The sequence below is a fragment of the Falco biarmicus genome, chromosome 14 (genome assembly GCF_023638135.1).
Source record: "Falco biarmicus isolate bFalBia1 chromosome 14, bFalBia1.pri, whole genome shotgun sequence".
Classification (NCBI taxonomy): domain Eukaryota; kingdom Metazoa; phylum Chordata; class Aves; order Falconiformes; family Falconidae; genus Falco; species Falco biarmicus.
The window spans coordinates 20,065,378-20,187,273 of record NC_079301.1 but is presented as its reverse complement, the minus strand read 5'-3'; the positions used below and the strand labels follow the sequence as shown (position 1 = coordinate 20,187,273).

General features: G+C 43.1%; 2 protein-coding genes across 8 annotated transcripts in view; both read left to right on the top strand.

Annotated features, from left to right (window-relative positions):
- The first annotated feature begins 2,189 nt into the window (after positions 1 to 2,189).
- Positions 2,190 to 87,506, top strand: DCX (doublecortin). Of its 2 annotated transcripts, none has more exons than XM_056359995.1 (7): positions 2,190 to 2,386; positions 3,933 to 4,323; positions 14,909 to 15,249; positions 58,746 to 58,848; positions 62,825 to 62,947; positions 72,891 to 72,985; positions 75,555 to 87,506. In XM_056359995.1, the coding sequence occupies exons 2-7, from the start codon at positions 3,960 to 3,962 to the stop codon at positions 75,609 to 75,611; spliced, it is 1,083 nt and encodes a 360-aa protein (XP_056215970.1). In that variant the 5' UTR covers positions 2,190 to 2,386; positions 3,933 to 3,959; the 3' UTR covers positions 75,612 to 87,506. The 2 variants fall into 2 exon arrangements, with proteins under 2 accessions (XP_056215970.1, XP_056215969.1); XM_056359994.1 differs by having other exon boundaries at positions 62,825 to 62,962.
- Positions 87,507 to 98,772: 11,266 nt separating this feature from the next.
- The window catches only part of CAPN6 (calpain 6), an 80,972-nt gene continuing 57,848 nt past the window's right edge, over positions 98,773 to 121,896 (top strand). For 3 of the 6 annotated variants that reach the window (XR_008825435.1, XR_008825436.1, XM_056359506.1), the window contains exons 1-3: positions 98,773 to 98,982; positions 106,513 to 106,598; positions 107,419 to 107,593. Coding sequence is in view for 4 of the 6 variants with exons in the window: in XM_056359506.1 (XP_056215481.1) it covers positions 107,429 to 107,593 (165 nt within the window). In the remaining 2 variants the exon portion in view is untranslated. Of the gene's footprint in view, positions 98,983 to 103,627; positions 104,023 to 104,126; positions 104,878 to 104,972; positions 105,062 to 106,512; positions 106,599 to 107,418; positions 107,594 to 121,896 lie in introns of those variants that run through there. The other 3 variants (XM_056359508.1, XM_056359507.1, XM_056359510.1) reach the window with 3 other exon arrangements.

Below are 121,896 nucleotides of genomic sequence, written 5' to 3'. Positions count from 1 at the left end.
AGAAATGAAGTGGGGAGCAGGCTCTTGCATTCATCAAGAAAGTGCTGTTTATTTCTATGTCTTATTACATAGCCCAGCCAATGTCTGTAGTATGAGGTGATCCTATTCTCATTTGAAGAGAAGCAAATATGGTGCAATTCACTGAGAACATGTGAAATCAGTCTGGCTCCAGGGCTTTTCACTTCTGATGATGCTCTGCCTGCTGAGATCCTTCTTGTCTTGTGGCAGGATTAAAGAAGGGCAACATACTGAAGGTGACTTGGGCACCTTTTAGGAGTAACTTGAGGTTTTACCCAAGATGAACATTACCATCATTGGCTATAGAACCCTTATCCGTCAGTTAGGAACAAATACTAGTCTCTTGCTGGAGTAATTCTGTTTTTGAAAGGAAGTGCCCATCCCCCCATCCAAAAAGCTTCTGGCAGTGTCCTGAGCAGGCATGTCCATATAGACATGCTTCTTCTTCTTATCACCAGTGGGTATGGTCTCAGATGTGGAAAGAAGTCAAAAGCCATGTGTTAATGCACTTTGAGATACTCAGAACTCTCCATACAAGTCAAACTTGTGGATGAATAAATTGTACAATTCCACTGACTGCATGGGTTTACATTTTCCTGCCAGGCTACCCTGGGGTACTATCCAAGTCCTTAGACATCATCCCAAACAGTCTGCCTCTTCTCTGGCAAAGCACTGTGCACCACTGAGAACTGAATTTGGTTTCCTTTTCTCTATTCTTGCTGTTACTGTACTTGGCACATGCATAACGATTTGTATCTTTGGCACATTTTTAAAGTATGAGTAAGTTTATATTTACAGCAGTACTGTGGTATAGGGAAGAATTGTTAATCCTGGACAGATTAAGCACATGGTGATGAATGGCCAGGTATTATCCAATTTGGAATGGGATCTAATGGGAAGGCAAACACTTGGAAGTCCCACCTACCTCTTGCAGACCCTACTGAAATATGCCCTGGAGAGCACTGCTCTTTCCTGTGGTCCTCTCAAGTGCTAATTCCTGAGGAAGGAGAGTGGATCTGTGTTCTTTGTAGTGATCCCACCAACTACAGAAGGGAGCGGCCAACAGCTTTAGTGGAGGATGCATGGGAGCCTTTGAATAAAGGATGGTTTCAGGGAGTAAGAAACTTTTTGCAAATGTCATGTGTGAACGTTGCTGGCAAACAAAGATGAGCTCTCTGTGGGTTTGTGTCAGTGTTGCCTGGACTATCATATACAGGGCAAACAAAGCTGGAATAAATGCTAACTTTTTCTGTGTAAATGTGATACTGCTATGATATGCCAAAATGACAACATCTGATGTTTTCATTCAAAACAGACACTGTGTTGTTAGGAAAGATTTCCTTTTACAGATGAGAAGACCCTCCCATTTCCAAATCCCATTCTTTTCTAAAAGGAAAGTTGTGACCAGCACCAGCAGAGTTAGTGGTGCTGTTCTAACTGCAGGATTGAAATCTCCATCCAGAAAGCAGGTGAAAGATTCTGCTGTCAAAGTGAAAGATCCTGGTATAATTTTGATACAGCCGAATCCTTCTGCAGTGGAATCAGAAAATAAACTTCTGGTTTGGGATATAAGCCAGGTTGAATCTGTTGGGTTAAGCTTGTGTCAAATGACTCCATCTTAAACCCCTTGGGGATTTGGATGAACTGGGATTCAGAGCTCTGGCTTTGGCTTGTGTCCAGTGTTAACGGAGAAAAATTATTCAGGGGCACCTCATGCAGAACCACCAAGTGAATTCTCCCTTTCTGCTTGCCAGCATAAACCATGAATGCTGTGTAAAACCATTACAGGAGCAGAACTGTGCCCAGTTCCACCAGTCAACTTCTTTCTTACTGGCTTTCCTAATGCACGGGAGTCCTGTGCCAGCATTCACACACACTGTAGTATTGTAGTGATGACCTCCCTGTACTGGTAATCCTATAATATTGGTACATCAGATTATGCTCTTGGTTTTGGCATTTTTTTGTATTTTTTTGTTTATTTTTTGTTTGTTTGTTTGTTTTTTTCCCAGTGAGGCCAGATGCCTTCTTGGTGAAGCTAGAACCAAGGGAAAATTTGCATCCTTCAGAACATCACCCCCAAACTTGCAACTTTAAACATTTTATTTACCCATCTGTTAACATATCCAGAGCTGGAATGGACACACCCTTTTTTTTCTTTCAAATACAGTGAAGCTACAAGCAGACGGCTGATGATGGGATTGAAAACCACTGAGGCAAAGTTACTGTGAAGGGATGGAACAAGGCACTAGGACCTAGGAGGCGTCTCATCCACCCTGGCAGGAATTTCTTGCTTGGAGCTCAGACAACAAAGGCAGAGTGAGCCTGGTTTTCTTTCTCTCAGCATCTCCACCCTGCGCGCTGAAAACCGGTGAGTAGAGCTTTTTTGAGTGGCTTGCATGCAGAAAAGTAACAGATGTCAGACAGAAAGGACGAATCTTTCTCTTAGTACCTTACAGCATCTGCAGTTCATTTTAAAATCAAAACGCCCTGCATCCTTTGATTTGTTCCTGAAGTTGCTTGGATGTTTCATTGTTCAGTGCATGACACCGGACTGAATCTACCCCAACTAGCATTGTGGTGAAAATGTCCCCAACTTGGGGTTTCTGTGCAGATCGCCTGCATTGTCACGTTCTGCTTTATTGCAGACCAGGGACAATGATTTTTCTCGCACATGCCACTGACATTGTAAAATACAGGGAAGGAGCTTCGTCCTGGCAAATCTAAGGCATGGGGAAGAGATAGCAACAGCTTTTCCTAGATTTATACCTGGCTGCCAAGTGCCGGTGTAAATCCCCTTTCTGCCCTGTGTTAATATGCAAGCCACATACGTGAGTTGCTTGTTCCTGGCTGTGCTGGGTGAGTGGAAGGGTCTTTCTATTGCAGAATTGGGGGTTCCTCCTCCTTTTGTGTTGGGGTTTAGTGCGGGAAGAAGGTTGCTTTTGAGCACGAATTAGAGACCATGCAGAAATTCCTGCTTGCTGGGTGTCAGCTCAAGTCTCAGCTTTTCTGTGCTAGTCGCTTGCGGTAGGAGCCCCCCCGCGCTCAGAACAATGAAAGGTGAGGAGCAGGGGCGGTGTGTCCCTTGGGTAGGGGCACTTCCAGCAATTAAATCACTTAAGACTGGAAGGGGGGTGGAAATAGCCCCTTTATTTTCTCCTCCTCATTAAACGGGAGCAGAAATGCGATTCAGAGGAGACTCGAGGCTGAAAAGAGCTTACCAAAGCCTTGTTTCAATGACAGATTTTTCTTTCCAGTCATTTCTTCTTAGAGATGTAGGCTGGTCCTGGGAATTGATTGATGGGCTAGGAGGGGGCTGCGGATAGGGGGAAGGGTGGGTTGGATCTCATTGCTAACCCTTATTGAACAGGCTGTCACAAAGAAACTGCTTATTCCCCTGTGACCATTCTTTCATAAATGCCAGTTTATTCTAATGTTAAACATTCAGATGCTCTGGTTCCTTCCATGATTCGACAGATTGAAGGGCTGACTTACTGGGATCTCCTTGTTTTCTGTCGCCAAAGGAAACCTCACAGGGCTCAGAGGTTTAATTCATTGCCAACTGGTGTTTGGACGAGTTTTTTGGGGCTGAGTTGTGATTGCCATGTACCCCTTTGGCCTCAAGTCCCAATTTACTGCACTTTGAAAACTCCCAGGTGCACAAGCAGCCAGCTCTCTAGAAACGTGTTCCCTGCCCCCAGTAGCTGGATCCCTTTCAAAATGCAAGGACCCCTCCTACCCTCAGTCCCCCAGAATCGATACAAATCTGGGTCAGGGGAGGGGGAGCTTCCCAAATGCATCTGTCCTGCTCCAGACACAGCTCTTGCAGTAGTGTCATTTTTCTCTCTGCATTGTGGCTCTGCTTGGCTTAACCTGTCCCTTTGCACTTCTTCTCTCCCCGTCTCCTTCCTGCTCAGCTTCAGATCTTTAGGGTTCACCAAACTATGGAACTTGATTTTGGACACTTTGACGAAAGAGACAAGGCGTCCAGAAACATGCGAGGCTCACGTATGAACGGGTTGCCCAGCCCCACTCACAGTGCTCACTGTAGCTTCTACAGAACCAGGACCTTACAGGCACTGAGTAATGAGAAGAAAGCCAAGAAGGTGCGTTTCTATCGCAACGGGGACCGCTACTTCAAGGGGATTGTATATGCCGTGTCCTCTGACCGCTTCCGAAGTTTTGATGCTCTCCTGGCTGACCTGACCCGGTCCCTGTCCGACAACATTAATCTGCCTCAGGGAGTCCGTTACATTTACACCATCGATGGGTCGCGGAAGATCGGGAGCATGGATGAGCTGGAGGAAGGTAATTAGCATTGCTGTCTGGTGCAGTGAGGAGGCGGGGTGGGAAGGGGGCTGCACCACTTGGGTCTGCTGTTAAGGTCACATTTCCTTGGGCGCTCGGGGATGCTTCTGCCCCTCTGTGCACCCATCCACCCTCCCCTCCAGAGAGGTGTGGGAGAGGGTGGCAGTGCAGGGACTGACACCCCCAGGGTGTCCCCCAGCACGCTCTCTCGGGTGCAGATGTGAAGCCAGAGAGGTGTGTCTTACTCTTGGCTAGACATGGCTGTGTCCATCACTTAGGGGCTGTCTGAGGCTGTCCCCTGCCTGTCCAGGCGGGGGGGGGGGGGGGGGGAGGGGGGGGGGGGGGCCGGAAATGTCCCAGATGGGTGCAGGGGGTGGCTGAGGAGTGATGTGGGCTTCCCACTGGGGTGGATGGGTATGAATGGAAAAACAATGGGTGCTGGGGGATTCATGTAGTGTGTGTAATGGGGGTGGGAGAGATTTATGCACCCCCACACTGTATGGGGGTGTTCTGAGGGCTTTGTGCACAATGTGTGTGCGTAGGGGTGTGGTCAGGGACTTGAGTGTGTGTGGAGGGGGTGTGTTGGGGTGCGTGCAGTGGGTGTTGGGGGTGCATGTGGTGGGTGTGTGGAAGGTGGGGTGCTGGGTTTTTTACAGTGTTTGGGGAGTGCATGGAGGGGTGTTGGGTTAATGCTGTGTGTTTAGAGGGGCGAGTTGATGAACAAGGTGTGTGTACGGAGAAGAGTGTTTTGGGTGGGTTGCACTTGGTGAAATTTGTGGTTTTATACGTGTGTATGTGTGTGGAGGAAGGTGTAAGGAGGCTTAATTGCAGAGGAGGTGTTGGGATTCCTTGAGAGGGTTCATGCAGAGGGTATGCATCAGGGTTTGTGGTTAGGGAGTGTGTGGAGGTATGTTGGGCTGCATCTCTAAGGGGGAGTTCTGGGGGGGATTCTTGCAAGGTGGTGTGTGTGGAGAGGGCGTTGGGAGTTCATCTGCTGCATCTGAATATGGTTCATGCAGTGTCTGTATGGAAGGGAGGTGTATTGAGATGTTCAGATGGGATTGTGTGTGTAAGGGGGCGTACTGGGGAGTGTTTCTGCCAGGACTGTGTGTGGTGGGGTGGGCTGCTGCAGTAGGTCTGTGGGGGAGTGTGGGAAGGCATCCCCTGCGTGGCAGGTCTGAGTGTACCCCTGTATCTGGAAAGGGTGCTGGTGTGCCTATTCCTGAGTGCCACTTGGACTGTGGGGTGAAGGATGAGTCAAAAATCAATCTTCCTGCCCTCTGGAGGGGGTGATCTGGGGGCAGGCTTACTGCTGTGGAGCTCAGCTGCCAGCCTTGCCTGTGCCTGGAGAGCTCCCTCTGCAGCAGTGGGCTGCTGCTGGGGGTGCTGCCTTTCTCGGGGAGTGGCAGCAGGACCCCCAGGATGAAACTGCTTCAGGGTCAGTCCTACTTCCTTGCCCAAGGCATGGCCGTGGGTAGGCTTTGCTGGTGGCAAACCCAAGTGGGACACCCGCACAGGGGACACCCGCAGCCACCCTGCTTTTCTCTTCCCTGAGCAATTCAGATATTCTATTCTTTGTTTGGAACTGGAATGTCCTGATTACTGTTGCAGGAGGGGAGTTACTCTTCCCTGCTCCTTGATGTTTTCCCCCAAGCAGATGACCTGGCTGATTTGGTCAGCTGCAGAAAATCCACAAGGGTTTTGCCTTCAATAAAAGACAATGGATGTGAGTGTGTGAGCCACTGAACTGCAGGGGCAGCCTCAGCAGTGAGTCATTGTGTGACCTTGACTAAAGCATCTCTCCCTAGAATTCCTGATCTGTCAAGTGGGATACTCGTTTCCCCAAAATACTTCGTAGGGACAAGCACACAGAATAAATATTGGTTTCCATAGAGGAGTTTTACTGGGAAGAAATTGCTGCCTTTCAGAGAGATGACGCAGTCCTAGTGGAGTTATTCTCAGCCCAGTTACAGCTGTCAAACGGAGGTGTGGCCTCCCTTAATTTTAGAGATTCTGCCATGTTTCATTCTGATCTCTTAATATGGCCACAGCCTTTCTCTAATGACACATCTCAGTTCTGCTTGTCCTAGGTTTTATGTAAATCTTCAGGAATAACTCCACAGGAGAAAGTGCAGTTCTTTATTCTCTTTTAATACTCTTCCTCCATTTATACTCTTCCTGCTTTTTGTCAGTGAAGTGAAGAGACCTTTAGTTATACCTGCTTTGCACTGGGGTTTGCTGCAGGTAAGAAGGTACCTAGTTCTTGAAAATATCTTTTATTGGTTAAGGTACAGGCAGGAGATGCTGGCATTTGGCCAAAATGATAACTGGAAATAGCACTGAAGAAATGGCACTAAAACAAAAATAGGATTGTCTGTGTGGCTGGGTCCTCAGCAGCACATCAACTAGGAAAATACAATCTGAGTAGAGTCAAAACAAAGGAATCCAGTGTTTGAAAATGCAAAAGTAGATCTGCATGCTGTTTTGGGAATATTGTTAAACTGTCAATATTTCTAGGGATGGCCTATGCATTTGTTGTAGAAAAGCAATCTGGGAAAGACATTGCTTTTGATTTATAATACCATGGTTGTAACCCACCTAGTGGTAAAGTGTGCTGTTAGCCTGGGTGTTTGTCTAACTGTGCTAGGTACACACATGGAAAAACTGAACTTCAGAGTAATTGTGCTGTGACATACAAGAACAGTACATACACAAACAGTATATGTTTGCCATATAAATTAGCTTTCTGGTTGGAGACTGAGGGTAAATAAACTAGTTCTAGTCGCTGTAATGTGACTAATTTATAATTGTAATTTCCAATAAACAAGTAGAACCCAGGAAAAGAAGTAATCAGAGAGGCTCGGCTCATCTCAATAGTTTGATTGCAAAAGTTGGTGAATTACTGATAATATTTCATATCATGTTCTAAGCACTTGATTACTTTTGCATGACTTTAAAAATGTGCTTTTACGGTGTAGTCTGAATGTACTTCTGGAGGGCAGAGAATGATATTGCACGGTACCAATATCCTTGAGACAGACATTTCAGGTGAACAAAACCTACTTGGTGTGCTGCTAATTAAATAGGACTTGGAAATAACCCTTCTGGTCTCCAGACTCAGCATTCAGGGTTGTTCTCAAGGTTCTGGATGGATGTTTTACTTCACCTGTTCCTTCTTGGACAGATTGGGAATTCTCTCTTACTCTTTGGCCACATCACTCCTAGTTGCCAGTTGGGATGTGTCTCTTGGTCTTTTCCTGTACTGAATCCTAAAGCCTCATGTTTTGGAAGGCCACCACGACTCTGTCACAGAGGTGCTCTTTGCTGCCTGCTGAGTTCTTCCTCACCTGTCACTGGCTGTGTTTTTTCATACTGCCTTCTGTACCAGAGAGCTGTCTATGTCCATGTCTCCCAATGTCCTTCTCTGAAAATGCACTTGTTCCATTTTTCTTTTCCCTCCTTTCACTATAATGGCCATCTTCCATTACTGTAGTCATTGTCTTAATCTTGACTCCCTATTTTCAGCATTCAGTTCTAATGAATTCATAAATTATGCACATGCTGCCATTGATTAGGACTGTATTCCTTCTTAATCTATATGCTAGTTTAATGCAGTACAGTCTCCTATTACTGCACTGTTACAGCTGGTCTTGACTGCAGGTAAATTGCTGACAGCATCTCCCACTTGCATAATCTCTTGGCTGAGTCAGGAGTGGATATTGGGCCCAAGTGCTACTTCTGTCATGGTGGTTTTAGTCAATAAGTAAAATCTTTGAAAAGAGCACCAGGTGATCTTTATTCCCTTTCATATTATAATTGGGTCAAGTAACCAAGGCTTTAGGAAGTCAATACATGAAGCTGCCTTTATAGATTATTGGTGAGCCACTGCTGTAACATTAATTCTGTGCCTTGTGCTGTGAGAAAACTTGAATATGAAAAATACTAAAGAAGTCATATGCCATCTTTTCAAACCTTGTTCAAGCTGATAGTAGAGCATCTCACATTATCATCCAAGTTTCTACTAAAACCTAGTTGCCTTTGACATCTGGACAGGGTACTTTGTTCCTTGGTTCATTTTAAGCCTTTATGTTGTAGACACATTGTGATGAGACTGCAGATTCTCCCTGCCTCAGCTCTGATGGCTTTCTCTTTGAATGGAGGGGCTGGATAAGGGTGGAAGCTGATGTTACACATTGACTTCAGCAGCAAAGATGACTTAAGAAATTCTGTTCTTGGCAACGTGTTCCAAACTCAGGTTGCAGCTTGCTCTTTGTGGGTTAAAAGATTTTTCTTTTTTAGTTTACTTCATAATTTTGCTGCTTTCCCATGTGGCCCCACTAGCAGTTTCTTGGCATAGTGAAAGGGATGGTGAGGTGTAACTTGAAAGTGAGGGAAAGGCACAAGGCAAACTCCTAGCTGCTGAAGTAATTGCAGCTCCCAGTTCGTCTCAGTACTAGTGGAGACTGGTTTGTTTCTCTGGAGGGAGGGACTGATAGTTTCCCAGAAGCCAAATTCCCCACTTGTAAAGGTAAGACATTTTTCACAATGTATTTTGAGACCCCAACTAAATGGGGCGTCCTGCTGTGCAAGGCAATATTTAAATCTGTAAGGAGAGCTCTGGACTGGGGAGATTATGGTCTGAAGTTTCAAGGTGGAAGAAGGGATTATTACTGATGAGGAGCTGAGATGCAGAAAAGCAGTCTGACTTGTTTGTCCACAAGTCCACAGACAAAGATGGAAGTCAGAGCTCTGAGCTTTTTTGTTCAGTTGCTTTCATTCCCTTCCTGAGCCCTTTTCAGGGTCTGGTCATTGGTTTGGAGGTACTTGTATCTTTCAGGTATTTTATTATAAGCGGACTTTGGACCTGCTTCTAGTCAGTGCATGGTTTCATGTGAATTAAGCATCCCTTGCTGTGTGTGGTCAGGGTCAGAAATACATGTGGAAATGCACCCATCAAATACAAATATAGCATGGATTAGAGGTGGTCAGTAAAGTCAGAAATGCAGACATGGATTAAAACTAGAACTTGGGAGACTCGACATTTGTTGAAGCTGTAGAACTCCTTCCTTCTGAGCTCCTGGTATGCTCAGGCTGTTAGGCACAGCCCCCCTTGCATTGTGGTCAGAGGGCCCATCCGAGAGTGGATCTATGCCCTTCTCCTGTGTTGGGCTAGTTGTCTGAATTTTGTTCTTGCCTCAGATTAAACATAAGAAAAAGCTGAACATGATTTTGTTTTGCTCAGTGGGGTTTCATTGCAAACATACTTGGGCTGTGTGAGATATTTCAGAGAGTGTTTCCAAGCTCTTTGTATCCTGTCATGCCCTGGGGAATCTTTTCCAAAATCTTGTCCAGGAGTGTTTAAAGTAATCATAGGAGGGACTCCACCCTGGTGCTGTACAGAGGCCAGTGTGTGCTGGGACCAAGGGGCTTATAGGAAGTATGTTGCAATCTCCACCCAATGTGTGCATCTTCCAGTTTGCCTGCAAAAGTGAAATTCATGTAGTCCACTACTGATACCTGTGGCATTGTTTTCTATGACTGTTGTCCTGACAGCTTGGCTAATCACGTCCTATATAACAACACTTATCCTTCTGGTTCTGTTGTATTTGCTTGCTCATCCTGGCTGTCACATTGGGACTGGTGTGGTCCCATACATGCTTTATGGGCATCATGTGATTTTGAAGGTGATTTGTAATCACACATTTCTTTCACTTTTTCAACAGAACAAGAGGTGCTTTTCTCAAAGAAGAGCTCCCTGTGGAAGAGCCAAAGGAAGGAAGCTCTTCCAGAATTCATTTTGCCACAGTGGAGTAGGTCTTGCGGCAAAGATCCTTTTTAATGCATAAAGTAGCAGGAAGTTAATGTGTTTGAAACTAAAGGCCTACTTTAACACTGTATGGAATGAACTCTGCAAGGTGTTAAATCTACTTAATTCCTATTGAAGTCATAGTAAACGCCATGAAACATGAAAGCTGGGCATAGTAGCACCATCTCAACTTTGCAAAAGCAGAGTTAACAACTGAAATAATTGACTGCAGCCCACAGAGACTGTTTTTGGAAATTTACACTTTCAAAATGGCCTCAATCCAGCTTTCCTGATTTTTCTCATGAGGCTTCTGCCCGCAGTTCATTATACTTGAAAACTTGCTGCTGCATGCTGGGAAAGGATAACTTTTTCTGAAAGTACAGCCTGTCATTTTTAGTATTGTCACAAGGAGCTGCTGTAACAGGACTGAAGGATTAGCACTCATCTTGAGCTTAGAGTTTTTCTAAGAAACCTTCTCTAAGGCAAACCTTATCTTTGCTGAGATCATTCCTTCTTTAGAAGCTGAATAATCACCTTGTGCTTCTATCAAATTGGTAGCACAGTAATGCGTAGGCAGAGTAATTCAGTGTGATACAAGCCATGGCTTCAAATAGCAAATATGCTGATCATGACTGAAGGTAAAGGTCTACAGTCAGTCCATCTATTGCTGAGGGCAGGATAGAAGGAATAAATAAATGCCTTGGCTCGTTTGGTGGCATGATAGAAATTGTGACACCTCTGGAGCATGCTGGCATGATGACAAGTGCACATCATCCTGCAGGGCTTTGGCTTTGCAGTGCAGAAAGGGCACTTTGCGCTGACCTGGCTCTGCACTTAAAAAATGCTGTCCTTAGCACCATTGGTGTCTTGCCCATAGTGTGGCGTTCAGCTTCAGGTTGGATCTTGTCGGGGTGATGCTTCTCACTCTTACAAAAGCCTTCCACCCCCAATGCACGAATGTGTCTCTTTGGGTCTCCCATCTGGGATTTTGTTTGGAAGTAATGACGTGGCTGTTCATCATACCTTCTCATGGCTTATAGCTGGACTTCTACACATGTACACAGCTGCTTGCTGTCTAAAGACGTGTTCCTGAAAATATTTGTGCACAGATTTTTATGCTTAGGCTGGGGAGCAATATAATTCTTGGAGTTGTTTCTTTTGCTTTTGTCAAAATCTTATACCCTCTCCCTCCCCTTTCCTTCTGTTATGCTGTGCACGTCTTCTGCAACCATGCTGGGTCTATCAGTTATGTGTCTTTGACTGGCAAAATTGGACACCTTGACTTCTCATTATAGGCTTAGCATAGGTGGATGTAGCAGAGAAACCAAGAAACTGCTCTTTCTGTGGTAGCACTATTCCCATAAGATCTCTCTCTTCTATGATCTTCTGGCCACAGTACACATCTTCAAAGCTGGAAAGTTCACAAGTCTCCTGCCCATGCTTGCCCAACCCTGCTACCACCTCATGGTGAGGTTTGGGTAAAACCCAGCAGTGGTAAATGAAATAGTATGTGTTCCTGGCTGCCAAATGGTAAAAGGGATGTGCCTCACCGAGGAACTTGAATGATAATTTTGCTATTATTTTGAGGGCCGTAAACTGAGTTTGGGAAGACATCAGTTGAAGTGGTTTTTAAATCGCTTCAGCTTACATCTTTAGGTTGGGTAAGAAGGAAAGAAAAGCTCTTTTTTTCAGGAGTTTTCCTGCTACAACTGCAGAAATGATGCTGAGAAGAGCCGCTGTTCTGAACTGCGTTTCTGAATTGTCACTCCAAGGAAATTTCTGTCCAGTTTTAGAATTCAATAAAATATTTGCTAGGATTTGGGTTAAATGAATCAATGTGAGAAAGGGCAGATTACATTTTCCACTTCTGACTGTGAGCATAATTTGAAAGGCTTATGTATATATAACCCAATACCACATTTGTGGAAACAAAGCCTAGGAGAATGAGTGTTGCCTTCATACCACTATTACCTTTGGTGTATGCTGTTGTAAATACACCAGACAGCTATGGTGTGAGTGATGAATTTCAAATGAATCAGATGGAAGTAAGAGTAATAGTACTGTAGTAAACAGACCAATAATCTTTTCCACATACTTTAAAACGTGGAACTTATTAATGGAAAACACACTGCAACACCTCGTGTTCATAGAACACGGTACAAATATACACTTTCTTTCATGGTGGCATCTTCTGCCCTACAGTATCATGTGCACACAGATGAAAGTCAAGCCTTGCAACACTTCAGCGGCAGATATTGCTAATTTGTTTTTCAGGTAGGGAAGCAGAGATGCAGGTGAAGTCAGGACCTTCCACAGGCGGGCCTAGGGCAGGGATGAGGATAGTATTCAAATCACTTATTCCTAGCATTGCATTTAAACATAGAAATCCCTTTTCTCAAAGGATAATGCTACAGTTCTGTTGAGCACGCTTATAAGGGCTCTGCTGCCCAGGGATTATGGGCTTGGAAGGGCTCAGGTTCTTAGGGTGGCTAATTCCCTGTGAGCATCTCAAACTCCCCCTGCTGCACTTCACACTCAGTTGTGAAACTAGAGAGAAGCATAGGCCCCCTCCGTGCCAGGTGTTGCTTGGCTGAAGCAGATAAATAAACCACAACTTATCACTTATTAATCAGAAAGATTTAAAGTATTCAATGCTTCTGGAAAACAGTATCTCCAGTGGGAATTCTGTATAATGTATGGTACTCTGTGGGGTATCTTTATGTTTCAATTGAGTCAGATTTAAGGAATAGAAGGAATTAAGGAGCTTCAGCTGTAGGTACTACATGGTCAGTTTATTGAGGAGTTTTGCTGATAGCACACATGCCTCAAATATAGATTTTTTTTTATTGTTCACACCACCAGAACCTGCTGCTGGAATTATTGCATTAGTTTGGGGTACACTAGTTGGTAAAATACTCAACTGACAGTGTTTGTCATAACCCGTGTTAGCTTTCTTCGCCCTTCTGTATTTCTGTTCCATCTTCAGAAGGGAAAACACAGTAACTGCTTCCTGTTGATAATTGATTTTGTTCATTTTATGCACTTGGGCAGATGGAGCAAGGCTGCAGTTGGTGATGTAAGCACCACAAGTCCACATCACTTTCTGGCAAACTGGGTACAAAATCAGGGTTAAAAAAAAGTTAGCATCCTATGTCTTTTCTATAGCTGCTTCTGACATGCATCACTTGGCATTAATAAGGACATAAATACTACACAGACTGTTGTTTTAAGCCTATTAAAGCCTTCTGTTTGTGTACCTGTTAGTGGTCTCACCATACATTCTGTGAAGGGATTGTCTCAGTGTCTTCACCAAAAATGCATTTTGGTCAGCAGAAGGACAACTACATGAACACTATACTGGATGCATCACATGCTTGGGACATAAAATTCTGTAGAAATCAGTGGGCTGTTTGGAAATCCGTATTTACACCTTTGCCAATTGAATGTAACATTCTGCCTTAGCGATCCTGTGATGGAAAGCCAGACTCAGATGTTGGGTAGGCTTTTCAAAGATGTCCAGGCCCTGGCGTCTGCAGTAGGGACAAATAAGGAAATGCAGCCAGTCTATTTATATGAAGAAAGATTTTTTTTTCTTCTTTTTCAAAATAGTTACATCTATATTTTGATTTCAAACCTATCATATTTGAAGAACTTTGTTCTGTAAGATGAGCTTCATAAAACACTGAAAGAAACTCTATAAGATTCTACAGGTACCCATGTTATGCCTTCAGTTTCTATTAAAATTTTATCTAATGGCGAGACAAAAGCTTTTTCCTCCAGCAATGACTGACTTTTTTTCATTGCATTCTCAAGTGCTCAGCAGCCTGAGTCATTTCAGACTAGACAGCTACATTCCCTTAGGGATACTGTTTTACAGTCTCGTTTTAGTTATAATACTTCTAGCATCCATCAGATTTGCAGACCCAAAAGGAGATCCTACAAATCCTTTAAGGTGCTCTTAAAACCTTAGATAGGATCCTGTGAATTACAGAGAAAGCTTGAAACTAATTTTGGATGGGATAGTGAAGGGCTTTTTTGTGAATTACTATCAAGACTGTGTAACACTTCTTTACCATGTCTAAATTTGGATTTAATATATTTTTGGTTGGTACCAGCCATATAAACGCAAGCAGTGGTATTTCATGTAGTGTTTTATCTCAGCTGCCACTAGGTCTGTCCTCTAAAAAACCACTGACATTATAATGAAGCATATTTTTTATGCCTGCTAGATTTATCAAAGCTGTTTTCGGTAGAGACCTATTCAGTATCAGATTTTCTTTATTTTTCAGGCATGACACAAAAGGTACTCTGTGGATGAATGTTGATATCTTCTTGGCTGGGGATAACAGGATGAAGTTGTAGCTAGGTGTGTAAAGATGGAGTGGAAGCTGGCAAATTTACAAAATATTTTAGGTGATAAAATAATCTCGTGTTTAGGAGCTATTAGGCAGCTGAGTTGCATCTTCAGGTACCTACATCCCTTTATAACTGTCAACCTTCTTTAAGTCCTAGTTCATGTGACTGGTAGTATGTATTTGCTGGTGCAAGCCATGGCTGGCTGACTTAATTTGGGGAAATACTAGTCATATTTTAAATAAGCATAACATAAATATAAAATTAAAATAAGACAAAATGTTTTAATAACAAACTGTCATGGAAGCGCTAATGAAAACAATTATTCATGATTTACATGATGAATGGGGGGAATGTATAGTGACTTTTTCAGCAGTCTTACGGTAGTAACTGTAGAATTAGACTGGTGTTCATTTCTTTCAAAAGGGGAGAGTTACGTCTGCTCGTCTGACAACTTCTTCAAGAAGGTGGAATACACCAAGAATGTCAATCCCAACTGGTCTGTCAATGTGAAGACATCTGCCAACCAGAAAGCACCTCAGTCTCTGGCCAGCAGCAATAGCGCCCAGGCAAAAGAGAACAAAGATTTTGTGCGTCCCAAGCTGGTAACCATCATCCGCAGTGGGGTGAAGCCCCGGAAGGCAGTCCGTGTGCTCTTGAACAAGAAGACTGCCCATTCGTTTGAGCAAGTTCTCACCGATATCACTGAAGCTATAAAACTGGAGACAGGAGTAGTCAAAAAGCTGTATACCTTGGACGGGAAACAGGTAGGAAATTTTACAGATGTTATGTCTCTTTCTTTTTCTTATCTTGAGGCTTTGCTGACTCAGAACAATTTTTGAAACCTAAAATTAACCTGACATGATCACTACCATCTGTTCTCTTAGAAGTCAGACTTCTCATGCCAGTGGTTAAGTTACTAAATTTTCACTGATATTAATATCAAGTAAAGAATGCAGCCAACCGTCTGAGTGAAACAGATGCTCCATCCTGCACGCCAGCGTGCAGTGCGTGTCTTCCGGACTAGCTAAATAAATAACATGGGGAGTTCGGCTCACAGCCACCAGTTGATTTGGCTCTGAAGTAATTGCAAGAAATCTCAAGCTTTGGATTCGCTAAGTGAAAATATGTTGCTTGACTTTCCTTGCCCTCAGAGGAAGGCTTGCTAAGATAAAGTAATTGATCTAAGCATGCGCTTCTGGCTAACTCAGTAATTAGCAGAAAAAGCATGGAACTGTGTTGCGTTTTCTTGACAAAATGCATAAAGAGATAACATGCAGAAAGGGACTTGGGTCACAAATATTTAGTGGGTCGTCATAATGTGCTTCATGTCTACATTTTCCTGGAACTGAAGGAAACATCTGTCTCTTGTTAGCAGCTACACAGCAATAAGCCATTTCATATTGCTGTACCTATGAAAATGCTTAAAGGAATGTGGAGGATATCTTTGGGGACTGGGAAGAGCTGGATTCTTCAAAGACGATTCTGAGCTTGATTTAACAGTTCTGTGTCTTCTGTAACTGAGGGATGGTTTTATTTTTGTCACTATTTTTCTTGCTACAGATTCTGGAGTGAGGCAGCACAGCTCTTGTGTGCGAGTTGCATGCTAGCTTTAAATTAACTCTCTTATCTCTGGAGAAAATTATTCAAATACTGGTTTTTGAAATACTATGCCAACCCTAGGCAATGTGTCCAACTAACATGCAACTTTATGTATTAAAGTGTTCATCCTTCCAAACCCAAATACAGGCTCATAAAGTGTCCTGCACAGTCCAGGTGCACTGCCTGGGAGCTGAAAGTAGCGTGTCACACCTGTCTGATATTCTTGCTTTGGCCCGACCTCTGCATTCTGCACATCAGCGGCTGCTTCTAGCTTCATGTATACAAAAATTTTATCTGCCTGTCAAAGCTTTTCTTTCCACTTGTCTCAACCCAGCAGTTTTTCTTCATAAAATGTATATTTCATACATGAGTGGGTGACTTTCCAGCTAGACTGTCCATGGATATAGTAGCGAGATGCAGATAAGCAGTGATACAGGGAGTGATGTACTGGAAACCTTGGAAGTGGCTGGGGGAAGAGGAAGGAGAGTCAGGTGATCTGTCTTCACTGGGGAAGTCATACATAGGCACAGGACCATGTGCTGTGAATCACTGCAGCTTTACAAAGGGTTTAATAGATGGATCTAGCCTGAAAGCAGTTGCTTACTCATGCGGACACACAGAGTCCTGTTGCTGTCACAGTTGTGAATGAGGATCTTGATCTCAACCTGTAAGTTGCCTCAGTTCTTTGAGAACAGCCAGCATTTTGGAGGTGATATGTTGCTTTGGGTGGCATGCAGAAACAGGGATGCCCCATGAGTGTCCATCAAACTGCTCTCTTCTCCACCTTTTAGCTAGTTACAGGAGGAAATGGTGTTTCCCCCTCCACCTCTGCCTGGAGGGCAAGACTGAATCAGCTCATAAACTGAACGGAGCTTCTGGCCTGGTGACTGGACCAGCCTGTGAAATGGTGTTAATTCCTAAGTGGGGATTTGGAAAACACTGCTTGCTTTCAAGTTACAGATTGCCTAGAGTGTGTGTGGAGTGAACTGCAGTTTGTTGCTGGAGTGGCTGCCTTGCATGGAGCTACAGCTGAGCAAGGGGCACAAAGATCTATGTACTTTAACAATTCCTACTGCAAGTTGTTGTCCATAGCAGACACCACACCATACATGGCTCTTCTTGAGTCAAAAAAATAAAAGGCAACCTTGTTTTCCTCCTGTCCGGCTCTGACAGCTGTACCAGTGACTGGTGCCTTAATTCAGCACTGTTTTGACTGGGGCAACCTGACAACTTCACCATCAGTTTTTGTTGCAGAAATGTGATTTCACTAAAGTCTGAATAAAGATATCACATCTAACTTGTTCACCATATTATGAGATGTGATATTTCATTGTGTGTTAGACACACCACTGGGAGTTTCACCGTATGCAAATGCAAACACAGTATTGCAGTTATTGAAAAGAGTGAGATTTTGTGATTTGACATCAATGGAATGTTTGATTTTTGTTTGCTGCATCGGTTATTGTTGAAGCTTCCTGAAGAGCAAACCCGGTTCACTAAGGCTTTGTTTTTATTGGAAGGTTTCCTTCAATGTTTGTTTTTAAAATATAAGTTTATTTGAAATTTTCCACCTATGCGTGTTTAGTGTTTAAGCTAGAACTAGAAGCTTCTGCTGTGGGTGCAGTGTTTGCTGTTTCCGTGACATACTGCTCCACAAAATCTGACCTTCTGATGTGATCTGTAAGAGGTTTTTGCATGTCTGATTCTGACATTAGAAAGAAGTTTTTGAATACCTAATTCTGACAAACGGTACTTTATTTTCTGGAGAAAATATTCATGCAAAAATGCAAGCTGCTCAAAGCTGAAGTACTGACAAGAATTCTGACAGTCTGTCTCTTTGAGTGTCATCAGAGGCACGTTACTCCCTCTGTTGTGAAATGATAAAATTTACAAAAGGAATGTACAAAGGAAAATTATCCTTCCTCAGTCCATGAGCTGTAACTTAACGAGGGGAGATGATTATTTTATTTATAGGCTTTTCCATGGTGCTCATCAGTAGAGTAATCAAGATGCTTTAGAAGTACAGATAGTAGTGGCAATGACAGAGTGGTGTGTAAATAATTACATTTCTATGCACTAAAGACCTGCATTTGGAGTGAGAAAGCAGTTAATTGAGAGCTGGATGGGATGTGTTTGAATAAATGTAGCACTCAAAACAACAGTGAGGTTAGTTTTTTTAAAGGAGATTTTGTTTCTTTTTATGTCTTGGGTTGTCTGTAGAAATACGTCCCTTTCAAAACTGCTAAATTAGTATCTTGTGTTTAAGTAATATCTTTAACTTGGTCTTGCACATACGTGTAATGCTTTGTGCCTTGTCTGTCTGTATTCAAGCTCCTTTCCTCCTTGGAGTATATCATCACCTCTTGGTGGGCACCCTTGAACTCAAAAGGGGTTTCAAATTGTTGACCAGGAATGAGTCATGTCAGAGAATCACAATAGAGATTTAACTTTTGAACTTGCAAGGCCCTATAGGAAATGGTATAGGTCAAAGAATTCAGTGCATTCAACAAATACTACAGTGGATCAAATTCAGCGTTTGGTTCCATGACTACAACTGCTGTTATGTTATGTATATATGTGTAATATATATCATTAGTATATACATATGCAGGATTGAATTTGGTGTGATCTGTGGATCATTTTGGAAAACAGTTGTTTTGGTACATTCCTCCTTTTTTTTTTTTTTTTTTTTTTTTTTAAACAAAATCTTAGTTATATCCAGTGTTCCAAGTAAGTCTGGATTCCTGGGAGCACTGGCTACTTTACAAACACGTGATGATAGTTTCTGCCTCATATCATTAATAAATCAAATTAGAAATCAGAATTTGAGACTGTAGATGAAGTTGCATTCAGATATTTTGAATGCAATAGTCTGAGCTAGACTTTGCATACTTTTTGTATATTTCAGTATAGATTTGTGTATATATATGTATTTGTATAGATTTACTGTCCTGATTGTGCTTGAGCGTCTCTCTCACCATGGTGTAGAATAAGTAGGTTTTTTTCTGGAAAAAAGGAGGTGATTTCATCACTGAAAGCCCAGTGCCTATCTTCTGCTTTCTTGCAAATGCTGTCTGTCTGCATTCATTTCTGCTTTTAAGAAAGTGACCTGTAAAAGCTAATGTCTTCTATACATATTAAACTTCTCTTTTCTTGACCTATCTTGTATTCTGAAGTCTGCAAGTTGTTCAGCAAATATTTGAAGGTATTTAGTAACAAAAATCAGTCCTATTCTTCTGTGATTGGCTAAGCAGGCGATGCTCTGGATTGATCAGAAATTCATCAGGCACGTTCAATTGTACTTTAGCATTAAGATATTTTCTGTAGTGTGGAATTCCTTCTGCTTTTTTCTCCAGCTGATCTATTGCCATGTCTTAACTAAATACCCTATTCTGTGACCCATCAATTAGCATCACCAAATAAGCAGAATAAGGTGCAGTTCAGAGCGGGGAGAGCTTGTGTGCTTCAGTTCCACATGAATACAAATATTCTGGTCAACAAGCAGGGAACTGAATGTAGTTTTAGCCATAATAACATTCAGTGATCCTTCTGGACTTTGAAATCTTCAGGCACAGGGAGAAGTCACACATGGTATTCATTGGCTTTTACCTAGCCCAGACAAAGTACTTCTGTCTGAGTGTTAGCTGTCTCATCAGATGAAATTACATACGTTTTCATATGTCAGGGCATTTGTGACTGTGCTCCTGAAAGAATTTCTAGTCTTAATGAAATGGTCCCCTCTAGCAGTCTTTGCTTTGATAAGGATTTCATGTGGCAGGTGATGAGTGAAGTTCATCTTTCTGTTTGCAAAGCTGATGCAAATGCCTGGGAGGCCAGCCTACCTCTCCTGTCCAGAGAAGAAGTTGCCATTTCATTCTAGATTATTTACATTGAGGAAGGCCAGCAGCCACAGAGGGAAAAGCAGAATGACTAAGCTAACAACATGTTAAAGGTTGAGACTTTGGCATTGAAGCCAACAAAGCAGTTGATAAAGCCACTCCTAGTACTGCACTAGTGGTAAAAAACTACCTTAGATGCATCCATACAAGTTGCACTAGAGAAACCAACCAAACTTTGGAGCCGCCACACTGATTTTAAGCAGGTCTTTGGGAAAGTAAATATTTCTCTAGTAAAAATTTCATTGTTCCAGTGTCAATGCTAGCAGTAGATGAAACTCTGCAAGGATAGTGCAGCTCTATTGATTACATTAATGAAATTGTATCAATGTAACATAGAACAAGGTTTGTACCAAAATATACAAATGCCTTCAATGGCTGTAATCTGTAATTGGTGCTCAGGAAGGTGACTATCTCCATGACATGTACCTAGTAACATCTGCATTGCTCAAAGATCAGAGGGGAAATACTCCCTCTAGAGCCCTGGAGATAGTCAACTTACACCCTGAGGCATGAGGTTTGAGGTTACAAAGCAAGCAAATTGGTTTGCATTATTACACATGTCGAGGGGTAGGATGTCAGAAACTCCTTGTCCTTTTGAGACTAAGTAATTGACTGCCCTTTTGGATACTGAAAAACTGCATTGAAGTAACCCCAGAACAAAGCAGTTTCATGCGTTCTTGCAAAGCTGGGATCTAGCCTCAAAGCAAATGGGACAGAAGAGCAGGAGATGGGTGCAAGTGGTGTTTTGTATCCTGCCTCCTGCAGAAGGCTCTGCAGCAGCTGCTGCTAATAGGGGAGAGTCCCGTCTTCCCTCCCTGTTGCATAAAGCTGTAACAATAAAACTGTATCTGTTTTGCATCTTTTTCTCAGTCTTTTCTTCCCAGTGCTTCTTGTTAACTGCTGAGATTTGGCAGGCCTTGCATAAATCTCCCATTTTCATACCAAGAGGACAGGTCTGGATTGCAAGCACTACCAGAGGAATTGTGCAGGCAGGGTCTTTGCCCATAGCTGCCTCCCCTGGTAGATCACTCAGGGTGAGGATTAACTCCCAGCTTCACTCCTTCTCATTGCTTTTGCAGTCTACTCTGACTTAGAGTGTTTGCACGAGCTTATTCCTCTCTAGCAACCATGTGCCATGCAAGAAAGGTTAGTAATAATGTATGGGCTGAAGAACTTCTGAACCCAAGTCACTTACACTGCCAGACAACACGGCCTATTTCTCTATCTTTAGGGAGCTCTTAGTCTAAGTTGGAAATTCAGCATTGCCTGATACAAGCAGTGACTAGACACTAACACAGACAAAACCAATTAGTCTGCAGGTATCCCTTAAGGATTTTACCCTTTGCTAGAATGAATAAGCCATGCTTCCATGAATGTGTATCTACGTACATACAATAAAATATTCAGAAGACTTTCTGAGAAGTTATTCAGAAACCTTATGCTTGTGAACTTCTGTTTACTTAGATCTGTGGGCACAGAATTGGGGTGAAAAGGGACCTATCTGGAACACCGCACATCCTAACTCCTGTACTATTAAAGCAGAAGCAGCCTGATCTCAGCAGCTAAAGCCTTGATCAAATCTGTTCTCCTGTGAGCATTGAGACTGACCTGGTTGCCATCAGCCCGGTCTCCAATCAGCTCCCCAAGGCATGTGCAGAGCAAGGGGAGACAGCAGAGGAGACTATCATCTTGCAAACTTGAACTCTGGTGGATGTTTTGCCAATGCTTTGCCTTAGCCTCAAGTTCTGGAGGAGGTGTCATACCTGCAGTCCAGCGGGACTTAGGTGCTGTGTATTCATTGGCATTTTGTTGTTATGCAAATATTGGCTAAAGCTGTGGTGAATCTGTTGACCTCTTAAGGCTCCAGAGTTGCACGGCTGCTTGCTGAAAATTGTTGATTTTCTAGAAACACAAGCCTTGCTAGTAGAGTTGTACTGACCAAGATCCACATGAACACCTGCTACTTGTGTCACAGATGGCAGACTGTCAAAATTATTGAAAGATGCAGTCAGATCTGACCTGGTGACCTAGAAGTACGTGGCCCCTATTACTGAATCCTGGTGCTATTCACACCCCTAAAGAGATGTATGCTAAAAATTCAGTCCTCACTAGCATCTTTATTTTGGCAGTTCTTTCTATCATACAGAGTGACACGTTCGCTTTTCACTCTGAATCCCAGGAGAGAAGAGGATTATTCACTGTAGTGCCAGAGGGTTTATCTAGGAATAAATAGGCTGAAAATGAGCAAAGGAAATTAGATTGAATTATCAGGAGCTGAGACAAGCCAAGAAAGCCTTGTCGTTTTTTCCATTGCTAGTTTGTATCATCATATGAAACGAAGTTTCTGGTTCCTATTTGGTGCTCAAGTAGAAATCCCACCAGTGCGAATGGGAGTCCCTCCTGCTCCAGAGGGAGCAGGTTATGCTGGATGTTTTCTGGGCGAGCGTCTACCTCAGTGTGTGCACTCTAGTAAATTCCTTATTTCTTTTGATTACCTAGCATAATCAAATATATGTGTATTTTCCCTGATTGTAATGGGGAAATGTCTTGTTCATTCTGGTGTGCCAGGGTCCTTAGTCTTAGTCTGTGAGTGGCATCGTGCATATAGTATGTTTGCTCACACCTCCCTACCTGCAGTAGCCCACAGAGTGTGTGAATACTCCCCTGAGTTCACCCAGTGCGAGACACCTTGAGAATCTGATGGTGGCTGGTGACATATTCCCCATCCTGTGGCAAGTTCCACCTCCTCTTCTTGACTGCCTGAAGCCACTTCTTCCCTTCTCAGTTCTTACTGGCCTTTGATCAAAAGGCTGTTTTCACTTCATAGCGGGTAAGTTATGGCACAGCTCATACTTCACAATTTTGTTTAGGAAGAGCCTACACTAGGTGTGGGTGAAGGCATATGGCCTAAGAACAGAGGCTGGTAAGACAGTACGATAGAGCTATCATCCATCACAACAGTATTTCTTCCTTCTTGTCCCTGAAGCTGCTTACGGAACTGAATCAGTGATTGTTCTTTTTTCTGTGTAGGATGTGCATCTTGATGGAGCTTAAGTATTAAGGAATCTGTTGCAAAGGCTGAGCATGAGGGGTTGTGAAAAGCCCCCTGATCTCCTCTTTTGAACGAGATGCCAGTGTCATTCAGAGGCCTTTGTATGGGACAGTAAGGGAATGAGTGATAGCTTTGCTGATGTGCAGAGGATAACAGCTTCCATCCACCCTCAGGTCTGCCAGGGATGACAAAAGATATTGGCACAGAAATGTGTGTAATAAAAGTATGTCTAAAGTAGTTGAGAAAAAAAGCTGGATCCAATCCATCCAGATTTTCAGAATTGGCTAAGGTAGGCCTGCATATGTGGGGAAGTGCAGACAAGCCATGAAAGCTGAGGGCTATTCCAGCTTGTGTTCAGGGCTTCTCGGGCTGCGGCAAATTGATTAGAATAGAAAGCTGGAATTGCAGGCCTGCTCCTGGAGATTTGCTTAGCTTTGAATTCAAACTGAATAGGGAAAATTAAGCAAGGTTAATAACCAGAGCGTTCCCTGCTCCAAGCCATAAGACACACCCTCTCCCTTGTGAACGTACAGCCAGTCTTTCTGAATTAATAGTCGTAGTTCTAGTTTCCTGGTTAACAACAAGCAGGGTGTGTGAGTATATGCGTGTGTGTCTGTCTGTATAAATAAATTTTACTAAGTGTTGCAGAACACAGCTCTGCAGCTCAACTTGCTGTCTGAACAATCTAAACTCTCCTTTAGTTACAGGATCCCAGGGACTATTGTACTCTGACAGCGATATCCTCGTGTCACGTTACTGTTTTGTCTTCCCTTGCTCTAATAAACCAAAGGCATTTTACTGGAGTCTTTAACTGCACTTTGAAAATGTTTGCTTACTTTTAAACTATACTTTGACATGAATGCAAATCTCAATGTTATTAACAGCCTTTGGATTATCTACATAATCTAAAATGGGAAATTTGTATGCATTGGCTCGTGCTGCTTTTCTCTTGTTTTTTTGCCTTGAAAAATACTTTGGAGCAAGGATTTTTCAGCTAGAGTGGGTGTAAGATATAGCCTGCTTTTTACTAATTCTCTCTCCCCCCCGCCCCCATGGGGGACTCAGTTATGAACAAGTGGACAAAAACCAGGCATGGGGAAGAAGAGATAATATGCACCATTCATTAGAAGGATTTTTCCAGGGGATTTTGCCTCAGTCAGAATTGGTGTGAGAGGTCAGTCCTTCCAGTCCTCCAGGTCTGAGCTCTGTTATCTGGTGGACAATGAACACAACAAGCTTTATTGGCTCCACAGGACTAATTATGCAGCCAGTGAGCCTGCAGGGCAGCAGGGGAGAGCAGGACTCTGGGCTCCTTCCTCGGGCTCCCCTGCCCTCACCATCTGCTCTGTGCTGCTTATCTGGTACTCAGTCCCCTGCGGCTGCCAGGGCCCACAGCTCTGGGGTTGCTACTTACTGCCTTGCTGTGGACATCGCTCCCTCGTTGTGATGGACCAGTTCAAGCCACCACATGGAACACCTAGCCAGGCTAACTGTGCTACTGGGAGAATAGCTTATGGCTACAGATGTCTGTCTTTCATTCTAGTTCTCTGAACAGGAAAAACTAATTGGTTTAGGAAAGCACCTTGCAGTGTGTGCATGCTTCTGTGAAAGCTTCAAGCTATTGCTGTACCACTGTGCTCTTGACACAATCTCTTGTGCCCTTCCTCACTCCCTCATGCCCATAATATTGCTGAAAGAAGAACAGAGGGCAGGAATGGTGACTGACAGGTGTACCTGTTCTCCTCTGTATGTCCGATGGTGAAAATCCACTAGGAAACTCAGCTTCTGTACTAGATAAATCAACTGAAGTGAAAGCTACAAGTTGTGAAATACACAGTGTGACATAGCAAGGTGTGAATAAACATAACTTCTGCAAGAAAAGCTTTCACCTTGATGATCTATTAGTATAGAATAACAGAACAAATAAAATCATGGATAGTGGAGACCCGGTGGACATTTGAACTTCAAAAAATCATGAGGAAAGGCTCCTTTGAGAACCTATTAAGGAACCTGAAGCAGTAATAAGAAGGGAAAATATTATCACAGATGGAAAACAGGTTTAGAAGAAATTAGGGTAGAAATAACTTTTATCAGAGTAAAAGTGAAGTATCAAGATACAAGTGGCTTTTACTGTCTTCAGTGATCTAGAGGTAGAAGTACTTGGTGAAGACAATGAAATGATTACTGTAATAAAGAAAGTTGGGAGACAACTGACAGACTTACAGAGGTGAACAGGCAGTGTAATGGATGATCATAAGTGCAAAGCAGCACACATTGCTAGAAATTACACTTATCTTTTAAACTAAAAATAACTGTTCCTCAGAGAGGATTGGTCTTGGTGAGGCAGGCTAGTAAAGAATATCTTAGCACAGAATCAAAATGACATGCTAAAGCATATGGTATGCATTCAAAATTCAGACAGAAAGGAACAGCTTTTAAAAATATTGCTGTATTACGTTTACCCTTCCACTTCAGCTCTCCACGTTCTCAAATGTGTCTCAGAATATGGAAGTAAATAAGAAGTTTCTCCAGTGACTGTGTTACCCTGCAGGTCTCCTGTCTTCTCTTGAAGTAACTAGAAGGGATGGGGCAGCTCATGCAGGTGCTTGGTAACTCATTTGTTAATGCAGTCTGTTATAACTGGGACTTTGGTGGAGCATGCAGTAGGTTACAAATGGTCAGTGTGCATACTATGGAGTGTTTAGTGCTAAATCACCCAGGCTTACGTGGCTTTCCATGGCTGTTAAGTCTTGGTATGGTTTTGTGCCTGCATGTATGAAACAGAGTTTGCCTGTGGCTAGGGTTTCAGGATGACCTGACACCTGGTAAATTAACTTCCTTTGGAGGTTCAAGGTGTCTAGTTATGCAAAGATGTTGAGAGGAGCTATAGATGTAGCTCTACAGATGGGGAATGCTGTAACTTTGTATAGACAGGTGACACATCATCCCACTGCGTGGTGGAACATTTGAAACGGGTTTGTCAAAACTGCATGGGGTGATCCTGCTGTTTACATTAGGAGCACAAAATACAGTGCTTGTAAAAATCTTGCTCTTGATGTGTAGGTACTTGTCTATTCTTCAGTCAGGTGTTTTGTACAGCCATTAACTCAGGATTTGTAACTTCTGTCAACCACTTCTTTGATACGTCTAGCTTTTGCACTGTCTTTACAGATACAAAATAGTATCTTTGGAGTGGAGATAAAAATTACATCCTTCACCCTTCTTCTGTACCACCTAGTATTTACAAGAGCCTGTGAAGTATGTTAATAATGGAAACAAGCCAAAATGCAGTGCAGCCATTTCAACATTGTCAAGAATTTTAAACCTAGCAGATAAATTATTTGGGGACAAATTACTGAGAAGCATCTGTAGAACAGCAAAAAATTTGTTTGAAACCTTAAACCTGAGCAGCTTTCCATCATGGAGCTCAGCTCTCCAGAAAGGCAGTAAGAGGACTAAACTACCTTTCTCCAGTGTGCACATATCAGGAACCTTATCAACTGCTGGCACGCTGCAGGATTACGTGTAAATTAAGTGTATGAAAGAGTTGAGTTAGATAGCCAACATTAGGAGCTAAGAATGTTATTCTTGCCTACTTGAAAGCCCTTCATAATGGATTAGAAACAAGAACTTACATCTCTTAATACCAGCTGAAAATTGAGGCATCTTTTTGCTTCTAGTGAATTTTAATACTTTGAGAGTAAATGGTACTGGGGATTTGCTTCATTTTAGACAACCCTAGTCACAGTTGCAAAATGATGTGTACGTTTTGTAATCAAAAGGAAAGCCAGCAGGCTGGCTGAATTTTGTATAAGAGCCTCAACAGAGTTGTTGGCGAATGTTATTTTTAGCACTGTAAAGCAACGGAGATCTTTACAATCTTGGCATTTCTTGCAGTTTCAAAATGGAGAACAGTTTTTGAAATGTCTGCTTTTCCTTGAATTTTTATCCATATCATAAGCTTCTTCATGAAGTTTTTGCACTGCTTTTGGCAGCAGGCAGCGATTTAGTGCCAAACAGTGCAGAAGTGCTCCATTTTACTCTGTTTCCACAGAATGCTTTTCTTCCAGAAAATAGATGCTGGAAAAAATGCCATCTGATCCTGACATTCATTGTTTGGGTTGTTTCCAGTTGCATGTGTGAAGTGTTAATTTAGTGTAAAATGGACAGTAAACAAGGAAAAATAAAGTTGGGCTGAAAGGGGATACACTGAGCACTAATTTACAGATCTTGTAATATTTAATACTGGTGAAACCCAACTTTTTTTTTCTTCTAAGCATAGCTCACCAAAGACTTTTAAAAAATAGTTGCTACAAGAGATATCTTCTGTCACAGATTGAGAGGCAGGGTGCTTCGGGTATTCAAGCAGCAAGAGTGGGTCTCAGGGTGCCTGGCATGAATCCTAGATTCAGCTGCAGTGGGTGACCTAGGTTAAGGCAATTAATTTTTTCAGACAGGTGTGCCTTGACACATTTAAACTCATAGGGATGCTGAAATGACTTTGTCAATTTCTCTTTAATGTTGAAGTTTGTAAAGTTTTCACACATTTTTGGCTTAGCTGTTTTTTGGTAAAACAGAAGATGATTCACTTGTAAAACTCAGACTGCCGAGAGCTGGAGGGATGATATCAGTCAGGGTTTCTCAACCCTTTCTTTAAAAATGACTGCCTAGATTCCGTAGGAAGAATTTATTACCTGCTTCTAACAGTTTTTGAACATTTAACACTGCTATACTGATCAGTAAAACACAGTTTGAGTGTTTATTTATCTTTCCATTTTTTCCCCCTCCCATTTTATTCATTCCATACTTGTGTGCATGGGGATTTGCATGTTTGCTTTGGTTTCCTTGCCATATTGTTTCAATTATCAGACAATGTTTTTTCACCTCCACTTCACTTATATGTGGGTTTGACTTACAACTGGGACAATACAGTCATTCTGGCAGCTGTATTGTGGGCCACCTTCTACTGCTTTTTGGACCACCAGCTAAGACTGATGAAGAATACTAGGTCTCAATAGCATCGTAACAGACTCAATCCCTCTTTTTCTCATTGCATCCAGATATAGTTTACAGGATATCTGGGTTTAGTACTCCAAGGGTCTGGCTTCTAAAACAACATAAGTATCCGGGTTCTGCCCCCTCAGTGGGTGAGATCCATTCAGGGTGATCTCTTCTTGTATCTGGTGCCGTATTTAGGCAGGAGACAAAGCGGAGATTGATTCAGTCCCAACCTTTACATGTGCTTCCTTTCTGTAAGTCATGCTTTCACTTCGTTTTTGTAGTCTGGCAGCTGCAAGGGCTGGTTGCTTGGAGACGCTCTCAGCAGCACAAAGAGCTCTCAGCTGGGAGGCCAGGTCTGTTGGCCACAAACAGCTGGGATAATTTTATTTGTCTTTCTCCTGTTCCCCTTAATTGCAGGGAGCTGAATCAAAGTCAACGTAATAGAAAAGGGAGCACTGGCAGATACTATTTATGGCTTCTTTAACATCCACCTTTTTCTCCCTGAGTCAGGGAAGTGACAGTGTGCACCAAAAGTAGCCTGTTATTTCAGAAATACAGGAATAAAATTAAAAGGCATGAATTTCCACTTCTGGTTCAGGCAGGCTCTTACCAGGTCCTATATGAAAGCAATATGTGAGACTTAGTTTTGGATTTTTAGATCATTGTTGCTTAATCCAATGTGTGACTGCCTGCCTGTTCGTTCTTTGTCATAACCGTACACTGCACAGGTCACGTCTGTGAAATAGCTGTGAATGGCTTTTCTTCTACCTCAAGAGGATACGCCACTCCTCAGATTTTGTGCAAGATAAAAAAACCTAATAACTTCCAGAGGTGAAAGCACTGTGATTTAATGATCTGGGCACAGGCCTTGGTTTTATGAACTCCTGGTTTCTCATTTCTGCTCCTATGTAGGCTATGTCATCTTAAGTTATTTGGTGTTTCAGCTGATTTCTGCTTAGGGTCAGACTAGCTGGACCTAGGCACAAGCAGGTTCAGAGGAAAAGGTGACAGGGAACATCAGTGCTGCTCAGCTCGCACTTCTGAGGAGGTAGCAGGACTTCTCCAGCCAGTGCCAGCTTTAGTCACCTGTTGGGTCTCAGTGTTACCAGGTGCTGAGCATGGTGACTTAGATGCACTGAAGCATTTAAGTGTGTGAATAGCTTGCTGCCAGTTAGCTTGTGTGGAGGTGCTTTGCAGAGTTTGAGGAGCAGTGTTAAGCACTGACAGGGGAAAGGCAAGGAAACTGGCCATGCCTGAAGCTTTGCCTCTTCTTATTAATACTATTATATTTAACAGTGACCAGTGAGTACATTACTGAAACTGTAATCTCTGCTTTTGCAGGACTTTTTTCTTATTTCGGGTATAAATCATAATATATTTATTTTAGTCAGTTGTTAATTTTATGCTTTTGGAGGTTGTTTAATTATGCAAGGTGCTGCGCAATAACCAAACAAGTAAACCCTAACATTGAATTTTTATATTTCACTGATGAAATGCATAATGTGGATAAACTGATATATGAACATACTAAAGGATCTGCTGTTAAACTCCAGACCAGAATGTGTTATTGGTTTGTGCATTTTCTTCCCTGATCAAAAACCCTGAGGTACCAAGAAATAAAACTTTTTGAGAGTTTGGGCCGCTCCTCCTAGGGCTAGAGTCAAGGAAGACTGAGGGATGTGAACCGGAGCAGACGTGTACCGGCCTGACACAGTGCAAACTCTAGCATGCGGAGTTGCTGAGGGAATGGACTGAGTTGGTGCGATATTCTGATCCGATTATGAAAATGAGGACTCTGAATTTTAGTGCCTCACATTTGTGATCTCAGGTTTTGGACTTTTTTTTTTATACCTACATGCCTGCACAGTGAACCTTTTCAGTGTAGAGACAGCAGCCCAGGTGGTATTTCTTTGTTAAAACCCACATGCTTGAGCTATAATCTTTTTTTTGACCTGAAAATGTTTCATCGGTCTAATCCAGGTACTTACGGCATGGTTTTCATCCTTGAGCTGGTGCTTCTCAGATACTTTTGTGTGCAGGGTATTTACATAGATAGTTTTTTTTATTCCGAATCTAACATTTTTTCGCATCAATTACTTTCCAGTTTACTACTTCAGATGTAAATATATCAAGACAGTAATCAGGGCAATCCCGTAGCTCATGCTTTAGGGTTTGGAGTGATTACTGAAGGGATCAAGAAAGAATTGGCCTCTCCAAGCAGCATCCTGCACAAAGATCTAAGTGCATTTGTGAAGGAGGAGCTTCCCTCTCTTCTGAAACACCAGCTATTAGCCCCTCACAGAGGCTGTGCATCAGCCTGCTTACACCCGACCGATGAACTGATCCTCAGTGTCAAATCCTTATGTAAATGCAACAACCTAATCCCCTTGCCCTAATAGGAATTTCACACCTTAATCCTTGCTATGTGCAGCAGCAAAGACATTCCTACTAGGCAGTTTGACGAATGCATCCTATTTTGAGAAAAATCACTGTATATAAGTTTGTGGTAATAGGGAAACTGTAGTCTCCAATTTGTATGGAAGACTGAAGTATATCACTAATAAAAGGGAGGGGATTATGCTCCTAAATTGTCAGTGGATTTCAGAGGATTTGCTACACCAGATGAGACCATTAGCGTACTAGCTCCTTCGTTTTTCCCCTGCCTGGCTCTTTTTGCTTTAGGTGGAAATGCTCCCTGGGCGATACGGCTGAGTCTATAGGAGCGGGAGGAAAAGGATTCCCTCCTGACCCCTGCAGCAATGCAGGTTGTGCCTTGCAGCTTGGCACTGCTCACTCTGTGCTGGGCTTCCACAGCTTGGGTTGGAAGAAGTGTCAATTGGTGCATGTGGTGTCATTCTGAATAAACTTGTAATTTACATTATTCTGTAACCTCCAAGAAGTATTAAAAAGGCTGAAGTATAGCACATGGTGGGGTGTGGGCAATGCCTTGAACTCATCCTTTTCTATATAGATATATATTAATCTCTCAGTCACGGATACTTATGTCTTACCCAGCTGCAGAGCCTCACCCAAAACTCACTGAGATCTGTGGAAGACTTCCACAGGCCACAACCTCAGTCTGGTGGTCCAGTGCATCCAGGGCCTTCCCTGACAAAGGGGAAGACCAACACTGTTCCTGAATTGCCACCTCTGAAACAAAGGATGCACTGGTGTGTTTCACATCACAGCTGAGAGGTAATTGCATTACACACAGAGGCTCCTTTCCTCAAACTGAGAAGGACCATGTGTGTATCTCTTGTGCTTCTGGTTGTGAAGATAATTGTGAGTGCAAATCACGCAACTGGGTGTGCTGTTATTAAGCATGATTCTCCCAGTGTTTGCTAGATTCTTCTTCATGCACGCACAGGCAGGGTGGATCTTAATCAGCTGCGGATTAACCACTAACACAGAACACAATGTGTGCACAGCTTTACAAGCAACAGTGGTTAGCTGGCCATTTGGAAGAAATCTGTGTACATGTGTCTTGTTATTTCCACTGCCAAAGCTTTTCCAAACCAGCCTTTTGTTTTAGTTTATTTCTCACTGCAGAAGCTTGTTATTCCATGCCCTGCTCTCTTGTTGCAGCTCCAGACCCTCTTGGCTGCTCTTTGTTTGTCCCGTTGTTACTAGATGCTTCAGTTTGGATTTGCTTCTCACCAGTGCACGAATGAGGCTCTTCAACAGTCAGGCCTTTATATCTGTTGTCTGCAGAGTCCTTTCTGCTAGTGCAACTCTTTGAGCATTTGCATCCAAAATGCCAGCGCGCTGAGTCAAATCTGCTACTACACAAGAGAAGTCTGCACAAACTAAGCCTTGATTTTTTTTTTCCCCCAGGCCAGCTGGCTGTGGAAAGTTTCGTTCCTTGTAACTCTAAATACTTGCGTTGTTTTTAATCAAATTTGACTGTAGCTCACTTAAGCGTTTGTGGCTTTTCCTTAGGAATGGTATCACTGTCCCAGCTAGCTCCTATGGAGCAAGGCCTGGAAAATCTACTTTATGACAAACTATAATTTAAGACTCAGCAATGTCTGATGTAGCAAGAAATACACTTTTGGAGGGGAACTGTTACCCAGTTATTTAAATGCTTCTATCATTTAGAATAAACCCATCTGTAACAGCAAAGGTCACATCATCCCCAAGAGCTCCTTTTTTTAGAATTTTTTTTTTTACTCATCTCTAGCGTGGAGTTAGTGGCCTGTGTGCACTCAGCCCCACAGAAGGGTTGTCCCCTTGTGCAGATGTCCCTGCCCTGGCTGGGTTCAATTCGTGATTTTGAGGAACTCCTGAGAAATCTAGAGGAAGCTGTGGCAATGGTCAAGTCTCTGTATGGATCCCCTGCAAATGCAACCTTTTCTGGGTTTTTCTAATGGTTTTGATCATTGCATGTCATTTTTGCAGCCTGACTAAAGCAATTCTGATATTCCCTGGTTCTGATGCCCTGCATCAGCATTTTCTTGTATTAAAGGTGCCTAAGTAGACTGTGTTTATCTCCACACTCATCATTTCATATCTTCACCACATACTTAAGTGAAGAATTTGAAACAATTTATTATAAAAATTGTAAGGAAGGGAAAAGTAATTGCAGTTCAGGCAGAAATAACAAAGGTTTCTTCCAGCCTCACTGGATCGTGTCTTGAACAAGCTTAAGTTCTTGTGTCCAACCTGCCTTGCCAGCCAGTACATGGAGGGAGAGGGAGCTGAGCACCGTTCACTCTCTCCCTGCCTTTCCAGCTCTGATACCCCACCTAGTGCTTCACCAATGTTGTTCTGTGTTGCTCTGTGCTGTCTGAGCACTTTCTATGTGTTATCACATAAAAATAGTGTACCTTGTTGACTGCAGAAAAGTACGTGGCTGTTGTCTGTTCCCTATGTCATTGTACTAGATTTTAAATGGTGACTGCAGGAGGGAAAATATCCTGTAGGGCCTGCAAGCTTAGGGAGAGACTAAGCTCCATGACACTTTGCAAACTGAGACTTTAGTGCCAGACTGGGAACATCCCCAATTGCCGCAGTTTTAACAGCTACTCTTTTCACAAGTGGAGTGTATTAATTCAGCCGCTGGCCAGGCTTTCTTAACCAGCTCACATATCAGATAACTGGAGTCTGCTACAGCCAGGCTAAAGCTTCCTACCTTGCCTGTCAAATGGAAAGTTGTACCCGTATCAAGTGCTGATGAATATAATGGAGACTGCAGGTAATGCATGACTGAACGTGTGTGTTTGTGGGTCTTACTGTCATAAGATCAAATTGCAGCAGCTGCTCAGCATTGCCATCGTCCATTTCCCTGGACAGAAATGTGGAAAATGAACACGATAAACATAAATAGCCTCAAGGTTTTTATTGTTTCCATCAGGCTATGCTGCAGTAGTAAGAGTACAGGGGATGGGAGTGCTGAGCTGGATTCTCAGCGTATGCCCATTGGCCTTGCTCTCGGTATAAAGCAGTTTGAGGCACCATCCTCATGGGGGGATTGATGGTGGTGTGTACACTGACAGCAGCTCCCAGAAGTGTTACGCCTGAGGCAGGTGCCATGCCTGTGGGATCACTGGGGCAGCAGATATTCAAATAGCCGCTGCTGCACCATTTTGTGGGACCCACAGTGCCTCTCTTCTTGTGCCTGCCAGATGGTGCAGAGTGCATCTTCACCTTGCCCTTACCACACTCTCATCTGCTTCAGCTGTCTCCTCCTGACCTGGGAGTGCTGGATTCCCCTGGTCCTTGCACATCAGTAATGTCGATGTCAGGTCACATTGGCTCTGACTGGTGTCATTTGGGCACCGTACCTCGACATTTGAACTCCTTCCCGAGAAGGCTAGCTATTTCTGTGTTGCTAACAGGGCTAGACTTAATGCGAGACACAGGAGGCTGCATCCTCAGCTACCATCAATTACCAGTTAAGTGGCTTTGCAACAACTAGGCATGATACTCTGGGTTTTTATCCCCTTTCCTCCTTTTAGCTGAACAGTTGGAAGGAAGATGCTGAACTCTCAGTAGAGAGCTGTATAAGAATTACTTGTGGTTAGCACCCATGTAATTCTCCCTGAGCTGGCACAGTGGTAGAGATGCTATTTCTGACAGCACTCAAATGTATTCCCAAAGCACAGTGCATACAGGTCTTGAACTTGCAGAAATCCATTAACAGGGCTGGTATGGGAGTTGCCTGGCTGTCACATTTTGAGTTATGTTTGCAAGAAGCCTGTTAGAAAAATAGATCCACCTTGACAATAGAATATCCCCAAAGCAAGATTTTAAGATGCTGCAAATGGGAAGGTCTGAGGTGCTATTTGCAGAGTAAGAATTGATATAAGCGTGGAAAGTTTTATTAAAACCAGTGCAGATTTATTGATCTACACTAGCTGATGATCTGTTCTTAAAGCTGCTTTTAAAACCAAAGTAATGTAGTCCTTAATCCTTGCCCTTGTCCTTCCTAACAGCATTACTTTTGTCCCTTGCTTAAGTGCTGACAGTTTCAAAATGTGTTTGTAAAGGGTGTTCAGAGCATTTTGAACATGATACTGTTAATAGGAGCATTGTTCTACCAATCTGAGCAATTGCACAATTTTCTCTCAGGGCAAATATGCCATTTTATTCACTTAGGCACCAGATGACCACCTTGTGAAACAATCTTTACTGTTTTCTCCCTGCCATGTAACACCCAGCATCTGAAGCAGCTCCAGGCAGGAGGTTTGATGTTTTTCCTCTTCACTGCTGCAGAGGAAATAAAAAATAATATGCAGAAGAAAACCCTCTCCTAATCTATCAGACCTGAGCAGGTCAGAATAATTTCTAAGCAGCTGCCTCCTTGTAGCACACTTCCCCCAGCAGAAGAGGAGCCCTGAGCAGTCAGCCTGCCGGTACTGCCCATTCAGCATCTCTGTTGATATGTAAATGACAGCTCCTCCTCAGCAGCCAGCCGGAGCCAGCAGAGTGATGTAACCAGCTCCCAGCAAAGCCTTTGTTTAAGCAGTTGCTTCAGCACAGTGGAAAAGCTGAGCTTGGGCTGTGGCAGATGAGCTGCATTTAAGAGGAAAAAGCAAGGAGTTCCAAGAAATGACTTCGGTTTGCCTTAGAAGGGAAATTCTTCTCAAAGGTGCTTTCCTAATTATCCTGTTTATTGTGTTTGTGCTGTTTGCACATGCCAGAGATGGACCGTTAGCCTAGCCAAGCTTCTGTTCAAAGCTTTCCCTAGCGAGGATACAGCCCCTCTTCCTCTGCTACATCAGCAGGGGGTAAGAGAAGTAGCTTTAAAGCTACTTTGGCTCAGTAATTTATAGGGTGTTTACAGAAACGGTAAGTAGTAGTAAACAGACAGACTGGACTAGTGAGGCAATACTGTGGCGTCCAAATCTCATCAGAGAATCTGGTAAGCAGAACTGGACATTCATCAGTTCAAACATTTGCGTGTTTACACTGGAGAAGACAAAATAGACTTCTGATTCCAGGTTTCCTCCATTCCTGTGGAGGTAATTTATAGACTTTTACTTACTGAGAAGACATCTGCTGCAGGTTGCACTTGGCTTGTCCACCATGAAGAAGCCATTAGGAAGCATGCATTAGCAGCGTGGTACAACAAGCAAACTGAACCTGCTCAGAGGGGTGTGATGTAGAAATCCCCTTAATGTGTTGAAAGAAAAATAGGAAAATGGTTAACTTGAGAGGATGAGGGTGCTATCTTGAACTTCTGAATGTGAGTATGTGTGTACTAAAGCTCAGTGCGCTTACACCAGAGCTAGCTGTCACCTGTATCATCAAGCGCTGCAAATTGAGGGCTTGGCCCCAGTCTGACTATTTGTAAACTTGACACACTTGTAATTTAGCAAGAGATTTAATCCTGTTAATGGAGGTTCTTGTATATTCCTCACCTGGCTGTGAAGACCCTGTTTTTCTGTCTTCCTTTGCAGCCTGCGCTTACTTTATGTTGGTGTAAATGACTGAACAAAGCCTGGGGCTGCAGCCGATGTGGTCTAAGAAGAGGTCTGCTGGTGTAGGTTCCCCAGAGCCAAAGCAAATCAGAAGTGAAATGAATATAGGGCTCTTTTGCCTTGCTGTGGTAGCATTGCTCTGGAGACAGGCTTGGTTCGTGCAGGCCACTGCCAAGATGCTTCACCAGTTCATATTAGTACAGATGGGTGATGAACAGCAGCTTTCACGTATGGATACGGAGGGAGACTGCTAAGGAAGGATACAGTTTTGCATACCTCAATGGGCACAAAAGTCGGTCTCTTAAAAGTAAAACGTGTATCAGCACTGGTAAATGGAAGGGTGCCTGGGGGATATACTGCTTGCTTCTTGCATATTTAAGTGCTTATGAGATGTCTTGTTTAATAGGTAGCTACGCTTACAAACATATACAGTGGGGGCAAAAGGGCTTTAGAAAATTGTCATGGAAGGCCAAATACTTAGGAAATCCACTGTGGCCAGTGCACGTGTGCTAAGCTAGAGAAATTTATCTTACTGTTTTGCACATCAGTAAGGTTCAGATGCTTATTTGCTTGGTTACAAGAGGTATCCAGTTTGAGTATTATTTCAGCCTTATCAAATAGGTCACCTGCATTTGCTTGCTACAGTTGATCTCAAGCCAGAAGGGACTTAGGTAAGGTATCCAGCACTTGCTCTGCCAGAGGTTTGCTCACCAAGGATTAAGGAAAGTGAGTAGTACCTTTATACTTGGCATCTCTGTCCATGGATCTGTGCTGCTTGAAGAATTATCACAGGATGAATCATAACAAAGGTACCAGATCTTGGAAGTTACAAAAAACATCTGTAGGAGGCAAATATCCAGTGCTTTATTTACACAGTTTAGTGTATTTGGTTAGATTCTCCTCCCTCTTACTCCAGCATTAATATAAAATTGGTGGACTGAAAAGAAACTCAAACAGGATTGGGCCCTTGAACACCAATAATGTAATTCAGTTATGTAAGAAAACCAACACTTGCCTCATGGGGAGATGTTATAATAACTGTTTTTGCTTTCTATCCCTCCCATTCTCCCCTAGAATAAGAAAGGATATGGATATTTAAGTATGCAAGTTACCAGTGCATGAGGTTTGGACACCTTTTTTTCTTTCTTTTTTCCTTTTTTAAATCTGCCCAGAAGAAAGAAGGGGGGAGGCGGGTGTTGGAAATGATATAATAAGTTAATGCAAATTAGTCTTGTTTATTTACCTGATGTAATGGAATAAAAAGAAAGCAGTGGAAAAGGAGCCAAGTAATTTTCTTGTAGTCTGCAGGAGGGAAGTTTAGTGCATCTGGAAGGCAGCAGTGCAGAGGAAGAGTATTTGTAATTGAACTGGCATATGGCAAAAGAAATGTTACAGCAAATCTGCGTCAAAATAAGGGTGGTGTCAAACTGGGCTCAAATTCAGTAATCACAGGTGCCAAATGGATGAATTTAAGTTCAAAGTTTAGAATTGTTGTAATTACTGTGGTTATTCTGGGTTCCTTTTTTAGATTGTCCCAGCAGGCGGCATAAAAGATTAAAAATTTTAATGTAAGGACACTGACAGAGAAAGAGACGCTCTGCTGCAGGAATTTAGAGTGGAAAGTTCAGGAAGTGTTGATGAAATGAAGAAGTACTTGCAATTCAGTCTAGTACAGGACACACATAAGTTTTCCAGCCCTCAAAAGCAGGGTGGTAATTTGGATGAATGGATTTATGCCTCAACAGAATAGGATTACTTTGGCTAAGCGTACCTTGTAATCTGGGGGGAAAAAGAGCACTTCCAAAACAAGCAATTAGTCAAGCATAAGAATACTTTAGGCACCTCACGCTTAGTTAAGTGATTCCAGGGAAATAAGTACATTTGAAGAATAGCATGAAAGAGATCTCGGTGTTGGATGCACAAAATAACCTGCATCCCCAGGAAGAATGTTACCAGAGCAGCTCAGATACATTGCAAAATGTTTTTTTGTACATTTTGGGGGAACTGTCACTTGTGTTAGTATACCTGGGGTTTTTTCTTTCTTCTTTTTTTCTGCCCCCTGCCCTTGCCACATTTGGATTGCAAATTCAGGATATTGACTTGGATTTACAAAGCACGAGTTACTGTCCTCATTTTATGGGTAGGAAATGATCCCACTGATCCTCAAAGTGGCCAAGTGCCCTTCCCTCATTGATCTGCCTTTGCCTCGCACCCTCAGTCTGCTTGGCTTGTCGAGGTCACCCAGCAGGAATGACAGCTAAGAGATGATTTCAGCATTCCCCTTCCCCTGTCTCCAGCTGAGTGATCCTTTCCCACCCCTTTCTCACTTCCCCCACTAATGTAGCCTTGCTCCCCACAGTACTTGGAAGGCTTATTTCTGTTTTTCTTTGACAATTAAACTAAACTCTCAACTGCATTGTGCTTAACTGCTACGCTATGTGGGCTCCATACCTGTTCAAAATTGCCTTTTCTGGGCAAAGCATGTAGGCAAACTTCATTTATCAAAGTAAGGACTTTGGGGAGAGTGCAATTAATCTTCACTTATCCCTGGAGAACTGTGAGGTGGAAACGGGTCTGTAGGTGTGAACAGCTGAAATCAGTTGATATTTTTCACAGCTCCAAAATGAACAAAGAATTCCTTGTGGGAGAGGTGTGCGTGGAGAGTAATACAAGATGAAAGAAGAGGGCAGCGAACAGGCTGGTGACATAAGGCTTGGGATCATTATTTGCCCCAAGCGTGGTTAGGTAGGAGAGTCTCTTTCCTACATCGTTAGTCTGTCGCAGGGAACTTAATTTGAAGGGAAATAACAAATTGAAGGAGAAAGGAGAAGGGAATTAGCTAAAATGAAGTCAGTAGTGCTTTTTCAGCATCCTTTGCAAACATTGAAGCTCGCTATTTATTATAGAAGAGTACTAAAAGATGCTTTTCAAGCTCTTTTGCTGATTAGATAGAACGGTCTTACCTGTTACTGGGAGCACCTGGATGCACAGGGAATATCCTCACGCTCCTGGTCAAGCCTGCTGGCAGCGGGAATGGTTGGATGTCTGCACTGCACCTGCCCCCGGCTGGGGGTGCTCACTGGGGCGCTGCCTGCTCACCCACAGGAGGTGGTTGGAGGCTGCTGCTGCTCAGTGTCTTCATCCTTGCATTTTCATGATAGATCTCTGGAGCTTTGTGTCAGTCCTCCTCAGGGCTGCATAGGTTAGCCCTGGTGTAGGTGTAGCAGTGGATGCTGGGGAACGAGCTGGGTTGTGCTGCCTTCAGTGAGAGAGTGAAATGCTTTATTTTAGCTAAATTCAGTCAGTTTAGTATCTGCACTTTGCTGGCCAAAGAGCAAACCGGCTGAAGCCTGTCCAGACAAGATTCTGGCCTGTAGTAGGGTCCTGGAAGGGAATTCAACCTGTTCTTGGTGTGTGCTTGTCACAGCAGGACAGGCTTTGTTCCTTGCTTTGCCCAAGAGGTTCGGTGTCCATGATACGCAGCCCCAAGGGACTTCTGTGGCCATCTGCTTCTGGAGAACTGGGCTCAGTACGTTAATCCATCCCTTGGTAACCTGTGAATTTGGTCTTTGTTGTCTTGTGTTCTGCTTAGGGAACATCAAGAGGGAGGAAAAAAACCTGAAAGTGCAAGACTGTCGCTTGTTAGTACACCTGGTTTTTTTCTTTCTTCTTTTTTCCTCCCCCCTGCCCCTGCCACATTTGGATTGCAAATTCGGGGTTTACAAGACTACGGATAGTTTGGGGTGCGAGTTCCTAAGAGGGCTCCTTTTACCTCAAGTGCTGAGGCACCAGCCAGGTTCAGCCGGGTGCCCTGAATGCTTCCTAGACCTAGTATCTCAGTCCTAATTTTACACCGAGTACCCGCACGTTGGAAGTGGCCTTCCCCCATGGCCCAGTCATGCCTGAAGCACTCAACGCTGAAGAAATATCAATAGTGCTGTTCTCTCTTGTGTTTCCCTGGGCATGGTTGGGTGACCACAAAGATGCTAACTTTTCCCCTTACATAGAAGCAGAAATATATATGTCTGTGTACGTACATGCGTATGCATGCAGGTTTTTTATTAGTTTGTGTAAGTCTTCCCTGAAGTGTGTTGGGAAGAGCATACATTTTGTACTGCTAAAAATAAATACATATGAAATTTGTGTATTAGATTTCTCTTAGGGAAATGGGCTAAAATTTGTGTTTTAAATTTGAGTGCAAAAAGATAAATGGAATTTGATTAAAAAAAACGTAACTCCACAAGCATACCGGTTTTAATTATTTTGATACATTCATGATGCTTTTTCAAATGCTTTAAATCCTAACATGAGTCATTAAAGCCACTAGTGATTTCTATAGACAGTGAAGCACTTCCTTATAGGAACCAATTTGACAACATAGCAATTTAAATAGCTGCTTTAACATCTTGTCCTTGAAGATTGATGGTGAAACCATTTCATCATTTCCTTTGTGATATTGTATGTTCTTTCAAGATGTGAAATGATCTTTGTGTACATGTACATAAGTGTATAAACATACATACACATGTACAGCTCTGCAGACACTCACTGTTAGGTATTTTCAGATAGCTCTTTATAGGATTAGCTTGGACTGTGGAATGAGACAGCTGAATCATCAGGTTGTGCTATATATTCTTCTTGCAGAGCTCTCAAAAGCTAGGAGACTTTTTTGGTGGGTCAAATAACATGTTGAAAATAATGTACTTCACAAATGTTCATGGTTTCCATTGCCTAATTTTTTAGAGTATGATGCACTGCTAGCAATGAGCACGAGTCAGTCTCTTATATCAGCAGTAGCAGCTCAGAAAAAGGTTGATAGTGAGCTTTGGTTTATCTTCCATGCAAGTATGCATTTTAATTAACATTTTACCAAATAACAACCTGCATTTCTATGAAGAAAACTTTTTACAACCAGGAGGACTGTGGGTGAAAGTAAAAGTTACAAGATCTGGTTTATATGGGTAGAGTGGCCATAGATGTTCCATCTGGAAAAGGTGGACTAGGTATGTTTGTAGGAATGGCTTGAGTGGAGCTGGGAAGGTGTGGTATGGAGTACGTGTGGGCTGAGAAACCCTAGAAGAGAGAACTGGAGGTAGTACATAGCAAGAATAGGAGTCTGGGAAGATCAGTCCCTCCTAGGGACAGGAGGGAATCACACAAGTCACAAACATGCACAGAGGGCTCTATGTAATCATGGGTTATTAGGCACCATTGCAAAAGCAAAATGCTAGAGGAATTGGTACAAAGGGTGCAATAAAATATGCATTAACATGATGAAATATGTATTGGCATGAATACTAAGTGGGATAAGCATGACTCTCAACTGAAACAAGTCTGCACGCTATAACTTTGGCTTATGGAGAAGCCCCGTTGCATGTTAGCCCAGTGCAGATGTTGGAGAGTTTCCATGCTGTGTCTTATTGCACAAAACACTCCTCCTTCATGTTGAGACTATGCTTTAAAGGGGAATTTAGCACCTTTTGAATTCCCCTTCAAAAGGAGGGCAGGCAGGGACCTGTCACGGCCTCCTGGGCAAGGCCAAAGCGCTGATGCAGGCTTCAAGACGCAGGGACGTCCAGCCTGGAAGCGAAGTATGTTGCACGTGTGCACACAGTGATAGTCTTTTCTATGACAGTCTCTTAGAGAAAGAAGGGAGGAGAGGTGAAATATTTTCAATAACTCATTCCCATTCTGACACATTGAGAGAACACTGTAGAAAGAACTAGAAAGAACAAGGCAGACCCCAAAAGAAGCCCTGAGCCCAGTTCTACCCTGATTTATGTCACCTTCAATTTTACTAAAGGCATCAGAGTTGCACAGGGCATAATGGAGGCACTAACTTAGGATCCTGCAAGACACTGCAATTCTGGGAATACAATGCAACTCCAATGCTAAAGTCTTTTATTACCAACTCTTCAGTGTGATGTTAAGGCTTGCAAAGGCCTCTAGCACAGTGGCCATAGTGGTTCAGGGGACATAGAGCTCTGAATGCATCTCCACCAAACAAGATCTCTGGGAATGAAACTCCAAGGCTCCTGTGGTCATATTTCTCAGTAGCTGTTTATGGTTTTGGCCATAATCCAATTGTAACTATCACTATTAATAATATTACTATCATATTCCTGCAAAGCATCAGGGAAGGTTTTCTAGACAGATTAATCGCTAATGAATTTGTAATCTGGCTTTGATCACTCATTCCTTTTGAATGGTGGTAGGTGGAGTTTACATGCCAAGATTTTCTGAATAATGAAGATGCTGCCTCTAAGGATCCTCTGGCATTAATTTTTCAAATTTAGATCTAATATGTAAGCTGGGCTCCCATCGTTGTTTTTCTCTTCATTTAACATTGAAAAGAAGGAACTTCAGCGAATCGTACAGATATGCAGGCCTCCACATGCTTCTCCTGAAATAAAAAGAAACATTCTCTCTACTTTTGGAGAAAGCTGGAGCAGACAGGTAGAAGTACTTGCAATCACAAGGGCAGATGGAGTGTTATCAGAGGAATTTGAGCAAATGGCTCTTAGAAGTGACTGATAAAGTTTCAATCTCTACTCCTTCCACACTGTAGTTTACAGCACTGAAACCTTTTGCAATGTCAGCAGCATGTGACATCAAATATCCAGCAAATAATTACGGTCAGCTTTGACACAGCAAAGTATAAATCTCATTTCTGGTGAGGCATAAATGTCAGAATACTGTCGGCACAATAGCCAACAGCTGTGTAAATTGTAATTAAAAACATTTAATCTAAGATAATCTTCATTAGGAACATAATTATGTCCACACACAAATTGCTTCAATGTAATTGTCACAGTTGTAAATAACTAGTTATATTAACAACCTTTTCTTCAGGATAAACTGGCTAAGAGATTATCAGCTGTTTTAGAGCACAAGCAGAGGGGGTCTATTAGTGGATCTGCAACATGTGCATGTGTGGAGTCAGACCGAACTTGCCACCCGTGCCCCTGCAGGTGCTGCAGAGCGGTACCTGCACACACATCTCCCATGGCTCTGAGTAAGCTGTTGCACAGAGATGAGGGGATACTGTCCTGGAAGTTCAATAAGGTGTTAGAACTTGATTGTAAAGAAGCACAGCAAACAGTACTCTTCCCCCAGAATGGGTCGGACTTGATTTCCAAAGGGGTGTTTCAGTCTACAGTGGCACTGGCTTCAGCCTTGTCCCTGTCTTGTACACATGAGAGTATAGGGGGAAAATCTACCTTCCATAAAGTTCTCATTTTCTAATCAGATTATCAATGCAGTTTATATAAGGACTTTCTGTCTTGATGCCCACAGAGCGGCACGTTTCAGAAGCCTGGAGCTGTATGCTATCAGCAGTGTTCCTCCAGTGGAGAAAGGCTGAAGTCTTCCGCTGATCAAGTGGCACCTACCAACAGATTACTGTAATTCTTTCCTTCAGGTCTCTTGATTGTTGTGGGGATGTAGGGCCTAATCCAGCGTATGCTGGAGTCAACAGGGAATCTTCCCGCTGAGCTCTGTGTGATCAGAATCACGTCTGCTATAGAGGAGTGAAGAATGTAATACAGGCTGGCTTCTGCTGGGAGCAACCTGACCTGAACCCAAAGAGGTTGACAGTACTGCAAAACCTAGCTTAGAAAAGGAATGGTTTAGTCTTCTTCACTGCCTCAGGAAACAATGACAGACATTAAATAGCACTTAAGAGATGAGTAAAAATAGTCTTGTAAGTGGACATGACTGCTTGAAATGGATGTCCTAACAACATAGTTTAAAAGTAGAAGGATCTTTTAACTGTGGTCAGTGTTCTTCCCAAATAATCTGCACTGTTACTGCTAATTGGCATAAATCTTGCTCATAATACCCATAGCAGAGATTTGCACGGAATCCATTGCTAATCCTATAAACTGGTGAGTTTGATAAAGTGGGTTGCTTTGGGCATTGCTAATTTTATTTTCATGCTTCCACTTGCTATCATTCATTAACCCCCAAATGGCAAGCTGTCTGTATAAACAAACAAGAAAGCAATAGTCATCTTATTAGTGGCTATAAGCGTGAGTGGGAAATGACAATAAAATGAATACATATACAATTTAAATAGGATGCCTTTCCTTGTGTGTTGGTATGATGCTACCTGCTAAGAAAAGGGCCATATTCTCATCAGCACATGCAAAATTAAGTCTGGCACAGGGAAATTCTATATTGAATAGCATTATTTTTCACATGGCTTACTACTATACTGAGGCACCACAATATGTAATACTACTGCTCTTTTTATCTCATTTTCTTATTCATTTAAAAGTACGTATGTCACATTAAGTTCTGCACCACATATGGCTATTAGAGCAGCTATCAAGCATTGATAGTGTATCTAGGGATCAAACCTGCCCATGTATCTCACTGGGTGTAGTACTGACCAGGGTAAGTTCAAAGACCAAATTCTGGCGTTACAGCGAATGAGACATCCCTCATCAGTATTAGAGGAGATGAAGGACTGAATAAGCACCCTCAGGGTCTCTTTAGACATGCCTATTTAAGGCAGAATTGGAGTGTACCACTGGAGCACAGTGGAAAGGCTTACAGTATTGATGCTTTATTTTTAATTCAATATACGTGAGCTGAGCACCTTAAAGAGGATTATAAAAACAAAGGCTCAGGCTGTAAGATAGGACTTCCCAGATCTCCATTTGCATGCTGAAGATAAGATAAATGTGTTCAGGAAAAGGCTGGAAACTTTATCTGCCAACCATTGGCCTAAATTTTACATCTAATAGCCAGAATAACGTAAAAATCCACTTTTTCTTATGCGTCATTGTCTTATTGTGATATAACGCTTAGTTACGTGACCACCTGGTAGTCCTTAAATGATTCTATTCTGATACAGTCTGGGCTTGTTTCCTGTGAAGGAGGTTTGGATACAAACTAGCATCTCACTAAACGAGTAGTAACCAGATGAGTTTGGTTGTGTATGACTACCAGGAAGCTGCGCACTGGAGAGCTGCTTGCTCTTCTCCCAGTAACTCATGGCTGCTGAGCAGCACGGTCCTGCGTTTGACAACAGCCCCCCCCAGAACATGTTGTGTGTGCCAAAGCAGCGATTTCCATGGTCAGAACTCAACCAAATACAAACGGTGACTTAATGCAGCACACTAGAGGCTGTGGCTGGATCTACAAAACCAGAGCAGGTAACTAGGGAAAATGGACAGCATGCTTCTTGGTGGAACTTTTTACATATAAGTCAGCTTGAATAAGAGAATTTAATACTTGCCTAGGCATTACAGAGAAGTGAGAAGCAGTTGCAGAGAAAAAATATGCCGTTCATTGTCTAAGGCCAATTTTCTTCTAGGCAACCGCAGCTAGTTTCTTCTTTTGTCTGAGAAAGCTGCCTTGGAACAAAAACAATACAATGGTGTGGATTATGTATTCCCTTGAGGAAAGAAACAAAACATTTAGCCTGGACTACAAAGGAAAAAGAGTGTCAAGTTTTTAAAATTACTTCGGCATGTTTGAGTTCAAGATAGCACAGCAAAAGCAAAATGCTTGTTAACGCATTCTACTGTGCAAGTATCATGGTTGATTTGATGTTCCAGGAACTGGTTGCACCAGCATGCTAATTGTCAGGATGCGATTTAATTTTTTTTTTAAAAGATGTTCATGTGTTGCCTTATTTGGTCACAGATGCTTTACTGCCTCTTGGTGCAGCGGAAAAAATAAGGGAAAGAAAAAGGGCAGTTGGTTTAGAGTGACATTTTAGTGAACTCTAGCACCACATTTCCCTATGGAAATATATATTCTGGAATGAACAGTATTATTTCAGAGACGCCAGTGAAAATCTAGCACTGGTCTTGTTACAGTTACCTCTCTCCACTTCTGCTATAATGTGCTCCAGAGATGCTGTGTTTCTGTAATTCTTATTGAACCCAACTGGAATTGCAGACATTCAATGTTTCTTAAAAAAGCTCAGCCTGCACTGCCTGCACTAGATGTTTATTGGAGTGCTGGAGCAAATTGAAAGCACACCACTGTAGGTATAGAGAAGATCTCTGCAGGAGAGGCTGATACTGCTAGATTACCTGTCAAAACTGATCTGAGATAAAAGGGGAAGAGAGCAAAGGGAAGCTTAAAACATTTGAGTGGGAAAAAAATAAAACCACATAATTTTAGAAGTGCTGTCAGTATAATCAGGGAGTGAAGTCAGATTGATGCTTTGTATAATTCTTTTGACTTCAGTAGATTTGTACCAAGAGGCTTGTATGCCAGTATAGATTTGGCCCTTTTGTTTATATTTCTTTTCATAACTGTATGTTCAATCTTTGTGCAGTGTCTACATATGAGTTTATGTATAAGCAGCATTTCCATTGTGAACAGACAGCAAGCCTTGTTTCTTTCTTGGCATCCACAACAGAAAAAAACCCAACAAACGCAACAACAACAACAAATCCCAAACAAAACACCTGCATCTTTTAACTGATACTAAGGTGTCAGCTTTTCTGAACTTAATGAAGGGTTATTTAGCATCCTTTGGTTTTAATTCTAGTTGCAAAGTTACTGATCTGCACAGTTACAATGAGAACTCAGAACTGGTGCTTTGGCCCAGGGTTGTTGGGTGCATAAATGAGATCAGAAGCTGACTCAAAATCTGCAAGGAACAAGAAATACTTTCTTTTCTGCAGAGGTGAGTGTCAGTAGGAAGGGTTGGGGGAGGAAAGAATCTACAATATCTTCCCCTGGAAAGGTGATGACTATTGCAAAGTGCTATCTGTGCTCATTATTTTCTCACACCAGTGTGCCGTTGAGAATGAATGGCTCAGTCCAGTTCCTGTTAGTGTCACACCAGCAGAAAGGATCCGTTTATCATGGAAATGACATAGTCAGTCTGGAGGGGTGAGGGCTGGGGAAGAGTTGGAGAGGCAAGGATAGGCGAAGAGCTGATGAATTCATGCAGCAATGGGGAGAAAAGGAAAAAATCCAGATGTATTATTTCTGTGGTTAAAATAAGAAAAGCAGTACCAAATTATCCCTGAGACAGTGCCTAAAGGGAATGTGAATATGTACAACCATCTGCAGCTGGCTGATCTGTGAGCTCATGTAGTCACCTCGGCACCTGTAGAAGTGGAATTTGCTGTTTCTTAGGGATTGGGAAAGAAACAGATACAGTCTGCTTGTAAGTCTCTGGCCATCTCCTGTTTCTCTTATCATATATCTCTTGGGGGAATCTAATAGCAATTAGTTTCTAATTGCTTCAGTAGTCTACAACTCATTTTATGAAAAATGCCATCCAAATACAATGGAACTTGCATGTTTCACAGAAGAAGAAATTAATTGCATCATAATTTTTAAAGCTCCTTTCTGTTCCCCCTTCTTCCATCACGTAATACTTTGTATTTCAAAAAGAAAGATAAAATGTTAAAAAGGAACAGTGGGTTTTTTTTTTAACCAAGTACTCTTCTGCCACTGCTCAAAAGCAAAGAATCATGTGCTATACATTTATTATAATGACGTAATTTGAATGATACTCCCAAAACTAGTGTGGACCCTTTAATACCTCTCCCAGGTGCTATTTAGTTGGGGCAAGAAGGTTTTAACCTTCTGCCTTTTGGAATCCCCTTAGTAAATCAACTGCATCGTGGGATCATCTCCAAATGAAATTTGCTTGCTACACAGCAGCAAGGAGACGTGATGGGATTATAAAACAGGACTATTTTTCACTGCAGAAATGCTTGAACTCACTCCAGACAATTATGCAGCCTGCCATTTTACACATCATCTATTTCAGTATTCCTGCATCAATTACTCCATTAACATTACTGCATACTAAGCTAGAACTTGTCGTTGGTCCTGTAGACATGGAAGGGATAGGATATATTTCAAATTTAAAAAAAAAAAAAGATAAAAGAAAAAAAAAGGGCATTTTCATGTGAGGGACTTTGGGACATTCATTTCAGCAGCCTTGCTGCATGTTCTGTACAAAGTATTTTTATCTCACAGCCTGCTTAACATAGTTAATTTCTACCTTAATATGGTTTAGCTCAGGACATAATGCTGAATTTTCCATTACTCTGTTAGCTGTCAGCTGAATTGAAAGGACCTGTTAATTAGAAAAAAAAAAATAGCTTTATTCAAAGATTAACAGAAATTAGGGTGAAACAATTTAATTTTTAAAGGACACCATTTTTAATTCCCATTAATCTCCAGAATTAACAGTGTAATAAAGATCCTTGCAAACACTGAAATGTAACTGGTCAAAATGCCTTTAGGAGCTTTTACAGAATATTTCAGCAACTGAGCAACAGCTTTGATGCCACGAGTGGGGTGAAATGCAAAGCCAGTGTTAATTAGATACAGAACCGGCTGCATTGTCTCATCATCCTCAAGAATTAGGCTGACTTGGATCCATAGGCTGCAAATGAAGTTACACTGTTGGAGGACAGGACAGTTTGTTCCTTGTCAGGTTTGGAGATGCGTATTAGGAACGATGACTTGAAGGTTGAATACTTCATACTTGCATCTTTTTTACATTAAAGTTGATAGCATGAAGTAAAGAGGTTTGCTTTTTGCCATCTCCTTTGATGAGAAAGTGTTTGGCATTTTGCAGATGTTGAACAAAACAGAGAGGGATCTGTACAAAGGATGAGCTTGGTGACACATCCAAGAATTAATTAATAGAAGAAGTACCGTTAGGTACAATAAAAATATCAGAGATGTTTCAAAGGCTGTGTAGCTGGAGACCTAGACCCTGAATAAAACCAGTGCAGGCTGAGAGACAAGTATGTGCACAGGCTGAATCGACAGAATAGGCTTGTCTGGTCAGAAGAGTTTTTTAATTACAAATGAGTTAGAGTGCATCTTCCCCAGGAAAAATTGTGATAATACATTGCCATAACCCTGATTAACATATGCTGTCTACCACAAACACCAAGGAAGACAAGGTTATCCGTAGTGAAGTGTGTTGGTGTGCTGCTGTGCTGGGGGAGGCAGAGCCCGTTCAAAGCGTGCTGCCTTCAAAGCCAGCGGTGATGCCTGACTGGAACTGAAGTGTCCTCAAGCTCTCCTGATGCGCTAATAATAATGGCAAGTCTGACACGGATTTTTCCCTATCACTTATTTTGGAAGGAAGCTGCTGACGTCAGCAGGGCTCACAACTATGTCGAGGAACAACATTTCTTAAAGAGAGACAGCCTCAGTGAGTAAAATGCATCCACTTGTTACATGGAAACCAAATCTGTTCATATTTCATTTAATTTCCTTTGCCACTCTGAGTGATTATTGAACACAGAATTTCCTCTCTCATGGCTCTTGACAGCACATCACAGAGAGGCTGGAACAAAGCCTGCTATTTCGTACAACTGTGTAATCATCTTCATTTTGCCAGAACTTTATTCTGCCCGAAAGCACTGTGCAGGCATGTCACCCTCTGCTTCCACAGCTACATGCTGGGCAGTAGTTAGGCAGTTACCACTGGCAAATGGAAATGCATGAATAAATCAGTAGTGTCCCCCAGTGAGGGTTCATCTTTGGCCACTTGCTGTGCTGGGCTGAAGTCTATGACTGTACCCAGGTAGGTGAAAGTACAAAGGGATCTCTCTTTGGTAGCTGGCCAGTGTACTGGCCTTAGAAATGTTTGGGCTGAAAACTAAGCTCTTGATGCATCTGACAGTGCAATAATTAACTGGAGGAAGTATTTTTACATAATGCTGACTGATAAGAGAAAAGAAGGAGCAGGATCCAGGAACACTTATAAGACATCGAGGAGGGAGAGACTCTCACAGCGCACCCTTCTAGCAGGTTAGGAAAGCAGTGATGTTGTCTTAGTCTTTTAAGCAGACAACACACACTGCATGTGGGAGTGGGAGCAGGTCTCACAGCTACAGTTTTACTTCATCCCTTTTCCACCATTTTCCCCAACTAAAAGTCAGCAGGCAGAGGGCTGGCTGTAGTGACGCTGGTTTTGACCTTCTCATGCACCAGGTAGGTGCTGTGGCATGGGGTACAGAGACAAGGGTTCCTTGGGAAAAGCAGGGACCTGCTGTGAGACAAAGTCATGGTGTGGCTATCGGTCTCCTCCAGCCTCTCAGAGCTTGCTTACAAGCAGTAAATGCTTGGTGCAGCTTTTCAGCCTCCTGGGCCTGTTGGTCCGCTAATAGCAATACTCTTCTGTGCTCCCTGGAGATGGAGGAGGTTGCTTGCAGGCACGCAGCAAACCATTCAGTCCTGGTACAGGGTGTTTTGTTTGTTGGTGCTTTAACCAGGGTGAGGATCTGTTTACCAATGCCTCCCCATCACCATCAGTACCGTTAAAGAAAAACTCACACAAAGCTGAGCAAGAGCCTTTCTCTTTTATGAAGATATGCACAATAGGATCAGCAACAGCTCTAGGTTTTAGGAGCTTGTTGCTGGAAATCCCATTAACTGGAAATTCCAGCCCATTGGTTCTTCAGCCTGACCTGGAGTAGGTTGTTAGGACCCCTGTGCCCCTGCGTTCAAGACTCCTGTTTCAAGTAGTGTTGCTTGACCTTGGCCATATAGTCATGCTACTTCCAAAGTCTCTGATGCTCTTTTGTAGTCCAGAACTATTGTTTCCTCACAAGAATGAAGAGGGGAGATCATTAGGAATAGTGGTTTTACAGTTTTCTGAATTCTTAAGTGCTATCTGTTTTGGGGCAATGTGTGCTGGAAATCTTTCCTTTCATAGTCTTAATCTGTCACCTAGAATTTCTGGTTTTATGGTTTTTTGGCTGGAGAAAGTGTAATCTTTATGTGTTGGTGTTGATGGCTGTGCTTCTTATGCCCCCAAACTGCACAGCACATTTATCCTCAGCCTAATACTCTCATGAATCCAAGAGCAAGCCTTTCTGCTGGGTAAAAAGAACCAACAGCCTGAGTATCTGTTTCATAGTCCCCTCCATATGTATGGGGAACAGGGTTAACAAACTAACCTTCCTTCCAGAGGCTAATTGGATTTCACACAGTTTGGAAGCACCACTAATTCACCAGATATATTAAATTCAGCTTTAACATTCCTATTGGGTAGCTTGGCTATTGACCTTCCCCCCCCCTTACCTTCCCCCCCCCTTGCTTTCTTTTTTTCCCTTTTCTTTTCTTTTCTTTTCTTTTCTTTTCTTTTCTTTTCTTTTCTTTTCTTTTCTTTTCTTTTCTTTTCTTTTCTTTTCTTTTCTTTTCTTTTCTTTTCTTTTCTTTTCTTTTCTTTTTTCTTTTCTTTTCTTTTCTTTTCTTTTCTTTTCTTTTCTTTTTTCTTTTCTTTTCTTTTTTCTTCTTTTTTTCTTTTTTCTTCTTTTTTTTCTTTTTTCTTTTCCCCTGCCCTGCGCTGCCCTGCCCTGCTCTTCCCTTCCCTTCCCTCCCCTCCCCTCCCCTCCCCTTCCCTTCCATTCCCTTCCCTCCCCTCCCCTCCCTTCCCTTCTTTTTTCTTTTCTTTTCTCCTTTCTCCTTTCTTTTCTTTTCCTTTTTTCTGTTCTATTCTACTCTATTTCAAATGTATCCAATACTTAACCAAATAGGCACCTTGTGCTGCAGCCCTTTTGAGAACAGCGTTTCTTCATGCATGAAGTCTGACAAGCTGCTGTGCACATACATGCGTGAATATTTCTTATTCCACTTAAACAACCACCACAGATGCTTATTACAGAAATAATGCATATTGGTCAGAAACTGGTGTCCCTACTCTGGTTTAGTCGCATTATAACAAAATAGTCCAAGTGGACACAGAGCACTCATGATCAACCTACTGTAGTTATACAGTCTAATTAAAAGGATCTACATTTTTCATCAATAAAAAGGTGTAAAAATTCCCTCTTGCATGAAATAAAATGATGCTTGATCATAATGACTTGCCCAGAGTTTTTTCTTCTGAAGGTGAGAAAGGAAGAAAAAAAATCTCTCCAGAAGAGTGGAATTTGATTGTTTAAATCAAACTACGTAGGCTTAAATGTAAACCATGGCTCTCCACGAATGCAAGTTGGTATCTCCGAATAACGTTTTAAAGAATGGAAATCTCACTGCATGTTTTGATTGAGAGGTCAAATTATGGGCCCTGAAATGTAGGTGGTAGAGATGATTTTTCCAACCCTTCATAACGGCTCACTGCAAATGCAGTAGTTGAGGGGACAGCATGACCATGGTCTTGCCAGGTTTCCACATGGATATTTGATAGCACGGGAGAGCAGAGATGGGAGAGCAGAGGAGAGTCCCCTTCCCTCACTGCTGAGTAGCTCAGAGAAGGTCTCCCCAAAGTGTAACTGCACACACCTCTGTGGCGTGGGCTGGGCATGCAGGAGCGCTCCTGCTCCATTTTTGACTGCCAACATCTCTGCTTTTTCTGCTCATCTTTTATTGCTTATCCATTTTCAGTAGTGTTTTTTCATAAAAGCGGATAAGTAATTCTCTTTCTGTGAATGCAAATGTGGAATCTATTGAGTGGGTGTGTGCATACTTTAAAGAAATAATTGAATCCAAACATCTCTTCTTTTTAAATGCAGGAAACCAAAACCTAATAAAATGTAAATCAATTCAGTGTCTGCTTTGGGCTTGCAGTCTTCAGACTGTTAAAAAAAAGTATGTATTAAGTGCTGTGCATTCCAATATCAACAACTTTATTTTCCATCATATCCCCTTAACCCTTTAAGTCTTCTGAAATATTTCTCTTTCTGGACATGTGGTGAAGAGCTTCTCAGAGAAGAGAAAGCAGTTCATGTAAAGTCTGCTCCGCATGTTCATTAACTCCCAGTATTCACTCTGGTGCATGACCTTGCTAAATCTTCCTGTGGACAAGTCTGCATGTGTTTGGTTTCTGTACCATGCTTTATCGATTGCAAACACCCAACTGATTAATTGTAAAGCACAGTTGCCTTTGTGTTTTAGGACTTTGGTTTCTCAGAACTGAAATAAACATACCACTGCCAATTTGATTTGGGGTACAGGTGATGGGGCATAAATAAGTCCATCAGATTTCTGGTTTGAGTTAAAACAGAATTTAAAAAGATTTTAATTACATTCTCAGCTCACTTAACTCTCAGTGCCTGTTTAGCTGCTGGTCTAACTTCCTTAGCTCCATCTAGCATCTAGTGCTGGAAGAAAAAGGACGTGGCCAGGCACCTAAAATACATTAATTGTCTTTAGCTGACAGATGGTCAGGTGTGTTCAATTTTATAGCAGTTATCAAAGGAACCTAGAAAATAAGAGTATGTCTCGATTCGGTTCTGCTCATGATAGGCTTTTTGTGTATACAGCATGCAAATTGTCTTCTATGGTCTTTTTGGCCTTAAAGGAAGATGTTTCTGAAGACAGCTTTTCCCCTGTTCTGAGCTCTGGAAGCTGACATGCTGAAGAAGTATGATGTTTTAAAGAAAGCATCTTTGAGCATAACCGTTAGATATGCAGAAGCTTAGGGAACAGTTTGAAGCTACCTATGTACTCTTACTGATTTCTGTTCTGCTATACAAAGTCTTACAGTGGCGGGACATTACAGAGGGAACAGTTATCGTCGTTATGACTAAGGGGGATTGGAGCATGGGAAGAAGCCTTGCACTAGCCCTCACTTACCCTAAGACTTGCAGGGAGTCAAGCAGTTGGTTAAAGATGACAGCCCCCCAAGATGGGAGATGTTTGGGCCCCAGGTCAAACCTGTGGTGGTATTATACTAATTCTCCTTTGCCAGACCTCTGCTGGACTTTTTGGCAGAGGTATTTTGTCTTTCCATGACGAGAGGAAGAGCTGGGAAGCCTGGAAGCAGGACTGTGTAGGTAAACCGCTGTTCTGAATGATTGCTAGCTGTACTGCCTGGCCGTTGTTCAGCCTTGCCTGTCAGCTAACAATAGGAACCTGTGATAAAGGCATTTCTCAGAAAGGTGAGAAAGGCAGTTCAGTTAACCCTCCTGGTGATGTATTCCTCTTCAGAGACATGCTCTGTCATCTTCTTAGCAAACAGTGATGGCCCGTCCAGGCTACCAGAGGCCTCCTGCTCAAGTGGCAGCCACAGGAGCTGCTGGGCTGGATCAGCGGTGGAAACTGCAGAGCTCGATCCAGCAGTGAAAGCAACCCAAATGTGGCTGGGCCCGTGTTACTGCTGCGATGATGTTTGTACTTGCAGAGAGTGGCAGCAAGGGCAACCCGTTAGCTAGCTGTGCAGACATAGCGGACTGCCTTCTGCACATTATGGGATGGAGCAAAGGGAGATGGTTCATCATAACCCCCTTTTAAGAAGTGTTCTGCACAGGTAGGTGATTCAGGCTAAGGCTTAAGTCTGCAGGCTTTTGATTTCTAATTCTTTAAAATTATATAGTTTATTAATGAATTACAATTTTTAAATACTGCTGCTGCCTCCTGGAGGATGGTAGAAACAGCCAGTTACTCACAGCTGTGCAGGTATATATCCTGCATATTTACTGCTCCTTTCCCAGGTGAGCTCCCAATATCTGTAGCATCACAAATATTTCAGCAAATTGTGATCTAGCAAATGTGATTCAGCAAATCATATCTAGAGAGATGCATGAGGCAAGCTCCATTTTGTCAAAATCCTGAAAAATGCTTAGGTCTACAACTACTGAATTAAAATGAATAGGAAGGCTCAGCATCTCTCAGAAGGCTGTATCTTCTCTGCAATTAAAATTGCTGCAGCAGATGCTAATGGACTGTCACTGCAGAGATCACCTCTTGCAAATCCTAGCTATATTGTCCTCTCAGGGAAGGTTTTTACTAATATAAGCAAAGAAGGATTTCATTTAATGAGAAAAGAAACCACGCCTAATGAAAACCTAAGGAATTGCAAAGAGTTTTGTACTCCCTAAAATCTCTGTTAATCTCTACCAATTTCGATTTCTTCTGTAATTATATATTACAAAGTTTTTTTTTAAAAAATCAAACCTTGACACAAAGAAAAATGTTAGCATCAAATCTATTAGAAATAATTACTTTGTAAGAAATAAATTTGTGCCTCATCAACTGGAGTGTGAAGATTTAACTTCCTTCATTGGAATTGTTTAAGCTACAGGAATTGGAGAGAAAACATTTCATGCAGTATGATCCTTTTAAAGTCAATATTGTCTTTTTAATCCTGAATTTCAAATTAAATATTATCCTCCTTTAAACAAAGGCATGAACATATATCTTGGAAATCAATGCTATTTACCCTGTCTGCTGTAATTATATACACCAGTTTAAGTTCTCTTATAAATAAAAAAGCTTGTAGACTTAAAATGGAAAAAGGCAAAATCTTACTGATTGGAGGGTTTCTGGTGTCATTGCTAAGGGTGCATGATACTAGTCACCAACAAAATCAGCATTTTCAGGTAGCAGCATAGGTCCTTGCACTAGCAGGCTGCTGGTGGCCTTTGTCTTGTGCTTTAATAAACTTGTGGCTAAGAGCAAAATGCAGCATTTGAAACCAATGATTGTCAGGTTATCAGCTGGGGCAAATTTTGGTTGATGTGAGCTTTCAGGGCTTTCACGGTGTTCAGACTAATTATTGGATATAATTAGAATAGTAGATTAAAGGAAGTACTTTCAAAACACTCTAGACTGCTTGTGGGGAGACCTGTTATGTTTTTTTATTTTTACTGAGAAAACATGAGAAAAAAGACTTTTTAAGAATGGAGATAAGAAGACTTACAAGGTTATCCAGGACTCACTAAAACCCCCTAAAATAATTAATGCAGGGTAGAGGTTTGCCTTGCTTGTCAAGAACAACCCTGAAATGTTTCGTACTGGCTGCTAAGGTCTCAAAGCAGCTATCCCAGCAGAAGTCCATGGTCCTGCTTCCCACCTTGTATCCTCTTTAGCTTCATGTCCTTCAGTGATGAGCAGTATCTAGGGCTTTCTCCTGGTGTTCTTCTTTTTCTACGCACCACTTAGGCAAGCAGGCTCTCGTGCTGTGAGACCCAGCACTTAAATCACGTGTTTTCACAAAGTTTACTCCAGTGTCTTTATGTAGACAGCAATACATATGGGGCATGTCTCAGGGACACACAGTAATAATCAAGGACTTAAGTTTAATAAACAAAAAGGAAATAGAAAATACCACACACATGGTGAGCGTAAGCAACATAACTAAAGCCTCCTAACATGTGACACCTGTTATTTTCTGAATTGTGCAGTGTTTTGCACTATTTAATGAGAGTGAGGTTGGCTTCTGGCTGTCTTTTCTACCGTTTAATGGTGAGTTCTTAACAGTGCAAGTTACAGCAGGAAACCAAAGGGTAACACATCAAGCAAACGCAGAAGTTATTGTTTCCTGAATACTAGGAGCTCAACAAGTAGATTATCTAATTAATTTACAAGCCTCCAGTACTCATCCAGCCAGCTATTCATAATTATAAAATACACATAATAACCTGCTATCTGGAGGGACAAGAATGCAGCAAAGTGAATTGTGAGTATCTCTGCTTGACATGTAAGCAGGTTTCTACCCTTGTGCATGCTGGTGTTTCCCGTCGATCTGAGGGCTTTCTTGGTTGCCTGGACTTTCTTTTTGCTTGTGGTTGTTGTGGGGAGTTCAAGGACAAAATACACACTTCAACTTATGACCTGGAGGCAATAAAAGCGCCTGTGGGTTCTTTCTGATTTCATCTAAAAGGCTGGGAAATTTGTTGAACCCTTATGCTGTGCTCTAGCTTTGCGCTGTGTTTAACTGGGCAGCAGTTTCTGTGCTGAAGGGGTGAGCTAAGCAACGCAGGAGCCTTTTCCATGGCATAAGTATAGTACTTAGCATTCAGATGGGAACTTGTGTATTGAGCCAAACCCAATTATTTGCAAATGAATCGGTGCCATGCATCCTCAGGGGGAGGACTGTAATACCAAGTGCTGGTTTGAAATGTCATCTCTTTTCTGTGGGAGAATTCTCTATAGGTAACATGTTAACTATTTTCAACCTAATTTTAGGCAAACAGAAACTGGTATTCACTGAAGTTTGCAAAGAGAATTCTACCTTTGATTGAAGCCATAGATTTCAGCTTGCTCCAGTTTGAAAGTCATGCTGATGTGAAAAAGCAAGCTTTTCACTAATGCTTGGCATCATAACCAGAGCTGGCACTCCTAGGCAGTGCTTTAATTATACATTACATTAACCAGTATGAAATACTGAGCCTTATTAAGATAGCCAAATGCCTTCTTTATAGTTGATTTATTAGAGCTTGAAATTAACTTTTCACAGTCCATCTCTAAGAGATCAGTAGATATGGAAATTCAGCTCTGTCTACAGTAAGTTTCCCCAGGGTTATCTCCAGTGCTCTCTCCAGTCCCTTGCAATGCATCCACCCTCTGCAAAGACCCCAGTGCCCTGACATGCCAAAACATTGGCCATCGGCATCAGCCTCATACATCCATGATAAACGTCAGTGCCAATCTTGCAGTTCCTTGGAATATTCTCCTGAAAAAATGGAACTTTACAAATGCCACATTTATGCTGGGCTGCACCAGGCTGGCTGATGCTGGGGATGTTTCCCTCTGGTGTGTTCACAGGTGAGCATTTTTGCTCCTCCTGACACCGTACTTAGTGTCTGGCTGGGATGTCAGGAGCTCAGGCTGAAGTTCTGGACAAAGTCAGTTGTATAGGTGTGCTGTGGTGCCCCTCTGGCCCTTGGAGGCAGGTGCTGTGCTGAACACTTGCCTCTTGAACAGCTACACAAAGTTGAGACTTCCACCATTTTCTCAGTAGTGTTTTTCTCCTCTTCAGAAAAACAGCGTTACTTTCTACTTCATATGAGTTTTCAAAGCATTTTCTGAGGATGGAAGAGCACCTATCAGCTTGCCAGGAGCCTGAATAAAAGGCATTTTTGTACAAGAGATTAATGACAAGTCTGGGTGTTTATGGATCTCTCTAAAGAGCTATGCTGTGCCCGTTTTCCACTAGTCATTGCACCGAGAAGATTCAGATCAACTTTAGGTCCATGGATATAACACAATAGCATTATCTTGAGTTACTGCACGATTACTGCTGGTTTCAGTGGAGTTACCACTGGCATAGTTATCTTGCTGTTGCTGTGTGATCACATTAATTATTTCATTGGTAACTGTGACTTACCACAACTGCAACCGTGTAAAGATCTAAATGGCTCATTGTTCACACCACAGCACCTAGAAAAGCAGATGTTGAACAGGATTCTGTAGGGTGGGCAGCTCTGCAGCCAGGAACAGTGCTTTAGCATCCCATGTCTGGTGGAAAAGCAGGGAGAAGGAGACACATCTGGAATTTAAATGATGCTTGGGTGGGAAAGGTGTCCAATGATACTTTGGGTCTCTCCCTCAATGGCGCAGATAAACCTTTTGGCTTTAATACCTATCATCAAAATTGCCTGCTCAGGAAAAGTCACATTTCTGCACCTGTGCCCAGTAGCTCTTTGCATTCTTAGTGGTTCTTTGAGTTTTTAGGCTCTGTTAGTACTGAGATACTCATCGGCATGGGCAGTGGTGTCACAGCCTTGCCTGCCAACATGGCATGGGGGGCACCTCTGATGCTTATTTTAGAAGTAGCTCAGGAATGCCTGTGTCATTCATTAAGGTAATTAATGTATTCTGTCAACTCCTGAATGGATTGGAAATGCCATATCTCACAGAATTTGCAAGGTAGTTGGGCTTTGGTTTGGTTTTGGGTTTTTTTTAGTGTTTTTATTTAAAATTACACGTTTACACTTGACTTTCCCAGAGAAGTTGTGTTGTGCACCAGACTTACAGGGGGTAGGACTGAATTACCCTGGGACAGGGGGAACAGCAGAGAGGCAGCTCCCTCCTGTTTAAATTAAAACTAAGCCACATCAGAATGTTGCCAATTAAAACTAAAATTAATGACTTTGCTCTCTCTGTAGGTGACCTGTCTCCACGATTTCTTTGGGGATGATGATGTGTTTATTGCCTGTGGTCCAGAAAAATTCCGCTATGCACAGGATGACTTTTCTCTGGATGAAAGCGGTAACATCAAACACACACTGCTCCAGTCTTGTGTTTTTATTTGTTTTCTATTCGGTTGCTTGTATCAGATAACAATGCTGCATGCTTTTGTTCTGTTTTTAAAACCTAGCACATGGAATTTCACATCCTTCTGTGATACTTGTACAGTCAGTGGATATTATAATCAGGCAAATACTGACTGAGGTAGCCCAAGTCAGAATAGATGGATTTCTACACCATTTGACATTTACTGCAAAAGCTGCTCATGTATATCCTCTCAATTTCATCCAGTTGCAGTCAGAAAGATACTTTTATTTATCTTGAGAACTAAACAGTAGAAGGACTTTTGTCCTTACATACACACGTGAATATTAAAAATTGAACTGTTAAAAGAAAAATCACTCCCTCCACGGCTTGCTTCTGCTGATTCAAAAAGCAGGGCAGTAATTCCCTCTTTAGGGGGAGGACTGGGACAGCACCATTATTTGTCTCTGTTGCAACTGCAGGCACAGATCTGTAATAATGTGAGTCTCTATGATCAATTAAGCCATAAAATCTTTTATTTCACAGAATATGCAGAGCTTGCTTGTAGCTATTACCACCTACCCTACCTGGCAACTGTATATACCAACAGTGCAGGCTGTCTGCTGGTGCCAGTGAGTGCAGCAACAGTAAATTAATGTAACTTTTGCCATTTAAATTAGAAGAAAATGTTGTCTCCAAACGTTCAGGCTCATTTCCCAAAGCTCTAGGTATCCTGTACAAGGAACAGGAGTCCCATGCTGTCTTATATGCTAGAAACTAGCTTGGCATTGAAAAGCAAAGAGGACTTTTGCTGTATACCAGGAAGTTAAGCAGACTAATCTTCAAATACTGTATTTTTATGAATGCTTTGCAAGCCTGATTTTATTTGAGGCTGTTACTTCTGACCTGTGTACTCCAGATGAACCCATCTGGTGGTCTTGGGTAATTCAAAGAAAGTTTCCAAGGTCCAGCTGGAACTTTGCAGGCAGAGAATAAAGCCTGTGTCAGGCTGGGGAAGCAATATGTAACCTGAGTTTCATAATTTTTTTTAACACTCAGCAGTTGAGTCAGCTCCATGGGGAGTTCCACACTGTAAAACAGTTTGGATGCAGTCCTAGCAGAACAACTTGATGGGAAGCCCAGCTTTCTGACTACACTCCTGGTTATTACTGATTTTTCCAGCTTGGAGTTCTCTAGTAAAAATATGCCAAGCCTGCTGTTGGGAAGGCACCGAGTAACTGCAGCTCTCAGTGGTATTTTTAGGGGAGCAGGTGTGCCCTGCACCTCTCAAGAAGCAGATGAAGAGCTATTAGCCAGCAAAGTTTTCCCATTATACACCCATCATCTTCCCTTGTTATGAGTCAGATACTGCAAGGAGAACTGTTAGCTCTGAGGTCTTGCAGATAAATGTCACTTTTTAAAATCTCCTCTGTCATGGAGTACTTTTTCTTGCCTGTTTGGATAACATGCACTTCAATTGCTGGTTATTAAGTTCACTCTGGCAGGACATCAGGAAACAAAATGAGAAATAGCTAAGAGAGGATTATGTCATCTTTTTCCCCCGACTGCCCACCACAGCTTCTGCCCTGTAATCCCTGGTGCTGAGCACCTTTCAAATGATGTTGCTATGTCTCATTCTTAACCACTGGTTTCAGCATCAGCCCATGGAAATGTCATGCCCCCCGTGGCATCTAGAGACGTGTTTCCAGTAACTTCAGCACAGTCAGGTTTCCACCCTTGGAACCTTGTTTCAGGATGCTCAGTGATTGCCTTTGGAGTACTGACACTTGCCCACAGCTGAGCTGGAGGAATTCCTCGGAGTCAGCCTTTCTGTGCTGGAAAATGCAAAGCTGAGTTACTTTTCAAGGAATTACTCCCCTGGGAAGAAAATAAATTTGAAATCTTTTAAGACACAATATAAAGTAGCTTTCCTTTTTAGGTTTATTTTTTAGGGAGTAATTCAGGTGACCAAATATAGATGTCTGACACCCTTTGAAGCCCCCCTTGGGTTCTGAGAGATACCCATGTGATACAGGATTGACAGATATCACACGGGGGCACCAGCAGACCCACTCTGCTCTGGGGAGGCTGTACTCTAGTGTATCTCACATAGCATTTTGTGCCTATGGGCAGATGAATCATGCTCTAAGATTCAAATATTGCACTGTTTTTATGTAAGACCATTGAAAAATAATATTTCTCCAGTGACAGAAGATGAGTTTTCTCTGTGTTTTGGCTTGGCAGGTTAACGCCATGAGCAGTTATTTGCATACTCTCCCCAGTGGCTATTTCACAGTGTCTCATCAAACACTATATTCTTTAGTATTGAGGATAGTCTACTTTCCATACCCCCCCTCCAAGTCATTGCTGCTCTTCAAGTATGGAAAATCAGGGCTGTGCCACTGCTGGAGCCCTACAAGCTTTTCTGTGGCATCACCTGTGAGAAGTCAAGTAGCTTTGGAAAAAACCCACAACTATTTATATCACTGATTTATAGTTTCCAAAACTAATTTAGCAGGAGAGAGTATAAACTCATTGTAGGTTTAATTATCACCATGCAGTATCCCTGGAGCACAGGGCATCCTCTCTTCATATTCTTGTACTGCATGACCCAACAGCAAACTCTCTTGCAAACCATCTGGAAGAAAAAGGGACTGACTCTTGGGTGTTCTAGAATGAGGAAAGCCTGGGGAAAAAATTAAGGCAATTACAATTTCATAGATATACTGATATATAAATAAATAACACATCCATTTAGGTCAGACAACTTGTTTTCGGTTGACCAATTCTTTATCCGCTATGTGCTGCTTTAGTTGATTCCCATTAGGGAATCCAGTCAAGGGAGCCCTCGGAGCCCTCAGCCCAGCCCATGCATGCTGAGCTGAACTTACCCACAAAAACGTCTGTATGAGGAACACCTAATTCACGCCTGTAAAAAAGACCTACTTTTCACACTTTGGTGAGGACGATTTGTTGTAGGAGATAAGGTGAGGCCAGTTAGCATTTGACAAAAAGGAAATCCCCTTTTAATTGCTGCCTTCTTAACTGAGTTAATAACTTGAGGGGTGGAAAGTGCATTTTCTGTTAGGTCCCAATGTAAATAAACCCTGGTTTTGAAGATCTGGCATGCCTGAAATCTAGGGACACACAGAGGTTTGTCAGCATTTCAGTTCCCTTCTGCAGGACACTGTAGGTCATCTTTACATTTTTCACTCTTCCTGGCCTATTTATTTTTTAAGAAAACACAGTTGGGCTTCTCATCTGCTCATGTTTTCAAGTACATAAATCTACCAGACTGGTTTATACAAACCTTTCTGAAAGGCATGAGTAGCCAGCGCAGAGGACATATTTTGTAAAACCACTTTGTCATCTTTGCTTTCTGCATCTGAAAAGTTGCAGCTTGTTGAAACCACAGAAGAGGTTGATTCAGGCTGGGTGGAAGCCTCCTGGGGCAAATGGCCCATCTGCCACTCGGAGGACTTTACATCGTGCCATGAGCTGTTTGCTGGCTTTCTGCACCTGCATAAATTTGGCTCCTCATACTAGGTCTTCATGGAAGGGTAACAGCAAATTAACTCTTTTTTTGGGCCTGATTATTCCTTTGATCAGTGTTGATCATTTTCATTGTGCTGACTAGTTGGTGAGAACCAAGGCAAGGGGAAGGGCAGAAAACCTTGGGTGGGACACAGGTATGAAGATGGGCCCTGCTAGGGAGCCAGCCTGATCTTGACGTGCACTGTCTCAGTACCTCCTCTAGAGGCGTAAAGCTGTTCTCCTTTTTGCCCTCCCCCCAAAAAAGTCTCCTTTCTGCTCTGGAGAAAATGTGAAGATATCAGCTTTTCCTTTGGAATTGATGTTTTCTGCAGCGCTTTGGAGACGAAGCCCTAAGCTGCCCGTGGGTGTTTCATAGCTGGTGCCCGCAGGCAGCAGGAGTAGGCAGGGACATAACCACGGCTGCTGTCTGTTCCCTTAGAGTGCCGGGTGATGAAAGGGAGCCCTGCGGCTGCCACGGGCAGTAAGTCATCTCCCACCCCTCAGAAGAGCTCAGCAAAGAGTCCAGCCCCCATGCGCCGGAGCAAGTCTCCAGCCGATTCAGGTAACCATCAAGATGGTGAGTGATTGTTTTCTGGTGTCTGAATATTAACTGTGCTCAAGAGAAAACCACATTGTGTGTCTTTGGATACACTGACCTCGGGTGCTTGCATATGAAACTTTGGCATCTTTCAAAAAGAAGGAACTGGTGCTAGTGTACAGTGGCACTTAATAGATATTGGAGACGAATTCTCTGGTTGGTTAAGTGCAGTTGTGGCTTTAGGTTATACCAACCACTGTCTCACAGCCTCCTGCCCTAACAAAATTTTAGAGGTTTCCATTTCTCAGGCAGGAAATCAAGGTCCACAGTGCTCCCATATGTTCCCTACAGGTACAGACTGATTTAGAATAACCTCCTGTGCAATGCAAATGTTAATTATTGCACAGGTCAGAAGTGTCCCCTTCTAATCATTATTTAAAGAAGACCAGTGACCTTGCAACTGGAGAAGTGGTGATGGGTTCATTGATGTGGATCTGAGACATTCATTCAGTAATAGAAGAGAAGGAAAATGGGAATCTTAATTTGCTGCAGCAGCTTGCCCCACTTGAGATGCCTCTCTCCCTTTTCAGTAGCAACTGGACTGGTGGTGTAGCGCAACTGGACTGGTGGTGTAGCACACCTGGAGAGCCCCAAAGCCTATAAATTAAAGGCCAGGCTGAATATCATACTTCTGGTAATTAATTGATCATTTTTAGAGTCACGGAGAATTTTTAGAGTCATGATGGAGAGGGTGGACTTCGAGGTGTGTCATCTGTTTGCCTGTTTTTTTCCAAAAGAGAACTAGACATGGTCTTTCACTGAAATGGCCGAGCCACCAAATAAGCACTTCAGGGTTCCAGGAGAGCTTCATAGCTGACATTCAAGTGACCCACAGTATTAACACAGGTGATACAAAACAGAGATTGCTGTTCACTTTCATGGTACCACATTGCATATTGCATGTGAACACCACACAACAGTTGACCATCAGTAGGTATTGATTTACTGGATATAACGTTCTCTTGACAATATTCAGAAAGATTTTCCCCAGGAAGTAGTTAATTTGTTTAGGGGCTCCTGATGTTCTTCAGCTACTTAGACAGTGTTAAATTTGTTGGCACATGTCTCATCAAGACTCTGATTTTAGAAAAGTTATAGTCATAGTTAATGTCATGGTTTTCCTTCAAGATTCCAGTGTTGGTTGTTCTTGAACTCAGGTTTGATATAATCTGAAAAGCTTTTACAATCCCAAATGCATGGTAAACTTCCGTAGGTATGTTGAAGGCATGATGGGAAGTATGTTGTTGATTTTAAAAAAAACGAACAACACCCATTCAATGATCTAAAAGTCAGCTCATGCATGAGTTGTGAAACAGCATTTAAACCTTCTCCATAAGCATCAGGTGCTAATTAGCATCAGAACTAGACTTTATTGCATGAACATATAGCCTAATGTGAAATGGCAACTATTGTGTTCCTGATTTTAACTGATTGAATGACTCACAGGAACAAAACGGTGAGTCATCTGATGAAGTTTAATGAACAGTTAGTAGGGCCTTTCAGAAGGAGATTAAAATAACCAGAAATGCTGAACAATGGCCAGCTCCTGGAGTTAAGGCCAGTAATGAAGGACAAATCAGGTTTCTTTAATCCATCTAGACAAGGGTCTTTCGTACTTTCCTGTGATTTCAATAGAGAAAAAAATTGCAGCCTGTCCTGCTTAATAAGAATTAAAAAAGACTGAACTCTTTCAGCACTGGAAAGGTAATCAAAGATCGTTGTTTTCTCAGGACAGAAAGAAAGGAATACCATCTTATGTACTTGTCCCTTGCATTTGTAAAAAAGTAAGTGGGTTTACACATGACTTAAGCATCAATATTTACATTTAGCTGGATTTTGAATTATCACATTAAAAAGGCAAGGAAAGCTGAATGAAGCCTGATTAATAAAAGATTATCTGACCCATTTTTTTCAGAATTCTCACCTATTTCACACTATTAAATGTGAAACTATTTAAAAAGCATTTTTATTTCAAGTATATTAAATATTTTTGCTATGTGTTTGATCTCCTACCCATTTGTACCTTTTGTCTTTGCTGTCTGTCACTCTGCTATGGTTGTCATATCAGAACTTGGAGTTTCCTTGATTCTGTGTTGTTAGTTTTGGTTCTTTTCAGTTCTTTTCCATGTAGGTGCCTGTATCCTTTATTCCACCATAGACTCTAAGGCCATTGTGACATGTCTGAGCACTGATGTAAATGCAGATTCTGAAGTAAATCTCTGTGCTGCTTGAGTGAAAGAAGGCTGAACCCTCCTCATTACAGCACACTGCCGTTACAGAAAAGGACATTATTTTCTTCCATTTCTCATCCTAATTAATCTGTTTGCCTGTTAAAGCATATGGGAAAATTGTACGTCATTTGTCAGCAGCAACATGGGAATGCAGTGGATTTACATGTGGACTGTGGCCTGCATGCATTGCCCACAGAGGCAGCTAAGGCTTGAAGCAGATTGTGCATGCACAACTGTGCCTCACTTCTTGGCAAGAGCTTCGATGCTGCCAGCAGATGGTGGGCAGAAGTAGTAAGTCCTATAACAAGTTACAGCAGAGAGAGAAAAGAAAAAACTACTTCAGAAGAGCTTGCTAGTGCTAATTCTGAGGTTGTAACATTGACAGCATGCAAACATTGCATCCGCTTTCCCTTCCACTCACTGTAGGAACACTTCTGGTCTTGATGTGTCAACATAAATAAAACACTTTTTATTCAAAGCTGTGGCAATGCTTTGTGCCCGAGCAGCAGCTATCCTCCACACAGGCTGGGGTATCTGGGGACTTGTGCTTTATTTCAGTCTCCTCCACTGACTCACCCTGTGGCTCTGAGTACATTATTTCAGGTGTTCATGCCTTCTTTCCCAATGGATCTTCCAATGCAATGATACAATCTGTATACAGAGCTCTGTAAACTACCCGTGGAATCATGCACAGGAAAGAACTTCAAGGCACTTTATTTGGGGCTTTTTGTGTATTCTGAAAGCATTTGGAGAATAATATTGCTAAACCCAAAGCTATTATCTCACAGATTGACAGAGACAAAAGACATCTCCAGCAGCAGAGTGACTGTAGCATGTGCTCCAGACCTTCCAACAAAGGCAAGCCACACTCTTAGCAAGGCACTACCTATGTCCCAGTGGATCAGAGACTGCTCCAGTAACCTGCGTGCTCTCTAATGCATTCTGTCCTGCCACAGTAAACTGTCAGGTTATGCAGGTGAATGAATACGACTGTGTGGCCTGATGTTGTGTTAGCCATCATCATAGACTGTGCAGATTCTCATCTGAGCTAATTTGTTAGCCTGGAAGCTTTATATATAGGGTTCTGCCTTCTGTGCCAGGTGTTCTCCATTCATCTTTGATATCCTTCTGTTTTTGGCTATGGATTTAGTGATCTACTTCTCAATGAGAAACATAGATCCAGGTGAGAAACATAGATCCAGGTATAACTAGCTTTCTAGGAGAGCCATAGAGAGACTGTACTGCTGTCTGGAGTCCAGTTTCCCCTGATGGCACCCAAAACTTTGTTCTTGACTGTGGTCTCTGGGGCCACCTCTCAGTCAGAACGACAGCAGAATACAGAAGGAAATATATGTGGTAAGTCTGTAAATCTAGCACTGAAAAGGAAGCAGCTTCTAACCCATTTAAATGCTCCTATCACCAGCTAGATGTGAACTGTAATGTATTCTTTGACTATCTTGTTACAGCAATTCTGGTAGTGAGCCACCTAAGTGGTCAGCTCCCATTCCAAAACAACAAGGATTAACATGGAGCAACAAAGCACACATAAACAAAATATTTTGTTAAAATCGTCAGGACAAAAGGCCACGCAAGAAGTGCAACTGCACAGAGAGTGCCAGCTCTCAGCTGCAGCGATTTGAGTTCACTGGTTGAATTGCTACCTTCTGCCGGAGGTAATTTGCCTCCTGCCTAGATATGTCATGGCCTCACTGTGAAAAGCTCAATTCCCTCTAGGCAGCCAGAGCCCTTCAGCTCCAAGGATATTAAAAAAATGAGGTAGCTAATCCACAGAAGCATGTTAAACACTGTTTTCTTGGCACAGTACTTTTATCTCTTTATTTACCATACAATCATTTAAATGAATGAATGAATGAAAATTAAATGAATGAATGAAAATTAAATGAATGAATGAAGAATGACAAAGTGCTTTGCTATAAGCAGATGGTAACAGACCACAGTCCTTATATTCCCAAGGAGAATCCTTTCTTCCTTCTCTCATTAACCTCAAACCCATACATATACCTTCTCAGCAATGCCAGTGTATTTCTGTTTTGATTCAGCTATTCCTCCAGACACTGTGCTGATCATTTCATCATGGGGGTGTTTTCACTTATTCCTTGACTGGAAGGCCCTGGCTGCTTTGCCAGCAGTTCCCACTGGGCTCCCAGTATATCCTTTAGTTTCCCATCTCTTTGGTGCTGGGGCTGTGATGCAGTCTTTCATCTGTATCCTTCACGTAACTCCCCCAACATGTGGTTAGCAAAATACAGCAGGGTTTTACTTCTCCCTCTACAAGAATGTATCCAAGTGCCTTTCTCTTCTCTGTCTCCCAAATGTTAGCTAGCAGAGCTGAACTAGTTTCTCGTATATCAGGTGTGAATTGAGACTGGAAGGGAGTGGTGTCTTCATCTGCCCTTAGTTGAGCTTAGGTTGTTGGGTTTTTGTATGGACTGAACATGCTAAGAAAGACATAGGCAAACTGGAGAAAACCCAGAAGAAATTTCCTAGGGTTCAGAAACTGCTTTGGGAGGAAAGGGTGAAAGAAATGAACTGATTCAACTTAGAAAAAAAGAAGACTGAGAAGGGATAATTGAACACTCTCCAAATAAGGATAAGACAGGTCATGGGTTTAATCTTTAATAGGGGACATATAGATCAGATATTAGGAACACTTTTCAATTATAAGCATCTTAATTACTGAAGCAGGTCTCCTAGGGAGCCTGTGAGCCCCTGTCAGACTTGGTGCTTTTAAAAAATAAGATCTCTATTGGGGATGACCCAATTATATTTTATGCCAATTTAGAGCACAGAATTGGAGTTACAAAGCTTCTATGTTTTTTTTCTAGCTTCTGTTTTTCTTTCCATGAAGTCAGCTTTGCTAAAAGACATAGTTTAGAGCAATAAAATCCAGACTAAACTGCACCTGCAGTATATAATCCACTTCTTTCTCCTATCATGACAAGAGCAAAACTGAGTGTAAGGAGATAAGTCCCTGTGCTGCTGCTACGGTCCCTGAGATTTAAATGGGGTAGGGTCAGGATGAAGTTTGGCAAAATTTATTTAACAGAACACTCCAATAAGAAGTCAAACCAAACAGAAGACAGAGATAAATCTCAGGGGAGAAATACAGGGGAGAAAATAATGATGTCATTTGCCGTTGCTTCTTTGTTAGAAGAATATGAATTTATCTTACAGTACCTCACCTAACAAATAGGGGTTCAGCTGTATAGATACACAGGCTGTGATAGGAGAATTTATGATTTCTAAAACCAGCATGACCTTAGTTCTTTGCAGTGCAGAGCCACAGGTACCTGAGCTGAAATTTGAAAATTTCTTTCCCTAGCTTTGCCTTGATTTGGCTCATGGAGCCTACGAACAGGGCTCTGAGGCACTGCTGCAGGAATTTAATTTCTCAGTCCTCTAATGGAAGGGTTTGGATAGAGGGACAAAAGCATATTCATATGGCAGCAGCAATTAGCAAAACAGATACAGAATGTCAGTCTGTCCCGACTGCAGATCTGGCTCCCCAGGGTCATTATATATGAATGTGTTAAAAAGGCAGCAGATGTCTTTTGGATTGCACACAAGATAGAGCAGCTTGTTATCCCACTTGCGCTTACTTACATTCTGCTAGCTGACAATCCACAGTACGCATCCAGTAGAGAGATCACCCTCACAAAACATGATGAGAAAAAGGTGCCAACGCTGCAGAGCAGAGTGCTTGGGAGTTAGAAGGTGCCTGAGCGAATGATGCCTGTGTAATCTGAATTCTTCCACTCTTGAATAAACACTACCTTGGAGTCTTTATTTTTCCCACAGGCTCCTCTATCCTGGAGGGCAGGATGGCTTGTGCTCACTAAATGAGCTGCTACTTCTACATTTTCTTTATGCTGTCCTTGTTCTGGTTGTTGCCCCTCTTTATTTTCTTGGTGGTGCTTCAAAACCTGACCTGGAGACAAAACTATCCACATATTTCATGGTTCTTTCTCTCACTCTTGTGATGTATGGGCATGTGCTCCTCAAACTAGGTATTTATTTGCAGGACCCTGGGAACCCCAATGGAGCAAGGAGTATTAACCTTATTTTACAAACTGATGGAAATAGAGATATCCCCACACATTCTGAGCACTCCGTGATCCTTGGGGTCTGCTTTTTCTTTTTTCTGTTTATTGATAGAAATGTGCGTTCAAGACAGATGGACCTCACTAACCCCATTTACAGGTCTCAGTGCTTATCATTGCTGGAAATTCAGATCCAGAGTCCCAGTCATCCAAACATACCCAAGCAACACTCAAGGAACAGCTGCATATAACAAGTCTGGCCAAATTATCTGTGGGAGAAGCAGGCAGAGAATTCAGTTTACCTGTACCTCTCACAGCCATCTCAAACACGACATGGTGCTATATTCTCCATCCTCCCACTCATTTGTTGGGCAAGCCTGATTGATCTTCAGAGTACAAATTGTTTCATGCGCTGAATGATCCTATGAAAAAAGGCAGTGCACATGTTCATGCAATTAAAGGACGTGTCATATGCACAAAGGGGCTTTAAGGTAAATTGAAGTTGCAAAGCAAATACAATGACATAAATAAGACATAATATGTAAACAATAATGCGGTGGGAAAAAACCAAATTAATTCCAATGAAAGCTGGTTATAAAGGATGGTTTCCAATAGCTGACCTTACATGAGATACTTAGCTACCATAAGTCATCAGCAGATTTTAGTAGAGCAGCAGCGTTACACACCACCTGGGATCTGCTCTTTGCCTCTTGTTATTTTCTTGCATTTGAGTTCAAAAGAAATGTGTGACAGTCTGATTATGAATACTATTCTTCATTAGCAGACATAGAGAAAATTAAACTGGGCTTCTTAATTGTTGCTCCTGCTGCAAAATTCTTTGTGAATATTTGTAATGATATACATCCGTCTCATTGGATTTCTGATTTGGATGTCACATCTGTTTTTTCTTCGGTGCTCATAAAATATTAACATCCCTGTTGTAGCACTTAAAGTCTCATTGTATTAGGGAATTTCTCTCCTTCCCTGCAGCAATTACATCTATTTGCTGCACACTGCCTGTTAGCCATTCTTCCAGTCTTCCTGTTTGTGGAAGGGAAATTTGGGTTCTTTGTACAGTTGTTAAGTGGCATTCTTCATCTGAGGAAGGATTACTTCCTGCCTCAGGATTAGTGACAATTGGAAATAAATGAAGAAAGAGGCATTTTAGAAATCAGAGATGGATTCTAGCTAACGCAGATTATATTAGTGTTATTGTACCCCACATTTTCTTTAATAGAAAATCTGAAGTCTCTTGGGGAAAAAAAAAAACCAAACTAAAAAGAGATCTAAGTTCTTTTTTTCTGAATAGCCTTCATTATATAGCATAAAGTTAGTGAACTCTACTTTTTTTCCCCAGCAGCCTCGAGGGTAGCTCACTTTGTAGAACTGGAGCAAAGTGAAGAGTGGCATGTCACTGTGCAGGGACCCGTGTGGAACAGTTTCTGGGTTTCCATAACTAGGTTTTCCCCCCCACCACCAATAAAGAACGGTCTGAGTGGAACTGGGAGGCAAAGGTCACTCTGTTCCCCTATAAATCATTATTTCTACACCTTTTAAGAAATATCTGTTTCCTCAGTGAGGTGTATTTGTAATGGGAAAAAGCCCACCTGTACGGAATAGCCCCCTCTTTGATGGGTATAGAGACGGAGGGCACACATCACCATGGATCTGCTGAGCCTGAGCTGCTTTAACATGTTAAAGCATTAAGTTACGCTTCAACATAACTCCTCCTTTGTCCTGTGGCTTAGACCACATGTTTCTTTACACTCACTTGAATTCACATGTACGACCTCTGCATTTGGGCCAGTGATACTATGAACCTTAACTGCCCCCTCTTTCTCACAAGAAGGGAACAGAGAGGAGGAATGAGGCTGTCCTGGGCATTAAAGCAAGAGTTACACCGGTTTTACTTTAAAAAATACAACACTCTCACACTTTCTTCTTACTTCATGATACTTTATACACTTCTTAGGTCTCCTCCAGACACTCAACTACTTGCTTAATTTTAAGTGACTGATTTGCATATTCAGCTATTACAATTGAAAGTGTAAGTCCCATATGCTGCAACCATCCATCTGCCTGTGTGCGTGCCTTTACAGTTAGAGTAATGGTATAGAGAGATACTGGGCACTTAGAGAGCAGGACAACAAGCCTGGATCGTTGTACGTTTGTCTTTCTCTCTCTCTCTGAAACGCCAACACCATTTCAGATGCTTTCTTTAAAAGGGGTAGGGATTTGTGTAGTTAGCCGGAGGGCTGGCGACACTGTTGCCATGTAAGGAGATGGCAATCAAAATATTTGGGGTTTAGTTTTGTGGCTTGTGCTGAATATGTTAACATCTGGAGTAGGTTTTGGAAATGTCACTTTCGAAGACTTGATTGGGATACGTAGTTTAATGCTTATAAGGCCTCCAGCTTGCTGCTCCTTGAATTGCAAAAAGAAAAGGCCAGAAAAGACAATATGCTTGGACACAGCTAGCATGAGTTTGAATTTCCTTCCCTCAAGTAATGCTGCTGGTGCTGTATGTTTACAACCCGTGGTAACAAGAGGGTCTGTGTCCCTGGAGCTGATACACAACCTATGAATGGCCAAGTTCATGTGTGCAAGTATGTCCTTATGAAATATGTATTGTGACACCTGGCAATGATCAAAGACATTAGCTTACTTCAAAGAACATCAGTTGTAGGAAAAAAATAATTTATCCATATTCCATTTTATTTCCCTTCATTTTTTTGCATAATATGCTGTTTACTTTCATTCCTTTTTAGTTCAATAAATGTGTAATAGCTTGGCCTGACATAGACCTGGGGCCCTTCGCTTTAACTAAAAGCCAGGTCTGTGAAGGTCTTAGTGAATGACCCTTCCAAAAGCCATTTGATTTAAATGAACCATATTTTTTTACATGGAGAATAACTACATTTTCTTGGAAGCAACATGAACAAACAAAGCAACCCAAAAGGCCAGATTTTGATCTTTGCAAGAGGATCATTGCATGATGTGATTCTCCTGTTCCTCCCCGTGATGGACCACGTCCACCTCCCCGGTGCAGGCAGTGGAGGTGCCAGCTCTGGCCTCTCGCCACAGAGGTGGACAGGCACGTGCCACCCTGTGCTTACACCAGGGCTTCAGAAGGGCTCTTTTGGTCATGTAATCCCAGCCACAGCTAACTACATCCAGGGCATTTTAGGCAGCTGTTTGTCTAATTTGTAATGTGACTATTTCTTGTTTAGGATCCAGGATCTCTGCAGCCTCTGGTTTCCACTCATGCCTTTAAATGCTATGTGGTTTCAATTGCGTTAAACTGTTTGAGAACATAGAAATTGTCTTTCTGTTTTTCTGGTCATGTATGTCTCGGATCAATTTGGTGAATATTTGCAGTGTAAAATATTGCTCCTTCAATATATTTTGTATTTCACAGTCTATTACCCTGAACAGCTGAAAGCCTTAAGTTGGGTGAACAGCCATAGCATTCAAATGTTTTTTTTCTCCTGCCTACCATGAATAATCTATAGTGTTTCTGTGTTAAACTTTTGGATACCTTCCGTGTCCCCAGAGGAGAAAGAAGATCATCCTCTTGCTTGTCTGATTGCTAGCTTCTGTCTTACTTTCTGACAGCAAACGGGACCTCAAGCAGTCAGCTGTCTACACCCAAATCAAAGCAGTCCCCGATCTCCACACCCACCAGCCCAGGGAGCCTCCGTAAGCACAAGGTATTACGTTTCTTATACCTTACTACATCTATTTCTTCCTTAGTCTACTCAGATTTGTATGACATTTAAATCATGCCCATATTCTGTGGAAGCACAACTCCTTATGCTGAAACATTGGAGAATTTGACCCATTGCCTAAAAGGGTCACTTTGGGCTCCAGCAAGATTGTGAACAAATCTTCCACTGCAGTTATTAATGTGTGCTGGAGATCATCTGTGTCAATCAGAAGAGATAACCCTGAGCTTGTACCACTATTTGAAATAGTTCACAAGTTATTGAGGGATATGATCTTCATATAGATCCTCCTTTCTTGAAAAGCCTGAAGTGTTGGCAAATCTGTTCCATTAAACAGCAGAAGAAATGCAAATGTTACTGAAGCTCTAAGACATCACTTTAATGATGCTCCTCAAGGATTATTATTTTTTAAATTATTTTAGGCCATGCTCTGTTTTACAGAAAATAAATTATTTTTTACAGCTGGTGTAGTAATTGTGTTCCAGCACAATAGCTGTTTCTCCTGGTAACAAACAGGGTGTCTAACAGGTAGCATGACATCCTAGTAGAGATCAGTAAACCTGTGCTGGCCCATGGATAATTCATGTCTTGATTTATTTAAAAGGTATGGCAGCAGTCACAGGTTTTTATGTTCCTATTATTTAGTGACGTTCTGCACTGAGTCCAGATTATCATTTCCATGGGCTTTCTCATTTCTGGAAGAGCCACAGTGTTACTTCCAACAGTCTTTACTTGTTATGGAAATTGGAACTTGGACATAACTGTCATTGTGAGAGGAGGTCAGTGGGGTTTCTCCTTAGTAATCAGAATGTACCTCTCAGCCCGAGTATGACTTTGAAGGCATTGAGATGAAATTATGGAAGAATAATTAAAAAATTCTGATAGTGGTGAGGTTTTGCAGTCAACCAGCCACAATGTAATCCACTGTGGTTTGGGTTGCATGAGTTAAACCAATTTTGTTTGAGGATTATGTGTTTTCTTAAAGTAAGAAGTGATAGTAGCAGCTGGACTGCAGTTGTTATGATGGTGGAACAAAGCACAGAGAAGTCAATGAGAAGAATCCCCAAAAGTCCAATGGGCTTTGGATTACACCTCTAACATGTTAAGATTTTAGATTGCAGACGTTTGGTGTTGGGGTTGAATGGTACTGGGGGAGCCTGAGGTGGACTTAGGGCTTCTCAAAAATCAGATCTTTAAAATAGTTACTCAGCTTTATTTGACTTCCTATAACAAAGGTATAGCTGAATCCAAATGAAATCTGTTTTCCTCAGGACTTTACTCTGATCTCAGCTGCTCAGCCTACATCTGTGGAAATGCACCGTTTTTAACACAATGGGTCCAGGTTTATTATTAATTTATAATTGAGACCAGGATCTGGCCCATAGTCTGAATTCAACAATTCTTCATGTGTGTATGTCAGCAAAAGTAATGCTGTAAACTGCATCCTTTGCTTCAGCCATCAAGGACCCAAAATGCTTCCCAAACACTGTCTCATTTAGGACTCTGGAGATGGGGTTTGCTTCCTGGTAAAGAGAAGGAAAACTCACCTTCTTTAATGTTTTATGTATGTTTTCAGCTGGCTGATTTATGACCTTTCCGGAGAAGCCCCTAGAACATTGGTAATAGATGGTGACTGCTGAGGGCAAAGCCAATCCATCTATGAGTTTCTCCGATAATTTAAGCCAATCAGCAAATGTGAATGGAGTATTTTAGGTTACCAGAATATTCATGCATCATTGTCTTTCTCCCAGAAGCAATTTCCTGCTTATGATGAAATCAACTTTTTTTCTCCCTAAAGCTCAAATGAGAAATGCTTCGGCTGAGTTCACCAGAAAGTCCTGTATTACCTCTTCTCAGACCAAGGCTGCTGTGAATTTCCTTTCTGTATAGTTGGGCTTTTCTGCATTTTGCTCACAGTTATTACCTGTGTGTGCATCAGAGTTCAAAAAGGTCCAAGGAGAGCTTTAGCCCTTGAACCAGTTTGTGTACCTAGTTCCACACAAAACTCTAAGGAAGTGGATTAAGATGGTTACTCCAGGAAAGCTTTACATTCAGTATTGGATCCAAATAATAAACTTGGGATTATTTTCTTAACTTTTCTAATCAACCAGAAGAGACTTAAAATAAAAAATAAGTCATGGAACATGTGATTTTCCTAGAGGTTTGTCCTAAGGGTATCTGTCAAATCAAGGTAAGACTGTAATGGACTTAGGTTCAAAGAGCCTGTTTAAGGAAGAGTCCTGCTCTTTCATGCATGTGCTGTAATGGACACATCGATCCAGAAGCAATAAAAAAAATACTTTCAAACGTACCACTGAACAGTCATGTTTCTTCTGGTACAAAGATTCTCTTGCTCCACTGTGCAAGTAACCTACCTTGATTTTAGCTTTAAACTGCCTGGACAACTGGTCAGCCCATCCAGTAACCAGTGCATGAGTCTTCTACCCCGTCCCTATGAACTGCACAGAGCTGGGCCATTTGACTGGTTCCTTACACATGACCAAAGCTGGAAACTGATTGTGTGAGTTAACATTTTTCTTCTTTCTTCCTACAGGACTTGTATCTGCCTCTGTCTTTGGATGACTCTGATTCCCTTGGAGATTCCATGTAAAGCGACACACAGCTAAATGTCCATATTGCAAGCTATGTTTAAGATACAGTAGAGTACTTCTGCCAGAATAAGCAGATAGGTGACTGGTGCTTTCAAATCAAAGGACACACAGTTATATGTCATTTTTTTTCTGTGATTTATCCTCTGTGCCACAAATAAACACCTACCAGTCTATAGAGATAGAGGGATACCATTCTTCTAAGTTATAGGGATGCAAAATGGACATTGCGAGACATTTGGGGCCAATAAGCCAATGATCCTGTGCATTTCCCATTTTCTTCTATTATTTCTTCTGCTGCGACTCTGTAATTTTCCCAGTGATAGTAAAGTAGCTCCCCTGGAAGTGTGCAAAAGGATCGCTTGCTGACCAATTTGCAAGCTCAAGTAGAGCAAATTATATTCTCCACCTGTCCAAACTGCCAACGTTTGCCAGCTCACCTGCTCCTCATTTGCAGCCCTGATTTTAGCACTCGCATACTAACTAGTACTGGTTTTATTGTTGGCAGGAAGGGAAATGACTTACTAGTTTGATGTTTAATATGCCAGCAGAAGCTTGGATGAGATTAGGAATAACCATCTAAGGTGCTAAGTAAGGTTAGTATAATAGTGATTCAAATATTGAGATTTTTATGTTTTTTAATGATTAAGCAAAAAAAAAATCTAAGTCAGCTGAGTTATCTGGAGTAGAACACCTTTCACATATGATCCAAAGATACTACTAGCTGGTAAGAAATTTTTGTACCTACCCTATGGTATCTCTCTATCTCTGTTTGTAACAGTAATGCCTTGTGAACAGCCAACACTGAAAACACTGTGAAAATTTGTTTTCAGGTTTGACACCCTATAGGTCACTTTTTATAGCAAAAAAATCAATACACTTTTTATAAAGGAAAACCTTGTATCTGTGTTTTGGGAGTAAGGATTCAAGCTCCTTCTTTTTTATAAAAGCTGGTAATTTTCTTTTGTTTAAAAAACACATTCAGAAAAATGTACAAAAAAAACCAACCAACAACTGCAGAAGAGTAATAACAACAACTCAGTTTAGAAATCTTGTCATCACTGCCAACATAGACACTTGTAGGGGGGGAAAAAAAGGTCAATTCAAAATATTGAATGTTTTGATAGTTTTTGTAATGTTTAAGACTACATATTTGTTTTTTTACACTTCAGTATTCCTAACTATGGCCAGATTCTCTACTTATATAACAAATGGAATTTTGTGGTGTTCAAAACCCCATATTTTACGAAACTCTTCTATCTGACAAGAACAAACTTACTGTACTTAGAGAAACCTTTTGCTTTTATTAATCAGTAATGACTCCTACAGAATGCAAAGTTCATCTATTCACGCAGGGCTGGTGGTTTTTACTACGCCGAAGCTTTGTCATAGGCTAGCTGGCATTGCCTCCCTTTCTCATGGAATAAGCTTTTGATGAAAGTGATTATTACAGAACTTTACCTAAATGAAATCTGTGCAATCAAATCTTTCTTTGTTGCTCTATTTGCCTTTTTTTTTCCAACATGCACACCTATTCCCCATTGCCTTGCAACCCCTTGTGATTAGAATGAATTATACCATTGTGATGTTTGATGTTACATGAATGCTGGGTTGTTCCCAAAGCCACTCCACATTTTGTTTGCTTGCATTGCTGGTATGAAACAATCTGTGCAGGCTGCATCTTTAGAGGTTCGTGTGATGATACGTATAATGCAACTTAAAAAAAAAAAAAAGATATTTATCTGAGAGAGGCCAGGATTGGGAATTATCAAGGGGTCAGAGTTATCATGCACCAAATTTGCACCCAGTAGTCTTAGTGCATGATCATTTACACCCAGAGTTTTGCACAAAATATAATTTGTTCCCACAAGTAACTTCATTTAATTGAGTAACTCTCTGGCTGTGTGACTGCCAAATGATCATTTCACCTACTGTATCCTGGTTTTAGTTCAAAGACTAAGGGCTCATGTTGAAGGTTTGTGGGGAGAAGGATGGTAGGGTAGACAAAGCATAGGTGCAGTAGTCAGGACACCTTCATTCAGCCCTTGGCATTGCTAAACTTAGTGTCTGAACGGGAGCAGGTCTCTTAGTAACCCTGTGCCTCAATCTGTCTATCTGTCCCTGCAGGGACAATACTGTTCTACCTCACTGGGGGTTGTGAGGCCAAATGTTGGTTGACATTCGTAAAGTGCTTTCAGATCCTCTAACAGAAGGTGCTGAAGTATTCTGGGTGCAGATTTGGTTATGGGTGCTAATTTTTGGCTGTTTAATCCTGTGGGTGCTACTGTAGACACTGGTCATGAGCAAATACGACTTTTTAAGCATAATGATGTCAAAGGCCATGCTTATGCTAACAATATTATCCATTGGAGCCTTTGTATTAGTAAAAGCTGTAGTGGGATGGATAATTTGACGTGCTTTTACCCTCTGTTCTGTTGGTGGCAATCTCAGAGTCCCTCCCCAAGTTTCTGCCTTTCCAGGGACCCTGACCCTGGAATGTCAGGTAGTCATGGCCCTGCCTGTTGGAGATGATGGACTTGGACTCCAGTCAAAGGTGTTGTCACTTCAGTGACAGGCGGTTCCTGTCATAGTCAGGGTTAGCATGTCCTACCACCTTTCCTCTGAATCTGCTAAACCAAGAGACCAGCCATGGAATCACATCTAGGTCCTCTTGCTATTCAGTACGGGACACTCACCACAGATCCACCAGGAAAACCTAAATTTTTTGCCATCCATAAGCAGACTGAACTGCTAGAGCTGATGGTGGTAGGAAAGGAGTCTTAGACGTGCTTTTATCTAGTATCCATCAGTTTGGTTTGTATAAGATGAAGCAGGATCCCAAGGGGTGGATGAACCTTTGGAGAGATGGTTGTTGAGGTAGCTGTTGAGAAGTGGTTCCTCTCCTTCCTGCCACAAGTAGTGTTTGGTTATTTGAAGATGCTTTTCCTGGTGGAGCATGCTAAGGAATCACTGAGGCCTTCCTCCTCAGCTGCACCTAGTGACAGAGCTAAAACCTGATCCTGCAAGTGCTTCCTTGGGAGTGGAATTTTGATTGCATGAGGATCATTCTGGAGTGGGGCTGAGCCCAACAATTCCTTCAGGGGATTAGGGGGACCTTCAAAAGGCCTAAAAGAGGAAAAATAAAAAAGTTCAGTGGGAAAAATAGCCATTCAAACCAGTAGAAACCACAAAGAAAATGGTATGAGGTCAAACTCCCAAGTTTTAGAAAGCTGCTTTCTAGGTAGAAATGCCTGGGCAGTAGAAGTCAGTGAGCATTTCAGCTGTAACATATAGTCTGTATTAATGCCAATATTGCATGAGTTCTTGTACAGAAATGCATGTGGAATGTTACCTACATTCAAAACTAGTTATCTTTGGCTTTGTAGGATCCCTAATATAGATTTGAACACAAAGAAAACAATGCACAGGCATCGTACCTTAGTCATTTAAATGTAAGGTCAGCCCTGATTCAGGAAAGAACTTAGACACGCTTAAATTCTAGCACATGCTTTACTCCTGTTGATTTTTCATGAGATATAAGCTTGGGTTTGGTCAGAAAGCTTTCCTGAACTGGAACAAATTAGTAATTACTTTTAATATACTACAGTTCCAGACCCCATGAAATTCTGGAGCAGATGATATTAATTCCACTATATACTCCAGAGTTTACCTTTTATATTTTTTTCTACTTTTACAAGCACATAAAACTCCACAGGATATGAGGATTTGCCATATTAATTCTGCTATAAAAACCCTGTCTAATTTGCCTCATGAGGCTACCTTTAGTGCTTTCAGAGACTAATTGAATCACTGACTGTATTGTTTTAAGACGATACAGTATTTAAAAACAAATTGGAAAGACTCTTGTCGTAGGGCTTTGTTTCTTCAAAATCTGCCTTTATTCAATCGCCAGTATGTTTTAGCAAATTTGCATATACAGTAAAAATACCTGTTTCAGACACACAATCACTAGGAAGCAATTAAGAGCAATCCTGCAAGCATAGACTGATGTACTTCGTATTCATACATTCCAGGGATGGTCTTGACTGCAGAAGATCAGGACAATGCAGCAAAATCTTCACCCTTAGGATTTTTTGTCACATGTAAAGCATTTATAATCCTGAAGTTTCTGGGTTAAAGCCTCATCTGTAATAAGATTTGGAGCTAGTTCAGTTCCACCAGCTAAACAGCCAACCAAGACTCTACACCTTGAAGTAATTTTGAAAGAGTTTGGTAATGGGATTTTACCTTGGTCCGCACTGCAGCAGGTGATAGAAATAGCTTTTGCCTACCATTGTCTGTGTTTCCTATATCTGCACATTATTTACAATTTTCTCAGGAGCTAGAAACACTAATTGTGTTATTTTCATAGACAACAGAAAAATAATTCTGCTCAGAAAACAACTTCCACACCTCTCTTTCATATTCAGCTTACATACATACATGCATGCAGAAAATTGCACACACGGTCTAGCTGTTATTTCTCTCTCATTTGCTTGAAAGTACTTTTGAAGGGGAAAAAAGGGAGGGAGGACCAAAAATTGTGGCAAACAGCAAAACAATGTTACACTCAGGCATTTTTAATGGAAAATAATGGCATTAAAGTGTTAGTTTCTCCTTATGCATACGGATACTGATGAGACTTTCTCGATGCCTTGTTTGCTTTTGCATGCCTTTGAGGTCAGTGCTGGTCTTGCTGCTTCGCAGAACTCCTTGTGAAATTGCTCTGTAACACCATGCTAAATCCCTACAAGGATGCTGTTCCAGCGACAGCCATCCCTGGAAGTTGCATCCTCCCTGCAGGGGCATGGTATGGACTTTACAGTATGACACCTCTTTATTGCAGTGACAGCACATGACTGTCTTTTGTCATTGACTTCAGTGGTACCCCGCGTTCATTCAAGGCAATCGGAGAGTTGTCTTTTACTATAGTAGAGGCAGAATCATTTTGAGAGAAAGGAAGAAAAAATAGCCAAGTAAAGTAGGTATAAAATTAGTCCAGAAAGTGTCTCCTCAAGCTAAGACAATCCACAACCAGAGAAAAGTTATAGAGGTGTGTTTACCACACACAAGGTGCTGATCCTGACCAATATAGAACAAAACAGCTTCTTTTTTCTAGTGGTTAGTTAGGCTCAAAGTAATTTTTCTGGTTGCTGATGGAAGCAGGCTGGAACAGTATTTAGGACTGGTGAGGTTCTTTGTAGAAGCAAATGGATGGCACAAGATGAAGATCTCTTTCTGTCTATCTAGATGGAGAGTGAGGTCAGTCCATCCAACAGGATTAGTGCTTTACACAGGATACCTAGAAGACATCCAGCTGAAACACCACCTTGGTGTAATGAGACCAAGAAAGTTAAGACTTTAAGTGCCTTCCAGCATGCTTTGGGCTTCAGAAGCGGGACTATGCATGTCCCCAACAAGGCCTAGGTAAAAGTGGCCTTGACATAAGGGGGCAGGACAGGCTTTGATTCTTGAGATATTCAGCCCATCCAGCATTTATTCAAGCAGCTCTTGAAAATTACTGTCTCCAAAATCACAGATTTCTTCTGGCTGATGCCTCTGTCCCATCTGTGTGAATCTGAGCAGGCCTCTCCATGGTATCTCAGGAAATGTTAAAGCTGAGTTTTGTGGCTCGCAGTGCAGCAGCTCCTCACTGAGTGTAGATGAATTGGGCTGGGTTCTGCTGCACTGGTTATAGATACTGTTATTCAGATATTCTTCACCCTCCTTTTTTGCTCCTGGCTTGAGGTCTGGTGTCTTTCGTTTTGGATGCCTCCAGGTGAAAGGCTGGGGTCAGCCATGCGTACAGACCCCTGGTAATGTTTTGTTTTGTTTCCTCTGGAACAGATCTAGTCATTTGATGTTTGTCTGAAGGTCTGGGGCCAACCTGACAAAATGTTCAGCAATTTGTGAGTGAGTGGATGGAAAGGCTTTTTTTCAGCAATGCCATTGCATAGCTGCTCTGACGGAATCCTGGTTGCAGGGTAGGGCACGAGTACTATGTCTGCAGGTAAAAATGTGGAGCTGTGGGGTCACAGACCACTGTCCATCCCTTAGGACACTGTTTAGAGAAAGTTAAAAACGCTGACAACCCATGAGCTTCTGAGAATCAAGCCTGGTGGATTCAGCAGTGGGGTTTCAGAGCCACTGGGATTTCAGAGCTATCGGTCTTTGGCATAACTGTGGACAGATCAGTTCTCCTTGTGCCATGGTGTCCCAACGCATGAAGAGCTGCTCACAATACTCACCTCCATCTGTAAGGTGCATTGACATAAGTTGATACATATGGAAGAGCTCGCTCTTGAGATTTATTCATTAGTTAGCAAAGTCTGAAAACCGTATAGAAGCAAACTTTGGTCCGTTGTCTTTGGCAAGTCTTTTCAGGAACTCTGGCTCTCTCAAAACTATGCTGTAAAAATGCTTCATTATTTTATTGATGGTGAAAGACAGACATCATTTTTAGTTCTCCCCAGATCCATGGAGGAGCCAGCAACACCCCTGAGTGCAGGGCCGTATCCACACGCAGCAATCCAATCCTCTCACCTGGAGCTGCCACCTCTGGCCTGAATACAGACCCCTGCCGCCCCTTTTTTTGTTCCATGTCCATGTACATATCAGGGGCAATTCATGTTGCCATTCAGACTCTGGGTCTTGTATTTGTAAATGGTGAGTAAGCCTAACTGTTTCAGTGGCCTTCTACTAAGGAAACAGTGGGCCTGTTGTTGAAACCTTTCTTGTTTAGAAAGTGTTGGTGGCCAGGTGGCTGCATGGGAAGGAGCTGCCTTTCAGTTTCATTGCTTAATGCACTTAGTTGAACTAACCTGTTCTGGCTTTTGCTCTGTACTTCAATGAACTCGGGACTCTGGAGTCCATTTAGAGTGTCCCTAGGTCTGACAGTTTATCACTCAAACAACTGAAGAAGAAGGATGCCCAAAGGGAACTAACAAATCTTTGCAGTAATTAGAGTCTGTTAGCTGAAAAAAGAAAGTTGGCATCATTAGAGAAGGACGCCATGATGGCCAGTGTCATGGGAAACAAAGAAAAAAGACTTTTTTCTAAGAGGGATAGTAGGGGGCATTTGTTAGGAGATATTTACTGAGTGATGAAAAGAGCTTGGCCTTCACAGAAAATCAAATGGAAGGGAAAGCATGAGGCAGAGCACTGGAAATGTCAGTGCCATTGATGTGTGGGAATAATAAAAGACAAAAGCCAAGAAATTCCAGGGACAGACAAAAGGGAGAGGCTGGGGCTAGCTGAGGATCTACAGCTTGGTTCTGGACAGAAAAGCAGCAGGGGTTCTGGTGGCACGCTGAGAGAGTTATTGCCCCCGCAGGTATCTAAGCCAGGATGCCAGCTATCTGCCACAACAGGGTATGTCCCACTCCCAATGGCAGAAATAAGGTCACACTTGGCCTCAGGCAGGAGAACTTGGTTTGAAGTTACTCCCCTGCTCCTGTTTTACTCTCCTGCCACCATGTGTCATCCTTAAAGGGGGATGGGAAGATCCAGTCCTTTGCTGAATGACAGCACCTACCTGCAGTTTGGTTTTATTTTTATTCCTCCCTATCAGATCAGAAATAGAAATTCATCAGCATGCCCTGCCTTGGAGAAGGACAGGCCTGGCACACTGGGGAATTGCAAGATGTGCAAGAGAATAATGAGGGCACCTCTGAACCTCCCATGCCTTCCCACAGAGCTCAGCAAACTCCGGAAAAAGTAGCAACCCACTTGCACCAGGGTGGGTGAAAAGCCAAGGTGCTCCTGGAGGAGGTTACCTTCATTTGCTGTGCAGGCAGATGATGATCTTGCCCATGAAATGCCTAGCCACATCTGTGAGAGCTGCTGCATTCAATAAATCAATGGGAAGTCCATGCTGAACAAGGGGATCTGTGTTTAACACCGGTTTTCTTATGAGATCTTTTTTCTAAAGTCAGTTGAGTTACAAGCTTGTGAATTTAATCCTAAAAGGCAGAACAACTCATTTACCCAAACACATTTTTTGCTGTTTAGTCTCAGATATATTTTGGTTTTTTTGCATAAAGATTGCACCCCTTTGTTTCTATAGATCCTCAGACACTCATGTTATATTGAGTGTGAAACCTAATACACCTAATTTTCTGCTGCTTTAAACAGGCAGAAGCTCCTCTGTAATTAAGGGAGCTGAATCCATTTGGTCCAAGGTTGGTCTCCTATTTCAAAGATTGATTACTGTCAATAATTCTTGTGTGATGAATTACTTAAGTGCAGATTCAGTTTCCTGGGTGACAGCTGCAGACTTTGCAGAGAAAACCTCATTGACCCCAGCTATAAAGTGACCTCTTGTATGAACCTCTAATAGCAAGTTATATGTGGGAGATATTTTGTATAGTTTTGTCATAATGATAAAACTGAAATAGTTTTCTTGGTTGATATATCTTAAAACTTTAGAAATTAAAATTAAACAAGGAACCTTAGCAAATCAGGGCCTCCTCTATATTTTCTGGTTCTAAAGAGTGTTGGCTTAATCTCACTTTACTCTCACTCAGTCTACCAATAGACATGCCCTGAGCCCAGCAGGTTTATTTGAACTAGAAATAACATTTCTATTACTTCCAGTATTTTTCTACTCTAGTCCCAGCTAGTACCAAGCAGAATAGAGATTTATAGTTGGCTAGGTTGTTAAGGAAAAATATTACCAAATGTCTCTGAACGTAAAAAGGAAGGTTCAGTTCACTTTAGGTGACTCATCTAACCTCAAGGCTGCTTTTGATTTTTATTCAAGCTGGTTCTTCCATCTCTATTTGCAACAGTTATATATAGGAAATGGAGATTAATTTGAGTCACATTTGAACAGCGGGGTTGTTGCAGAGCCAAGTGATTCACCTGGCACGTGCAGTCGGAGTGAAACACGTTGGTGGCACCTGGTCAGGGTGGACCTGGACCAAACCCTGGTTCTGAACCCCCAAGTACTGAGAAACCCACGTGCAGGGTCAAACGGAGGAAATGTCTGTAATGCACCAAATGGACCCTGAGCTGGGGTCCAAGCCCAGTTCTTGAAATGAAGACTTTTACCTTTAGAGAATCCCTGTGAAACATTTAGTGGGGTTTTTTTGTTGTGGTTTGGTTTGGGGGTTTGTGTTTGGGGTGGGGTTTTTTGGTTCTTTTTTAAATTCCAGCATGGCTGCTTTTCCCCATCTGCTTCCAACCATTGCACAGCAGATATGGATGGGTTTTAAATTCACTTCCCTTTGCAGGTAGCAGTTGAAATGTAGTGATATTCTGTCTCCCTCTCATGCTGACCACACAGTCGCTGAGGGGCTGCAGAGCACACAGCTTCCCCCCACCCCCTTTACAGCAGAAGAGCTTCTTCCAGATTTAGTGTGATGTCTAATGATGCGTCTCCTTAAAAAGAAGAATGTTTAGGGAATTAATTGCACTGCTAATTGGTGTTTATAGATAAGGTGAAGCAGAAGTATTGAATGTAAGAACAAGAAAGCCTGTGAGTTATAATTACATGCTGAATTCTGACATGTAAAATTGTTGTTCGTTTGCTTCTTATTTAAATGATATGTGATCCAAGCAGCTTTATCACTGTGGCAGTCCTAGTACAGCTGTGCTTATCAACTTAGAAGACACCCAGGCTCTTTTAGAAAGAGGAAACCTGTCTAGCCAAATCTCCTCCTATTCTCTGAAACCACAACACGTTCCCCTCCGTGATACTCTGTATTTTATGACACTGTCTAGTCTAGAAGCACAGGAAAGGAGTATCAGCTTGCTGACTTTGCTGTTACTAGCCTTTGCCTATTTTCTTAATCACAAAATATAATCACAAGCTAGGGTTAGCAGCTCTCATCACATAAGCCCGAGTTCTTCACGCTGCTCTTCTCTGAAGAGCATGAACTGCCTTCACTCACGGCTCTGCGCGCTGCTGCTCTCTGAGCCGCAAGCCTGCCGACAAGTTGTGTTGAGGGAGGGAGATATGCAGCTGAACTGGAACCTGATCATGGATTACTGTCTTAGGTCATTCATTGAGTTTGTATGATTTCGTCATTAATTACAAAGCTGCAATATAATATAACTGAGAGGCCACAATGTATTTTCTATTGTCATTCAGTGGGTGGGGATTGGAGGGGCAGCCGGGTTTAAAGTTTAGCTGGTATACTTTAAACTCTGTGTACATAACCTTGGAGGACATGTGGGTGGTAAGGGTTCAGTTATGTTGTTGGGACTGGTAAATTTCAGTTTGTTTTTGTTTAAATAATAAGGTATTTAATTAATGACATTGTACAAAGAGCTATTAATTTAAATGGTGCTTTTGTTCTCCTAGAACGTATCTATCTAACCTTTCTTTTTGGCAAGCCTGCAGCAATGCTAATCATATCGACTTTTGTACCTTGGGGGAGTGCATGGAAGGGGAGGGGAAATGCTTTTCTCTTCAGACAAATAATGTTGCCCATAGTTAACTTTCTGCTTGACTATATACCTTGAGTTCCCTTTACACTGAATTTTCATGTGAAGTTCTCTTAAAGGGATAGAACAAGCAGAGGTTATTCCAAAAGATCTCAACTGTATCATCTTGTAATATATTGCAGCTTTATGCCAATGATTCCTTGCTTACCTGTACACAGTCCATGCATGTTTTGAACTAATTTTGCATTCTCCATTTGTGGTGAGTTACTTAGCATTTTAACCACCTTTTGTGCCATTCAACTTGTACAGAAAACATTTTTATTGACGTTTTAAAGGGAGGGGGAAGAAAAGAAGAAAACCCCCCTTCTGCTCCCTAGTTGTAGGTAGAACTCAGTTACTTAGCAAACAGATGTAGATGAGTGGTTGTAGTGTTAGAAATGTTAGCTTGCTCGTGAACAAGCTTTTGAGAGTAAATGCATGGTCCTGTACCTCTCTCTTCTTAATTAGCCCTTCCTTTCCTCCTGGAAAGATTCTCTCTCTCTCCCTCTCTCTTCTGTCTTTTTCTCTCTCGTGGTTGTAAAGTACAGATTTGGGCATAAATAAAAGGATGCACAACGAGGTTTGAAAAGCAGTTCTCAACAGGTTCTCTCGGGGAACTTCCTTCTCACAGCGCCTTGCCTTGGCACTTTGATTAGACTCTAACTTTCAAGGTAGAACAGATGGAGATCGGTCATCTGTTGCCTCTGCTTGAACTGGGGAACAAGTTAAATCTTTGGAGGTTTGCGTCACTGGTAAACGATGAGATCTTGCTGATCTGTTGCAGCTGAGGCATGTGGCATGTGGTATATTGGCCGTGGCTTCCACACCTGGTTGCTCTAATGGGACTAGTCCCGCGGCCCCTGATTTGCGGAGTTTGCACACACTTTTTGATTTTCCTGGATACACAGCAGAAGGGGGTGGGGGATGGTATATAGGAATAGGTTGTTAGGGGTTCTGTAGACAACTCCTTCTCTACACTCCCAAGCTCTGAGCTGAGCACGCAGGGCTTATTGTGTATTAGCTGTGGTTCTGTTGGCAATGGAGGACAGAAAACAGTCAAAGTCTTGGAAGAGAGGGGGTCACTCAGGAAGATGGATTTTGTAAGAAATGGACTTAAAAAAAACCACAAAGCCCTGCCACAAACCCACAAAATGTACCTAGATCCACATATTTATCCCTCATGCCTCTTCTCCCTTAACAGAATTTCCTTTTGTTAGAAGATTTGACTTTCTAGAAAAAAATTCCATTTTTGTGAGGTGTTGTGAACTGTTTTTACTACTTGTAATAACCATCCCAGGTCTGAGTATTCTTGTAATGCAATGCCATGCAGCAGAGAACCTGTCCACTTTATAGCTTTGCTCTCAATATTTGTTACTCATTGTTTTCTCATCTAAATGTACATTTGCAAGATGTGTGTAATGTCATTTTCAAAAAATAAAATTTGGTTTCAATATTTAGGCTGATAAAAACCTTTCTGATGCTTTTATTTGGCAAGTGTGTGTTGACTGTAACTTGTGAATTGTAGCGGTACTCATTTATTTTGATTAATCAGCTTTCCCAAATCAGTCCCATTTGTACAAATGCAGAAGAAAGACCGGGGAGGAAATTTTATGGCCCTGAATTAATTAAGACTCGCATCTGCCTGACTGAAGCAGCCCAACCTGTATCAAACCCATCCTTTTGACTAAAGGGGTGGGCTCAGTGTGGGTCCCACTGTAGGAGATACGAGGCAGGTAAGGGCAGCTTGTTCCCTGTGCGCAGCACTTCAGTCAAACCCGTGGATTCAAAACAGCAGAACGTGGCCCCCATCTGAACTCTGCCTTGGCATCCAGGGTCTGGGCAAGGCCTGTACGGTCTCACATTAGCTTTGGGAAGTTTGGTGAGACTCGAGAAGAGGCTGTGTTTGTCCTGCTTTCCCACACAGGCCTGAAAAAGGTCCAAGTTCTTTCACAGCTACCCTGTCAGAACCGCAGCAAAGACAATAACATTCTTCCTCGTAAGCCCTGAAAAATGTTAATAAGGCTTAGACCTCCACATTTAATTATATAGTTCAAGCCACTTTGCTGTTTGTTTCTGCTTCACATCTGCAGAATTAAAAAGCGAGCATGGTGACTCAGCTCTGGCTGTCCCTGCTGTAGACTGGGCTGCTGTGAAAGAGCTCAGATTCTTCCCAATGTTTCATGCTTGGATGGAGCCCTTTATCCTTTTTTGCCTGTGGTCACCACACATCAGCCCAGAGAGGGCTGTGCTCTTTGCCCTCTAGATCCAGAGGAGATGCTGTGCCAACTGGCAAACGGCATCGGGGCTACCAACACATTGCCCCACTTGGTCAATTACTGGCATCATTTGTGATTATCGTGCCATGCTTGGACAAGCCAGCAGCAGCACATACAGTACAGCTCTGTTTGCAGTGAAAGACCACACTAGCAAAACTGCAGTTCCCAGAATAAAACCAGTAAAAGAAAAACACCCTAAGAACAGCCTTTATCTGAATGTGCATGAACTGAAACTGAAGCAAATGTTATTAGAAAAGCAGAACAAGTACTTTAGAAAATACTCTGCTTGTGTCTTTATGGACCCCAAGAGCAAACAAAGCACACTGGTGTCTTTTCTAGGGGCTAGGTATTAGATGAAGTCAATAAAAAACATAAGAGGGGTAGTGCTCCTGCCCATGCAAAATGTTCTGAAAATGGAAGATTTAAAACCCTCCAGCCACTGTGTGCATCTATCACAGCTATTCCAGGGGCTCTAGAGAGTGTTAAGAAGAAACCTAGATGGTGATGGTGTAGCACCAACAACCAGCACTGCAAACCAGTGGATATGAAACTGCTCTCTTAGTATGTACCCCACTGACACACATGATATTACTCCTGATTTACAGTAATGTAAATGAAAGAAAAACTAAGTTTCCAAAGTCCAGCCTTCCTGCTACGTCAGCCCGCATCTATGCAGCTGTGTACATCAGGTATCCCTGAATATGTTGTTTCATCAGCTGAGCAAAACAGTGTTTGTTTCCAAACGATGTAGGTTCAAGTGCATCGGCCCTATGGGGTGTCAGTTGTTCAGACTGAAATAAATGTTTTGGCCTGGTTGGAAAACCTTTGTCTGGTCTCTTGACCTGATCGCCATTACTTGAGGCTCAGCCATCACTCGCTGTTCAATCTGGTTGCAATCAACAAAAACATACTTTTTGCCTGTCAGGCTTGTCAGCTGCAAATGATCCAAGTCTTCTGTGGTTGCTGGCTTTGAACTGTAGCCCAAAATATGGCAGCCAGATCTGTGTGTAATAGGACATTTACTGGGCTCTGTCAGCTTAGCTCTGTGAAATGCTGCACACGGTTGTAGCATCAACTCTATGGCTCGGGGTTTATGCAGCGATACTGAGTCTTACCTTTTCTGTAAATAAAATGCCTTTAAAAGTCAGCAAATCTAGATCATTTACATGGTTTCTCCTACAGCCTGGGCTCTGTCTCTTGTCCTCCACTGCAGCCATGTGCTCCCCCACCCCAGCCTCTCTCAGATACACCTAAACTTCAAAGGTAGGGTTTTCCATGCAAGTACCACCTCTACCATAATGCAGGCTCCGCACACCCACAAACAGATGTGACTGTCCAGACATCCACTGGAAAAACGAGTCATAGCACAGCTGGTGGGGTTTTTTTATTTAAATAAAGCACCACATTAAAAAGGTTTGATTTTACAGCCCCCAAAGTAAATTGTAAGCACTCAGCCTTGTATTTGCAATCTTGTTAATATGAGTAATGCTCACCTGGGCTCCACATGGTACATCAAACAACTGCGCTCCTTGTGACAAGTCTCTGTAAGATTATCAACTGTTGGCATGTGCATAAGGGAGCAGGAGTCATGTTTTATGGAGTATGACTTCAATCACCATATACACACCTTTGCCACTGAAAATAACAATAATCATTCACTGTTAATCTGTATTTTTTATTTACAAGTAGGTCTACCAAATGTAAAAATACCCATCAATGTTTTACATAAATCTGTTCGCCTTGAGATCCCAGAAACATTCCATTTTACAATGACTGTTACTCTGCTTCTCCCTAATCTGCATGGATTAAATGATGCAAACATTTTCGTTAGTTTATATTGCTTTCCTGGGGTTATACTGTAGGGTAGTAAGGTACTGAGTGCCCCAAACTCCACTGATGTGTCTGGGGTTGAAAAGCAGGAAGGATCTTGCAAAATATGTTTACCTTTGGACACAATAAGCAGTGATCAGGAACACAGTTACAGCGATGTGCTGAAACCAGCCTGAAACCAGCGGGATCATCGGAGCCTGCAAAGCCTTCAGGGAAGCACATCTCACTCAAGGAGAAAAGGTGCTGGGTGACATCCCCTCCCCGCTCCTGTCCAAACTCCAGTGTCCAGGCCACCAGCTACGCTGGGCTTTACTAGAGTGATTTGTCATTGCGAAGAAGCATCTTCCCCCAAGGACAGAGAAGCACCTTCTCTCTCCTGCTTTGCTCAGGACAGAGCCCACCAGCCAGGACACCAGTGTGATGCAAGGTGGTGGTAAATATGAGAGCCAGTAAAAGATGCTAAATAAATCAAATCCACTTGTGCTGGAAACCCTTTTATTTTAAGCATAGGTCTTCCTACAGCTGATGCACCCAAATGACGGTTGGCAGTCAAACAGCTGTTTGGAAAAGATTTGAGTTGTTTCTTCTGACAACTGCACTCCAGCCACAATGTGTGTGTCATCTTCTAATTTAAGTGTTCAGAGTGTGCTTTCAGCACCCACATACGGTTATGGGAAATGCCATTAGGCTGGTTAAACCTCTGTTCTTCTAGTCACCGTGAGAGAGTGACAGCCAGGAAGGCAACCGGAGCTGAGGAGAAAAAGGTTCTTTCTGAAGGTCCCTGGCAAGGTGTCAGTTCGGTGACACAGGCTGCCACTCACAGCAGAGAGGTTTCACAGCAGGTTTACTGCTTTTAATGGTATGTGGAGACTGAGGAGCGGTTTAGATCACTAGAAATGATGTTCAGCATCTGTGTTCAGATCTTGGTCTTCTTGAGCCCAGGGCAACAAATCATGAGTTTGACCACCTTCTGTGGTGCACCCTTTCACCATATGTCATAAAATCTTACAATTTAAAAAGTTTCTTTCAGAGGTTGTCACCACAGGCTGGCTGCTTGCTGCTCTCTAGACAACGCATCAGTCAGTGTTCATCCACCTTCTAAAGCAGAGATGTCTGAATGGATATGAGCATTCGTAACCATGAGGAGATCCTCCAGAGAGCTGCAAAAACACGTTAATGGTCTAAACATCCCAGCGGCACCACTTTAATTATATCAATGGTTTATCAGTCCCCTTAGGCTGCACTGCATCTTTAGTTGCCTTAAAAGTTCATGAAAATCTGGACGTAGAAGACATGACTAAGAGGCTGCATACGTCATACAGCGCAACATGGTGCAGAGAGCTGGGCCCAGCAGCACGGCAGCACTAGCTTGGGTCCTGAAGGCAGCACGGCTCCCTTGCAGAGCTGGCTGCTGCACTGCTGCGACCTCGGTGCCTCTGGGACACAGGGTAGGATCACTGTGACACTGCCGAGGCTCGTGGAGAGCAACCAGAAAGACCTTCTTCCCACAAGCAGTATGTTCTCCTCAGATTTTCAACTGCTGATGGAACAGGGGAACTTGGTTGCTCTTTTTGGGGACAGGAGGGGTACAAAGATGCCATTCCCTACTGAAAAATAAGGCAGCAAAGCCAACCTAAGCTCGTATTAGCACAGTGCAGCAGCCTGACTGCAATAACCAGAAAAATTCTCACTGAAGATGCATACACAGCCAAATCTGTAATCAGCCTGTAAATTATGACTCTTGCTATATTGCCTAGAAAGGCAACCAGCATCTACAGCAGGATGCAGCAATAAAGCCTTGATTTTAAATTAACGGATTACCAGCCCGGCCTTTGGAGAACAATGCATTTGTACACCCAGGAAAGTAAATCTTTGGAAGATGCTGTTCTGTCACAAATTGTTCATGCTTTAATTAAGAAGTCTTCATCAGAGAAGAAGATAACTATGAGATACATGAGGGGAGGAACACACTTGATCTATAATGAAATCAACTCTCAAATGAGGTCGCCCACCCACGTACTACTGTGCACATGCAGCAGGAAGATGAGCCAAATGCAGTGAGATGAGGCCAAGCTTTTGTAGCCCTGCAAATTAATAGGTTGTCCTTTGGGTGGAACGGGGAACTGAAAGGGGAGGCAGTGCAGTTACATGCTGGTGAACTTGCGAATAAGGGCAAATGTGTCCTCCTGTGCCCTCCTCGTGCCTCCTTTAAAAGGACAAATTCCTTATGCTAGTGCCTCATGACAAAGTACTGCGGAACAGGCTCCCAGGCACACATGGGCAAGCGCGGCACCCCCCTCATGGCTTATTCCATTAAAGCAGAAACTAAAAACCACCTTTCTGTCCCCTTGACACAGATTTAGATACAGAAAAACAAGCCTGCCCTTAATATCCTCAAATCTTTACATCTAAATGGCTCGAGATACTCTGCTGTTGGTCAGAAAAGTAGATCAGCCATGACTTTAAAAATGTCAGGGAACAGCACTAGGAAAAGACTAATTAGACCAGTAGGCTACAACTCAGGAGAACTGGTTTCAACTCCTGATGTGGTCCCAGTTTCTGTATGACCTGGGGAGCCACCCAGGGCCACAGCCAAAACACAGGGCAGGTGCCCAAAGTGCGCTTAGAATTTCTTTGGATTCCAGGTGCCAGCAGGAAGGATAATCACTATCCAGACTATGTAAAGGAGTTTCACCTGTGTGAATAGCTGCTAAGAGTTACCAGCACCTGGAATCACCAGCACTATCAGTAGCAGAGCTGGGATCTGAAACTGCAAGAAGACAGGCCTTCATTAAAGAACAAAAAAGTCATTGTGTTGTCAAGCGTTCAAGGTAAAACCTCACGGGCTCCAGAGCAGATGCGAGCTGCAAGAGCATTTCTAGGGCAAGTGTTGTACCTGGGAAAACTAAAGCGTGCTGCCTGGGGCCTTTTGCCGGGGGCGCAGCGTGGCTCTGGAGAGGCTCAGATGAGTTCCTGCAGCAGCAGCATCCCGCAGACCGTGAGTGACGGTGCAGATGTGACCGAATCCCCTTCCACCTCCTCCTCATGTTAAACGAGGCTTTGATTTAAGCCTGTTTGAGAAGGGCACTGCTCCTTGAGGTCTCAGCTGCTCAGACGGAGAAGGGAAAACAGTTCAGCCTTGAGAGCTTTTCTCATGACCCTGAGACAGGAACGGCTTTATCCAAATCCCGCTGAGAAACAAGAGCGCTACAGGCAATGTTTTAAATATTTAATGTTTACACAACACTCAGAATACAAACGGCAATTCAAAGAGAAGGAAACCCCTGTCTTCTGCAAGCTCCTTGGGGAGTTTTCTCTTCATGTGTTTTTCAGCATGACTGATGCCTGCCTACTCGAATGGCTGACGGCAGCACATCGCGCTTGCCCTGTGCCTCAAAGAACAGGGCAGGTCCTTGCCTGCCTGCGGGAATGCCACAGCCCTCGGAGAGCACCTGCCAGGTCACTCGTGAGGAAACACCTGCCTCACTCACGAGGCCACAGAGGCACCGCGGCTGGCCCATGGCGGCAGCCGCCTGTGGAAGGGGCCACAGCGCGTCCTCAGCTCCCTGCCTGCCTGCTCACACACAACACGCCCACAGCCCAGGCCCCGGCTGCGCCGAACTCGATGCCCACACGATGAAGGGCTCTCCTGGCCCTTCACAAGGCTGGCAGCACGCAAGGCACCGCCACGCAGAGGAGGCAACTCCTCGACGGCCGCGGCCACCCACGCCGGGCGCTGCCGGCAGCAAAATGGCGGCGCGCGAGGCGGGGCCGCCTGGCGCCAGCGCCGCGCGCCCAGCGTTGGGCGAGGCCGCCACCTAGCGGCCAGCGGCGGCACCGCGCAGCCCCGCCCCGCCGTCAGCCCCGGGGCCGGGGCGCCGCGCTCCCCCCGGGCCGCCCAGCCCTCGCCGGGCCCCCGCGGCAGGGGCTGGGGCTGGGGCCGGGCCAGAGGAGCGGCGGCTGGAGGGAGCCGCCTCGCAGCCCCGGGCCTGAGCGCTCTCTGGGGCAGCAGGGAGGTAGGGAAGGGGTAGCTCTTAGGTGTAAGGGCTAGGCAGCCCTCAGAGCTGCTCAGGGTTTGCAGGGGGCAGGTGCGGGACGGCCCTACCCCCCAGCGCTGAGGGCGGCTCCGGCTGCGGTCAGGGCGCCCGGCCGCCTCCGGCCCTCGCCCCGGCTGAGGAGATGGCGCCCGCGGGGCCCTTCCCGCTCAGGGCGCCCTGCCGGCGCACACGATGGCCGCGCCTCTCCTCAGGGCCTGGCAGGGGTCTGGGGGTGCAGCCATGGCCTCGCCACAGGGCTGAGCAACCGTTCTGTTGCTGGGGCCGGGGGGAGAGCTGGGTGCTGAAGGGCAACCCGGGCCTGTTCGGGGAAGCCCTGGGGCCGTTCCCTCAGGCTGTGTCTGCTCTGCAGCCATGTTTCCCTGCTCCCCTTCAGGCCCCTCTCCCCCCTGGAGGCACGTCCCCCTGCTCCCCTTCAGTCTCCTTGCCCGGTGACCAGCCTGCCTGAAACACAGCTCTGAACACCTGCTTCAAATCTTGCACCTCCAGGGAACCTGAGAAGGCCATGCTGCCTTGTTTTTCCCTGCTTCCTTTAAGATCATTCTTGTCACCGAGTTGCAGAATTCGGCCTTTTATTTCTCAAGGTTTAGAATTTTTTTATTTTTTTTTTTAATAATTGTGGTTAGGGTAGTTGAGGGATAAATCCTACCCTGTACACTGAGGAGGCAAAAAGCTCTGACAGCTGTAGCCAGGGGTGAGGAATAGCCCCTTCTGTGCTCTCTGTTTTAAGTTTTGTCTTCCTTTTACTCCATGCGGTACAGAAGGTTCACTGCCATCGAACCATCAGTGTGGGTCTGGTCCCTTGCTCTAAGCCCTCCTGTCATTTACGCTATAGAAGTAAGTATGAAGGAAGCTATTACCAAAATCCCAAGATGCAAGGGATGAGTGATCCAGAGTCAAAATGCTGGTGTTGAGACAAATCACACCTCAGCTGGATACACAACTCTGAAAGGGTTTTTTTGGTGAACCTTGGTTAGTTTTCAGATTCTGCCTCTTGGGCTCTTTGTGCAAAACTGCTTAAATTAGAAAGAGTAGAGTAAACGTGGTATTTAAGTAGAATCACTGCTGGAAACCACCTAATGTTTTATTAACAAATTGTCCCATGAAATTAAGTGTATAGTAGATGAATGTAGCTCTGGTGGGATGTGAGAACCTGACAGTGGAGTGTGTTAAGGTGGTGGGCAGGTTGCAGGCTTCTGTGGTAAATAGGCATGAGTGGGGCAAAGCCACCTAGACACCTTGCAGTAACAGCTCTTCCGACAGGCATGAGAACAGCTGTTGGAGCAAAGCAATCTGGAACCGGGCTGAACTGTGAAAGCAAAAAGTCCTTTGGTGTGAAGAAGACCCTGCTATTGCATCCTTCTTTGTGAAGGGAGTGTTTCCGTAAGAGTAGCTCTCCTGGATCAAGGTTGGGTGGGAAGAGAGGAACAACACTTGGTTGTAGATGGCAGAATGCTGCAGATACTGAATGAATAAAATGGGGTGGCTTTGGACCATAGCCTGTTCAAATCCTGCTGCTACCGCCAGCTTTGGGCGTTGTTCAGGCTTGTTACGATCTCGCTGGTGTTTGCCTTGTTTGGACCTCAGAGACAGGGCAGCCCCAGATTAGCTGAACCAGATGCAAATGGGAAATGTGCCACATTTACTGCTTGGGATCAAGGGTCAAGTTGCTCCCAAAGGAACAGTTTCTTGTCTGATCACTATGGTTTATTTATTCTAGTAGCCACAATTCATGCTGATACCCACTAGCATTCCTGTTTGGGACACCTCTTAACCACTTTAATAACTGTTTGGAAGTGCTGCCCGTTGCCTTGGTAAGCCCATATCCTGCTATCAAACCTGCTGACGGCCCCACAGGAAGGCAGAGCCAGAGGACACTGCTGGGTCAACACAGCCCCTCATGGTCTCTGTCAGTTGTGTAATAAATAAGCTGCCTGGTGGTAGCGGGGAGCTGTGTGCTCTCTGCAGCTGTGAGTGATTCCACATTGGACACAGCTGGCAAAGCCCTGATCGGGCCACGTGCTGCAGCCTGGCCTGGGCAGCCTTGGGAAGGCTAGCGTGCTGCAGCGGGGTGAGGAGTGGTGCCTGTGGCTGGGCTTGAGGGGTGTTGGAGTTGCTTGTGGATGCAGGGTTGGGCAGACGGGAAGGTGTCCCCTTGTAGGGAAGGGCATGTATTTATGGAGTTATGGGTGGGTTCTGAGCATAGGGGCAGAGCTACGTGCTGAATGTACAGACCTGTGGGAACCACTGCCTTGAGAAGGAGCAAGTTCTGTTGTTTACTTGTGCTGTGCTGTGCCCCTACACAGAGGACCAGCTCTAGGCTCTCATTTGCCTGCTGAGGGTGCCTTGCTGAGGTTTGGAAAACAGCAAGCCCAGAGAAGGGGAGAGTGTGGTGGGGCACTGCTCTAGGGGTGTTAGCAGGCTGTGCAAGATAGCAATGGGGAAATTAGGGACTCCTGGAGATGCAGCACAGTCACTGACGTCGACTGGCCTAGAGGAGCATGCGATGATGGTACTCAGGACAACTCCAACAGGGAGGCTAAAGGCTGCTGGGAACATCCAAGGATTTCAGGTACTGTGTTGGAAGGTCAAACTGTCCACAATAAGTGAGACCTCTTTCCAGACCACGGCAGTGCATGTGAGTGTGTAGTAGTGCGTGTGTGTGTAATAGTGCATGTGAGTGTGTAGTAGTGCATGTGAGCATGTCTGTCTGAATGCTTTGTCATAGTCCTGCTGAATTACAGGTTTTTTGTGCTATGGTTCTGCAGTGAGACCAGAGCAGTCTGATTGTCCCTTGGCAGTCTCGCTGCCTATCTAAAGGAATTCCTGTTTCTGACAAGACTTCCTGCAAGAGTTCCTCCTTAGCCCAGACAAATTGCATACAATTCTTGGATTACACCACCAGATTTAATACTCATATGAAAAAGTTCATGTGGTTTTGTTCCACATTGGATCAAAGGCATGTGCTGTGAGAGCACATCTATATAAGCTGTGAAAATTTATTATCAGCTTGCAAAAAGTAGAATTTTGTTGTACTCACGTGGGATTTGTCACGTTCTTCCCTCAACTGTGCAAATGAATCGCAGTGTGCATGGTGTGTATATAGGCAGACGTCAGCTTTTTATTATGACTTAAATTCTAGTCTACTTGCTCAATCATGAATTGAAAACACATGGCTTTACTATGTTGGGCTTTTTTACTCATTAAATGTTAAAGCTACAGTGGTGGCTTCCAGGGACTTTCTGTCTAAATTTCAGCATGCCTTGGAAAGTCGGACAAGTGCTTTATAAGAGAGCAAACAGTCCTGCGGCGAACATTGCAGTACAGAAATTTATGATATTGCTTAACACTTCATCTTCAGAGTGTATTCCGGATGTAGCTCGTCCCCTGAGACCCAAATGCCTTCAGGCAAATCGGAGACTTGCTGAATGGCAAGGTTTGAGAGAGGGAGTGGACCTATTTGTAAACTTGGACCAGTTGTGCTAAAATAAGGAGGATTAAATGGAGGAAGCAAATTGGGGGGAGTATTTAAGACTAGTGGTACAAATGAAATTTTGTAATGTGTTCTGAAATGGTGCTTGTTCAAAAATAGGACTACATTTACTAAAGTATCAATAAAACCCACATAATGGTAAAATAAAGGTATTATAATCCTCAAATGAGAAAAATTTCATGTCAGACTAGTCCAGATGTTTAGGATTTACCCAAAAGGGAATTGGGGCTGCATGGAGTACGGAATAGTTTGTTTGACAAACCCCGTTTCTTAAGAATTTATTTTTGCCCTCTTTTTTTTTTTCTTTTTTTGTTTTTTGTTTTCCCCACAGCACAGATAAATGTATTGTTTTCCAAGTTCTACCCTATGTCATTACCCCTGTGAAGCGATATTATCTTCCTTTACTTGCACAGGGAGAGGGGCAAGGCAGGATGAGTGCTTGCATGAGGATGGGCAGGTTCATGGAGGATCAGAGATTAAGCTGGTTTGCAGTGGTGCAGAGCCCGGGAGCAGCTCAGCCTCCTTGGGGCTGGGGACCTCTGGAGTCTCTTCTGTGGCTCTCCCTGATATGGCTTTTTCCTCATTCAGGTTGTTTTCTCCTCTACAAGTGAAATGGGAGCAACAAAACTGGGCAGTTGTAGACTGTGAACAGTCAGGCCAGGAGAAAGTGCCCAGCAGCATGCGAGAGCCATCCCTGGGGCTGCTACAGGCTCACCGCAGTGCTCAGTCAAGGGCACAAAGCCACCCGTTGCGTTTGCCTGCATCTTCTGATCTGCGTGACCCCATCTGGCTGCAGGTCCCGCAGAAGCCATGTGTGATTCTTCCCTGCGGCCTGGCCAGGCCGTTATCGGAAGGGACGAACTGGGGCGGAGGCATTGACACTGGCTTTATGCAAGTCAGGAGCAGTGTGCAGCCTAATAAGGAATTTTATTTTTTTTTTCATGATGCACATTAATCTGCCCTGTTTTCCATACAAAAAAAAATGCCTGCAGCTCTTGCCAAACAGCCTTGCCTCATCTCCTTCTTTAAAAGTTTGTTCGTAGTTAGAGCTGCAGTCGTAGCTAACACGGTTTACCGGGAGTAAAGAAAGCTCTGCGTTTCGGGTCAGCTCGGGAGCTTTCCTGGTGTCCCTGTGACTCACCACTGGAAGGGTCATCCCGAAACACACCCCCCTGGTGATGTGATCTTGGTACAGCCCAAAGAGTCCCAGGTTGAGAAGCACAGGGGATCTTTGTTTGCAGGAGTCAGTTTGGAGTTTGATGTGCTCAGAGCAGGGACAACCCTCGGCCAGGTAAGTGCCAGAGGTAGCCTGTAAACCGCTGTTTACTTGATTTGCGCCCTTCTCACCCCGGGAAAACTCTGTATTACTACTAATGAGCCCTTCAGCCGGCACAGTGAGAAAATACTGTTGTCTACTGCAGTAATGTACATTTCTTTCATCAAGTTGCATCTCGACTGTATGCTAACTCTGAGCCAAGCACTCACTGTGAATTATTGCAAAAGCATGGTTGCTCTCGTTTCTACTGGGATAACCAGTCTAACGCTAGTCTTCTCTCTGCAGGCATCATTTAGCAGTTACACTGAGTAAAGGGGCCAGGCTGATAAAGTGCGATTTGATCTCAGTGCTCATACAGTTCAATTCTTCACACTGTGCCTAATATTCCAAAATACTGTCAGTTCTTGCTGTGGATTCTTTCATTGTGAAATTCAAGTGGGTATTTACATTTTTTTTGCCGTTGTTGTTGTGAAGGAGAGATTTTTATACTATGTCTAAAGTAATAGATAAGTGGATACATAAAGTAGTGGCCTAATAGGGGGTTACCTATTAACTTTTACGAAAAGGCAGAATGGAGAGATACTGGAATTCTGAAGAAAGTAGTTTCCTGTGGTTTCAGCACAAAAGCTTAGCTTGAATGAATCAACTGACATTGCTGTTAGCATTTTCTTCAGAGCTTGTTATAGACCTCTTGACTTATATTAATGTTAATTGTAACAATTGGCATTTACCACACTAACTTTTTTTTTTTTAATTTCAAAACTGGAATTGTACCTCTTTGTACTTAGCTTCAGATCTGTCTGCTCTTGAGACTATAGTGGAAGCCACTGAGGATCAAGTTGGTTTTTTTGAGTATGCAGACACCTGAGCAATTTGGAAAGTCCTGTCTGCCTGCATATCCTTAAAAACGTGTCCCCTAGCCACTTTGTGTCCTTGCTAAAAAGAGAGATTGGTTTAACTAAAGGGTCAAGCTGTACAAAGACTGGATGCTGTGCAATATACGCAGCCCGAAAGAGGAATCCTTCCACTAGAAAAACAAAGTGGCAGCATAAAATGAGCAAGTGGCAATTGCTGTCCTGAAGCAGAAATGGCCACCCAGAGTAGTTGCTTCTGAAGCCTGTTGAAAAGTGAGTGCATGCTCACAGTGCTGGTGCATGGTTGTTTAGAAAAACATTTTAATCTTGCTTGTCAGCTGCAGGCAGATGTGCACGTGTTGATCTGTATTGCCATATATTCATCCTTGTACTGTCACCCTGGCTGGTCCAGGAGTCGGAGACCCTCAGGATCCAGATGTGTGGAGGGGTTTGAATTTCTGAATGCTGGCTGAGATCTAGCAAGGGACTTGAGCATCTGCAGTGGGGATGGAGGGAAAACACTGGGAGCTTACGGCTAAGGTGTAGTCTAAAAAGCTTGAGTCAAGCTACTGTTTAATGCCTAAACTGTTAAGTGCCGCATATGCCTATAGCTTGTGGACTTCGTGTGTCCTTAACTTGGTACGTGCTCAGTACAGCAGAGCTGCTCAGTGCACTGTGGCTTTCCAGATGTGGCTGACAAACAAGCTGTGCCTCTGGCTGGTTCCCTCAGGTCTTGGCGCACGAGGCCTTCCAGCCATTTGCTTGTTGCATGTGGGACAGGACCAAGAGACACACAAAACTCGGGTGCAAAACACCCCAGTTTTCTAGTTCAGTTGAAGGCAGCAGGGTAGCATGTGCTGCTTTTTGACAGCAGTAGCCTCTGCTTGAGAGCACTTGCCCAGAAGTGTTCCGTGTTTGGTGTGAACAGAGTCACTCTGCTGGGGTCCCCTTGGGAGACTGACCTTGGCACCCAGCCGCAGCCCTTCCCCGTCGGGCACACCTGCAGCGGGGGGAGGTGGACTGGGAGGGTGGCTCGGCTCGGCTCGGCTCAGCTCAGCTCAGCTCCTGGTAGCCTTGTTCTTACAGCATTTAGTTGAACTGAAGGAAAGGAGCCCTGGGGGCTTGTTTCAGCTGGCAGTGATCTTTAAACATTTTAGCTGTTGAAGGTTTCACCTGAAAACTGATCAGGTGAAGGCAAAAGTCTGCCCTGCTGGTGACCCCGTTCCTTTTAAAACTTTTGCTTTTGCCCAATGGGAGAGAGAAAATTGTTAAAAGCTATTTCACAGGCAGCTACACTGGGATATACTCTCAGAAAAGGCAAAGAGGGGAGAGAGGGAGTAAAACCAGAGTTTATCTTCTCTGAGTGTGTTCTCTCAGGGCTTTTGAGTGATTTTGACTGTGAAATCAGCATTGTACCTCTAAGTAATCCTATACATGCATGCGTGTTGATTTTGCTCATTCTCAAGTTGAAAAAATCTCACGCACCCCTGGCCATCAGCCCTATAAATTCGCTTCTGCTCATGCCAGATGGAGTCCTACCCCTTTGGCATAATCACCTGTAAGTGCAGCTTTTCTCAGGTGCTGTTTGCTCCACCTGTCCAGCCCCAGCACCATCAGTGTGTGCCCCTGAACGCTGGAGCAGCTGTGTTTCTTCCTGTGGGATGGGGGGGCTGCAGCATGCAGCTAGCCAGCACCTCACCCCCCAAAGGGCTGCAGAGCCCTGACTCCAGCACTCCTTCCCTGAAGGGCCAGAACGGGCTTGCATCTTACCTCACCAGGAACGGACTAGAAGAGAGGTGAGAGAGAGAACAGACTAGGAAAATCAATGACGGGGTTCCTGGTGGAGCTCCTGCTTGGCTCCCGGGCTTATGGGGGGGGCAGGCTTGGTCCTGAACTGCTACCCACCCTCCTGAGTCCTCTTGCTTGGACACAGGCTTTGCAGTACAAACTGCATTCTGGCTCCCAGCTGAAGTGTCTCTGTTCCAGTAAGACCTGAAAGAAAAGCCTAGTAAAGCACTGTGATGTTGCAGTACGAGTGTTGTGATTAATTTTATTGTAGTAAAGCTTTGGTTTGTAGCCAGATGATTCTGCCAGTCCTTGATGCTGTCCATGAAAGCAATATGGCCAGTCCTGTTCCTGGTGTCTTGTTAGTCTCCCCTGTGTTTCTGCTCAGAAGTGGTAGGATGTGGGCAGATATTCTCAGACAAAAATATGTGAGTTTTCCTCTCTCAGTTGTAGTGCTAAGTATGGCAAAACTGCACAGCAGGACAATGTTGGCACCTTTCTGTTTCTATGAGAAGACAAATGCTTGTGTCTCCTTCCCTTGGCCAATCCTTGAGCTGAGCTAGACAGAGAAACCTTTACATGTGCCTGTTAAAGTACTGAGTTACAGGCCATAAAACAGTCAGATTAACCTTATTTTGTTCAAAAAATCCCAAAGCTGGATGAAAGAAGGGCTAAAGCTGCACAGTCATGGTATCCCTAGAGCCCAGAGCATACAATACAACTTGGTATTTCATCCAGGCCAGGATGGGAGAGTATTGCCATCCAAAACAACTGAGAAGCTCTGGGACCATGGTCATTAATACTGGACCGGGTGCTATTAAATTATCCTGTGCAGCAAATTTGATCCAAATTGAATACACTCTTACTAATGCAATTGCATATCTACACGATACAGATTTAATACTGACTTTGTACTTTTATATTGGCTTATGCAGAAGAAGAGAGGATACCCGATCCAGCATAAAGACTCCCAGTGCAGTAAGCATGTTGAACTGTTTAGAGAATTTGGATGAGTAAATTTCTCCAGTAACAATGCTCTGTGTTATGGGCACTCATGCTTCTGATGCATCGGTAGCAGTGGAACAGCCAAGATCACAAAACCACAGCATATGTGAAGTGGAAACTTTTCAACTGCTTTAAATTCCCCCGCATTCTTAATACAAATTTGCAAAGTCACTGCTTTGCAAGGACCTGTGATCATTCTGCACAAAAAGAGAAGGCAATAACCTTTTCCAGCTGGAGCCCTGGAAGTGCCTTTAATTAGTTTTACAGAAAATGAGTTCAGAGTAATTTAAAGCTTTTGGCTGCAGGGCTGCTTTTTTGGAAGCACTCACTGATTTGATTGCTCTGAAGCAAGCTATGAGTTTGAAGAAAGAGATACTTGGAAAAATACTAAACTATGTTTGCTAACAGTTAAATACTTGAGTCCTTGTTTTGCTTTTACAGTCCAAACAGTGGCTTTGAGGTTTGGTGATGTCAGTACTGAAAGAACAGTTTAGGGTTAGGAGGGTTTTGTGCATTGTCAGGACTGGTGCACAACTGCAGTTAAAAAAAAAAAAAGAGAAACCCAAGGACCAGGTGTTGGTTGTTGTTATTATTGGTAAGGCTACTGTTTGCATGAAACAAAAGCAAGCTTGGTACCTGCAAATGGATAATAATCTTAAAACAGGGATGCTGCCCCAAGATACGGCATATGCTGTGTGTATCCCTTCTGGCATCCCTCCGTGGTCTTCCTGGAACAGCAGGAATGCAATCCTGAGGCTGGGGTGTGCCTGAGCTTGGGCAGTTTCATCTCAGGATCCACTTACTGGAAGGGAAGGAACAGTTTCATGTGCAAACTGTGTTCAGCTGCGGCCTTAAATACTGCCCGAAATGCACTTTGCCCTCTTAGTCCTGGTGTTGTGCATGGAAATTCCCAAGTCCTGCAACTGGAACAGAGGAGCGGGATGCGTGGTAAAATTTATGTTGTTACAACACACCAAACTTCTCCCTTGAAGAGGAGTTTCACTTAGAACAGAGGGCTCGCTGCAGCTGCTTGGCAGTGTTTGCTTTGGGGAGTGAAAGCGCTGGGTTTTGTTAAGGCAAACCCAGCTCTGCCGTCCCTGTGCCCCTCCTGCGGGGATGGGAGCGGGAGGGATGCTTTTGCCTGCAAGCTGGCTCACTGCTGCGGAGTGCAGTTGGCTTAAGAGCCGCCGTAACTTCTCTCTTAAACTTGTTACCCTGCGTGTTGCTTAGTTAATCAGTAACAAAAACGGGCTGAGATGACTTCTGTTAGTTTTTGTGTGCTTATTGCATGAATTTAATGGTAGTGATGGTGTAATTTTCCTTTACTCGCCTGTTTGGATGGTTAGTCCGTCGTGTTTGTTGTGGATCTTCTGTGTAGCAGCTGGGAAGAGAAAGGTTAAGACAGGAAAATGTAAGTGTAAATAAATACCGTTGGGTAGTGGAAATAATACTTGACACTCATCTTAATGCTCTGGTGAAGAACTGGATTTGAAGTGAATGTCCCTTTAATTTAAGGCTGCTAATAGTGCCAGGAGCTGGTGTTTGCCACTGTGTTGAATGTGACTTAGCTGTACTCTGGCTGGCTGTGACAGGGGAAAGCATCTCTGAGTATTAACTGTAAGTAAAGATGTCATGCTTCTCCTGTCAGGCTGAGGAGGGGACCCTGCGAGTGCACCCTGACTGAAAAGGGGACCTGCACTGCCTTGTCTTCACTGTTCTGCTGAAATCCTTTTTTGAATCAAAATAGGAATCTCAGTGGAAAAAAAGGGGGTCAGAGAAAGACTTCAAAGCTCAGTGGTTGAAAGCTGAGAGATGTGAGGCCTCCTGTACCCCTGCTGATATCAAGGGGGATTGCCATGGATTGCTATGGAAACCCTGGGGGCAGCTGTGGAGCCCTTGTGCTGCCCAGAGAGGTGAAGCACTGGGGAGCTCAGCTCAGAGGCTGGAAAAGATACAAAGCAAAACTGTAACTGTATATGGTCAGGGAAATGTAAGGGAAATCTTGCAAAAATGTAAGAATGGCTGACCTGTACAGCTGTTGGGGTTTTTTTCCCCCCTTCCCCTCTCTGCTGTCCCTCCCCTGGAGCAGTCCCTTTCTCTCCACAGAGCAGCAGCAGCAGGTCTCTGAACTGCGGTGCGGTATTTTTAGGACCTTTGCTACACTGTGCATAGCATGACAGCGCAGGGAGCCCTGGGAAGAGCGGCGGCCAAGCCGTGCTTGGCGTTCTCTCTGCGCTGCCTGTACCTCCTGTCAGCTGGGCCCGAGGTAAAGCTGTTGGGTGCGGAGCGGTGGGAGCTGTGCTGTTGTGTACTGTGAGCTCAAGAACGGAGGTGGGAGTATGGTTCCTAGTTTGGAAGCTTCGAGGTTCAGCTGAGTGTCAAAAAACGGGAGCTGCTTCCAAAACAAACCTTGGAGTGGGAGCCAGGTGCCTGCTGTCTGCCTCAGCCAGGTTAGGCCATATCCTGGTAGATGAACACCCCAGGAGAGGAGGGGGCTTGGCTGGGCTCCTCCATCCTCAGTGCTCAAACCACTAGGCTATTTTCTAGAAACTGCATTGACGTTCTTTACTGTGAACTTTTCAACAAGAAAAAGAGACTTCTGTTGTGTTTTGAAAGGGTGGGTTTGAGCTCCTACTAGTTCTCTAGATGGTGATGGGACTTGGGTTCAGCTCCAGAGCTCGGTGTCCGCTGGGCAGATGGCAACCGGTCCCTTTCCGAAACACACACCCAGTCATTTTCTCAGGATGGCACAGGGATCCAGGAGAGGGACAGGTTACCAGCCTGGCCGGAGACGCTGCCTTCTTGTTAGTGTTCCCCTTGGCGAGTACTGCCTCAGGGAGCCCGGGCTGAGGCCAGTGGCAGCCCCATCTCCTGTGCTCTGCTTTTTGACCAATTTCTGCGCATTGCTACGAGACTGGCTGTTGTGTAATGGGGTGTTAATCCTGGAAGGACTTGCATTCCAGTCTGGCAGATAGAAGGGGAGAAGGGGTGGGGTAATGAGGTCATTAAAGACCTATCTCTGTGAATTAGGCAGTGACAGCTGAAGACCTTATCACCCAGGGGCTATTTTAAAAACAAGCGTGTCTTGCAAATAGGCGCAGTTTAGAATGTTAGTTAGCTCATGGGGAATTTTTAATAGGCAAGAATGCCACTTAGCATGAAATAATCTATATCCCACCCAAATTACCCAAACTTTTTTTTTTTATTGGGTTTTTTTTTTGTCCTTGAGCTATCCTTGTATAGTTGAGAATTTGTTCTGCACTTGCATTTGAAGAATTGTTTGTGGGGGGAAGCAGGTCTCTTTGCCTTGTCTTGGGAGGCCATCTGCCAAGTGAGATGCCTTGTGACTTTTTTTTTTTTTTTAGGGAGATAATCAACAAGAAAATAGCCCTCAAGAAAGGGAAATTCCTAAAAATGGCATAGTATCAGTGAATTTTGGTTTAGAACAGTTAATTTCAGTGTAGGTTAGTTTTGTTGGATCTGGATAACACTGTTCACTGAGGAACCCAGTTCTGGAAGGGGGTGAGGGGAGCATGTGTGAGTGAGTTTAGTTAAAACCATCCCCAGGCTATTTTGGTCACAGTAACTTTTATTCACAAGAACAAAGACCATGGTAAATTTGGCATTTCCAAGTGTTCCTCATTACCCTTCTCTGGTTTGCCTGTTGTGCTTGCTTGCATGCCTGGAGAAGCTTGTGCCTAGCTTGGTTTAGTTTTCTGCAAATTTGTGGATCTCATCCAGTTCCTTGCTGCAAGCAGCTCAAGGAGCATGAACTGAGATCAGTGCAATGGGACACAGCAAGTAGGCTGCTAGGAGAGTGTGATGCCATGCTCCGTTGTTTCCATGTTTGATTCTTATGATCTGACATCAGGGTAACCTGCGTTTGTCTTTATTGCTGTAGATAACTCGAGGAAGAGGAGATACATCTCTAACCCCTGGTGGGAAAGAAGAGGAGAGGAATTGATGCACAGGAGTGTTCCAAACACAGTAAGTTCAAATACTCTCTTCGCCCCCTCTCTTGAAATAGAGGTAGCATCCCTCACATCCCTCAGACTTCAGACTATCCTGGATGATTTCTGTAGCTGGATTTCTGATTTGTAGGATGTGTTTAAGCAATTTATTTGAGCTCCATGGCTGTGACCGTAAACTTACCAGGTCAAATAGTTGTGGTTCTGGGGACTAAGGCCTGAGAGCCAGTTTGGGGTTGTTGTTGTGAGGTGGTTGGTGGTGTTTGTTTGGGTTTTTTTTTAATTCTCATCAATTATTTGGAAATATTTGCTGCTTCTGGGAATTCAGTGCCTTGAAATTTAACGTAAAGTTCAAAGACAGTAATACCAGCTGAAGTATTGTCACTTAAATTAAGATGGAGAACTGTGGAAATCTGGTTTTAGTTTTCTTTAGGTGTAAGAGTTGGAGTAGATAATTAGAGCTTTAGTGGCCAGAAGAAGAAGGTAGGACAGAAAGATGGTCCAGCCCTTCACACATGGTACAGACTGAGAGCCAAGTCCCACTCTGTTACCTTCCCAGTCAATTAGACAAAGCAAAGTTCTAGTTTGGTGCCTGGTCTGGACTCTCTAATGTTTTTCCTGATAAGACTTCTGTTCAGCCAAAAATACCATCCTAATGTATAAGATGATTTGGGGTTTTTTGGTTTCCTAGTCTACTACTTAACATAATGTAATTTATGATCTGGGTTTTTTTTTTAGAACAAGTGATGTGCTCTGTTGTTAAAGACCAGTGAGGGGTGCAATCTATGGACTTTAAAGAGCCTTCATAATTTGCACAAATCAATATTCATCTTATCTAGACAGAAAGATATGCCTTCCTCAGTGCAACTCTTCAGAGATCAGCAGTACCACGAGCTGAAAGGGCAGTGTATCCAGCACAGACGGCTCTTTGAAGATCCAGAGTTTCCAGCCTCGGATGAGTCCCTTTTCTATCAATCAGCGCCACCAAGGAAAGTTGAATGGAAGCGCCCAAAGGTAACTGGTGCTCTCTGTGAGGAGGTGCTGTTTGTATTGTTCCACTCCTGCCGTCTTCTCTGTGCAAACACGCGGTTATGTGAGTATATTCTCCTCCCTTTTTTCCATTTATTTCCTGTCACGGTGAATGAGACAGCAGCCCCTCTGTGTCACGCTGCTGTCTGAAATGAAAGTTACAGCTTGCTATAAAAAGACAAAAATGAAGCATTCTGTGCAGCATAATCATGCTTTTTATGGTTGATAGCTCTCTAATAACAAGCAGCACTGTGAGGTGACTCCAGCCATAGTGATGTTTAAATCAGCCCTCTATTTAATAAAGAATGCCAGTAATTAATTAGGAATACCAATAATAGATCAGTCAACACAGGAGTATATTCTGTAAATAAATTCTTCATTTCCTGGGTCAGTCTGCGGATATGTACCTGTCTAGGTTGTTGTATTGACAGAAGTATTTCAGCAAAGTGTCGCAGTTCTTAATTGATGTTTGTCTTCCGTACCTCTCACTTCCGAGAGCCTGGTGTATACCCACATAATTGCAATATAAAATCTGAGCTTTGGCTGTCCAATCTACTGTGTCCCCCCACAAGTCGCCTCTTTGGGTTTTTTTCTTCTTCTTTTTTTTTTTTTTTTTTTTTTCCCTCAGTTAGCTATAACCCTTGCAAAAAACACTATAGAAAATTAGATTTTATTAGCCAAATAAGTAGCATCTTCCAGCCTGGAATACTGGAAACAGTATAGGATTATTGTTCATCATTACAGCTCTCCGTATGTTTTCAGAGTAACTTGTGCCTTATTAAAATATATGGGGAAAGGAAATCTCACTGTAGCAAGGGGAAGTTTCTCCAATCTCAGATAGCTGGCTAGTTCATTTGTATGTATAAGCAAATGATTTGCAATTTTTCTTGGAGGAGCGGGTAGGAAAGAGAAGAGCCACAGTCTGCCCAGCAGGAGGTCTATCTGAGGCAGCAAACGGTAGGGCACCAGTGGTGGAGTGGTCTTGTTACACTAAAAAAATGCTGGATATTGCTAACTGCCACCAATGGAATGAGCTGAGAACCCTCATTTATCAGCCCATACCCACTTTCTAGTCAAAGCAAATGAATTAATTTCTGTTCCACGGGGAACTAACTTGTGCTTCCAGAATCAGTTGGTTTGCTCTCTACATAGTGCCAAAAATAAGAGGAAACCATGTGCGTATAGTTGGCTGCCAGGTTACCTTTTTTATTAACCATAAAGCCCAGCTACGTACAGGTCTTAAGAGCTTTGAATGACTTCTGCAGTATAAGACACGATGCTCACAAGCTGCTCCCAGCAAATACTCAACTACACAGATGCGTAGCTGATGGAGAGGGGAGAAGGTGAGTTCCCAAGAGGTGTCTAAGAAAACCTTTGTTCTGTAGTGAACTTGATACCCTCTTTCTCAGCTGTTTTTCAGAGAGGTTCTGGTGAAATTTAGCAGCAAGTTTTACCCAGAGAGAACGGAGAGTTTTCCTTTCTTGATTGATATTGTCTGTGGTCTCTGCATGGCTATGCTGAAGTTACAAGTCAAAGGCAAAATCCACTGTATAAAACCTCAATTACACACCAGTGATTTCATATTCAAAGTGAACAGCTGTTGTCTGTACACAACCAATAATGCTTATGTCTGTTTGCCACTTTGACTAGCATCTTAACAGGAAAACAAACATGTCATCTGCTTCTAAGTGTGACTAATGTACTAGATGTTTCAAATTTTTAATATTACTTATATTTGGGGTCTTTTAGTTGGTTTGCTGTGAGGTTTTATGCTTCACATATCTTGCGTTTATAAAGTAGTTCACAGCCATAAGCAAATAATTCAGAAGAACACCAAATCATTCTCAGCTTTGACAACGTAGCTTTCCCTCGGAGAGTGTAATCTGTTCTCATGCTCTGACAAGTGTAATGAAGAGGACAGTGGAAGCCTCTAGCCAGATGTACACAGTGGTTTTACCCTTAAGCATGATGAATTTGTCCTTTACTTCACCCGTATCCACTTCTGGGATTAGGGTTAATCTTCTGGAAGCACAAACTTGGGTGTCTTTTCTTAGAAAACATGATGCCAGTGGCAATGTGGTCTACTTCGTACGCAGCTGGTACTGTTCCCTGTCCTCTGTAACAGGGTATAGCAGACGAGGCTGACCAAGGCAGCACTGTATTTGCCAGGATGACATGTTTGTTTTTTCTTCTTTTTTCTCCTGGTTGTGATCATTTCTCTCAGCAGCTTCAATAATGAAATGTTAGCAAGCAGAGCGAAGGTTGCTTTCCTGTTTCTCATTTTAGTTTTCCAAGTAAGACATGAGACTAAAGAATGGGGAGAATGAATTTGGAAAAAATGTAGGCATTCCAAAGTCTTTGGGTTTATTTTTATTTCTGTAGTGCTTTCCTGTTTATTGGAGTCTTTCACCCCCTCCTAGAAGAGGAAGTACCATGCAGCCAGTCATAGCAAGGTCAGAGAAAGCTTTTGTGCTTCCTAAGAGATGTGAAGCAAGAGCTAGTCTCTAGACAAGGATGCCATTTTAGGCCATTCCTTTGTGCTTGTGTTCATTCAAGGCGGTGATCAGTGGTGTGAAGTCTGGTCGAAGGCCAGTAACTAGCATTGTACGCCAGGGTCAATATTTAGTCCAGTCTCATTCAGCAACCTCAGTAATGAACTGGATGATGATGTAGGGGCATTGGACTAGATGACCTCCAAAGATCTTTTTCAACCTCAGTCACTCTGTGATTCTGTGTGCCATTCTAAAGCTGTGCCTTCCTTGCTCTCCTTCCTTGCTTCAAGATAGAGCAGATTTTGGGGCCCATGTGGGGCTGCTCCTACAGATTTGTGGAGAATAGCTAGAATATTCCAGTCTTACCCTTCTTGGGTGGGAGAGGGAGTTGATGCCTAGGAGGTGGTGGAAGCTGCCTTTGTTCTCATGGTGAGCCTGTTAGAGCATCTTGAGAGGGGCTTGTCTGTGCAGCAGAGCAGAGGTGAGGATCTATTTCCCAATGTTTGTTTATGGGTTGTCTCTTCTCTGTCCCATGCAACTGTATTGTACTCTACGTTAATTGGCTGAGTGCTTAATTGTGCTTTTAGAGCAACGGGCTCTACAGAGTATTTTCTTTTTTGGGAGGGAAATGGCCTTGCGATATGAGCATAAGGTGAAGGCCAGAACTGTCATCTACCTAGACAGATTCTGAGCAGGCCACTTAGTCATCTTGCCTCACTAACTCACGCAGTAAGTACAGCTGTGCCTCCCCCAGCCACCCCCGAATGTTTATACAGCATCTTGAATGTGAAGGAGCTAAATGGTGATATCCTGGTTCCTGTCCTCCCGCCATCTACACAGGCAGTGGGTAGCCTGTCCAGGTGCTAGTACTTCTATACTAGTGCAAGCAAGCAGCTTTTTGGCTTTAGACAGCCTGTGTAGCTGTCTGAGCAGCTGGGGAGTGCTGCCCAGCACACAGAGCTGGAGGATGCCGCTGCAGTTGCATTTGCTGGTGTTGAAATAAGTACACTTGGGATCTGTGAATCTAAAGCTTTTCTGAGGAGAGGTGAGAGCCGGTATTTTAGTTTCAGATCACAAATATGCTCATACTTTGTTCAGTTACCCAGAATGGTTGGTGGTGGCCAGACAGAGCAAATGCTTAGGAAGGCTATCTGTGTAGTCAAAAGGGTTTTATTCTGCTCTAATGAAAAAAGGAGTATAAGTGAGAGAGAGGAAGAGGTGTAAAGGGTTTCTCCTACTTTGTTTTTGTCCTTGGATCTGCACCTGCAATGTTAAATATGTTCTGTTTGCTCATTCCAGTCAGACTCACAACGATAGGTCATTAACAATCTGACATTAATTACTTGTTTTGTACTTTTAAAGTCTCTTTGGGAAAGAGGAAAAAAGACAGGGTAGTGTTACTTCTGTGGCACCCCAGTATTAAGAAACTGGCGAACACAAAAGGCACTGTGTAATTACCATGCAGTCTCCCTAGGATGGGGTGACTTTTCAAGGAGCGATGTTACGGAAAGATCATCCAACAAATAAGAGCACTGCATGCCGCTCATGTGCAGTACTGGGTCTCGGTTTCTTGGGGTGCAGTGTGGTATGCAGCTGGCAGGCCAGGCTGATTATACACAAGACCTTAGGTGTGTGTTTGCTGATAATGCTGTATTTCAGTGCTGAGTAATAACCCCAAAGGTCTGACCCCACCTGGGATATCTGATAGAGCTGGCTGAAGCGTGGAATTGGCAAGTTGTAACACAGTTCCATATTTTATTCTGAGTAGAAAAAAGAAAAGTGAACGTGCCAAAAGATCTTCCTAAAGATGAGCTTGGACCTTATTTTGCTGTGTTTCTATATCGCCTTCCTTTGTGACGCTCCCCACACCAGTGATGGGTTATGAAAAGTACCAGTAGTATAAAAATGCCAAATTGTTTTTCACTTCTGAGGAAAAAAGTCTGGAAATATTGGACATGATTTTGTAGAAAAAATCATCTTTGTCAGAGTGACATTTTCTGACAGAATTGTTGACAGATGACACAGGTGTCAGACTGCTGGCTGTGATTTCCCTGGCAGTCAGTGTCTCGTCCCCTGCCCTCCTGGCCTGCTGCAGCCCCGGGGGGGAGAGGGCCTGTCCCCACCAGCCCTTTGGCTGCTCAGCCCAAGGCAGTTTATGAGGACTCGCCTTGCCCAAAGCATTGGATGCTCATAACAGATGTCTGATGTGGGGCAGTCACCACAACTCCCATCACAGGCAGTGAAAAGGCGTTGATGTATTTAGGGTGTGATTCAACTGACATACCTGAGATGTTGGCTTTAGGCTGAGATGAATCATACCCCACAAGTGCCTGGTCTCTGCCAGCCATAAGTTCAGAGGGTGAATTCATGTGTTTATGCCAACAGTATGAACCTTTGCTGGTGTTTCAGGACATTGGGCTTTGCTAGTATCTCAGTTCCTCTGGCCACTTGTAAAATAATAACTGAGCTGAGCATGACTGTTTCGAAGGTGCAGCATCTTCCAGAGCCCTTCAGTGTGCAGGAAGCCTCCTTGCTGTAGCATGTCTTTATGAGGTACAGCTCTTCCCTCCTTTGCCCCTGACACCACACAGGGAGGTGCTCCCACTGTTCCTGTGCTGTTCCAGGCTGTCACTGAGTATGAGTGGGGTCAACATATCTCCAGCTTCCTACTGCAGCATCTGCACTTGACCCCCTTGCATGGCATGAGAGTCGAGGTGTGGCCTTCCCTCTTCTGTTTGCTCCACACCATCGCAGAGGGGCAGTGTCTGTGCCTGTTTTGGGGGAAGACATGCAGGGGTTGATCAGAACTGCCCTCGGGCAGAAGGGCTCAGTCTGTGAGCAGGGATTTAAAAATGGCTGATTTTGCACAGCCATTTTCAAGAAGCACTTTTAGAACCTAATGCGGAGCTGAAGGACTCTCCTTTTTAGAACCACCTTCCCCACCCCATCATTTAGATCAAAAGCAGTAATGTAAGGCACAAAACACCTGAAATTTTCTGTGGGGAAAATCTGCTGGCTTGTTAGAAAAAGAGGAAGAAATAATCCCCCTCGTTGGTGGACATTTTTTCTGCCCATTGATATTAGTGTCAAATCTTGCTCTTTCCCTGGAGTTCCATCCCCTCTGCCAGACTGAAGTGGGGTTGGGAGTAGCTGTGTCCTGCCAAGAGGCAGGAGAAGTCTCTTGCCCCCTGCTATCTCTGTTGGCCCTGGGATGTCTTTGGCCACCTGTCCTGGTTAACCCCTTACTGAGGGCAAACATATTTCTGTGTGGTGGTCCTGGTTGTCAGCTTTTAACAACAAGCAGCTCTAGTGAAAACGCCTGGGAGCGACAGCCACTCTGCTGAAGGGCTATTTTGTCTGTCTTTTTTCTAATTAAACCTCGAGTTTGTCTCAATTTTTTCACTGAACACTGACCTTGCAAAAAGTATTAAATCCCAAGGACATCTTTGTCAGCATTAAGCAAATAGCAGTGATCCCCCAACCAGGGCAGGCATCAGTGTGGTGAAAGAGTGGATAAGCTTGCTTCAGAGATAAGCAAGGTTCTTTAGTTATTCATAGAGGAAAATAATAGTCTGATCCTACAGAATGAGAGTCTTATCATGTGCTTTCCTGGTTTCCCTGCTTGACCTTCTGTTTTATAAACTCTGGATTTGCTTTCATCTGCATCTTCTCTTTATGAAAGGGCTATGATTGTACCCTTATGTTCTAGGAAGACAGAGCTGGTTCTTTTTCAGCAAGACAACACAGAAAGTCACTGTGTGACAGTACTGCTGAACTGCTTCCCAAGAAAGCCCTCTTGTGTCCCAGGCCACAGGAAGGACTGTTGCTGTGCTTTATTAAATCCCCGTTAACTCTCTGGTGCCAAAGGTCAGGTATCTGACTGGAAGTGGAGAATTGCATTCTCATGGCCACTGCCTGCCCCGTGATCCTGGGAACTGTATGCCATCGGCCCAATTCACCACTCTTCTCACCAATTTTCCAATGCTTTCAGGAGTGGTTATCACCATGGAAGAGAAAAGGATCAGGAAAGAAGGCACTGTGTTCTGGAATGGTACAGCCATAGGAATAGACAGAACAAGTGTCTCCCCAGCTGCCACACTGGGGAGTGTGGGATGAGCGTTGGTGACTTATTCAGGGCAGTGTGAGGGACCAAGGTGCCAGAGAACGGGAGCTCCGACGTCTGTACCTACAGGTGTTTCTTGACGGTGGCACTGACTTCTGTTTGTTTCTAACTGGTGGAAAATGATCAGTTGTCTCAGGAGTTAAAACATCATTGTATTTGCTGATTTGAACCTTGGAAACCTCCCCCACCTCTGTACCTGTCTTGGAAGGTTTTCCCTTCTTTGGAAGGCAGAGGAGGCTTGGGGCATGCCTGCCTGAGTACTCAGTCTGTGTTAGCTTTACATATTTTGTACTAATGTTGTTTATTCCACATGTGTTCTCAGTGACAGGATTTGTGGTCACAGTAAGCAGTCCTCCAGAATGTTTAGCAGTATTCCAGTCATAGATTTTGTGGAATGAGTGTCACGAAAGACCTGGCTGTCAGGTGTAAGCATGCCTGTGTTAAATGCCCTTCAAAGATAACGCGTGGCTTCATCATTTGATTCCTCTGTCTCTTCTGTAACTGCATCCCTGCAGTTTAACCCTGCTTTCCAGTTTGACTGTAAACCAGATCAGAGACATCTGCTGATGTTTGGGACTATGTGTCAGAGTCCAGTAATACATGCAGGAGAGGCACTGGGGAGGGAGGTATCCTGGCACTGCGTCTGGATTTGAGCAGTTGCCCAACAGTGCGCTGCAAGAACAGTTTCAGGGCATGGAGCACAGTGACAGTTCATTGCACCCTGAGGTGTCTGCCGGGGTGGGGGGCCTGGGGATAACGCAGAGCTGGAGGAGAGCGGAGATTGAAGGGGAATACCATCAAGTGGCATTACAAAGTGGTGGCAGCTCTTAACAGTACAGCGTAGTTACATTGCTGCCTTCTGTGTGACAAACAGACTTGATTGTAACAGCACCTGTGAATAGTGACACTTCTCTGCTTTGCCAGATTCCCTCCCCACGCCCCCAGTTCCCTTCTGGAGCATAGCTCCTAATGATCACTTTTTCAGATCTGAACATGTTTTTTTTCCTGCCTTCAGCCTCTTCTTTCCAGTTAAAAATATGGAGCCATGCCAGTGCTCTTGCTTAATCAGAGTGGAGGTTCCTTCCTACCCCCACTCCTCGCCCCCTCAAGCTTTGCAGGATCTGATTCTTGTTCTTCTGTGAAAATATGATTTATTCTGCAAAGGCTGCTGACATGTCCTGAAACAGACAAAGTTCTGGTTTTCGTTTTCCTGTCTGTCCAGAATTGTCCACGTTTCTCTGTTGTTGGTGGTTATTGACTCTTGTTGAAGTGCACATGAGCACAACTTGTGAAGCGCTGTGTGCTGTGACATTTGTGTTTGTACTTGAAATACTGGCATGTGTGGAATACGCCTGAATCTAAGAGGTGAGGAAATGTGTTTCAAAGTGTGGTGGTGAGCCTCTGCTTTGAGGGAGCTCATGAATCCTTTTACGTGCCTCATACATATGGAGGCATTGATGGGAATACAAAGATGGTTTCAGATTGTAGGTTGCGTGAGCCACACAGCAGTGTCTTGCAGCTTGCTTATTGTGCTTCTCTGGGACGCATAGAAGAGGACTGTGAAAGACTTGGCCTTGCACTAACATGAAATAAATCTTAACTGGCTGCTTCTTCCTTTTGTCTGTAACATCCTAGATCGTAACGCTGTGGTTGTCCTCCACAGACAGACCAGGTGAGCCTAAGGTACCAACTGTAACCTTCAGTGGGTGACTTTCAGACATTGCACTCTGTTACTGGTGTTGTATGGGGCTCCTAGACAATTACAGGGCTTCCTGGATTATGCCATTTGTCATTTTAACAGGCATTTTTGTATGTTGTAATTAGCTGTGATTACATGAGTGCCATAGCAGGGAGGCTATTTGCCGTTGTTACAAATAGTTTTACTCTACTGTTAAAAGCAGATTTAGCTTGTGATCTTGAGCTCCAACTTGTTCTCAGCTGTGGAAAATATTGTCGGATTGTCTTTGCTAAACATACACGTGTGCATATATAAAGGGAAGGATTGGAGTGCACCCTAATTTTTATAGAAGAGCATAAGCCTTGCAGACTCAGAAGAGGTGTAAAAGGTCATAGGTGAAGTAGGTTCTGGCCTAAGTTTAAACCCTTCATCTTAAATAGGAAAGAAAGAACTAAATGGTAGGAAGCAGACTGCCCTGGAAGATAATCAGAGAGGTTGATGGGAAGGTTTCTGTAACTAATCATGTTATCTAGGTTAAAATCGTGGAGGCGGGAAGAAAACTATAGTCCTCTAGATATGATGCAACATTCTGTTAGTATGGAGGGGGGGTGGGTCAGGGGACAACAACAGGTAGACGGGAAACCACCAGAAGAAAATTATTTTTAAATTATGGTAAGTGATCTTTTCTTTCCTCATTAGCTGTGTACACAATGAACTGTGTACCCTGCAGCCTCCTGCAAATAAGTCTGGCACTGCTGAATTTGATAGTGTTACAGCATCCTCGTGCTTGATCGCACTGAGCCTGGCTGCAGCCATCTGTCATTCTCATGCAGGTGTTGATCTGCAGAGGAGAAGTAGCTGCTTGCCAAGGGCTGCTGCTGTAGCCCCGGCACTGGAAGGAAGGACAGGCTGCTCCTGGGGAGGAAGGGGTTAAATCCAGCCCAGCTGTGGGAGCTCAGATGTTGGCACAGCTCCCAAAGATGCATGTGGCAACACAAAAGCATGCTCTTCATACCCGTTGCCTTAGCAACTGCACACTCAAATGGCAGGCACTGGCAGTTGGATCCGGCAGAAGATGATGCAGTTGCAATTAAGTTTAATTGTCTTCACGTTGTTAAGACTTCATTTTGAGCTGGGGGGAAGGGATGGGGTGATGGGTGAACATTAGTGATATTAACAATGAACTGCCACCCATCTGAGATTCTGGCACAGACAGGACTTCATCATGCTGTGTGTTTCTTTAAGGGTAAAATTAATGCTGGCACTTGGCTTCTGAACCTTGTTTTTTGCTGGAGAGGCTAAAAACTCTGCCTCGAGCTTCATTTGCTTAGTGAATGTAGATTTAGTGGAGTTAGCAATTTTCTGTACATCTTGGCTATCGCTGTTCTTGCATCCTGGTGATCCACAGTCAGGTTTACAACTGTGGAACTGGGCTACTAGAAGGAGTGTCCAAAAGTGGAGGGCAAGGTCTTTCAAATCCAGGTCAAAACAAGTCTTGGCCTTACTGTACGGCTGTAATTCTGGATCAGCTGTATTCAGAATCTGCTTTCTGGTTGTCTTTTTTGGTATAATCAGTTGGTTTGGGTTATTGGTTATTTTCACCACCAGCTGGAAATGTTGAAGAGGGGTGGTTGCTGCCTGGTTTTGCCCTGGTGTGCTGAGACAGAGGTGGTCAACTATGATTTGATGCATGAGAGGTACATGTGAATCCACTGAAATTCAATATATTATAAAGCACTTAGCAACACCCTGGCATTTCCTCAGTACGTTGAGACTGATGCTTCCCATGCTTTTCAAGCACAGCAACACTTAACCAGTCGTTGCTTAAAATGGTTCATGCAACTGGGTTTATTTGCTCTCAGTTGCAAGGTCCTGCTCTTGTCTCCAGCTGCATTTCAGAAATGGTTTTCAAGCCAACTGAATGTTCATGACAAGTCTAAGCAATAAGGCCTTTTACTCATGGGACTTCAGTGATGTGAAGGACCAGGTAAATGTGGCGTGCTAAAACCACAAGAGAAATAGCATCAGGAAGTACTGTCTTGGATACTTTTTCTGCTCCTGGAGAAAGCATAAATACTAAACCGTCTGTCTGTATTTTGAAGAGGATATTGAAATCCAGAAGTTACAGAAATAGTAAGGATAGGGGTGAATCTAGATTTAGCATTTGGTTTAGATGTTAATAATTTCATCTACTGATTTGTACCTGAAGAGAATTTTGGTTTATGGGTATGAGAAGAGTATTAGTATGTTAAAGCGGAGGTGTTCTGTGCACACAAGACAGACTCAGCGAAATGCTGTGAAAGGTATGTTGCTGTGCTTCTGCATATGCCCCTTTCCTTATGTGAGCGCATCGCATTTAGGTTGGTTGGCTGGGAGGCTGAATACGTGCGGTTGTAATGGTGCTTTCTGTTCTGATATGGAATCAAAATGGACCTGCTGAGATTTTTCAAGGAATTAAAAACATGAGCACAAGCAGGCAAGCAACTCTCTCCATTCCACCATAACTCAGTGCTTTAAAGTGCTGCATGGGATCTTATGGATCAGATCTTCCTTTTGTTGCTTCTCATGCTTTTCACCAGCAAATTGAGCATTTGTGGGAATTGTCTGGGTGCCTGGAATATAATGGGGTGGGAATATCTGTAACTTGTGGCTGTAATGTGGATTACAAAAACTTTACTGCTGGAAATAATGGAAAAAAACCTACTCTTAATTGTGTACCTTTCTTGTTCCCACAACAATAAAGTCTTATCAAATTATGTTAACTAGCTGTAAATTTAAAGATGACACTTATGAAGGACTGGGATGAGTTGATGACTGAAAAACAGGCTGAGTGATCGGACATTGGCAGCTTCAAATTTACTGCCATGGTTAGAGAGCATATAGAAAATGAGAATTAAATGGATCTTGATATAATTTTATTTTAATATTTAGTGTATTTTTAAAGAAGCTATTTAAATAAAATACATCAAGGCTTGAATAATTACACTGTGGAATAATATAGATTGGTTCTTGCATCAGTGAAGAAAAAAGTGAGTTATTACTTTATAATTCACTTTCCTGTCATCTTATGTTGTCAATTATAATAGTGACAACCTAAATACAGTGATAAACCTAAATAACTATGCTAATAACTTAAATACTTGCATTACATACTAATCTGCAGAGATCAAAGAAGTAACTGGAATCTGTTGGAACTGGAGTTCTTGTTCTAGCAACCTGGAATATACATTTTCATATAGAGGATCATAATAGAAGAACATTGTCATTATTACTGCTACCCTAATATGATCTGGTTATAATTTAAAAAGTGATAATAGTTAATTAATTAGTTAATTTCATTAATAAAATTAATTAATAAATGTAATCCTGGCTATTCCAAGTAATTGGTCTTTTGAGAAGTGAACACTTGGGAAAAAAGGAGGTGGGAATATTCAGTTGAAATTTTAATATTTTTTTTGTATGTTGCAACTTTCCCCCAAATACACCAATAAAAATTAAATGTTTCTTGAAATTTTTTCTTGGAGGCAAGGAAACATTTTCCAGCTACTAAAGGGACTTGCCTTGCTGATCTTCTAAGGTACTTGGAACAGCATGTTCTGGTGGTGTCCAGCCAAGTAATTCCCCGAGAACATTGTGGGCTTTGTTTTGTTTCTTTCTTTCTTTCCTCCATTATTATTTTCCTCTAAGGTTTTGAGGTGTTTTTTTTGCTTTGGTTTTTTTTTTTCACTGATCATGTTCTGAAAAGAAAATGCCTTCTCCCTTTGCAAGAGAACACACCTTCACGTGTTCCTCCCCTCCCTGTCTCCTCTCTATCACTGCTCTTGTGTCTTCCTTCTGGTATTGTTTGCAGAAATAAAGGAAGCAAACTGTCCAGGCAAATCATCCAAACTGCTGTTGTTTGTGGTGGTATAGCTGATGATCTAGATATTCTGAGAGTCATGCTGGGCTTTTCCAGCCCTTTTCTTCTAGTATCTGTGCTTCAAGACCTACTTCTAGGATGTGATCAACATAATAATAATGCTGCCTTGCACAATAAACAGATCTGATGTGGCGAGGGTATTGGAGCATGTGTGTTTTGAGCTCTTGTTATGGTGATCTGCTTTGAGTTTAAGGGAAAGGGGTGCTTCCCTCAGGAGGAAGGAGATAAACCACCGAATTAGTGTTACCCTTTTCAGGCAGAAGAGTGCCCAGACTGGGTGTTCCTGACTTTCATCAAGATGCTGTTGCTTCTGTATCTGGGATGTGCTGTGTCCACCTGCTTTAGAAATCAGGCAGATAGAGCTGGTAGCCAAAGTGAATTGAGAGCAGAGGGAAAGACCAGAGCCAGTGTGGTGCCCTGGCAAATGAGGGTAGGGAGCTACACGCAGCTGTTTCATACAGTCCATTGCTCTTACTTGGCTGAGAAATGGCAAAGGTGGGGGTTTTCTGGGGAGTGTGCTTGTGTGTTTCACAGCTGGGAGGAGGTGGGGTTTTTTCCCAGCTGTCTAGAAAAGGGAGAAACAAACAGGAGCATTTTTGTTCCATTAGACATGTAAAACATAGTTGACAGCTCACAATATCTGAAAGCACCCTGAGGAAACAGGGAGATTCCAAAGGAGGCACTGAAGAGCATACAATTTCGTCTCCTGTGTTTAAGATGAACGTTATTATTCATCTGTTCTCGTTAGCTCGTCTCTTACAGAGTCAAGTCCTGTAGAGCAAAGGGAAGGGCCTTTATTACCAGAGTACAAGACAGCTCCACAAGATATCCCTCCTCAAGCACTTGAAGGGCACGTTACATTGATCGCAGTAAAAGGGGAGCAGACTGGGTGGGAGAGCAGCCTCAGTCGAAGTGCCCAGGCTGTGGCCGCTGTGCTAGTTCATGCTCAACATGACACTGATCCTTTCACAGTGGCTGTGACATGCTCTGCCGCAAGTCCTGCCGCCTCTTCCAGCCGGTGCTCTGATTGGAGTTTACTGTCAGAGGTTTGGGCTCGAAAATGTGAGTTGACTTTGTCTGCAGATTTGGCCTGTTGTTATTCTGAAGTAACCCCTCTCACCCAAACGTCAAAGTAATAATCAACAGGCTTGTCTCTGGAAGTTTGCTGTGCATTGGACCCTGCAAGAATGCTGTTAACATTATAACGTAACAGAATGTTAATGTTAACATTAACAAAATAACAAATATTTTGTATTTGATAGCATTTTGCTAGAGAGAGAATTTTAAAGGTGAAGCAATATAAACTTCATATACCTGCACATTTTCAGGATAAAGACCCAGCAACCTGAAGTCTTGATTCACTTGCAATAGCATTCCACCTGTGACAACACCAACCCAATCTATATTATAAATATGAAGCCTATATGACAGGCTGTGCGTGCCAGAGTCGTCATGCACTAAGAAGTTTTGTGTCTGGTCCCAATGACTGTTAATAACTGTACGTGCTTCACACTCACAGGTCCCCACCCAGAGCAGCCAGGCATGGATGTGCTCACGTGGGCATCTGATGGGAATTTGGGAAGCAGAATGGTGCAGTGGGAAGAAGCAGTGCTTTGAACTTGAACCAGGGCAAATCTGTGGGATATTGAAGACAGACAGAGACCCAAAATCTGTACTATAAAACTTGGGTGGTGTTAGCTTTATAAGGGGGATTAAAATTTTTTTGCTCATTGAGGTGAGTCAGTGTTTGTGTGTGCAGAGAGTAGTGATGGGAAAATAGTGTCATTCCAGATGGACAGTACAGCCATCTGCTTTTCTAGAAGATGGGTCCAGGAAGCATTGAGAAGTTACTGGACACAGCAAACGTCAGATGTAAAGGGCTGCCGCAGATGTGCTGTTAAGTGCTTTCTTTCCTACTTGTTTTGTTCCTGTAGTGAGGAAGTGAGCAGAGCTGTGTGTGGTGCCCTGAGGACTGCTCTCATATAGCCAAACAAACAAGTAGGGATCTCTTAACTCCCTTAATCCATTCTGGCAGTTATTGCTGGCAGTGGCTGGAATTCAGGTCTCAGAGGGTTA

Bases quoted from the DNA above. Each gene is read 5' to 3' on its own strand.
- DCX (XM_056359994.1), top strand. From the start codon at position 3,960: ATGGAACTTGATTTTGGACACTTTGACGAAAGAGACAAGGCGTCCAGA. The intron at 62,963-72,890 runs GTGAGTGATTGT...ACTTTCTGACAG, and splicing joins TTCAGGTAACCATCAAGATG to CAAACGGGACCTCAAGCAGT. The intron at 72,986-75,554 runs GTATTACGTTTC...TTCTTCCTACAG, and splicing joins GGAGCCTCCGTAAGCACAAG to GACTTGTATCTGCCTCTGTC.